Consider the following 139596-nt stretch of genomic DNA (forward strand, 5'->3'; position numbering starts at 1 on the left):
GTAGTACAATGACAGGGCTTTCACTTGGTCCCTAGATGGCTTAAATCCCTTCCCTCCTCTGAATCAGGCTGCTTTTCAATTAGCTGGAAATATACCCATTTTATACTAGCTGTAGAGATGATGGATGCAGTTTCCACAGCAGAGAATTTATGTGAATTTAGTTTCCATCTGAGGGCAACTGGGTCACCGGCATGATGTAGCACAGCAGGCTCACCTCCTTATCAGGCGTTGGCAGTGCCATCAGAGGAGGGCCATGGGGTTACCCCCCAACCCATGAGGTCAGGATGCTCCCATGAGGTCAGGGCTGAAGCACGTCAGACTCTCCTCTCTGCCACGCAGCAAATGGAGACGCTGAGGTTGGTCAAGCTGAAACTTTTCACCGGCCCTGGGTTCTCACAAGCCCTTTCTCTAAGGGAAAGTTAATATCTTGGCTCCTTCCTTTGGGAAGTGTTGTGGGATACCCAGGAAGCAAAGGCATCAAATGAGCAGGACCTTCTGGGATCAGAAGGCATCCTGGAGGCATTAGACATGGATGGTATTCGATACAAGAACTGAGGTTTTTCTGTTTTATTGATTTAACCTATTTGTGGTTGGACACACACAATGGGCTACATTATGAGTGCCATGTGGATCCGTGCTCCTGCCAATAAACCCAGACCCCTCCACCCCGAGTGAGCTGAAGGGCAGATGTTTCCCACCCGAACGCTCATTCCTCTGGGAATGAGAGAGGGAGGGACTGCACCCCAGGACCTCTGCAACAGAAGGCACAGAGGTGCATGTTTCTGCCTATTTGGCCACATTTGGCCCTTTGGTAGCACTCCCTTCCTGTGCACTTTGCTCATGTTCCCAACAGAAATTCTACTTGCAGGGTGAGGGATGTCAGAGGAGAACGGCTGCTCTCAGCTGGGCTGTGGAGTATGGTGAGGAGGGCTGTAGTGTGAATACACCTGCACTTTAGGAGCACTTTTGCAGCATATCATTTTGTAGAATCATGGAATCGTTTTGGCTAGAAAGGACCTTTAAGAGCATCAGGTCCAACCACTAACCCCAATATTGATCGTTTGTGCTTGTATTGATGCATGTTTGACAAAAACAGTTTTGGAGGGGTGGAGATCTTCTGGTTAGTTTATTTAAAAGGGATGTAAAAGGGGTATCCAGAATAGGCACATGCTAAAGGTGTCAGGGAAGACAGCAGGCAGAGGATCTGAAAACAAGCTTTCAGTTTCTCAAGATGAGCCCCTCCAAAGTGAAGCTCAAGGGCCAAGAAATATTGAACTCCAAACCAGCAAGCGTTGCTGCAAATGACTGGGTCATGCGGTTTGTCTTTCCATCTGTAGCTCTTTTCAACACAAATCTCAACTCCTCCAGGCACAGTTAAACTAAAGATGCATTTCAGGAAAATAAGGGAAAAGTAAAATACCCAGTTGCTGCATAGGTTGGTCACTTGCTATATAAATGAGGTGTAACCTGGAGGTGCCAGTGTGTTGATAAGCATAGCAGTGGATAAACTAATAGATATTTCCTTATGTGCTAGAGGGAGACATCTTGGAAAGACAGGTATAGCCTGGTATCTGCTTTGATCAAATGGAGGTTTGTGCTCTGCTCAGACAGTAACATAGGCGTGGGAAACAGGACTGTTTTCTTCTGCAAGATTGCAGCAAAATGTCCTTCACCCTGCGTGGAAGCAGAAAAAAGAATGCTTAGCCTCTGAAATTTCTGTGGTGGGACATTTTTCACTTAAGCTGTTACCTTCCTGAGAAATGTCTTTGTTTTGAAAGAAATAGTTATTTACTCTTTCAAATCAAGACAGAGCATTCCAGTGAAGCTGAGACGTGCTTCCCATCCTCTTCAGAATGAAACGCTTCATTTTTTCCCAATTGGAAGTGACTATTCATTTCCATTTCTGTATAATACAAATGCAAAGTTGACATTGAAATCAAGCATTTTTAGGCTTTATTAAAGTGAAACTATTTAGAGCTGTGGTGGAAATATTTTGTGCTGGGAACAGAGAGGATTTTTAGGGTTTCTGAACATTTAAGTCTATAAAAAACATCGACAAAATGGGGAAAAATCAGAATTACCCACAGCAGAGCTTCCAGGTCAGCACCAGCCCAAAGAAGCAACTCAGTGTAAAGATCAGCTGTGTACACTCTTGCACAGCACGTACCAGCATATTTCACAGTTGGGACAGAAAGTCTGTATTTAAGTAGCAATAATTTACTCAAAGAATTGACGGATTGGAATGCACCTGGTTCCAACTGTTTGTTACTAGTGTCATTCCAAGTTTTCTCTGGTGAAAGCCAACTTAGGAAGCTTTATGGGTACAAGCAGTCATACCTAGGGCTGCTGTGCTGAAATCAGACTTGTGCTGTGGGCTCCCAGGGCTTAAACCTCTGAGGGCCAGCTGAATTTAGGAGGCTCCCGACACGAAAAGAGCTTCACTTCTCCCCTGCACCAAACCGATCCCTTTAAGGAGAAGTGAAGCGGGACCCAGAAAGTCAGAACCACCCCAAATCACTAGTTGCTTTTGAAAATTGAGGCCAAGCTACTTAGCTGCACCGCTGGCAATATTGTTTAAAAACAATGGGGCTCAATTAGATGAGAATTATTTTAACACTTCAGAAGGCTGCCAAGTCATTTCCTTCTCCTTTATTGATTTTTTCCGTTGCCAGTAAATATATATCTGCAGCAGGAGAATGAAAGAAGTAGCTTTAGAGAGGAGGAAAAGTGTTAAAAAGGAGATTGTAAACAGATATGTCCCTCGAACTTCTGTGAGGAAGGACATTTTAAGACAGAAGGAAGAAAAGGCTTCATGTGGGGGTATTTCACAGGGTTAGATGTGGTAGCAGACAGCCCAATATTATTTTCCTTCCAGTCCTTGCCTGATCCTTTACTTAGATTGGCTCCTGTTTCTTCACCTTATTGTGCAGTCCCTGCATGAGCTGGTCTCTATGTAAAGACATTCCACCTACATTCCTTTGCCGATGGGTGAGAGGAGGGGGGAGCATAATTATGTAGGCTAGCAAGACACAAAAGGCTCTGCTCTAGAGCTAAAGATTATAAACTTGAGTTAACTTTTTCCTTCAAAAACTGAAAAAAAACCAAAGGGCAGGGCAAAAAAAATTAGAGAGGAGGCTGCTGACAAGAGTCTGGTTTGTTCCTGTCCTTTCCTACCAGCCTACACATGAAGGCTTTTGAGATGTAGCTATCCCATCTATGAGTCTTTCCTCACCCAGCACTGTGTAGATCACCACAGAACAAGTACTTCTTAATTTTTCTGGCACTATCAGTGTTTCTCTCTGGCTTTTATATGTGTATCTTTACCTACTAATGGGTAAGGTGAGAACAGATCAAAACAGTCCTTGGACAAAAGAGGCCGTAGGCAATTCATTCTGCAGTACTTGTGTCATATGTCTGTTGGGGTATAATGGGGGGCCATTAGAGCATGTGTCCAGCTAGTTTCCAAGCGTCAGGTGTGACCTTGCCTTTCTCCATCTTCACCAGCACCCCTGAGTCGTGCTGTTTAGAAATACTGGGCTTATTCCACTACACATACCACTGTGAGGAAACTGGCTCTAGGAGACGTGGCAGGAGTTGTTTATAAAAGCACTCGGAGACACAAAAAGTCAGAGTCGATCAAATTCTGCAGCCGAGTAAGCTGGAGCATGGAATAAATTGTTTAGAAGTTCACATGAACTGGACCTTTTCCAGGTGAACATCTTCAAGGATGTTATCAGGGCAGGATTTGTTATCCCCGTTATTACACTTCTCAGCAGTGAACTTCATTAGCTATGCTTTTTTTCCATGTGCACTGCTTTCTAAATGTTACTGTCCTGCTTACCATATTGATTTCTGTGCCCCTGCACTCTTTCTTCCCATTTTGTCTAATAAGCAAATTTCATTACCTGACTTCACAATTTTTCCTCTGGGCCATTAGAATTGCTTGACTGTATTCCTGGCAGAGCTCTTAATTAGAGATGGATCAGAACTGATGCCATTAAACTGATCCATTAACCACACTCTTCCTGTGACTCCAAAGGTAGGTGGTTCAGATAAAATGCGACCTGGATCCAAAACACCATTGAAGTCATTGTGCAAAGCTCCAAACCTCCTTAGATTGCCAAAGGTGAAGAATAAATGTTAAATGAAGTCACCCCCTTGGACCTCTTGCAGATTCTGCCTAAGTGGTCCTGTCACGGGAAATATCTCTGGTTTTATTCTGGAGCCAAAGCATTTCATTTCTTCCTATGGCACTTTTTGGGGAGGTTTGCTTTCCTTTATTTCTCTGTGTATTTCATTCAGTTTTCAACCATCTCCATCAGCTAGAGTATGGTGAAGACAGCCAGTGTGTGCTCCTGCTCATAGGAGCCTCTCATACTGCTGGCTTGTGGCATCTTTTTAGAGCTAGATGTAGCCAGAGCCAGACACAGGGGAGCTGAACATGGTGATCTCAAAAGAGATGTGCTGAATTAAGCAGGAGGTTGCTATGCCATGTAACCCCCAGCAAAGGTTACAGCACTGAGTCCTGATACAGAAGGGGTTTTTCCAAGCAAAAGAGTCTACCAAGTCATACCCTTAGCTGGCTATGGTTGTAAAAAACCCTTGGAGTCATCTAGGACTTCATCTCATGCCTCTTGCAGCATTCATATTTGCTTCCTCACAAGCCTCTCTTCACCACACAGCTTCCCTTCCCCAAGATCCGTGAGTGTGCAGAATTGCACTCTGCTTTGTTCTGGTGCTTACATTTATTTACATAGACATTCCAGTAAAAAACAATCCTCCATTCTCCCCTGGAAAAGCTGCCCCAGGGTTCCCCTAAGCATAAGCTCAGTGCATGTCTTACATTATCCATCTCTCTTTAAAGTCATTCTCACTTCTTCTCCAGCCGGAGAGGGTTAACTTGGCCTTTCCCTGGATGTAGCAGGGGCAGCACCTGCTAGCAGGGTGGGGTGTTCCCTCGCACAGCTTGTAAGAGACAGATTATTATTGTTATTATTTTGTAAAATAACACGTTTCTTTGTCTGTGTCCTACCCTGCAACCTTCAATACAGCGTTGCTGCTCTCTCAGCCCTTGCTGCCAATTTCGCCGCTTTCCCTGTTTGCAGAAACCTTAATGCTCTGTTTGAATTGGCCTGCAGGATAACTGTTTGAGAAGGGCGAGAGACTGAACAGAAATGGGAGGCTTCCCCCAGTCCCCCCTCTCATCCCCCAAAAAAGAAGTGTAATTTGCCTTTAAAGGCTCTTAAACAGCAAACACATTCTGTCTGATCCTCCTTAATAAAGTATCCCAGCAGTGCTGCAGTGCCTTATTTGAGGTCTGTGCAGTCTCATTAAATTTGATGTGTCACAGAGGGCTTGGACATGTGAAAAGGGAGGCTTGCAGGAACCAGGATTGAAGTTTGCCAGATTTGCTAAGGAAAAATGATTCATTAGGGCTTTTCAAAATGGACACCCTTCAGGCTTCCCGCTCCATTGATTGTGTGCAGGGTGAGGGAGAGCCGGGCCGGCCACGGGGCCATCGCAGCCTGCAGATTTAACCCTTATTAATAGCTGCCGAAATTAAGCATTCGGTTTGATCTCGTCAGCCGTGTGCTCCTACTTCTGTGCTCTGTCTGAGTAAAGAAAAGAAAGGTTATTAAAGATTTAAGGGCTGGATGTTTCAACCAAAAACTTGGGGATCATGGGGTTTTTTTCCTGCCATAGGGGAGGGAGGAGGACAGAAGCCCAGGGGTTTGCCTCCCCTGGAAGTGCTCAAGGCCAGGCTGGGTAGGACTCTGACCAAACTGGTCTAGTGAAAGATGTCCCTGCCCATAGACTAGATGTCACTGTCTACAACTACCTCGAAAGGACATTGTAGTGAGGTGGGGATCAGTCTCTCCTAACATGTAACGCGTGACAGGACAAGAAGAAACAGCCTCAAGTTGCCCCAGGGGAGGTTTAGATTGGAGCTGAGGAAGAACTTTTTCCCTGAAAGGCTTGTCAGGCTGCCCAGGGAGGTAGGGGAGTCCCCATCCCTGGAGTATTGCAAATCTCTGGCACTGAGGGCCTTGGAGTAGTGGTGGGGTTGGCAGTGTCAAGTTAGTGATTGAACATGATGATCTTAAACATCTTTTCCTATTTTATTACTATGAAGACTGCACGGGGATGTAGTTTCAAGGACTCCTGACTCATTTGGGGGGCAGGTAGCAGGTAATGACGAGTTAGCAGGTAATGACGAGTTAGCAGGTAATGACTGTCACGTGCGCCGCTGACAGAGGCAAAGGCATTATTCAACACGTTGGTTTCTGTGTGTTGGAGCTTGAACCTTGGTCAACTATTGCACCAGTGCAGATGAGCAGGTCTCTTCTGAAAGCCTCCTCTATTATCTGCCGTGTGCATTGCTGGGAGGAGAGTTCGTGTAGCCCTGATGGGTGTCTGGAAGGGGCTTCTCTGCTGCCGTCACTTATGTTGTGCTAGTGGTAGGTGAGGAGGAGAGGACTGGCTTGGAAAGGTGCTTGTAGGTATGATACCAGAGCAGGGTGATGCCCTTTTCCCAGCAGGCTGCAGCTCTTCAGAAAATAAGGCAGAGGCAGCATAATCTGGACACCAAGAAATGACGGTCCTAGAGCTAGACACAGTGTCCTGGGTCAGAGGCTCCAGGCAGGAGTCAGTGAAGTGAGAGACATCTCACAGCATTAGCCCACACTGCATGTGCAATGAGAGCAGTCATGCAGCAAAGTTTATGGGTATGAAAAGGTGTTAATCCCAAGCAAGAGGCTGCAATGGTGAACTGATGAGCAACAGGCTCACACATTACGTTTCCTTCCCCTCCTGTCTCTCTGCCCATGAGCTTACAAAAGTTTACAATACAGCCAAACTTGAATTTGAGACATCAGGGAGGGAAAAAAAATAATCAAGAAAACTGATCTGAGGGATCCATGTCCATTTCTTTGGATAGCTACAAAAAGAGGGGAGAAAACCAGCAAGGGGGATTTCCTGATGCTGCAAAGATTTCTCCTGATTTGTGGCATCTGAGTTAAGGGGCCAGAAAGAGAAACATTTGTGCTTTTAAAAAGGTTGTAAATCACGCTCTGAACGCTCACCATTTACATTTTAAGTGAACTAGGATGTCAAACCATTTTGCTTTATGTTTATTTTCAAATACTGTACGCTTTACTGTCCACTTTCTCTAGTGCATGTGCCATTTAAATCATATTGTATATAGCCAAAGATGCAGGGAATATAAATCTCACATGGTGTATGTATACACCAATTATTCTTGGGAAATGCAGCCTGCCAGCTAGAATTCTCAGTACCTGAGGAACATGCACGCAGTGGGCTATACCATTTCTGCAAAGCTTTGGGCATGATTCTTACCCAGCATAGATTTAAGGGTAAATCCCCAGAGTTGAGTGGTGCGACACAGGTATAAATTGCATGTAAATGAGGTCTTTTAATTTCAGAGAGCAAATTTTAGCTGGGGACGCATACAGATGCTGTGTGATAAATACAGTCTCTCGACTGCAAATTTAAACAAAGCATTAAAGCATTCACACTTCCTGTTGGAGAAGTATTTTATTTCTTTTCCTTTATTTATACAGTGTGGCAGAAAGAGCAGAAATAAATTTCATCAGCTTCTTACTGCCTCATCAGCAGCAGAGACACACAGGAACAAGATGAAACATTATTCAAATAAAATGTAAATTTAACTTGCATGGCTTGTCCAGTAAAACACTGTGAGACTTGGCGAGGAGTAACAGAGTGCAATATGGAGAGCTAGACGGGGCCACAGGAGGGATGGACCTGGTTGTGGTCCAGAACACAGTGAACCGAAGTAGTGGGGATACCGGTATCCAGGCTTTGGGCTCAGCTCCATCGCCAGCGTCCACGCTGGAAGCACGTGGAGCCGTTGCCCGAGTGCTAGCACTAAGGAAGTTTTGTTTCAGCTGGAGTTATGCCTCATTTGGGCTTTGCTCAGTGTTTAAGAAGGTGAGAGTTCCCACTAAGGCTTTTTGCACTGGGAGTGTTATCTGTGCTCTCTGTCCTTTTGTAAGGTGGTGCATCTTCTCAGCTTTCCTACAAACCGTAGGGTTTGTTCCTACTCGGGATGTAATGCCTGTTGAGACAGCTCTGCCTTTGGTGAAGTTAATTGTCTAGCAGGTGATAAAGGAGTTAGGGATGGAGACAGGGTCAGCATGACCTCCTGAGCCTCTGTTCTGCAGGAGCCCATGCCAAGGGCAGCAACACTGATGATGCAGCTGGGGCAGGATCTGTGCCGAGGGAGGAACAGATCTTTCTGGACAGAGGAACTCGGTGTGTTCTTAGGAAAAATATTTCTCTCCCCACAGCGTCATGAGAGTTTTGGATTGCCTTGGCTTGCACTGCTTCCCTCATCTCAGTGAAACCACACAGAGTTACACAGGTACTAAGGAGTGCAGAGCGAGGTGCCTCCATTCCCTGTGCACCCCAAGTGAAAGGTTACAGGCTGAGGGGCAGTGCTCATGCCTGCAAAGCTGCCCCTGCACTGCAGTCACCTCAGCTACTGTATGAGTCCAGTTAAATCCAGGGAGAGAAATCCCAGTCAGTGAAATCTGATTTGTAATTACTGCTCTACCTGAATTTGGATATGCTGTTCTCACAGTGAGGCTGGAAACTCAGCTGAGAGACAGCACTAGATCTTCCCCGAGCCACCCTCCTGGTTAATTAAAAGACATTCTCCCCTATAGCTTCTAGCACAAATCCCATTTACCAGGCTTTCTCATGGGCAAAGAAAGGCTGAAATTCAAGCTATAAGGCTAAATAGATCCACATTGTGCTGTGAAGAAAAAAGAAAAGCCCAACCACATCACAATTCAGTTAGCTGCTTAAAAAGCTGCCTTGGTTATTGCCATTGTTATAAAACCTAATAAATCATGAGATTACTTTCTCAGGGTCCTAGAAGCTGTCCTGTGGGTAGAGAGATTTAGATAGCAGATGAAACTGGGATGTTGGCTCAGCACACCTTCAAATCGATGGGCACAAGTAGACACCCCCCTGAGAGGAGCCCCCCACCCCAAGCCCTGAGCAGTGGGGCTTGCACACGAGGGATTTGCACAGGCTCGGGGGGTTCTGGTGGAAGGAAGGCTTATGAAGCCTCCAAGGCATTTAGGGAGCTTGCAGGGCTCTGCTGCTTTGTCTCACACCACCTGCTGCTGAAGAGGCTTTGCTCACCCAGATTCTGTGGGACCTCTGAACACAGGCACCCCACACAGTGTTCTGCCTTACATTTTGTAGAGGAAATTCCTCAGCTTTTTAGCACTGATTGGTCTGAGAGCCATCAGCATTGAAGCTGGAGTAGAAAAGATTGTTGTTCTCTTTCTGTACTGGATTCGGTGTGTCCCTTGTCCTTCCAAATTCCCTGTGAGTGAGGAGCTAGGACTTAACTGCTCCACAGGGTGCACGTGCCTAAAGAAACTGTGGGTGTAATTGCATCCAAATCTGTGCTTATATTAGAGGTGATGTTTTGATAAACAACTGATGAAATAAAGCTGAGAAGCATGTGTGCACACTAGGGTAGTTTGTGAAGCCCCTATTAGAAAAATCCCATTCTTTCTGACAACTAGTAGTTTTTGTTATAGTATTTATAAGAATCCTGTGGATTAACTGTATTAAGTTACAGCTCAGCCTGCCTTTACCTAGCAGTAAAAGACAGTTGTCAGAGCAGGTTTCCACTGGGGACAGCATGGTGTGGTGGACAGGACACCGGTGTAAGGCTTAGAAAGTGCAGGAGCTCTTCCCAGCTCTGCCGTTGGCCTGTTGGGTAACTCAGGTCAGTCTTTGAATCTGTTTCTCTTTGCTTTCATCTATTTAGATGTCAAAGGCTTTGGGGATGAAACGGGCTGTGTGTGTGTACAGTGCTGAGCACAATAGGGTCCTGCTCCACGCTGGGACCAATGTACTAAGCCCCACTGTCATAGAAATGAACTCAGAATGAATTCATGGAACTCTCTTTCTGTCAGTTGAGCCACACCAGCTGACACCAGCCCAGCACCTGGTCCTAAATTTAGCTTAAGACCTGACACACTCTTCAAGTCAAACTGGGACAATCCTGTTCCTGGGCGAGCAGATAGGAGCAATTCAGAGATAACATATTCCAGGTCTCTCATTACAATTCTCCTCATGCAAGATAATCTTTGATTTTTCCATAGCTCCCTCCACACTGGCAGCCAGAGGCTTTGTTTAAAACACATCCATCATTATCACTGTAATGTATTATTATTATAACTTATTCATTCATATAGCATTTTGCCACAACAACCTAGGAATCAAAATGTTGTACACTTTGCAGTCTGCAAGCAATTTGGTAGAAATCTTGGCATGGGGGGGAAGAGACTTAGCTAAGTAAATCTGTAAAACTGATTGGAGGTTCGCAGTGAAAAGGGCAAGTCTACATAGAAAGCTCAATAATGGTGAGGAGCTGTGGGCAGCTGACAAGGATGTTCTCTACCTTGAAGGATGTTCTCTGGGTAGCTTTGATGATACACAATAGCTCATTTCTAAAACAGGAATCCAGATCTTGCTTCAGCATGTGGACATCTGGGAGCTAAGGTATAGGTTTAGCTAGTCATAATTAAAGAGGATGGAGGCTGGTGCCTTAGCAGAACACCAGTGGCAGTAACACTTGTGTTCTCCAGGTCTGTGCTTTTCTCTGCAGCTATGTAGAAAAAAACAAAACAAAACCAATGCACCACAGCCCTGAAACAGAAACAGAGAGAGAGAAATGAACAAAAAGAAGGGACTCACTGTGTGAGGTCACTGTAAACAGCTGTTAAACGGGAGGTGAAACCCAAATGAAACCCTAATTACACCCCAATCCCTTCCCAAAGAGTAAAACTCTCCCACATCTGCATCACTTCAATGAAAGACAGCAAGACACCCCGAAAGAGACTGTAGTGACATCTTGATTTTAGATCTATCCAGACTAGAGAACCCTGAAGCCTTCAATAATTCATTGTTTTCTCCTCTTAATTCCCTCTCCTGCTACGAACACACTCCGTGCCGTGTATTTCATGCTCAAGGTTTTGCTGAAGGTGATTCTGTTTGTGCAGCTTTCAGATGCAGCCTCTTGCCTTTTTTAATTTTAATGCAGCATTTTGAGGATGTCTCTTGAAAACCTTGATGTCTGCTTTGTGGAGTATCAGGAAGGCATGAAAAGATATGACTAAGGAAGATTATGATATCATTCTGGTTAAGTGCAAGTGCATTTTATCAAATGCTTTGGCATCTTACCAAGAGGAAGTGACAGATCCTCTTTGGCAATTCTATTAATGCATCTTCTCTGTATTGTTCTATATATTCCCATTATTTTCTGGAAAAAAATCTGAATCTTTCCAGTCTTCTCACAAAGAATCTTGTATGGATTTGGAAAACTGTATCCCAGATCCAAATGATCTTTTTCTTTTTCCTATATATCTGAAATCCTTATTTAAATATGTGCCCACTGGTTATTTTATCATTTGCGTAGTTCACCTTCAGCCTGATTCCTTTGTGAGATTAAAGTGTAACAGCCACCCTCTTAGCATGTACTAACAGGACTATTATCTGTCTCAGAGTTCACCTAGCTGTCTTTTGAGAGCTGCCATGTTTGCAACTAGGAAATAAGGAAGGCTGAGAATTTCCTCAGCAGAAAATCAGGGAATCATAGAGTCATTCAGGTTGGAAAAGATCTTTAAGATCATCGAGTCCAAGCACTGCCCTCACACTATCAAGCCCACCACTAACCCATGGTCCTCAGCTACACAGCTTTGCAATATCTCCAGGGATGGAGACTCCACCACCTTCCTGTGCAACTTGTCCCAGTGTTTAACAGCCTTCCTAATCAGCATTCGTGACAAATGAGAACCAGCATCTCTGTCACGACCAGCTCTCTGATGCTCTGCTCTCTCTTAGAGTAACCTCCAAGGTAAAGAGGAATGGCTGGCCCATGAAATCTGTCTCTTTGGATATGTACTCACAGGAGTTTAATTCTTTTCTGCCCCGACTTCCTTCCATCACAAGTTCAGCACCTTTTCTGGTGGGATGGGAGGCAGTTTGTACTACATGATTCTAGTGGGAAAGGTATGTCTATGGAACATGGTTTCCAGCAATGCAGAATGAACCAAGGTGTCCTTATGTTCTGAAGGCCACGTGGTGGTTTTGCCACAGGAGTAGACACAGGGCTAATTGCAGTATCAGGGAAATGCTGAGAGACTAGTCAAATACAAAATAGTCAAATATTCATTTAATATTCCTGATGAATAGGCAAATTACTCTAATCACATTAGTTATTCTATTCATTTATTAGCTAAGAGTGATTAGTAGTGAATAGCTGTAAGAGGATCTTCCAGGTGCAAAAATTAGGCATCTATAGTTTCATGATGTTTATTTTCAGCTGAAGATAATTGTCTCTTTAGTTCATCTCAGACATACATATACACTGACACACACAGATACATTCTCTTTTGTCCAGGCATGGGGGGAAAAAAGGTAAAAGAAAACAGGGCTGGCACACAGGTGTGGCAAGATAAGGACAATTCCCTGCAGAATTTAACAGGATTTATTTAAAAACAGTAAGGAAGAGATTTCTCGAAGATTATGCCAAGTGAATGCAAAGGGATTTGGATCTCTGATTCCCACAGAGCACACTGATAATACCATTTTAAGAGCTGGGCTCTGCTACATTCATGCTTGATTTGATTGTGCTAGCAAGCTGGGGCTTGGCTTTATCTGTAGCACAAATATGACACAGGTCCCTGGCGTGACAGTGGCACTGCCATGCTGCTCTATTTTCACCCATCCTCACTAGTCACCAGATACTCCCTCGGGTTGCTCCTCATGAGCTGTATGCACATGCTGCCTGTGTGCAAAGTTGCAGTGACTAGTTTACTAATAACACACGGGTCTGAACCTTTTCCTTCGTCAGTAGCCACATCAGTGTGCACAGATGACTCCAGTACGTGAGGAAGAGAAACTAAACTCTGGAAGTTGTCCTGAAACAACGTTCATAAGAAAACCCCACCACCACCACACTTGTCCAGTTCAACCTGGGATGGACAGTTAAGCACTAACACACACAGGCAACAGGGGACAGGTCACAGGAGAGCTGAGAGAAGCAGTGGGCTTGGCTGCAGGGAGTATGAGGGACAGGTGAAAGGGAATTTCTGCATGCTTAAACTTTGGCTCTCATATTGGCATCGTTGCCTTGGGACTCATCTTTCAGTTCATACCTCGTGGCTTGATGGATTTCACAAGGGCTCTGCACCAGTTTGTCTCCAGGCATTAAGCTGCAAGATCAGAGTCTGGATTGCAAGCAAGGCATTTCACTTATTTCCCCAAGTAGAAAATCAATGGGCAATAGTATTTGGACAGTAAATTGACAATAGTGTGTAGTTCAGCGCTGCACACGACGTTACCAGGTTGTGTTAATTTGATGTTCTCATGCACTTTCAGGATGTTATGCTAAGCAAAGGCTGAGCTGTCATTACATTTTTATGAAGTCAATGCAGTTTCTAACAGCTTAGAAAGAAGAATTTTAAAAAATTGATCAAATATCTCATTTTTTTCTGAGAGAATCTGTTCCTCTGGATTTCCCTGAGCTGTCAGCTTTCATTGATATGATCTGATTGATGCTGTTTGCCACATTAAGAGATGTTGGAAGCTAATCTGTTTTAATCCCATTCTCTGTTTTTAATATAATACTCTTGAAGGAAAGTGAAGGTTATTACTTATTTTAAATAGCTTAAATATTTGTGTCAAAACATTGTCCTGAAAGGTTCAAATCCAGCCTTTGCCACAAGGCTAGGGGGAAAAAAAAAGGAAGGAAAAAGAAAACCCCTGAACCACCAATGTTGAGACCATTTGGAATGATCTAATCCATGCTTCAAATCCCTTTGTTCTCCTGTTCCCTTGCAGTGTTGGAGAGTTTGAGCTGAATGCTATTTATTAGATTGTTAGAGGGTGTGCTGGCTGCTAAGTCTTGTTTCAAAGATTTCCTTCTGTAGGCTGAGAGGCTGCATCTTTCAAACTCCCAGTTTGGATGAGAGCTGCCATATCACCAGGCGTTTTCTATGGCAAGGACTAAGAATCCATCACCGCGCTGCAGGGAACGCTCCGTTATATTAAACTGGTACCTTTCTTTCTGGGAGAGAAAGCCTTGGTTTTCTGGGGCTTTAAACCACTGTTTGGGGAGACTGGAAAAGAAAGTCCTCAGATAATGAGAGTTGTACATTATCTTAGGGGAATCATTTGTCTCTATGCTGGTTGTTTAGCCAGGTTTGCTGAGCTTGAAAATTTAGATTTATTGGTGCCAGGAATAGGAATGGAAGCTTTTAATGGGCTTGTGCTCTGTGGAAGTGGTGAGGAAAAGCAAAGGAAGGTCTGGACGTGGCTGCAAGGGTGGCTGGAATGATTAATTCTGTTTGCTGAAAGAAAGGATGATTTTTTTAGGAACGTGAAAGATGTGCTATAGGGAAAACTGGTCAGAATTCCAGCATTTCATCAGGGAATTGATGTCATGACTTAAAGTTCCTGACAAAACCTTGCATTTGAACTTTGGAGTCACACCTTTCTCTGTCTGAGCTGTACTATAGCAGTTTGCTGTGGACAGTCAGCCTGAAACGCTGTCTTTTTGTAAAGCACAGCTCTGACTTTTCCCTTAGTCACTGGGCAGCATGTACTGCCTCCATCTTTGCTGCACTACGCCCAGGGAATAACCAGACCTCTTCTTCTGAGGAACCAGCCCTGTGAAGGAGCCAAAAGGCAGCGTACCCTTATTCAGAGAGCAAGAAGGGTAGGGGGGGACACAGGCAATGGCCCTCCTCCCACGCACCAAGGTGGAGATGGGGAGCCAGCTCCTGCAATGGGGAGGCTTTTTTAGCAGATAAGAGACACAGATCCAAGCCACATGTGCGTGAAGGCCATGTGTTGTGTGCAAGCCCGATACCAACAACTGGTGCCTTTGTCAGGGCTCGGTTTGGTTTATCCCCCTCAGTAAACCTCCACCTGCAGAACTGCAGCGCAGCACAGGAGGTGTTTCCTCCTCCCCGGCTTTTGCCAGACAGGGTACCTCTCCATTTCTGAAGTTGCTGGGCTCAAGATGGCCCCCATAGCATATGCACATTTGCTTGTGCTTGTGTTTCACTAGTGATGCTGTTGTTTACACTACATGCTAAAACAGGGCTTGCACTGGCTTCGCAGGAGCAGATGTGAAGCATAATCTTGGACGCTTTCCCAGCCCTCGCTCAGAGCGTCCAAGTGCTCAGTATTTCCTGCACGAAGCAAGTCTAGTCTGACACAATGCCAGCTGCACTAAATGTGCTCTCAGAGTGAATGCTCAGTGTCTGGGTGGCTGATAGCTCTCACACAAAACCAGCGTTTTCAGTCGCTCTCATTTCTAGCTCATCTGCTTCCCGCAGCGGCGCGGTGCTACTTTTGGCCACCTTGGCAAATACGAGTCTTACTCCTGCTTGGGGTATCTCTGGGCAAGGTGCTGATGTAGGAGGCAGTGGTGGTGAAAATGCATCCATTGTGCCCGACGTGTTCCCCACGCACCTGCTGCTGCTGCTGCACGTACCAGAGCAGCTGCCACCGCCTTCCCTGGACCTGCGCTGGTCCAGCACAACCCCTCAAGTGCCATCTGACTGTGGCTTTCTGGGACAAATCTGTCCTCGTGAAGGCACAACCCAGGGTCCAAAGGAGAAGGTTTTTCTCCTGCTCCCGTCACCTGCTTTCGGTTATATCTTCAGATTTAGAGGTAACAAACACACGTGCATTTTGCAGTTTATGTAGATCAAGCAAAGCAGTGAACATTTAGCTCCTTCCTGCCAAGTTTTTCACTTGCTATAGTACATAGTCCACTTAAGAGCTACAATCTGGTTGTTTCATTTGCTATCAAATTCGGTTCCCATTTGTTCCTCCAAGACATTTGGGTAAGTGGCAGCATCTGTCTTATGTTTGTGTTATTCACACTGAATTTCCAAATGGACATTTCAAATGGATGCAAGATGCTTCTCTGGCTTGAAAATCAGACTTCTCCAGGCTGTGCTTGACTTATTAGATGTTAAATAGGCTCGGTTTTGATATGGGGCTAGATAGAAGACCTCCAGAGCAGCACTGGAGCCTCTGGAAGGAGTGCTTCTCCCGCAGAATCTCTGCTGGGGCTGAACGCTGTGCCTTCACGCTCGCCCAAAGGTCACCTGTCTGTCTCTGCACAAATAAATGGTGTTTAACGTTGATGCCTTGGCCAGGCCCCAGGCTCCGGGTGAGCCGCATTCTGCTGGCCCAGGGGCCCTCTAGTGGCTTCCTCACAGGCCCTGGCCCTGCTCGACGCTCAAAGATGAAATACTGTTTCTTTCTGGAAACTATTTCCCTCTCTGTAGCTGATGTAGCTGAATTGCCTATATCCCTGCTTTATGCTTCATTCTGCAACAGCATATCCAATAATAGCGGGGCTTGGAAGGGACTTTCAGAGCACACCCAGCCCAGCACATCCAGCTAAAGATCAGGGGGTACAGGTCACCTCCAGAGGAGCCTCCTCACCCTCCCTGGGCAGCCTATGCCAGGCCTCCCTCACCTCAACACCAAACAAGCTTTTCCTTGTGTTCCAGTGGAGCACTCTGTGTTCCAGCTTGTGCCTTTTACTCTCTGTCCTGTCACCACAGAAAAAAGACTGGTCCTGTCCTCTCGACACCCACCCTTTAGGTATTTATCAGGCTGAAGTTGTTCCCTGATGGTTTTTACTCCATACCCCGTTCATTTCCAGTGTATGTGTCGGGAGAAATACAGGTAACTGCAAACCCTGTACATCTCAAGCTGTTTGTGGTGATAGTTACAGTTATCTAAAATAGTTGGCAGAAAGATGTGTGGATTTAATGTGCTGGGATAAATTAATGCTTCAAACGCTAGCATTTTAACAGCCTGTTTGTGACACTGCCTGTGCTGGATCTTCTAAAATGGGCTAAATTGGCCATGCTGGACTTAAGGAGGCATAAAAAGGTTTCTCATGTCATTTTAGATTGAGGTTCATCTGAAGAGCTATTAGGGAAGACAGGGAGGCGTATCGTTTGCACCCATAGGAATCTACTTTCTCCTCTATGTAGCTGTGCGGCCCTCATCCCTCAAAGACTTCAAAATAGAGACAACATTTTCATCTGTAAAACTACTCAGGGGTTGTCCTGCCTGTGCTGCACAGAAAGTCAATCTTCATCAATGCTTCTCATCCAGCTTTGCAAGTAAAACCTGCTTCTAGGTTCCTCTGTCTCCGTGGGAGGCCGCTGCTTCACAGGAGAAATGGCAGAAGCTAATTTCTGCTAGTTTAAGGGAGAGGAAAACATCTGTAATGACTTGGATGTACATTCCCACTCCCCAAAGGAGCAGAGCTGCCCAAGTGATGGACAGTATCCCTGTCTCCATCAAAAAGCTTTGGCAGATTGGGAGGGGGATTATTAGAGGTACTGAATTTGGGGTTATATTCAGGCAGAGCTAAGTACTTGTGGAAATCTTACGCTTTTCAGGGTGGGCTTGGCCATTCTGTATGGATCCAGTCAAAACCTCTAGGAAAGGGAGATAGGAAAGGGGCTGGGGTGCAGACAGACATGGTGCTTTGTCTACGGCCACGCAGGCAGCTCAGAAAACAGAACCACAACTCTGACTTTTGCCAAGAGACCTTACTCCCCCACCAGCCAGACTGTGGGGAGAAAGACATTGGGAGTGAAGGGCTGACAGAGACTGACAGAAGCTTAGCACCCTGCTGGATCCAGCATTTTGAAATCTGCGATGAAAGATGAAATACTCTGCGCTGCGATGGCAGCAAAGTCCCTGGTGCAACCCTTTGTCTAAAAGATGCCAGCAAAGACGGTGCCAAGGTGCTTTTCCCTGACCATCTGCCTTATGAGCCCACATGCCAGGGTTGATGCAATCCAAAGCCTGATAGCACACAGGCCTGCTGGTTTATGAGAATCCATTTCGCAATTAAAACAAATATTTAGGATTTCTTCTAAATGAAGTGTCCAAGTCCTCGGAAGGAAAGTCTGGCACATCTGAGCAGGATAAAGAGGCTTCCCTTGCTCTCATGACAGATGCAAATAGCACTAAGATTCAAGGAGTGCAGAGGTCATAAACGTCATTAAAGAGGGGGAAAAGAGGCACGCTGGACCTAAAAAGTAAATCAACAAAAGAGACTATAGAAGCTTGAAAAACCCAGAGGGAAGGACTGCTGCCTGAGCTCCTGGGTACAAGGCACATCCTCTCCCTTCTGCCTGGCTTAGTTATCCAGTTACCAGGGCTGCTGACACTGACTTCACGTTTCCTTTCCACAGGGCACCTACTCTGCACCTGGAGAAAAACTCCATCCTGGCTCTGATCAGGTCATTTTCCTACTTGCATCTGAGCTTTTGAGGGTAGTATCTCTTGCAACAAGGCTTGATGTTTCCTGATCTTCCTTCTAGTGCTACCACCATGTTAAACAAATGCATATGCTTCCTGCAGTTTCCTTGGCAGTCCTTGGATTATCTCCTACATGGTAATGATGAGGTCTGGCATGCCACTATGCAATCCAATGGTCTCACACCCCAACAGAGCTCAGCTGCAGGTCATATGTTCCCCTCTGAACCATATTTTCTGATGAAAACCTTTTTGGCTGCAGCTTCATAACCAGCTTGAGTTAAGTCAACAAGACAGAGGAAATGACTTGGCCAAGATGAAATGGCAAGTTGGTAGAGGAGCTGGGCCTGGAACAGAGTGTCTTGACTCAAGAGTGGTTCTTTATAGCTGTGATAAGCACAGTATGAATGCCAACCTGTCCTATTAATGCCATGCATACCTTTATCTGCTCATTTGCTTCTGATGAGCAGAGAAAAGGAAGAAAACTGACTCCCCTGTGTGTATTGCAGTGTTGCACATTGCAGAGATACTCCTTAGGCTTCACTGGGGAAGCACCTCTGGGGTGCTGGACTTTCCCAGCCTTGCAGTCAGGTATCCATCCTGTATCAGAGATGTGTCAGAAGCTGTAAACTCTGTCTTTTGTTTCACCTTGAGCCAGAGAGGGAGGACAGGCTTTAAGTAGTGAATGCTCACGAGACCCCATAACTGACAGTTGCCTGGTGTTACACACTGGTGCTACCTGCTGAATGGGAGACACCTGAATTGCTCTGTCTCCCTGTGCTACTCTCTCCCTTTTAAAACTGTGCTGTCAAAAGGAGTGTGGGACCTCCTTTTTTTTTTCCTGCTGGCAGGGTTCTGGCTATCATTCGCTGTGGATGGTTTCTAGACACACATTCCTTTGTTTAGGAAGACCCTGTATTATGTTGACACAGCAGCATGTGGCACTGCAAAAGGAAATAGAAAAGGCTTTTGAACACAAACTGGACTAGAGTTAGAAAAATGCAGGGGTTTGTGGACAGCCCTGCTCCTTTTCAGGAAGAAAGATGATTAAATATTAGGGAGCAGTTAAGTCAAAACTTTAGATCTGCATCTCTGTTCCCTGAAGAATGTGGGGCACAAAGCTCTGGTCAGTTATTCCATTTACAGGGCAGCTACCAAAGCAGGTTCAACACTCACGCAGTGAGATTCCTCAGGTAGAGTCCAGCAGGGTCCTGGGTGGATATTGTGAGTACCAAGAATAAGGAAATGCTGTGGAAACTCTTTGGGATATTTCCTTATTCTTGCATCGTGTCACTTCATGGTGCAGTAACTCCCTCTCCCTAAGCCTCGGTTTCTCCTCTGGGAATATTAATGCTTATTGGTAAAGTGCTTTCAGGGCTTGTCCATGAATATTTAAAACACAACAGAATTGCCAAAAAAATCTGTGGTTCGGTTCCAAGTCAATAATTTCCCTCTCCCTGAGGACTAAGTCCTCCATCAAAACACATCTGTTGCACTCAACGAGGCTCCATCAGTTTCTAACACCTATGTCAGAAGTTTATCTAAGCTGTTCCACCGCTCTCTGTTCCCCAACTTGTTTCCTAATGGATATTCCATGAAATATGTCACTGGAGTGGCCTGTAGGTTCAGGGCTCTTTCCTGGGATTCTAGAGCATTGGTTTAATTCCTTATCTTGCTGCAATCTGCCCGTAGATCTGTGCACAAACCCAGCTTTTATGCTTTCACTCCAGACTCGTAGGAAATGTTTCCATGTTTAGGACTTAAGTGGGGCTGTGACTCAGCTGAGGCACATGAGATAACCATACCAGGGGCTCAGGCTGGTGTGGCAATAGGGAGATTGCATTGTGTGTCTGAGCCCTCAGTGAAAGCAGCATGAAGGGGACATTTAACACCACCTTACAAGTCCTTTTAGAAGAACATCATAGGTTAAAAGAGCCTTGCAGTGTACAACAACTATGTTTAACCTTTCGGTGCCTCAGCTCTGCGAATGGGGGGAACTGATATTTTTGTGTGTGTGTGTGCCTTTGCTGGTTCAGGTTTTAAGGACTTTGAGGGTGCTGCACCCAGGTGTGATCTCAGTATGGGGAAGGGGTGCAGAACTTGGTCTGTGCTGTGGGCTACCCTGCAGCCCCCAGGTCTCGCTCCCTGTGCTTCGCCTCTCAGTCCTGATTTGTTTATCTCTTGGGGGCCTTTCTGTTTTTAATTCCATTGTTCCTCACCTGGGAATTTTAGGCTATTATTTAATTTCCTTCCAGATCTCAGCCCCTCCCCCTTGCCTCCCAGGTCTCTCTCTCCATCGCCAGCCCCAACCCCTCAGAGAAGGCGTATTACTTTTCTGCCCCTCTGTGCAAGTCAGTTTTCGTTGGCTCTTGCAGCATCTCCTCTTGTCAAGGCATTATCCGGTGGGGAGCCTGATTATTTAGATTCCTTCAGTTTCCCCTTTTAATATATCTCCTCTGTGTCCTGTAGCCTGACCTCTGCCAAAGGACCTGCCACGAGGGTTGTTTCTCGCAATCTGAAGCCCTCCCCCAGCTTCCCTTTCATCTGTGTTTTCTAAGAGGTCTGTGCTTCAGGCAGCAAAGTCAGCGAAGGGTTTGGGGCCTCTGGGTCCACCGCCGGATCCCTCCCCCATCACCTGAGAAAAGGCTAAGGCAAAAACCACTTCCAGGGCCAGTCCTTGGTGGGGGATGGGGAATAGCTGAGCCCTGGCAAGGGAAAGGAAACCATTTAATCCTCTTTTTTGTGACACAGTTCCTACCGCACTGTAGGCACTTAGTGCTTTGGAGAGCTCAGGGAGGCTTCTTTAACAGAGGGTGTGCATCTGGACACCTTTCCTATTTGAGGTGGTACAACCATCATCTCACCAAGCTCATGGCATTGCCCTATGCCTTCACAAGCCACTTGCAGCTCCCACAGGGAGGGCTGACACCAGCTGCGGTTGTCGAGATCCTTGGAGCAAATCCCTCTGTGATCCTTGTTATGGAGAGCATATGCACAGCACAGGATCTGAAGGAAATCACCTCCCATATGAAGAACATAAACATGTTTTCCTAGCTTTCTGCCAGGGTTTTATTTGTAAAATTGCTAGGGAAGGAGGAGACCCTCAGAGGTCTCCAAGCTCTAGACTCAAAATAAATAAAACATTGCTCAGAGGGACTGATAGCAAGATATATCTAGTGGAAGCTATCGAAAGTTTCTATCCAGAGAGCAGAATGTGAATGTTTTGATGGGTAGTTCCCTGTTCATGGCTCAGCCACACATAATCCACTGGTGCTAGTGCCTGTACTGAAACTTGGCCTTGCCAGAGTCCAAGCTGAAAGGCAGATAGAGAGAAAGAGAGTGTTGTCTATGTTGCATTGCTTGTTATTCTTGAGATGGGGACTTATTCTCACATAAGTGTTTTCAAATGTGCCTCCAGACTGGTGCAAAATAGCAGCTAGTGGCATTAGATCCTCTTTACCTCATGCCCCTGGCACCACTCTTTGCTGCGTCATGCAAGAGACGGATGATTTGATCTTAGGAAATAGTCTCGTGGTCAGCCAAGCCATAAGAGCTAGAGCAGATGGGAAGACTTCTCCCTTAATGTCTGGGTAGCAGCCTCTGAAATGGAGCCAGTTGCTGTAATCTTGTGTGGGGACAAAGGTACCGTTCGGTGTGTGTGGCCCAGCAGGACCTGCAGCTTGATGTCGATGCTAAGAGCTGCTGTTAACAACTCTGACTTGGTTTACTTTTTCGTAATCCAGCCATCCAACGACACACAGCAAAACCCTGCTCGTGCAGAGAGCTGTCTCCTTTGGAGTCAGCCAGCACTGAGCTAGTAATTGCCACAACTTGTCATTCCCTGTCCCATCCATCACACACCGCGACGTGACACCTCAGCCAGGGAAATTCAAAAAGAAGCAGTTTTCTGTCGGCTTCAATTTACCAATCAAGAGCCAGAAAGGCTTTGTGAAAAAAGGGCTTTAAATGACTGTGTTCTCTGTGAAAACCTCTGTTTTAAAATGTAACAGGACGTTTCTGCAGGAGAAATGCTGAGCCGAAAACGTAGTGACAAACATTTCCCACTTTTCTCCACCATCATCCACCCTTCCCCTCCCTGGACAATCGTTCCATTAGATTTTGTTCTTCTGAAGGTCAAGGGGAGAGTGTTGAGACATTATCCCTCACCCAGTGACATGACTCAGCATATGAGCAGTCCCCCAACACCCTCTTGTACTTGACGAGATGCAAAGGGAAAGTTGTTAGTATTAAGCAGCAGCTCTTCATTGATATTTTCAAGGGAAGAGGCTAGGAACAGCAAAAGAAAATGTTTAAATGTAGCTAGGACTGTTGTAGCTAAAATCTGATAGATCCTTCCAAGTCCTGCCTGCCCAGGTATTCCTTTGAATTCCTGAAGTTAGTACCACTCAGCCCAAGTGAAGGTTTGGGCTGCTAATGAGCGTGTTGCAGCTGTGTAAGTTCTGTGCCTCTGTTAGAATCCCTCTGTATTACACTGGACATGTATACTTTTTTAAACATTTGGTTCCAGGAGTACAACAGCTCTGTCATATGGTTTCAAGTAAGCTCCATGCTTTTCCAGGGCAAAGACTGCAGGCAACCAATATTACAGGAAGCAGAGATTTGACATCTGGATCAAAACTGCAATGCAGTTAAGTTACCTTCAGGTTTAAAAACTCCCCTAACATTAACCTCACCCTTGACAGTTACCATCTTGCCTCTCTCCTACTTGTCTAGGCAGTGCTGTGAATATAACTTTATGGATTTCCCACACCCCCAATTTATTATAGGGTTTTTTTAACCTCTATAGTGAGCTCAGCCCGGGAAATCCTTGTTACAAGGCACACAGCAGCCCTGGCCCATCTAGCACCTCTCCCTCCCTATTTTGCATGGTGGAATCTGTGGAGCTGTCTGCATCCTTTTTAACCTTCTGTTTATTTGGTGTGTAGTGCAGTGGGGGGGAGCACACGAGCAGGATGATTCAGCAAGGGAAGGGCAGGAGTGAAGGAGGAGACAGTCTGAAGCCTTCACTGATGTAAAAGGAGCAAGGTCTCCCTGGTTTGGAGAGATCTCTGTAGTGTGGAGAATCCAGCCTGGTGAACAGTACAGCAGTGATTATTTTCTGACACACACAGAACACATATTAACTCAGAGTTCAAAATTCTCTATTTTCCTTGGCATAGTGAGAAATGAGCCCTAACATGGCAATCATACATAATACATGACACAAGCCAAACAAAAATGAGATCAAATGCACAGGATACACAGCAGTACAGGGCAACCCACCGCTTGTGTACTGCTGCTAACAGCAATAACAGCAGCTCTCCTTCTGCCCCTTTCAACAAAACTCCATCAGTGAGTCTCCCAACACCCCTTTGAGGAGTGAAACGTGCTCTTTCTTAGCTCATGGTCCATCTCAGGGTTTCAGAGCTGGCCTGCAGACAGTCAGTTCGATGGGGTTTGGATGAGAACATCTTTCTCCTTGTCTCTGTGTTTGGCTCTCTTTTTTGGGGGTCGGTTTACCAAGAAGCAATGAGTGGCAGAGGCTTGGTCTCTGCTTATATGGGCTCTGATAGTCTTCTGAGCATCCCCAGAGAGAAAGATGGCTCTTGCTTTAGCAATCAGGGTACAGAACATGCCAAGCCCACAGGTGGCAAAGTAGAAGTCTGCTGAGTGTTGCAAACTGAGCCCCTAACAAATACTCTTGCCACTCTTGGTTGGTATGTAAGCTGTGAGGGACCTGTGTGCTGGGAAACAAATCTGAGAGGAAATATAATCCAGAAAGGTGTTTAGCAAAATCAGGGAAGTCAAATTATCTCTCGAGCCTTCTTTGTTTAGTCGCTACGTAGATTGTGATGGGGTTTTTTTTCCCCAGCAATGTGTACCACATCCACCATCACACACACACACATACACACACACATACACACACACACACACTGCACCAGGGCAACTGCTCTGGGTTTTATTGGAAAAATATAAAAAGGCTTTGCATTCTTACCTTTATTTCAAGACCTCCTACAAGAAACAGGAAGGGTAAACATGAAAGATCTGTTTCCTTTAAATTGTGAGCGTGGGGGAGTTTTCCTGTAGTGAAAGGACTGTTTTGAAAAGCCCTAAATGCTTTTGAATTGAATACATAGAAGTAATGTACACACGGTTTGAATTTACAGTTCTGGGTCTCCTATCCCCCTCCATATGAATCCTATAAGTCAGACGTGTTGCTACAGTGATTCCCACCGGGAAAGTCTGGACCTAGACTAGGAACAGCTGTAGATCTACAATCCACCAAAGTCGGCTTCTGAAACAGATATGAATTATTGGTTCAGTCAGATAAATATGGCTTTGCCTTTCCCCCACAGGCAACCACATATGGCACTTGGAAAGAATTAAAACCTTTACCCTTGGCCAGGTCTGGTTAAATAATGGCTCTTTCTTATACTTTTCCCCCCTCTCTCCATTTCCTCTCATTCATTCTTCTTTTAATTTTCCTTTCATGATCTTTTTGGCACCAGTATCCGAAATGTCACCTCCTCAAAGTGACCCTGAATTTTACAGTGTCACCTACAGGGCTGCGGGAGTGCAGGCAGGCAGACGGGTGGGGAAAAAATGTAGTTGTTATTCAGCGGGGATGGAGCTCTGAAAGGAGGAACAAAACCACCTTTCTGCCTCTCAGCCTGGCCACACTGAGCCCAGAAAAGCCTCTGAGGCGGCAGCTACGCTATCAGCACAGTGCAGACCTGCCCCAGGGCACGAATTTGCCCACTGTCCCCGAGGTGTATGTACAGGAGGATGCTCTGATGCCCTTCTCGGGAGGCAGAGCTTACGTCTTCTCCTCCACCAGCAGTGCCAGGGTATATATATGAGCTTTTCCATGCCTCTGGGACACTGCTTGTGTTCAGCTGCTCTAACAGTGAGGACCAGCCATCCGAGGCTGAAGTGTCACAGGGATAGGATGCACCTCTTCAAGAGGATTCAACCTCATAGCTAAGAAATGTTCTTTACCTGCATCTCCTGGGGTCTCTGATATCCCTTCCTCTCTCTCTGCTCCTCCCCTCAGTCAGTCATTCAGCCTCCCCAGCTTCATGAGGCTGCCCCCCAGCCAAGCCCTCCACCTAGATTTAACTCAGTTCTCTTCCTAAAGCTACTTGGCGGGCTTTAAAAATCTGGAATTAAGAAACCTGTAACTTGCTGCTTTATCTCATTATCTCCTGTTTTGCATTTTAATGTGCCTGCTCTAAAAAAGACCTCATTGGTATTCTAGTTGGGCATGTGTTTGTTTGTGTCCCTTGGGAAAACTGGCTACAGATATTACTAAGTCAAAAACACACACAGGAGAGTTTGCTGCATATTTTCCTTTCCTTTTCTCCTTCTTTGAAAGATATTATTTTCTTCACTTTCTCGAGCAGCAAGCAAATGGAAATGGCAGGATTTTGAGACAGCTCAGGATGTAGGATATAATCTACTGATCTTGGAGATAGCTGTCTCCAACTCTGTGGCCATAGCTCCTGATTCTTCTTCCTCCTCTGCATAAAGACCCCAGGATCCTGCTCTGCAATGCAAGGCCACTGTGTCTGGCATCCTCCCACGGCTTCCTATTCATGCAGCTCCTCTTCCTGAGGTCCCAAAAGTCACGGTGCAAACAGGGACAATTGAAACAGTCAGAGGCATTCCTTGGGGACCCAAGAACAGTGTTGAACCAAAGATGACCCCAAGGGCTGGTGTTTCTCACCGTGCAGAGGTGGAACTCTTGCCCAGCAGGGTGGAACTGGGCAGGACTGTGGACTCCTAAATATGGAGCATGCACAGCCACCTTGGTGAGGTCGGGTGGCCCATGAAGGGAGGCAAAGGCCTGACTCCACAGCAGCTGCTCAGTGGCTGTGCTGGGCTCAGCACAGTTGCCTTTGGAAAGGTACGGGTGACTTCATGTGGGTGGTTTTCTTTCCACTAGTCACTTCTCCAGCAAGATGTTGCCAGAGCTTTTTTTTTCTTCTCCCTTTTGAGGTGCAAAATTAGCTTTCTGCCCTTATGTAACCGTTAAAGATCCCTCTGGTGCTCTTCTGGAATGGCTGTTTAACTGAAGTGCTCCTGACATGTTTCCACTGCGTAACTGTTTGTTGCTTCCTGTTATAATCCTATGGTTAGGAGGTCTTAAGATGGGAGAAGTAACTCTCTGGAGGTAGCAATGCCTCTCTCACTGACTAGAGAAGGAGTTTAAATAGCTGCTTCAGAGTAGACACTGAGCTTCTTAGGGGAATAAAATTGAGGTGAGGTGAGCCCTAGGCTGGGTGCTTGGGCAATTGACATCAAGAAAATCTGTGTGACCTACTCTAGGTGGTTCTGCTCTGGCAGGGGGTTTGGACTGGATAATCTTTCAAGGTCCCTTCCAGCCCTTGTGATTCTGTGCTGTTTAAAAATGCAACTGTTTTCAACGTGTCCTCAAGGATCATAAACGTTGAAATGACTCCCATCAGCCTGGCACTTGGCATACAAGGTCTTTATGATGGTATCTCCCTGGGTTTTGGCACTGCATTTTCTATAGGTGGCATCTTTGTGGTGGGAGGGGAGGATACGTGTTAATCAAGGAGCAGGCTCTGTGTACGTGGGAATTGGCTCAGCACCTCGACAGCTTTAGGGTTTCCTCTGGACTGAGGGGATGATTTAGCAAACCCTGCCAGCACATAGAGGCCTTAGGCTCCATAACATGGTACAGGCACCTTCCCACCCAAAAGATGTTGTCATCTTTATTTAGTCATCTTCCTGGTGCATTGCACAGCGACGCTCTGGTTGAAGCAGGGGATGCCAGACCCCAGATCCGTCCTGTTGATGGCAGCGAGGCTCTGGGTATCCCTTGCTGCTTCTGCTGCTCTTTTTGCAGCTTTAGGCCCCATCCCTGCCAAGTTCAACAGCAAATAAAGGTATTGCTGAAGAGTTTATCTCTCAGTTTCTAGAGTGCTTTGCCCTGTATGAGCTGGAGCAGCGAGCAGCTCAGTATCGCTAGTGGCAAAGACCGCAGTGAAGCGTTTTTCATCTTCATGACTCTTCAGGAGCTCAACTAGGAGACTAAGCAGGGAGTTTGCATATGGAGTTTGCACTCGTTGTTGGCTCGTGTGTACACACTCCATAGCACAATGTGTTCAGATCCCTGCCTGGCGGATAAAGAGCCTTCACCTGCACTCAAAGGCACCACCCCAGAGCTCTCCTAGGAGATGACAGCATCAAACAGAAGCATGTCCCAGCGGTCAGGGTCTCTGCATGTATCACACATCTCTGTGCCAGCAGGCATCTTCTCTGACTTTCTGCCGTGTTGCTGAAGCCTGAAGGTTTTTTTAAAGATAGATGGTTCATTTTGCTGTCGTGCTTTCTGGCCTCCTAATGCTCAGACACAAACAGGACTCGATTTTAGAAGTATGTTCATCAGTTCCTCAAAATTCACCTCCTTTATGGCGTCTCAGCCAGTGAAACACAAGGCTCCCTCTCCCCTTGGCACTAACGTTCCCTGTATCATCGCCGTGCACTGTGCCAGCATCCCTGCCTGCCTTTCTCCACCTTTGCCCTGCTGACCACCCTGACACAGCAGCCCCTGTCAAAACCGCAGCAAGCAGGAGCAGCTCTCAGGGCACGGCTGAGCCAGGGAACAAATGGCACTGTTGCCAAGATGCTGCAGTGAGCAAACAGTTTGGGAGCCCTGTGATTTTGCCCTGGCTGTGTAGCAGAGGCTGCTCCGACAGCACCGCAGCCATGCACTTAAACTGACTTTAAAAGGGACCGAGGTGAAGTAACCCCTTCTTTCTTTATTTTTTTTAAATACCCTGTGGTGCTGAGCTGAAATTGCAGCCAGCTTTCTGTTTTCAGAGGCCTCGGTAAGAGAATGTTTTTATCTGGAGATACAATGACTGTCGCCCTGTAGCCTGCAGTTCCCATGCTGGTGCTGCCAGGACCCATGAATGCGTGCTTTATGAGCGGCTCTTGCAGGTGTTCGGGGGGCATGTAATCACTAATGAATGCTAGGGAGACATAGAAACTCGAGGCAGGCTCTGGCACAGGGAGCTAGGCCAGGCTTTTTTCATCCTGTGAGAAAAGGGGAAGGAAAAAAAAGTACAGTGCCTTTCCTCTGCTGCCTTTGCATACTTGACTGTGGAGAGCTCTCCCAGCCTCTGCCAGGCTACCTAGCTGCCTGCTCCGTTTGTACCAACACCGATGTAAATTTGGCCGTAGAATTCAATGTGCTTTCTTTTTAACTTAACCTCCCTCAGGGAGCTACTGCCTGTAGGAATGTTGAGCTGCTGGAGCGAGCAGTGCTCCCACCTATGTGGAGTTTGCAGGAGTTGGTCCTTAGGGTTTGGCTTAGATTTTGTGCTTTATGCTCCTTGCACTCGTCATCTCGGCGCTCTTGTGTGAAGTAAGTCAGGAACAGCGGCTGAAGGACAAGTGCAGTCCTCGGTATCATTTGGCATGTGTGTGTTATGGATGGGGCCTATTATGATAATGATGATTAATTTGCCATTAAGCCTGTCTGATTCCTTCTAGTTCTCCTTCTACAATCCTACGGTGACCATAAAATCTCACATGGTAACGCGTGGGCACAAAGGGAGGGGGATTAAGTTGCATGGACAGTTTGAATTTTGGCATGCTGGGCTTTTAAATATTTGATGGGGCAGCCAAATAACGTGCTCTTGTGAAAAAAAACCCTACAACCAGCCCCAAGCAGGGTATATTTTAAAAGGGGAAAATGTCTGTAATTTTCTGAAGCTTCCATTTTTAACTGTTTTAATACAACAGCTCAGCAAACACAGGGGAAGTCAGCCCTGTTTAGTTTTTGGCTCTCAGAGCTTTGGAGTCTTTTGGATTGAGGGATTTAAGCCTTCTTGACCTGTAGAATAGTCCAGAATGATGGACGCCCAGCAGCCACACACCATATTTGCTCAGGGCTTGAGCCCCAAGGGCCGATCTTTTGTGCTGACAATAAGCTGCCTCTCACTTGGGCTTTGGCCTGGGAGGGAATGATGGCTCTCCAAGCCAGGACATGCCAGGCTGTGCTAACACATTTGACTTGGAGTCTCTTGGCTTGTAGAACCTGAGCTCCAACTCAGCTATGGCTACTGCAAGGCAGAGTAGATGTGGCCACTGTCTCCCAGCAGCAGAGACGCTGAGTCTCAGCGTGCCTGTGAAGTTTGGGTGCAGAACCTGAATGTGAAGCCAAATACCTGCCAAAGTGACAGGATTTCCCTCTGGGTAAACTCCCAGTGATTTCTGCTTATTATTATTGTTATTCTTTAAACATTCTCTGGAAGAGAATAGCCCCCAAGTTATGATTACTTTTATCAGTGGGTGTCAGGTTAACAGTTATCTATAAAGCAATATATCCTCAGGCTTGAAAGGAAGATGCTAGTTTGGAAAAAATATTAATATTCAGAGTGTGCAGCCTAAGATGGTGTTTTTGTTTGTGCTCATAGTTTTTCATTGCCTTTCTTTTACACCTCAAGGACACATTTATGATCTCCTTATAGTATTTTCACTTCTGAGGTGATGGTGATGCCTTAAGAAAAAAAACAGATCTCACGTTGGCCCCCAAAGCCTTTAAAGTGCTTGGGGAACAGGGAAATGTGAGTTCAGTTCTTGGATGCTTGGTTGTATTTATGAGGAATTTGCTGCTTAATGCTTTAGATATGTAGTGCCAATATATGCAAAGGCTTAATAGTGGGGTAGCACATGTTTTCCTTAGAAATAAAGGGAGAGTGAGGCATTCCCTACCCTCCCAGAAGTGAAGCATGTGTCCATTGCATTATAATCTGGGATACTGTTTGAACATGCCAGAGAAAATAAGACACTCATCGCTTTGTGTATGTTTGCAAGTTAGGGTTTTACCCTCCAGAGGAGGAAGCAGAAATGCTGAGGTGATCTGCCAGTAAATGAGGATAATTACTGATGAAGAATGATAACACTCTGCACTTGCAGGATGTGTTTCAGGCTAGACTCTTCTAGTCCTGGTCTGGTGGTAGTATGTCTCCTCTGTGGCTGAGGGAAACAGGCAGGGAGGATGCTCAAGCTCATCTTTAGAGCTATTGGCATAGCAGGAAAGAAAACCATCAGCTCCCATGCTGTAACCATCAGGAAACACAGCTTTCTGCTCTGAAGATGGCTTTCTCTGGCTGGTTTTGCCATGCTTTTTGAGTGCTTTATTTAGCAGAGATGCAGGACCTGTAAAATAGGAATTATCCCTGATTTCCAGGAGTGAAAATGAGGAGATCACCACTGGTCTCCAGAAGTCAGGTTTGAGGAAATAGTCTAGGCTCAGGAGCAAGGAGACAAACTCTTTGAAAGGCAAGTTATCCCAGCCAAGATCCCACCGGGTTTCACCAGCTTCCAGAAATTTCCATCTCCACTGAGGACTGTGCTTGGAGGGCAGGTGTGGACAGCAATGGTGGAAGAGGGGGCTGAGGCATCACTCTGGGATGGGCTCCAGTGCTCACACACAAGATGTGCTTATAATAATGAGGGTGGCTTGACCAGGGCCAGACATGGGAACTGGAGACACAGAAGGATCTAAACACAGGGTGCTGAAGTCACAGTGAGGACACAGCTACTAGACTCCTCTGCCTTGACATGTAGGTGGTATTAGTCTGTCACAATCTTGGCTTTTCAGTATCTCATTTCTGAGGGGGGGTGAAAAAAAGCCCGTCAAGTAAAGACAGAGAACTTTTTGTTCAGGGAAGAATGAATTTCCCAACCTGAACAGTGGCACCGGGTCATTGCTAAAATTTGAACCTCTTGCTTTGCGTTTGTTTCTTGGAAACCTCGTGTTTATCTGGAAAAGGTGATTGTACATTCACCCCCACACACCTTTTTACCTTTGACAGGCTGAACAACTCCAGCCACTTGCAGCTTTCCTTTTGTATCATTTCCCCAGATGCGAGCACCCTTTCTGAGCTCCTCTGGAGGGTCTCCACCTTTCTGCAAGGTCAGTGCTTTTAGCTAGATCTAGTGCTGTAGCTGCATCTTCCCCAGTTAGGAGGAGGGCAAAACTATTCCCGTGTATACCTGCAGGCTTTGCCCACCAGACTGCTGTTATTGACACCCCAGCATACTGTTATTGACTCACATTCAGCTGGTTATCCTCTTTGTCTGCTGGGTCCTTTTCTGCAGAGCACCTAAACAGCCTGGGCTTTGGTTGTGGTTTTGAATGTTCCTGCCTATGTCCGATATCTTGTACTTATATCCCTGTTGGATCTCACACAGTTACATCAGATGATTTCTCAGTTTATCCTTATCATTTTGAGGGCTAATTCTGCCCTTAACTTATAGGCAGTCTCTCCCAGCTATGTGCTGTCCACAAATCTAATAAAACATGCTTTCTGTCAAGGTCGTGATGGAAAATGCTGACTAGAAACGGGAGCACAACAGCCGCTTCAGTCTGACACCCACCACGCCAAAAATGTCCCCAAATCACGCCACTTTTAGCATCGGGGCAATGTAACTTCTGCCTAGGGAAATCACAGGCTAGCAGCTCTCCCAAATCCTTCCAGTTCTGCTTTGTTCTCACATGTGTGTTTCACCTTAGACAAAAAAAAAAAAGACCTCCCCCAGATGACTGAAGTATTTTGAGGTCTTTTTAAAATAGCACCTTTCCACTTGGAAGAGATGGGACCTCAGATGTACTTCAGATGACATTCTCATTCATAAAGATTGCAGGATCCACCACAACTCTCTCTCTCATGTTTTACTACCTCCAGAGTGGGGTATGGCAGCCGTTTTAATGATGCCCTTATTTCAATTTGCACATGATTCACTCCAGCCGTGGGTTTATAATTTGTAATTGTGGAGTTACAAAGTTCTTGTTCTGTAATCAGTTGCTTCCTAACTTGAAGGCATCTCAAATGATAAATTGCTTCTCTAACCAATGCAAAATACAGCGGCATAATATCATGATTGATGCTATAGAGAAAACTCTGGTACAGTTTGCACGCCATCAAATATAATCCTGGTGCAGGTGGGTGACTGAAGCATGGGGTAAATGCAGTTGATTAGATATTTTGTCTCATTCAGAATCCCTTTTTCTGCCAGTGCTACATGACTAAATGCATATTGCATGAAGGGCCTGTTCCAAAGGCCATACGAAGGAAGCGAAAGGCTCCCGTTGCCTCCAGCGTGCTGCGGCTCAGGGCAAAGGCACTGTCAGGTGGGCAACAGGGCTGTTGCCTTTCAGCTTGAGGAGGCTGCCTCTCCTAATGACCAACCCAAATGTTCTGCACATGATGTATGGAGCTATTAATGACAGGAATTCCTGCGAGAGCCCCAGGATTGGCAGATATTGGAAATGTATTTCCACTTTTTTAGTGGCGTGGCAGAAATTGCAAGTATGGAAAATTAAATGAGATGGCCAGGTAGAGAAGAGCTAGAGCTTTGACCCCTGCTGTAGCCTAAATATGAAGGAGTACTTATACTGCAGAATATGACTGTGTTCCTTGCTTCTAGCATCATTCCTGCTAGGGAAATGGATGCTCTTTTCTTCTCACACCCAGTGCCTGAATCCAAACAGATTGCTGTAAGTCCAGCAAAGACTGTGGTAGGAGAGAGCAAACTGCAGGGTGCTCCAGGAAAAGAGCAGCAGAAATAGTGTGTTGCCCTTTTCTGTGTCTCTTCAGTAGCTGCTGTCCCATGACTGAGACAGTCCCAGCCCGTGGGTGGCCCCAAGCAGAAATCTCATCCCCTGCTCCTATCTCAGCAGGGCTGCAGCCTTGTCTGGCCCAAGCATGAGGCTGGGACCCAGGAATCCCTCCTGGAGCTCAGGTAGGAGATGTGAGGGGAAGGAATTGCAAAGCTGAGTTTGTTTTCCTCCGTGTTTTCCAACTAGGTCTGAAGGTTTTTCTGTTTTCCTTATAAAAAGGGCTTTACCTCATTTGTAGTTACGTGTTGCCAGTGACAGGGAAAGCGGTGCTGCCTGGACCAGGCTGCGTGCTGCCGCTGCTCTGCAGAGCCTAAACAGAGACAGAAAGCACAGCCAGCCAGGAGGGAAGGGAAATCAGACACGTTTGGTGGGGATCTCATGTCATGGATGGGATAGATGTAGGGGCACGATCGCCAAGATAGGAGGAGCGCCCTTAACCCTCACAGCTACCTCGCTTTGCTGTAGCTCCCCCTGAGTGAGACCAAGGAAGGCAGCTGAACAGGGAAGGGATCTGCTGCTGGGACCCAGGGGCCAGGGAGAGAGCAAAGCACCAGCATCACACAGGAAGCCTGCGAGGGGGCTGCTGGGGCTGGCAGCCAGCCCTGCGACCCCAGCCACGCTGTGACAAACTGGATTTAGACGAGTTCCTGCCTCTGCTCCATTTTCATATTCATATCTGCAACATTTCTCCTTCTCGCGCCCCTTCTTCTTCCTCCTCTCGCCTTATATAGTCATGCAAGGCACGGCTTCAAGGAGCAGGGGCAGCTTGCCAGAGCCTCTGACCTCCCCTGCCAACGCCAATTGCTCTCAAGAGCCGAAAATTTAGTCAGAGCTGTGGCTCTCCTGTAACTGTTTGCTGCATCATGAGCCATAGTTTGTGTAAACACCCAGGGGGAAAGAAAAACCAACCAAACAAATAAAGTGGTGGACACCTAGAGCACAAGGTGAATCTGCAGCTTGGAGGTACGGCCACCCCGTTGCAGCCCTCACTGGTGAGCAACACGTTAAACTTTGTTCCCCACCACCACCTCGAAAGGCATGTGGGGTTTTTTTTCCCCTGTTTGCTGTTGTCTAGCGGTGCTCGAGACCTCCAAGAGGTCTGGGTGCAGATTGCAGTGACTTCCAACCTCAGCTCCGGCTCTTTTGTGCCAGTATGGCATTATCTGCAGCTTTTCTTCCTCTGCTTTCTTTAAAAAGCCACAAACCAGCAAGTACTATTCAGTGATTAAGATGATTTGGGTTCACTTCAGTCCTGGCATGGTGCTAATAGGAAAAAAGAAAAAGAATGTTAGAGGGTTTGTTCTCTCATTTGCAGAAGAACCCGTCTCACGATGGGAAAGAACAATTAACAACATTTAAATGAGCTGACCTTAGTCCTTTTCTTCCATTGTCTTTGTGACTTTTGAATCATCTGGAACTGGATTTTCTCTGCTGTATGTTTTTCTGGTGGGATAAAATGTTTCACAGAGATTGTAAAGCGACCCTGAGGTCTAACCCCTCATCCCCCTGCTCTGCAACGCCTTGAGAAATTAGGAGATGTTGTGGTTCATCACCTGGATCTGCTGTACGATTGCAATCTTTGCTGATCCTGATCTTTTCCCTGCCTTTTTTTGGGGTGGTGGGGTTTTTTTCACCTAAAGGAAATACAGTACAAAGAGAGGGAGGGCGTTCTCTGCCATTCTGTATCTGCAGGCATTTCTGCCTTCATTAATTAGAGATGATGGCAAGGAAGGCAAGCGAAAGGTTTTGATCTTGACATTGGCAAACCAGTGTGCAGCCTCTGCTGAAACCTTTTAGTGACAGATTTCAGCTCTCCCTTCACACGCTGCAACCTCACTGAGCTGTTTGTGCCTTGAAATACCGCCTCCCTTCCCCAGCAGCGCGGTGGGACCCACTGCGTTTGATCAGGCACAGGGGAAACCGAGAGCGAAAACACCTCACGGGAGGGGGTTTGTCTGCCCCAGAGGGGCTGCCACAGGTATTCCCACTGGTTTCTTTTACCTGGAACGCAACGTGAGAAGCGATCCTTTAGTGCTTAAGCAGCCACAGGGGACCGTGAGGGGTGTTTTGGCTGGGGTTTGACACAGCGGGAAAGGCGATTCGGTGGCATCGGCGCTGGGCTGGTGGGAGCACACCAGGGGAAGGAGAGGGGGTGAAAGAGGATTGAGACATATTTCCTGCAAACTATTAACCTACATCTGGGGCTGGGGAAGCGAGGGCAAGGCAAGCTTTTGGCGTGGTGTGGCTTTAAGAATCGAGACTGGAACACCTCAAATGAACTCTGCAGCAGACAGCTGAAAAAAAACCCGCACGGCCTGGCCCCGCTGCCGCCCCGCTCCTTCATGATGTCATTTTTCAGGTGTCAGTTTGCCCCAGCGAGATTGGAACAGGCCTTGTTGCTAGGACATGAATGGAAAACTAGCTGCAGATTGGCTGGCGGGGATTTCCCGGCCCTCCAATGAGGACGGAGCAGTCGGCATAGAAATGAGAAGCAGAGAAGCTGCTGGCTGGGACAATTAATGTGTTTGCAGTGTCAGAGCAAATTGTGGCGCAAAGTACGGCGAGGATACAATTAGACCCAAAATCTTCCCCTGTGTAGGGTGCTGATGCTGCCCTAATGGACCAGCCTTGGGTCTGAGGCAATTAGCAGCCGTTGCTGCCTTCTGTTGGGGTTGGCAGCATGGAGCAGCTAACGCAGGAAGGGGATGTTTCCCCTTTGCACGGTGCAGAAGATTTTATACCCTTTTTATTACCTTTAGCCTGCAGAAATAGAATAGGTAGAATTCATTTCCTCTAATTTTTGTCATTGTTGTCGTTTACATTCATCATGGGAAGAGATGGAAGTGCCAGTGTGCTGCAGCAACTCTGTGCAGGAGGAAGGAGAGAGGGGAAAGCAGCTGGTGGGAAAGGATGGTTTCCTACCCTGTGTATGGTCCTGGAATACACACTGCAGCAGCAGCAATAGAGAAAAAAAAAGCCGTTAGGAACCTGCTCTCTGCAAAGGCCTTGGAGTAGAAAGTATCCCTTTGTGAAGTGTAATTGAGTAGGATTCTGTTATTTCAGACCCTGGCTATAAAAAGCGTTCTTATTTAGGTTGTAAGTAGTGCCTGCCTGAGAGAGGAATCGCCAAGTAAGCAGATTTGCCTGCCTGTCATCCTTAACTGTTTGCTATCATGATGCTGCTGTAGCAGGAGTGGTTTTCTTGCATAACCACCTGACTTTTCCATAGCCATCCCTCATCCCACGGGACCCAGGCACCTCCTGGGCCATCAAATCCAGTCTCTCACTTGCTGGTAGCTGCTGCCCACAGCACATCTCAGAGAGGAGCAGAGCTCCCTCTCCAACCTCCGTGGGGCTGCTGCCTCTTCTTTCCTCCTCTCCCTCCTCATGACTTCTCCTGGAGAGTCATCCCAGCCTCTCCCTTCTGTGTTGCTATTGCCTCCCATGTCTTTGTGGTGGCACACAGTCCTCCTCTGAGATGCCATGTCAGTGGTCCCATGAGTAAAATCAATGTCACATGTGGGGTGAGGGAGCTGCAGTGCTTTCAGGGGTTGAAAGTGAACAGTTGCTTTTGTGAATCACACAGTTGTTTTGCTTGGAAAAGAGCTTTAAGATCATTGAGTCCAAACACTGACCTCACCCTGCCAAGCCCACCCACGGCCCTCAGCTCCATGGCTTTGGGATCCCTCCAGGTATGGGGACTCCCCCACCTCCCTGGGCAGCATCCTCATGGGATGTGGGGTCAGAGAGGTGGCTGCAGGCCCTGCTGGTGCCATGAGGTGGGAGCAGAGCTGCTCAGGCCCTCCATGAAATGGCAGTAGGTGCCATGGTGTCCTGTGCCAGCTAGTGTTATTAACCTCCAGTTGCTGAGAAGGCCTTGGGCTGGAGGATGGAAGAAGTGCCCTTGCTCTGCCCAGACAGGCCATGCCCTGAGCAGAGCCCACAGAACCGTCTGGCTTGAACTTCTCAAGTTCACCACGTTAAAATAAACTCATTTCCACGTAGATACCGAGAGCAGGGAGGGAGAAGAAGGGATGCAGACACACAAGCCAGAGCCCTGCTGCAGAATTAGGGCAAAAGTCTGACCTTGTTTATTCTCATGTAAATCAAGAGTAAACCCGGGCGATTTTGTCATTCTGGGCTCTGACGCATTACTGTAAATCCTACTTTCGTAACTGTCGTTATTTATGAGCATTACCGGGGTGCTGTGTGAGATCAGGGCAGAGCTATGCCTGGTCACGTGTGCGTGTTAAGGGCTACAGCTTGTACGTTTAAGTAGGGGAGACAAAGGCAGTCGATCATCTTTGTTTTACACATAGGGGCGTAGGATTACACGGCGTGCTGGAGGCTGTGCAGGAAGCCGGTGTCTGGACAGGAAATGGTTTTCCTGTCCTGAAAAACTTTTCATAGTAGGGGGGAAAAGAGAAAAAAAAAAAGGAAAGAAAAACCCTGTTTGACATTTGGGTGAAGAGTTTCGAGGGCAGGAAATGGTGGTGACCAGTGATGGTCCCATGCGAGTTCTGGGTTGAAGTCCACGGGGTGCAGCTGAAGGATGTGCCTTTGCAAATCTCTCCTCACTCAACACCTTTTCCCCAGCCGGTGTGGCCCATGGAAGCTCCTGGCTGCTGGTGTGTGCAGGGGGTTTCTGCTAGCCGGGATCAGTGGTGAGCACTGGAGCAGGATCCTCAGTACTCGTGCATTTGGATGTTCAGAGCACAGATTTAATGAACCAAAAAAGCTTAAAATATATATATATAGTAAGCAGATCATCACCTACTAGGACAAAGGCATTTAGAAGGAAAAAAAGCATGTCTGGAGATGAAAGGCTGTATGCCCTGTGTCTCCTGTTTGTAAGCTGTAGTTTACTGCATTACCTGTTTAATCATCTTCTGCACGGGAGGGTGGCTTGGTTGAATGTTCCCACCCTCTGTCCAGGCTCTGGGTGGCATTGCCCTTAGTCTTTGCTCCCAGGGATTGCCCTGATGACCGTACCAGTGTATCCATCTCCAAATCATCTGCTCTGTACTACAGGCTCCTCAAAGACTGGCCCTCTCAGTCAGTTGTTATGTGCTGGGGTATCTGTTGCTGGTGTTCAAGGGCTTCCTCCTGCTTTATTTTGCTATATTATTTTCCTATATTTAACCAGAAGACTTAAATCATAGAGGACAAATGTAAATACCATATAGCAGCCTGCTTTTCACCGGCGAGGTCACGCCTGCAGCGCTCACACAATCTTTGTGTCCCGGTAATCTCATGTTTCTGCATAACTCCACACCCCCCATCTGACTTTTCCATCTCCAGCGACAGTATCTGCTAAAACCAGATCAGGTAAATGTAATGCCAGTATCGACCTAGGAGGAGAAAAACGACTTTCTGATCTGCTGAAGACGGTGTTTTTCTTCTCGAATCAGCCCGTCCCCTCCTCCTACCGTCATGCAGCGCAGTAGCCAAGAAAGATGAGGTCTCAGCCCAGGTATTGCAGTCTTTGTTAGACACAATATGTGGGTACTGCAAAATGCTTGGGAGAGCTGAGCAGGTATCTCTTAAAGGGAAAAAAGCAGAGAGACAATTAATTAGACTAAATAAACAGATATTAGGGTCCAAAATACGCACAGCCCAAGTGAAAGCCACATTCTGGTTCATTAAACCTGAAAATACTGTAATCATATTCACAGATGCAGATCCCCTTCCCAACCTTCCCCCCCTTCCCCAGCAGATTTCACACCTTGGTAATGGCTATTGTGAAAAGGAGCTGTGGGGCTGGGTCAGGAGCAGGTTTGCAGCACAGGCAGTGTGCTGCAGGGGACGAGCTGGCGGGGAGTGGATGCTCATGCGGCAGGAAAATGACAGTTTACTGTGGCAACTGTGTCAGGTCCTCGCCGCAGAGTCTGTCACTAGCAGGGGAGATGCGGGCTGGTGAGGGTCAGGAGAGGGAGGAAGAGGAGGAGGCACGAAACCTTGGCTCATGGACCTTGGCTTTATGACCTGGGGCCGCTTGCTGAACCCCTGCTTCCAGCCCTCCCTCCCTCCCCTGAAGGGTGGGATGTTACCAGGGAGCTGAGCTGAAGAACATATGGAAACGTCATGCGTGTATATATAGAAGAGGAGCGAAAATGGATGCTCTTGGGGACAATAAACATTAGTGTATCTGCAGGGGGGGGGGGGAAGAATCTCAGCTATTTGCACTGCTTTTGTCAGTGGTTTTCCACTTCTGTTTGTAAAAATAAATACATAGATCCGAGCAACATTTGAGTTCAGTCTGCAAGCCCCAGGAGTCGTTCTTTAGGCGGAACCTCTCCTTTTTTCCCCCCCCAAAAAGACGCAGTCAGAAAGAAAGATGTTATGACTGCCTGCCAGCAGATATTTTTAAGGAGACATTTTGAAAATCTGAAGTGATCAGTGTGAACGTTTTCAAGACGTTTAGAGCTTGTTCTGGAATACCTTGGTGATTCAGTGCTTTCTTCTGCTTTTAGAGCCAATGAGACCGATGTGAAAATAGTGTGCAAAAATCTCACGAGGTGCTTTGTTTGATCAGGTCTTTCTTTTGGGCATCTTTTTTTTTTCTTTTAAAGGAAAATACCTAGTGAGGATTTCACTCCACCCCAGTGTGTGTGTGTGTTATTCACCGAGGAGCCAGCTCCTTGGTCTGCATCTCACTGTATTCCTTTCCCCCCCCCACCTAAGAAAGCAATCCTGAGGCATTTGATTGATGCAGTTACTCAGGAAAGTAAGAAAGCTCAGCGTAAGGTGTCTTACACAGAAACCTGGATATCGTGGTTTCTGTGCCTGGATATCTTGATCAGTTTAAGCTGATTAGAAAAGCTTCTCGGTTCATTCTTGGGCAAAGTGGAAAACGATCCCTGCTTTGTATAATGAAGTATGTTATCTATCCTGCCCTATAATAAATCGAGAGTAGGCTTGGAAGGGGGATTGTCATCTGGTCTAAATTAGCATTGCTTCACTGATGTTGATGGGGCCTTGACAGTGCTCACCAGGTGAGGATGTGGCCCGTTTAGGGAGTTCCCATGGGGTTACAAAAGCGGCATTGAGGACCACAATTTCAGAGAAGGAAAGAAGCCAAGAAAGGAGCAGGACAGCTTGCAGGGAATCTTAAATGACATTAATTGAAATCTTATCACTTCCTTCATCTTAAGGTGAACCTGGGGCACAATAAAGAGCAATTATCTGCCATCTTCCTTCTTCTGTCCCGAGTGCAGGGAGGGGAAGAGTATATCCATCACTCTTTCTGCTCTACCTCCTTTTTTCAGTAGACAATATGATATATTTACAGACCTGTCACCCCTTCAAACCCATCCTTTCATGGGAGAGGTGAACAAAAGCAGGTGAAAGCAATGGAACTGGGAAAAGAGAGGGGATCTGGAAACTAGAACCAAGGAAAAATGGGGGCTTCAGCCTTCAGAGAAGCCTTTAAAGGGACTTGAGTTACTACACGTCAGGAGAGATGCTGCGGGAGGTTGAGCTGCAGGCTGGAGAGGCTTATGCTGGCAACTGATGCAGCTAAGCAGAGGAGTGGTACCCTCAAACTTGGGACATCCTTGCTGGAAGCTGAGTGAGGTAGGGATTTGTTAACAGGTGATGGAAATTGCCACAGCATCCAGCACAGGGTCTGCTAGCAAGTTTTTGCCCTCTCTGGGAGTATTGGGAGGTGCCCATGGCACCCTTTAAAGCATTATTAGGCCCTTTCTCTCGAACAGATGCACCAAGGGATCCTATCCTGAGTAGGGAGAGATGTTAAGGAGCCTTGCCTTGTCCTCACATATGTTCTATCCATTCTGTGCATGCACAGAGAACTGTGTGTTCATCCTTCCCTGAGTTAAAATCCCCACAGAAGGTTTCAAAAGCAACAAGGTTGTGCAGTGTCACAGCCTGGATTCCTTTTACCCAGGGGCTGTGTGTCTGAAAGCAACTGCTTGGGTGTCTGAAGGGGTTGTGGACAAATCACTTCATTGTGCAAAACCTGTGCTTTTGGTTAGGCAAGTGAGAATAGGAAAATGTGACTGAAACTTTGTGATCTCTCAGCTAGTGGAAAGAGCAGAAGGATGTGTTGTGATTGTAAGAGTCTAGAGAACCAAATTTCCTTGCTGTTACTCAGTTTCTTGTGGTTCCTTGTGATCTTGGTCAGTTTATTTGATCTCTCTCTGACTCGATTTCTCTGTCAGTGAGCAAACAGAGCCCTCTCAAGTCACCTCAGAAGCACTGGGTGTTGTGAAGGGCTTCACAACAGAAGGTTGCTGTGTGGTTGCATGCAGTTGATGGCTTGGAAAGCTGGGGCTGCACTGGGAAGAGCAGGATTTCCCAGCTCAATTCTGCACTGGAAAATATTTTGGGGTGTCGGAAATGAGCTTGAACTCTGGAGAGAAGGGAGGAGGGGACAAGCTTCCCTGCAAGGTGCATGGCTGCACAAAGTGGTACGGACTGGTCACGAACACATTGGACTCTCCCTCAGCCCCAGAAGAAGGACCAGCATGGCTCAGGGCTGTGGCTCGTACCCCATAGTGCTGAGTGAGTTTGAGGGGAGCTGGAAAGGGCACTGACACCTGAAGCCCTGAGTGCAGCCCATCACAGGGCGTCTGGATGCGAGAGGGGCAGGTTCCAGTCAGCTGGGTTTCAACTATGTGTACAGAAACTCCAAGGCCATGGTTGCTTTCTGACAGCAAATCGATGCTGCTGTAAACACGAGAACAAAGGAGCTCACAGAGGAGAGGGGGAAGGAACCAGGAAAAGGGAGAGATGGAGATCTGCTATGCAGCCAAAGGGAAAAACAATGTTGGGAAAAGCTGAATTACTTTAGCACCTATTCAGAGCCTGACCAAAGCCCATCGCTGCCCATTCCCAAGGCCATGCAGCGGGTTAGACGTGAGGGCAAGCGGCGCGATCACGGGGCAGCTCGACTCCCTCTGTGCTCGGTAGCCCCTCGGTAGCCAGGAGCACAGGTCTCTTCCAAGGTTTAGCAACTGCTCAGTCCCCGAGGCGAGGGGCTGGATGAGGCAGACATGGGACATGTGCAGCTGGTTAGGGCTGAGCATGCCCCTCCCCTGGAGGGAGTTGTGTCTCGTGATGGATCTCCCTGGCAGAGTGAGTTCCCATTCATTTGTCCTGTGGCTTCAGCAGTGCGAGTGGTTTCCATACAGATCCCACAGAATAGAATGCCATGGAAAAATATGGGGCTTTGGGAGCCAAGATGCTGGGACTTTCTTCTTCCAAGCATTTGCAGTAAAAGAGCAGATCTGGGGCCCGAGTTTGGGATGGGGTCTGGCTCCTGGCACAGTGTGGAGGTCAAGTCAATACAGGGCTTTAGGGTTTAACCCATTGCATATAGGCTGGTCAAAGGGTTATTTAAGATAGCTCAGAGCACGGTGCTGATCTGCACGACAGGTTTCCACCAGAGCTGATGGAATGGGAACGTGGTCAGACGCTTTCCAGGTACAACACGCTGCTGGAAGGCTCAGCCTTCGATGAAGGTGGGGTTTTCTTGTTTAGTTGAGGTTTTAAGCTCGTATATTTTTCTGTGTCATTTGAAACACCACATGGAAGAGCTTTAAGGGCCAACCCTGAATGGGGAGAGGCGAGTTTGGAGCACACAGTCCCGAGTCTACCCATCTGTAAAGAATCAGCATAACAACACTTAATGTACTTCCCCAACATGGCAGTTGTGGGGCTTAATTAAACTGTGCAGAGTGCTCAGAGATCCTGAGATTAAAGGCCGTGCGTACAGCGAGTTACAAACGCAAACAACATGAAGTTTTTCCGTGTGTTGTGCTAGAGCTGTCTTCATTTACCAGAGAACAAATCATGTAACGTTCCTCTTCTGTGTAACTTGTTTGTATAGGATGTGCTTATTATTCCAGTGAGAGGGAAATCTGGTAGTTTTGATGATTATTTCTGAATACATAATCCATATAAGGCCTAACATTTGAATCTGGTGGTACAATAGCACTAATAAGGGTGGGTTTTTTTCACTGTATGTGTGTAATTAGCCATGGGAAACGTCATCAGCTTTAATGGGCCTGAAAGATGGCGGGAGGTAAATTTAACATAGTATAAAAAATCAAGGTAATCCCAGCAAAAGAGAAGCGTGGAGCGGCGACTGGAGTCACGGCGGGCAGAGACAGTACATGTTTTGTGCCCAACAATAGCAGCGTACGTGACTTGAAATGCTCTTTCCTTATAAAACAAAATACCCACTGGTTTGGCTTATTAGCACTAATCTTCAAAGGGAGCAGCAGTCCTGAGGTTCCTGGTTCAATTCAGAAGTTCAGCTCCGCTCTGGCAGCGCTCGCTTGACAAAGTGCCATTGTTGCCCACGGCTGGGGCTGTGTGTGTGTGTGTGTGTGTGTGTGAGGTTTAACCTTCTGCATTTCCCTTTTTCTGCTGCACAAGGAATGCCCAAAGCCGTGCAGAAATATGTCTCTGATGTCTAGTTTACATGTGAAAATGCTGCATTTGAACTTGCACTGACTCTGCTCAGAGTGGATCGGGTTAAATGGACTATTACAATGGCAGGAGCTCATCTGGAACTAATAATTTTTGAGGCCACCAAAAGTAAAAAGTGGAAAAAAAAAAAAGGCAGAGGGGGTGGGAGGAATGCTGGTGAGTTTGATGGCCAGTGCCTAAAGCTTCTGCTGCCATCTACTGATGTGCTGCACGTGGGTGGCAGGAGGGCCAGCTGGAGACCGGTGGATTGGGACTGAATCGGCCACCAAGTTCAGAGTCAACCGGTCAGTTCTGGGGATACAACTGGAGCAGGTTCCCAGCTGCACACACCCCCCGGGCCACGGCTCCAGCTGGGGATGCTGCAGAGCATCTGGTGGCTCTGGAAGTGAGAAGGGGAAGGTGATGCTTTCATTGTGGCAGGTTCGCTTGCGCCGGGCTCGTTTGGCTTTGTTGCCGCCCGCTTAGGATTCACCACCACAGAGGAAGGTTTTGGCTCCGGTTTAGGGGGTGTGGGGGTGCGGGCCCTTAACAAAGCCCTTCATCAATCGCATGCGGGCGGCTGCATGGCAAATCAGCCGCCCAGCCCGGCGCTTGGTGACCGACATCTGTTTTGTCTCAGAGCGAGCGATGCCGGTCGGTAGCCCCACCTCCTGGAACTGGCTCAAGCATTACCGTGCTCGCCGGCCTGGCTAGACAATAAAAGGAGTCTATTTATTTATGATGGCTGGACTCTAGCAGGTCATTGGCATGGTCTCCAAGGGCGATGCATTCGAATCCCTTTCTCAATCTTTTTTCTCTCTTCCATCTCTCCGGGCTGCCTTCTATTCTTTGTGCCTATTCTCCCAGGAGAGCTGGTCTTGAAACAAATAGCTCGCCGTCGTCGTGGCTCTTGGTGATGAGGTTAAATAAGTTTAGGAGGAAAAGTACATTTGAAATGGTGTTGAGCCAACCATGCTATTGTCTTTACCAGCTCCAAGTCCGCCATGGAGATTTCCTGGGTACATGGACCTGTTGGCTGTGAGTTGCATATAGCTACTGCGAAGTGGAACTGGATTGGAAATGAGGCTGGTCTTGTGGCTAAACACACAGCTGGGAATTGGCCTCTGGGCTTCTGTTTCTGGCTTTCTCAGTGATCTCAAGAAAGCCACAGTGGGGGAAAGGAAAGCTGTGTAATTTCAGAAAGCCAGCTTTACCCCGGTGCCAGGCCAGCAGCCCTCACAGGGGGAGCACGGCGGGTGTTAGAGGAGGACCTGCTATGCTGCTGCCCACCAGCAGCAGGAGCAGAGCCTCAGGGAGCTGCTCGAGGAAGGGGTGCCAAAAAAAGCTAAAAAGGTTTTTGGTGAGGTCTCATCTCCCACCTGCAGCACAGGATGCACGGCTCTGAAGGCAGGGGATGTGCTTCATGAGCAGAAAGGAACTGGGCAGGGGAATGTTCCTGCCTGAATCGTGGGGTTTGGGATTTGTTTTGTGTTGCCTGCAGCGTGTTACAGTCACAAGCCTCAATGTGAGGTAGTTGTCTTTATAGCAAAGAGTATCTGACCTATTCTAAGACAAGGGGAAGCACTCTCTGAAGTGATGTGCCTCATCCTTGGCTTCAGGAGGGACCTGGAGTGACCCCCTCAGCTTTGGCAGGCTGAGGAGAGGAATGAAAAAGAGTAGAGAAACATTTGAGAGTGGCTCATTCGGGGTTCCTCATTCCTCCTTGGAGGGTGTCTGCTTCTCTCCACTGGCTTCAGAGAGATCCAGGGAAAACCAGCATTCTCATTTGGCCAAGCAACCCTAGAGATTTGAGTCTTGGTGATGCTAATGCAATGTTTTGTCCATCTCTGCCTCAAATGCTCTGTCTCTAAGATACATTCCCCTCCTGTACTGCCAGTGTCAGGTTGTAGTGAGCCTCAAGGTGCTTTTAATTAACTCCTGCTCAGTTCACCCCTGACCCCCATTCACTGTCTTTTTGGCTTGCCTTCCCAAATCAGTGTCTAGTTCCTTTCTCACCACCCTTCCTCATCCCCTAAAGCAGTGGGATTTCTCTCTGGCCCGATCCCACGCAGGTGTTCTTGCCGAGCATGAGCTCAGGGCCGCTCGCTGCGCCGCTCTGCAGGGCCTGGGGAGAGCAGAACTGCTGGGCATCACGTGAGCCCAGTTATGAGAGTTTGGGGAATGTGGGCTTCTGCATGTCTGTAATTTATAGGGAAGAAATAAACCACACATCCTGGAAGAGCCTCTGACTGCCATTTTTCTCGCATCCCACAATTGGCAGGTCGAGAGGCTTGTGGCAGAAGCCAAGATGTTGATGGTTAGCACAAATCTTTCCTTCCCACAGACCCTATCTTCCCTCCTTAAAGCAAGGCTTGGGCTATCTGGGAGCTTTTGGCTCCTCCATCCCAAATTCCAGCTTGAGTTCTGCTGTGAAATATCCTCAGTTATTTCATCTTCCCTGCCGAGAAAGGCTAAACACAACCGTTCAGGAGTCTGGCACAAGAAACTCGGGTTGCTTACTCAAAAGAGGAGCAGCGAGCCAGAACTTCAGCTGCTCTCTCTCAAGATCAGAGTGTGCATCTATTTCGTGAAAGGCTTAACCCATGCTGGGAAGTGCTTTTGCAGTCTTGGCCTAGCTGTATTTCCACCTGGCTCCTGCAGGTAGCTCGCTCAGTCCTAAAGAAGCAGTTGCGGTCCATCTGCTGGAAGCAGCCCTTGATGGTATCTGTAGGGGAGAGAGATGTAGTTTGAGGAACAGCAGAATGAGGGGAGCTTGGATCCAGGCCTCCCAGCTGGGTTGGTGCCATGTGCTCCAATCAAAACTCCTCTGGAGAAGCGGGTTCCTCCTCCTTGATGTGTTTTCCTGTCTCACAGCGGGGAACAATGTCTTGCAGCAGGAACACTCCCTTTTGGATCTTTTACTCTTCAGAGCCTCCTGTTTTCAAGGAATTCATAGAACAGTAACATCTTTTGACACCTTCCCCTCTTTGTCAGTTGTGTTCATTCAGAGGGTTCTATGGGGAAGGACAGACCTCTTAGAGAGCATCTTTCCTATCCATAGAAATCCACAGGTTTCATTGAAGAGGGGTGGCGTGAACGCATCCTATTTTCTGTCAAGCCTTTATTCTGTCAGTATTTTCTCAGTGACACTTAGTGCTGAAGCTTCAGAGTCACATGGACTACTTGAACAGCAAGTAGGTGCATGGGAATGAGGTGTAACTTCTCGTACCTCCTGGAGGGAGCAATCTATTCTAGCAACAATAGGGGAAAATCGGCTTCCTTCATGAAGAAGGGGGCAAGAGTGGAGGAAGGAAGGAATGGGTGTTTGTTAATGTTGCCTTAAGCTAAACATTAATGAAGTGCAACACTTAAGATGCTTGCACACCTCAATTATGTCCACTGAGCTCACATGTCGCCTTTCCAATTATGCAGGCTAAAAAACAAGGTACGTGTGAAGAGGCTGGTGCCTGCTTATTACCTCTCCCTGCAAGCAGCCATTCTGCTTTCCTTCAGCTGCTCGGCTTGTCAGGTGTACATGTGCACAGAGGGTTGCACACAGCAGCAGCCAAGCTGCAGACACAGCACACGGTGCAGGGAAGGGGCTGGTGTGGAAAGATGGATTTTTCTTTTAAGCAGGGAAATCGATGTGTGATGTGAGCGAGGAGTCGGGCTCAGGGCAGGAGATGGAGCTGTGCAAACGTGGAAGGTGGAGCTCAGAAAGGCTGGAAATGTCGTGCGGTTGTCTGAGGGTGTTGCTTACTGACTGGTGCTGACCTTGAAGGAAGGACCCAAGAACCAGACAGATACGTGATTGCACTGTGAATGTTACAGGTGCTTCTCTGGTAAGATTCTGCTGCTCCTTCTGCAGGAAGCTCAGTTGTTGTTCTGATCCTCCTGTTAGGTTACAGAATTCATGTTGTAAAACAAAAACCAAGTGCAGTGCAGGGGGAAAAAGTCTCCTTTTCACACACAGAGGTCAGAGAATAATTTTGGAAGCCAGGAATTGTTTTGTTTACCCAGTCCACTTTTATTATTATCATTAATTGGGGGGGATGGGGGGAAGGGAAGACAAAAACTCCTTCAAAATTGTGCAATAACAGAGCAGAAATCAGTGAATTGAAAAAAAAAACCCAACCCAAAATGCAACAACAACAAAAGACACAGTAGCTATTCAAAATGGCATAGTATTAAACTTCACTTAAGGAACCAGATTAGAAGCTGACACTACCTCTAAAAAAAAAACCACCTCATTAGAGACTGGCTGCTTGTAGGCTGCTGCTCCTTGGGAAGGACCAATTATAAATGTTACAGCTTAGTTCCTGAAGGTGCTCTCTGGGTCCAAGAGTAACTCACTCAATTGCACCATTTCTCTTCTGAAGTCCACTTGAAGGAGATTTGAAAGCTGTTTTGGGAAAAATGTTATTTTCTTCTCTCCCAAACACAATTTTACATTGGTTGAGTTTGTCATTAAATACTTCCCTGTCCCTACAAGGAGATTGCAAGTGTGCAGATCCCAGGACTGAAATCTGCCCTGTGAGGAAAGGGGGAGTTGCTGGCTCAGGTGAGGTGAGTTTGGGGCTGCTTTAGGTGACTTTAGGCACAGGGTTCCTATGAAGTAACCCCAAGTCAGCTCCCAGAAGCTGGGGTAACAATTCATGTCACTTTGCATAAAGCTACTGCAACAAAACCAGAAGGAAACAGGCATCCACGTACCGTATTTACAGCAGAACCCTCCCACCCCCTATACATCTCTGTGAACAAGATTCCATGCTTCAAAAGTTCATAAAAATATACAATATACCCAGAATTGCATCTGTCCTGCTCCCTCCCTGCCTGGAGCTTAGACTTTATCTCTATAGAAAATACACTAGCCCTGTGAAGTTGCTTCGCTGAGAGCACAGTGGTGATTTTTGCAATGAAAGGGAAGTTTGGGAGAGGGTAAGGTGTGTCGGTGCATTACAGTACTGTCCACAGCAGGTGAATTCAGCTTTGCTCAGAGCCTGGCTGCTGCAGTGTCCCCAGACCCCTGTGCAATATGGGGGGACTCTGCAGACTGAGCCCACATTGCACTAGAGAGGCACAGGTAACCAAAAGTGCTGCTTTTGAGTATAGGATTACAACAAAAATGCTTTGCTGGCAACAGACTGAGCTCCATACGAGTGTTACTGAGCCGTGGGTACAAAGGAGCCTTTCAGAGTGGCCAGAAGTGACCTGTCCCCCAGCTGATGCTTGAAGCAGCCAAAGAAGGGATTTCTGCAGAATATAAAGTGGTTACAGGAGGGTCCCCCTTGGCATCTGTCTTCCAGGTAAAGACTAAATTCTCCTCACCTTAACTGGAGCAGGATTTACCCTGGGGGAGTGAAGTAGCAGTATTTAACCAGTATTAACTCTCATCAGAGACACCAGCTTCTGGGATACCATCCTGTAATTTTCAGTTACCTGTGCCTTAAATGTTTGCCTGATAAGGGGTTCAGTACTCTTTCTCTCTGCTTTTAGGCTTTCTTTCCTGTATAAAATCCTTTGATTTATTTCTTTAGAAGAGTTTAGCCTCTGGGTCAGATTCTGGTCTCTCTTATGTAACTGTAATTCCAGGCAAATGGAGCTACACACACTGGGTCGATTTATTCAAAATCATTTACTCCTGAACAGCACCAGACCCACTAATAATGGTACAAATATTGCACCTCTGCAAGCTTGCTGCTACTTATAAAAATCTGAGTACAGTTTGGTCCCAGCTTTGGGGAGGGGGGGAAAAAAAACCTGTCACTGGGAATGGTAAAGACCAGTAATTGAAAATAGAGTTAGTATTTCTCTAGAGTATCAAACCACGCAGAACTTCTGTCCATGTAATGAAAGGCATCAGTCACGTATCAAAACATAGTTGCCCTCTCTTGTTTCATCTCTAGGAAGACTATAATTACAACTTAATTCACACAGCAAAAAACACAAGCAGCTTTTGGTTTCAACAAAGCAAACAGCGTGACGAGACAGCGTCGTGTACTTTCCTGGTGTGAAGGTTTGCATATATAGAGCACGGACCCGTGTGCATCCGCTCGTGTGGTCGCCCCTGGGTTGGCAAGTAGCTGCATTCCTGGTGAGAGTCACATTTTGCTATCACAAGGGGAAAAAAAACCAAACAAGCTCCACAATGGTAACCAGACATTTTTTGGCTCTGTAGCCAGTATGATGTCTACTGGAAACGTGAGATGACTAGCGATGAGGAAACAATTTATGTGTGTGTGTGTGTATATATATATGTTACTTCTAAAGCTTGGAGGTACAACCCCAGGTGCTTTTAGGAAATGGTAATGAAGGAGGATCAAATCCCTGCTGGAAAGCAAATGAATTTAGATGCTTAGTAATTACTGCTGGGTATGAGTGAGGCAAATGTGGATGTGAAGCTGCTCGTTGTTGCACACGGCAGAGGCTCCCTCTTCTGTCGCATCTCAGAGAAGCTCCACAGGAGAGAAAGGGCCCCTGGGAACTGTTTTAAGGTGTGTGCTTGAACTTCAAGCAGTGGCAAATTTTTGCAGGGATGTTAAATGACATAAATTCCAGATGAATGAGGCCACAGGTGATGGGCACGGGCAGCAGGTCGGTTAACCATGGATGCAGAGGGCACCGTGTTTGGTGCTGCTGCAGACTTGAAAGTGAGGGTCAAAACTGAGAAGCCTGGGCCAAAAAAAGCCCCCAAAACCCTCCTGCTCATGGCCTGTGGCAAGGGTTTGCACAACCCTTGGCAGCGTGGCTCAGTAGGGACGGTTTTGGCTTACAGGTACAGCAGCAGCAAGCTAAACTCATCCAGTATGTTGTGCCATACCTTGACTGCTGAAAGAGCAGGTCTTTTAATAAGGAGGGGTGGGAATAATATGTAAAAATAAGGATTCTTATTTTCATGGCAAGAACAATGATGGGGATGCCCAGATACAACTGCCTTGCAAGATAAAGTGGCACATGTTCTACACAACAACGTGTACAATGTCTGACAACGTTGGAAACCTGTTCTCAAGCAGATTTCCCAATAAATTAACACAACAAAAACACTGTCATAGAAAACAAAGTCCAAAGGAATTGTTATTTTTCTTTCATTTTCAAAAGTAAAAGCAAAACCTTCAGGGACTATATTACTTATCTCTCTCTCTCTACATATATAATCTCCTGAATCTGTTTAAATAAAGGTATTCTTGTCTTAGAAAAATAAAAGGAGTAGCCAATTTAGTCAACAGGAGGTTATCTCACAGACTGAAAAGCATGCCCAGCAAGCATAGCCTTGTAAGACTAAATTAATGTTAAATCAAAGCAATTTGTTACTAAACTGACCTAGAGTCTGCAGTTCACAGTTGATTACTACAAAGTGTATCTTAAAATGTTCTTCCTTTTTTTGTTTTTGGCCCATATAAAAATAACATATTGCAACTGAAAGTGCATTTTTAAAATAAACAATCAACTATTTTTTTTTTTATCAAATGAAATATTTACACCATTTGGTTGGGGTTTCTTTTTTACAGTCAGGAACTGGGCTTCAGGCGATGACCATGGGAACGTCATCTGAAAATCCAGTTATCATCGGCGCCTCGTCATCCTCATCTCCTGAAAAACAGACCCACCCTGCTGTTAGGCTGCCCTCAGCATGGCACAGGGAATGACTGAACAGGCTTCAGGGAATGACTGAACAGGCTACCAACAAGCAGGTATGTTCTGGCTTTGCTTGTGCTCTTCTATCTGTTATATTGGGGTTTTCACCAATTGGAATCAGAGGGAGTGGTTTCAGTGAAGTTGCTTAGAATGTTTGTACTGGGACAGCTTTGTACTCTTAGGGCAAGATCAAATCCATAGAGGTTTTTATGGCCCTTCAAAGCATGCTAGAGAAGTTTGGTCTTGCCCAGGCTTCACACCCTTAAGCTGTCCATGCATGAAAGCAGGGCATACGTACCTAAATCATCTCCTGAGGAGAATATGGCCGAGCCCAGGCGAGAGCTGTAGTGGCTGTTGGCAAAGGCAGTGAAGCTGTTCTGCAGCCGTCTGTGCCTCATGTACAACACCACAAAGCCAATCCCCAGGGTCACCAGCAGCAGGAACAGCACTGGGACCACGATGGCAGCAACATCAGTAGATCTACCAGATTTTGATGCAGAAGAGTCTTCACCTAAGATGAGGGAAGAAAGGTGGCATCAGAGACCCACAGCAGCTTGTGCCTGTTGCCCCTTGTCCTTGTCACTGGGCACTGTAGTAAAAAGTCTGTCCCAGCAGTCTTTTAGGTATTTAGTAGCATTTTCTTCTCTAGACTGAACAGCCCCAGCTCTTGCAGCCTTTCCTCATTAAAGAAGTGCTTCAGTCCCATCAGCATCGCTGTAGCCTTGTGCTGGCCTCCCTCCAGAAGTTCTCTGTTGCTTTTGAAACGAGGAGCCCAGAACTAGACACTGTACTCCAGTTGAGGCCTCACCAGGGAAGAGCAGAGGGGGAGCAGAACTCCCTTGACAAGTCCACTCTCTTCTTCATGCTCCCCAGGATGCCATTGGCCTCCTTGCCCATGAGGGCACACTGCTGCTCATGTTTATTTGCTGCCCATCAGCTCTCCTAGGTCCCTTTCTCCCTGTACCAGGGCATGGGGCTGTCCCTCCCTAGGTGCAATTTGCCCTTGTTAAATCTCATGAGGTTCCTGTGCCTACCAAGTCTTTGTTAGGTGGATGGTGACAGCAGGGACTTACCAGTTCCTAGCTCATCATAGAGAAGCGTGGCAGGCTCGCCACACATCTGCCCACCATACAGGCACCTGGCCTGGACACTGAACGAGTAGTTGTGACCTATCTTCAGGTTGGAGACTTTGAAGAAGTTCTCAGTGGTGTTGCCGAGATAAACCGTGATGTTCATCAGGCTGTCGAACATGTGAACCTCGTAGCCCTGAGAGTTGGGAAAACACAGACACAGGCTTGGCTGCAGAGATCAGGTTTGCTCTTTCCAACGAGGCTTTGGGGGGGTTCTTTGGTTACTTGTTCCCCAGTCCTTCCACATGCAACAGCTGACCCTTCCCAAGAGGGTAATCATCTTCCTAAAAGGTGACTGATTGGATCTATCAGCATTAGTGCCTTAGTCACGATACAGACTGAAGTGAGCTCTATGTAGAGGGCTCACCATGGACCCTTTGAGGAGCAGAGTGCAATGGTGACTGTAAAGTCTGTGCTAGCAGCCTTGCAGTGGCTCTGCTCTTCTGAGACCCTGCCTGGAGCACAGGAGACAGCACAACTTACCCGGCTTTCATTGAAATTGCTTTCCTTTAATGCCAAACTCTTCCAGAAAAGCAGCACATGGTCGTTCTCTGTGATGATTTTCAAGGCATCTGGTGCAGAGAGGGGAACTGCAAAGGAGCAAAACACAGCAGCAGGCAGGTCAGCTTCTGGCTGATGAACAGCAGCGAGGGCACTTGTGAAACTCAGTTGTTTTTAGAGATCAGCACAGCACTTGGCTTAGGAAAGGGCTGTACCTGAGGAGGATACTGTGGCACGTAACCTCCCAGGAGGTTTTCAGGGTTATTTTGCAAGGGCTCTTTCCTTACCTGTGTTGATCTTCATGCTGGATTCTTTGCTCATATTTCCCAGTTGGACAATGACGTGGTATTTGCCTCCCGGTTCGAGTTTCTTAATGGTGTACTCCACCGTGCTGTTCTGGGTTTTCACTTTGTAGATTTTATCTGTTTTTCTCACTAAATCTTTAACAGCCACAGCATATAACTGGAGGGGGGAGGAAAGGCACACACAGTGAAGGATCTGACTTCTCTGCACACTCATACAACGGAGCCATCTCATACAACGGTGGGGCAACCATTGTGGATTAAGCCATAAGTAAGTAGAAGTAAGATTCCAAGCCTTGTGCTGCACCTGCTGAATCCCTGAGGTCAGTTCTTACAGACACTGAGAAGTGTAGCTACTGGAACTAGAGTTCTGCAGAGTGCTACAGAACCAGAGGGCAGGAGGAAAACCTCAGGTTGCCTTTCTTCACGCAGCGCGAGGATGCGACTCAAACTCCCATCCCAGTTCCCAGTTGTGACAGGGAGATTTATACCTTCCAACCTCTGCTCTTACAGCCTCTGGGCCAGGAGTGGAAAGCTTGCTGAGGGAACAACTCCCCTTCAGCAGAGCGAGACCTGCCTGAATGCTGGCTGCCAGAAAACAGACCCAGCCTTTGTGGGAGCCGCACAGGGGAGGGGTCTGCTGGCCAGCCCGGACTCCAGGGCAGAGCTGAAGCCCAAGAAAGTGTTTCAGCACATGCCAAAGTTAATTTGCAGCAAACAGAGATCCCAGACCTGACTCTTTTTAAACGTTCTAGGCCTGAGCTCATGTGAGGAGAGGAAATGCGGGTCGTGGAGGCATCAGCGACTTGACCAGGGTGAGGCAGACCCCATCTCAGGGCAGGGATGTGTCTCAGAGGCAGTGCTCTGTGTGCAAAGGGGCAGGAGAAGGCGCTGGGAGATATTACCATGTCCTGGTCGGGCGAATCGTAGGGCGATTCCCACTTGACGACGGCGAAGGTCTTGCCGGTGCGCACGGAGTGGAGGTGGCGCGGGGGAAGGCGGTTGTCCGGGATCATCTTCACCACCACGGAGTCGGACGGTGGCCCCCGGTAAGGAGCCATCACACGGACCTCGAGGGGAGGACACGGCGCCTAACGCTGCGGCCTTGGGCAGCGAGGCAGGGAGGAAGGGGAAGCGGAGGAGGAGCTCACCAGAAAGAGGTACTGCTCGTCCCGCTGCACCAGCACCGTGATGTTGTGGGAGGTCGTGGTGGTGTTGTGAGGGCTCCTGTACAGCTCCAGGAAGGATGTAGCATAAAAGACACCATAGACCTGGGGAGGAAGAGCAGGGCAGGGATGGTACAGGAGGTGTCAAGGGCCCCGAGCTCCCACCCAAACTTTCACCAGATGCTTTTTTAGGGACATGACAGAAAGGCCCCTTTTCCTCTGGGCACTGTCTCCTGCCCAAATTCATGTTCTGCCCACTTTCTCCCCACCCCAAACTCCTGGGCTCAGTGCACTCAAGCAAAAGGCCACTAGAGCATCTTTATAGCAGCCACTTCTGCACCAGCAGCTGAACACACGATGAGGTGGCTTCCCTTGCTTCTGTTGAAGGGGCAGCAGATGCTTTCCCTTGTTTTTTGAGCATAACATTTTCAGGGCCTTGCATTCAATCCCTGCAAGTCTGAAAACGGTTTAAAATTGTTGCTTTTGTTTTTGAGGCTGTGGGCTGGACCCCATCCTGGCCAGGGAGGAAAGAGAGTCGGTGCCTTACGACATTCCTGGGCCCGGTCCAGCTGCACTCCACCGCCGTCTGGTTGATGGCCTTGGCTTTGAGACTTGGCGATGCAGGTCTTGTCCCACTGGTCACCACATGTACAAAAGACAGAGGGCTGTCACCCAGCTCCGTCTTAGCCCAAGCAGAAATTTCATAGGGGGTGTGTGCTGTCAAATTTGCCACTGAGCAAGAAGAGAAACGGGCGCTATTAGGTGAGGCAAAGGACTGCGATGGCGGGGGGAGAGCACTAGGAAACAGCAGCAGCAGCCTTAGACTTGAGGCTGCCTCTCTCCATTCCTGTTTTGATTCATTTGGGGTTTGTTTTCTTTATACAGAAGCAGCTGAGACTCTGGAATCTAACCTAGCCTGTGCTCTCCTGCATTGGGACACTCATTGTATCTGTTCTCTACGTGCCAGTGACTTCTCCAGACCAGAAGGTAATTAACAGAGATACGAACTGTCTTTACATACAAGCCCAAGAAACTGTTGACCTTTTGCAGAGTAGATAAGGGGCCACAAGCAGAATGTGATAAGGCTAGTGCAGCTCTGGGGGAGGAATCCCAAATCTGCTTGAAATCTCTCAGCCTTAGGAAGAGAGGCCAAGCATTTGCTGGCTTGTCCTCTCCGGGCTTCTTCTTCCCTAAACAGAAACTACTCAGTAGAAGGGGAAAGAAAAGAGATCCCCCAGCTTTCCAGAAAGCCTTCCATGTGGTGTTGACTAAAGCAGAATGTGACAGTTTACAGAGAATTTACCTTTTTGGATGGACTTTTCTCCTTCTATGACCAGAGTCCTTTTTTCCTGCCTGTGCGTATCAAACGTCCAGTAGATGTTGACGACGTAGCCGCTGACCTGCAGAGCACAGAGGGCACATGGCATGGAGCCATCAGCTCAGCTGGCTGGGTGTGCAGGGAGAGAGTCACCACTGAAAGGCTTTGCATTGCAATTTTCCATCCTACTTCAGAGAGCTTTGGGGTTGAAACAGTTGATGAGGAGGGAAGGAATGATGTGGCATGAAATAACTGGTTTCCAAAAACAAGTGCAGTACTTCAACAGCTTATTCAGTATTCACTGCTCGGCCCATGCAGCCCTTTGCTGTGGTCACTTTAGTGTCAGGGGTAAAGGTTAAAACCCTACCTTGATGTTAGCAGTCATCCTTAGGCTGAAAGTGATGGAGTCCTCACCGTAGCTCTCTATGTGTATGACGGGTGGAGGAATGACTGGAAGCAAAGAGAGAAACAGCTATTACAGTAGCATAAAGAAATACCCATTCTTCTTTACAGCTCAAATCCAGGCTTTGGTTGTGCCAACCAGCTCTCACAGCAGGAAGCCCCCCATCTTTCCAGCCCCAGCCTTGCCTGTCTCTAAGACATGCATCTCTCACAGAGGACACTGACTTACATCCCGCCTTGTTGTTACTTTGTTGACTGAAACAGGAGCATTTACCTTTGCCTTTGATGGTGGTTATGGATTTGGAATCACTCCAGTTCCCCACTCCTCGACTAGTTACTGCAGCCACCTTTTCAGAGAGGAGAGGAGGTTAACATGAACCAACATTGTACAGTGCACACAGAGAGAGGGAGGTTAGAGCGAGGTTATGGACTGGGCAGAGCTTAGGAGAAAGGACTCAGAGGCAAACAATAGCTTAATTACTTGGCAATAAAATGCTTATTACAGAGATAAAGCAGGCTACTTTAAGTCAATTAAAGGAATCTAAGAGAAGGGAGGTGCATCCTCTTGGCAGAGAGCTGCTCTCTTACAAGATCTTTATGAGAGGAGCACATCAAGATAAGGAGCTCTGGACTGTCGGCAGGAGTGTGGGTAAGAACCACCCTGGCAAAGTCCACACAACAGCTGAGTCTAGTCCCAAGGATTTCTTTGGGCACAGATTATACAGACTATATATATTCTATATATAGAAGGAATACCACAGCAGGAAAGGGAGCATTTATCCCAGCTCCCAGTGAACTCCCCAGGAAGCCCCAGGGAGGATGGACAATGGCAACAGACATTTCCTAGGGCTTGCTGTGCAGACTTTCATTCCCTATTTTTATTCCCTCTGTACAATCAGCCAGCTTCTCCCACATGCATGCATTCCCCATGGGCAGGTCTGTTTCTTCTCCCAGTGACACAGGAAGGGCCAAATGTGGAGCAGCTTAGGTGCAATTGCAGTGCCATTGGAGTGGGCAATGAGTACTGCAGGTTGCAGAACACAGGAGAAGGAGCAGACCCAAGGGCCTTAATATACAATGTGCAACACAGAAGAGACAATGTACATTAGCAGTGCATATGGCAAGACCTGGTTGTGGGCTGACATGAAGGGGCAGGAGTATAAGTAGCACTGGAATGTGCAGGACTTGGTCTATTTATTGAGAGGAGGCACAGGCAGAGCTCTGAGAACACTCACCCTGACCGTGTATAAGGTGTTAACCTCTAAGTTCTTGATTTCAGTGTAGTTGCTGGTGGTTCTAAGGGATGACCACTCCTTGGATCCACTCCTGCTGTATTCCACCTAGGAGCACCAGAAGGAGGAAGGGGTGAAGGTTGTGAGCCCCAGCAGCCTCCCCCATCGCCCAGCCCATCGGCACTCACGATGAACTCCCGGATGAGGCCGTGGGCGTTCACGGGGGGACTCCAGCAGCCCATCACCACACCCTCAGCTTCTTTTTTCAGGGAGAGCTGAAGGTTAAAGGGAGCATCTGGTACTAGGGAAGAGAAGCAGAGGTGTCAGTGACAGTTGTGGCCGTGTGGCCAGACCACACGAGGAAAAGCAGGGACCCAACGGGGATGGCCAAGCAGTCCTGGCTTGCCTTTTCCATAACTGGTGAGGACAGGACTTGACTAAGCTCTTAGCTTTATTTTGCCTCCCTTCCCTCACCCCTGACCTCTACTTAGCAGCTAGGAATATCCTTGTAGCTTGCTGAAGGGTCTCAAAGGCTCAGCCCAGCACTGAGATGAACTTCCCAGCAATACTAAACCACTGAATAGTGGGGAAGAAAGAGGGGCAGGTGGGTGACTCAGCAGCCAAGGAATCCACAGCTTCTTCCCAGTTCAGCACAGTTCCCAGGCCTGTGGGACAACTCCTTTTTGTTTCTAACAGGGAATAACTCCACAGTATCTACTTTGTCAGTGTGCAGCAGGTCAGGGACCAGCCCATACAGGTCTACTTACGTCCTTCGGGTGCCCGGAGAGTGATGAAGTCATTGGTGTTGTAGACACGGCTGAGACACTGCACTTGGACCTTCACCTGATAGGTACAGTCAGGCTTCAGCACTCTCAGGACGCTGTTGGTTTTGTTGCTGTGGGTTTCCAAAATCTTCCAAACGCTTTCCCCAACCGTCCTGCACGGCAGAGTCACAACAGAGTCACCACCCTTCCCCTCAGCATGGTGTTTTAGTGACACAGGGGGCACAGCTTGTCCCAAAGGCTGCAACCATCTCTCTGAATGTTAAGAGCTTGCTCTTTGATTTTCTTTTTCTCAGGAAAGCCACATCAGCAGCTGGAGATGACGCCTGAAAGCCTGAACTACGTGTCTTAGTGACTTATGAACACCATCCTCCGAGGTCTCCTGTAACCTCTGTGCTAACCTCCTGACTTCATCCTCATCAGCAGTTATAATAAACAATAATAATCATTATTTAATACACTTAATCAGTGTTATGATGCAATAAACTTATAATGAAGTGCTGGTGGTGGTGGTATTACTGTGGAATAAACAATCTAGGAGGAAATGGATACAGCTTTGCACAACTGTGTCCGAGTTCTGGCTGATTTGCCAGACTTTGCTCATACTTCTCTTCAAGTGGCCATGACCCAAAGGGCCAAGTGTGGGGCACTGTACCTGTAGTAGATGTTGTAGACACAGGAGGAGGAGGAAGAGGACATCTTCTTGGGCCGTGTCCACGTCAGGGTAACAGCACCAGAGAAATCAGCCGTCCACTGGAGGTTCTGCACTTTGTACACGACTGTGTCATCTAAACAGAGAGGGAGGAAAGTGAGGCCAGGGCAGGGAAAGATGTCCTTTGCCCAGGAGAGAAATGGGAGTGATGTGGACAGCACACAGAACATGTGGAGGTAGAAAGAGGAGGATGTGCAGAGGAATATGTGTACAGTGTGGCCCAGCCCAGGGGGCTGCTGGGCTTTGTTCCCAGTGCTGCATAGAAACCAAACTGCACCGAGGCAAAGTCCTGGCCCTGTGTCTCTCAGGCTCCTGCTGATGAAGAGCAGTGGGTGGGCAGGGCTGGGGACACTCACAGGAGGGGACATAGACAGTAAGCACTCAGTATAACAGTTGACTTCAATCTCCAATGCTGGTTCCCCTCACCAGCCAATCCCAATCACTCAGTAATAAACAAAATGAAACCCACACCATAACCAAAGCCCCAAACAGAAATCTGTCAAGAGTGATTGGCCAGCAGTGTGTGGCCAGGCACCCCCACTGATGCTGGGGCACCATGGCTCTGTGCCATCACACACTCCTTGTTTCACTAGTGGGAGCTCTGGGGCTGGCCAGAGCCCATATGATACACCCAGTGAAGTTAACACCAAGCCTACACCTACACTGTGCAGCACTTAGTGTGTGCCATTGACAATGAGCACCCTCACTAGCAGGAACTCAGCATCCCCAAGCCACTCCCTCATTAGCAGTAATGCAGCACAGACCCTCACTAGCAGCACACCTGAGGCACAGAATGTGCACAAAACAGCCACTAACAGACATGAAACATCATCTCCATTGTCATCCCCACACTCCAATCACCACACCTCAGGAGCCTTCACCTCCTCATTCACAGGCCCTGTTCTGCCACTTGTGACATATGGCCAGCTTCCTTCCTTCACAACACACCCTGTCCAGACCTGCACCCTCTCCTGTACAGCCACACACATCACTGTTATTCCTTTCCTTGATTACACTTCTCAGTCACTGCTTTCTGCCACCTTACAGCAAGAATCACTACACCATCCTTCTCTACATTGCCACTCCTCTCATTACTCCTATCCAACATCATTATTCCTGTCCAGAGGTGCCCTGGACAGCACCTGTTGAGAATAAAAGATCACACATCCAAACCAGCATCCCTGTATGTGTTCCCAGAACCAGCCAAGGAGGATGGTGTGCCACTCACCAGTGCAGTTCCTCTCATCACTGCTGTCTGCACAGTCCAGGTACCCATCGCACCGCTCTGCTGCCATGATGCAGCTCTCCCCATCCTCACACCTGTACCCATTGGGGCACTCCAGGCTGCTGTGAGTAGCTGCAAGACAAACAACAGTTTTACAATCAAGACAGTACATTTCCATCAGCAGCACTGGCCTGCTTGCAAAGCCAGTGCTGCCCTGGCTAGAAATGGCACCACTGTCCAGCTGTCTCATTTTGGCTCTGTCTCCTGCCACAGGTGCCAATACCTGTTAGGACTTTATATTCCTGTCCAATTGTCATGTTTCATTGACTATAAAGCATTTCACCTGCACTGTGGCTCCCCCCACCCACCCCACGAGCCCCCCACACTCACGGCAGCCCCTCTCATCCGTGCCATCCTGGCAGTCCCTCTGCCCATCGCAGTGTTTCCAGTTGGGGATGCACTTGTGCAGCTGCTCACACTCAAACTCTGACTTGCTGCAGCGTCCTGGGAGCACGGAGGAGGTGGCTGTGGCATTGGGTCCTGCACACAAGGCAAGCAGCCAGTTAGCAAAACAAATACAGAATCCAAAGTCCAAAACCTGTCCCCAGGTCCTGGCACCACTAGATGGCAATCGCTTCCCATCTAGCAGGTACATGAGCATAAGCCATCTTCTCTCTGGACTGCACAGGGCTGGAGGAGCAACTGGTTTGCAGGGCTTATCCAGCACTGCAGGAAGATTCAATCTTCTTTTATCTTCAGCATATGCACGTTGAAAAACAATGCTGCTGCCGCTGCCCTGCTGTCACCTTGCCAGAGGAACCCCTTCCCAAGAACCCCCCTCCACCAACAGAGGAGAGGAGCTCTAAAAGCACAGAAAGGAAAGTAAGGTGCAGAAGGAAGGGGGTGCAAAGGAAAGGGGTGCAAAGGAAAGGGGTGCAAAGGAAAGGGGTGCAAAGGAAAGGGGTGCAGAAGGGAGGGGCTCACCTTTAGTCGGGCAGGCCTCCTCATCAGAGCCATCAGCACAGTCCCTGTAGCCGTCACACACCCAGCTGTTGGTGACACAGGCTCCGCTGTTGCAGCGAAAGTGGTTGGCAGCACACGGTGCCGGAGCCGACGGCGTCACAGCCTGGACACGAGACCCTGCAAACACAGGCTCCTCAGAGCTGGGCTGAGGGAACCTGCTCCTGCCCCAGCTGCCTCAAAGCCACCTGCTGCAGAGGCACAGGGCAAATGGCAAGACCTTATAAGCCCAAGGTCACTATTACAAGCCAAATGTTTCCAGCTGCAGGCAAGAATCTGTATCTGCTGTGATGGAAGGCAGCTGATGGTAGTCCCTCAGCATGCCCCAGCCCAGGCAGGGCTCCAGAGTGGAGCACCACGTGCCCTTACCCTCACAGTCCTTCTCATCCGACCAGTCCCCGCAGTCGTTCTCCTCGTCGCACTTCCAGCGGTTGGGGATGCAGTGCCCATTCCCACACTGGAACTGGTAGAACCGGGAGCAGTCCGGGGGCTCTGTTGGGTTTTCTGACAACAAGAGGAGAGTCCCAGCTTTATCTCACCAGCAGCAGCACAGCTGAGGTGTGTGAGTGCTACAGAATGAGCTGCAGCTAGCCCAGACACCATCACCCTGTTTGCCTAAGACGGGCAGGGTCCCTTTGCTTCATCTCCAGCATCCTTATTCCTCATGGCCCTGTTACCACCACTATGATGTCTGTGCTGGTGACTTCGTGGCCACACATTACCTTACACTCTCAGCAGCAGAGCTGACAGCACAATTCAAACAGGGCAGGGCAGAGATGTGGAAGCAAACCCTACAACTCTGAAACAAAGACACGAGTGCCTCATCTGGCTGGGTACAGCTCCTGCAGCTGCCCAGGGAATGCTGGTAAATATTGAGTTTGGCTCAGAACTGCCTGTCTGCCTTGGGCTGGGAATCTGTGCAGGAAATATGGTCACACAGGGCTTAGGCAATTGCAAGATGAGCCTGCAATATGAGGAAACTGATCCTGGTCTTGTAAGACACTCTGTCATGCGCACATGGAACGCTACACATAAAGCTGCACACATACAAATGCCTACATAAAACAACAAGCAGCCAGCACTCTGTGCTCCTGACATTCAAAGGTGGCTGGAGGTCAGGTGATAGGGGACCCTGAGGCATTGCTCACCACAGTTTGCCTCGTCAGAGTAATCGCCGCAGTCGTCCATGCCGTCGCACTTCCACACCAGGCTGATGCACACGCCGTTCTGGCACTGGAAGCTGAACTGGTCACAGGTCCGGTGGAACTCGGGGTCCTGGGCTGCAAAGCGGCACAGAAAAACATCAGAGGCTTGGTATAAGACCAACGGCTTGAGGGAAGCTCGAAGGAAGGAGCACAGAGAGGCAATCATGGATTTCTAAGCAGAGCATTACAGGCCAGGGGCAGAGCAGCTTTCTGGTGCCCTGGGGAAGGCTCTCTCCTCTCCATGTCCCTTCCCTCATTCTCCATCCAGCCCTCCCTTTGCAGAGGTGCACAGTATCACACTTACAGCAGCCAGCATAGTTGGCATCTTCATCTGACCCATCTCGACACTGGATGATGCCGTCACACACCATGGAGTGGAACAGGCACTGCTGCCGGTTCTTGCACACAAAGTCCATGTAACGGGTGCACAAGGGTTCTGGGGAAACAGGGGGTTGGGAGGAGCGGGGATGGCATCCCCACGGTCCTTGGCAGCAGGAATGCCACCCGCTGCCATCTGCACACACCCAAGAAAGCTTCGGAGACGGAGGGCTCACACTCCATCCCTGCAGAGACCATCCATGCCTCCTAACACAGCAGGGTGCAGGCAGCATGGCACAGACCTCGGGGAGGGTTTGGTCACCTCCCCTCCCACACACAGCTCCTGACACGGTATCCCACTCCCCACAGCCCCAGTGCTCACCACAGTGCTGCTCGTCCGAGGCGTCGGGGCAGTCGGTGATGCCGTCGCAGTGTTTGCTGGTTGGGATGCAGGTGCCATTTGGGCACTGGAAGCCATTGCACTTCTTCTCTGCAATTCACAATTAGAGGGATGTCACGTGGGGTTTTATTAAACCCCCCTTTAGTCAGCCACAAAACGCCACGGAACAGACTCAGCTGCTCGAGCCCTCTGTCTGGCTGCTTGTGAGGGGATGGGAATTCCCAAATCTGTGTTCAGAGCTGGGCCCCTCATTACAGTGAAGACACTGAGGGGCTGGAGCGTGGCCAGAGCTGGGCTCTGGAGCTGGGGAAGGGGCTGGAGCACAGGGGTGATGTGCCTTACCGCAGCTGCTGGGGTCCTCGTCGGAGCCGTCCTGGCAGTCGGCGTCGCCGTCGCAGGCCCAGCGCTGCGGGATGCAGTGGCCGTTCTGACACTGGAAGCTGGAGGCCTCACACGTGTGATATACTGCTGAAAACACAGCCAAGGGAGAGGGGGAACACTGCCTGAGTTGCAGTTCCCTGCTGAGCCACGGTACACGTTGAGTCACGCCACGCAGCCCTGCTCTGGGCATGTCCCAGCACCAGCAACCACCCCTGGGCTGCAAGCAAAACGGTGCCAGGAGCCCAGGTTCTCCCTGGGTCATGCCCTGGTCTTCTCTTCTCCATGCCCTGCTTCTCACATGCCTGCTGTGCCTCAGGCATGGCTTTCAGAGGCAAGCTCTCCCCAAGCCAGAAGCCTCTTTGCCTTTGATTTTGGTCTTTGTGTGAGCAAAGGTGACAGTGGTGGCCTCTTGCCAGGGATGGTAAGAAACATCACAGTGAGCAAACAAGCCTTGGCAGAGGAGCAAGGTCCTCTGTGCAGGGCAGGACTGACTCAGCCTTTAAATAAGGCAGGAAAAGCTTTTCCATGTTGCCAAAGCAAATTAGAAACACAGTTCTCCTCAGAGTTTCCACGGGAGCAGAGCCTTGGCTTTCCTTAAGCTCCTGTCATGAAAATATCAGCCTGTGGGGTGTGTTGGTCGAAGCCAAGTCTATGTTGTCACTTTGGAGAGAAATATCACTCTTCAACCAGGAGAGCACTCGTCATTATTGAGAAGAAAAGCAATGGCAACTTAATTGAATCACACGCTCCTGCATTTGGGGTTGGCGAGTGACACGCTCTCGCAGATCTTCCAGCCTACCACTATCTTGTGGCAGTCATATTCTATTAGGTATTCAGCATGAAATGTAATTATTTCAGATAAGAGCAGTAATTGCAGGCAGTGAAGTCAGATGAAATGTCTCTCAAACCACTGTGATCCTCTTAGATAATTTCAACTTCAGGCTTTACAAACCCGACATGCCTCTTTCAAGCAGGTTCCTCTCCTCTAGTAATTCTCCCTGGAAAATCTCATATGGGAGATAAATGACACCAATATAAATGAAACCTTTTCATATGGCCACACACTTGGAATGCTAATGACCAGGATCCCCAGCACCACACTATAAACCCCACAAGGGGTGAGCACATGGGAGCTCAAGGGCCTGAAAGCCACCTCCTAGATCCTTGTGCCAAAGCTCCACAACAGCCTGTCCCAAGGGAACCCCCTTTTTGTGCAGGAGCATCCTTTGGCTGCCTGACCAAGCTGGATCACTGTGCCAGGACTGCAAAGCTGCCAGTCAACTCACAGCAAGTCCAAGCTCAAAGGCACTGGAGGAAAAAAACCCTTTGGTTTTGGAGAGCTATGTCACCCCGAGCTGAGCTGTAGGATGTCTGGATGGCTTAGTTAACAGGCAGAGAAAGTGAAGCACAAGACATTGTCTAAGCACCTCAGGCTGTCATGAGCCTGTGAGATAGAGGGTTGTTGCTTGCATCCAAGTGCTTACCAGTGCAGTTGGCTTCATCAGACCAGTCTCTGCAGTCGTTGTCACCATCACACATCCAGGAGAGACGAATGCACATCCCCGAGCTGCAGCTGAACTCATCATTTCTACACTGGTGAGCCTCTGCAAGCAAGCACACGCAGCTCAGACGCTGTCAAGGCCAGGGCAGAGGAGGAGGAAAGCTTCATGTGGGCTATAGAGTGATGGGAGGAGGTGACAGACCAGAAGCCCTGCAAAGCAGACTTGTCCAAAAGCACGTTTTCCTGCCTCATCCCTGCCTGAACAACCACGAGCTGCGGCCTTGCTATTTACCAGCCTCTTCCCTCTTTCAGCTCAGCACTCTGCCCCTCTGAAGGGCTAAGCTGGAGGTGGATGACCACAAACAAGGCATTGCTGAGCAACCCAATCCTCCCATAAGCTTCCTTGTAAGGTCAGCTTGTCATCTCTATGAAATACTTGGCTTTGGGTCACAGGAGTACCCAAGGAGCAGAGAGGGAGAGATAGATGATAACAGCACAGTAGCCAGGACATGGTGGAGGAGGTGGCTGTTACCTGGATAACAGGGATCTGACAAAACCCCACCTTGCCCTACAGCATCTTTGCAGAGAGAGGGGCAGGGAAGGCGGGTCTGAGCGAGAGAGGGTACTCACCACAGTGACTCTCATCACTGTTATCCCCACAGTCATCCTCCAGGTCACATTTGTAGGACAGAGGGATGCAGGTCCCCGAGCCCTGGCAGCGGAACTGCGTCTCCATGTCACACACAGTGGTGGCTAAAGCAGTGAGGAGGCAGAGGAGGAGGAAGAGGTTAAGGTGGTGGGTAGGAAAAAAAAGGGCCTCTCCTGAAACAGCTTGTCCTCCAGCAATTCCTAACTTTAAACCCAGCCCCTTTTCCACAGTGCACTTATCCAAACCCTTCAGGCTCTGCAGAGCTGTGGGACACCTGCCCCTGCTGCACACACTGGCAGTCCCTTGCTTTTGCTTGGGAAGGTGACCTCCCTCTTCAACGTGTGAGCTGGATGTGTCAGCTCAACAACAGGCACGTGTCTGCACAATGCAGACAGAAAGTCACTTTCCATCTGCAGTCTCTTCCTCAGCATTGGCTGTGCCCTCAATTAGCCTCAGAAGACAATTACTGCAGGAGACAAACGCACACCCTCGCAGGGGAGCTGCCATCAGTCCCACCCACTTTGAGATGTTTACACCAGAGCTGGTCAGGGGGGAAATATTGGCCCTTGCAGGACACAACTCATCCATCCAGCTTCAGGTGTCTACCAAGGAGGTGAGCTGCACTCCCAGAGCACCTCTTGCTCTCTGTGACGGGGAAGGACAGAGCAGACCTCTCAATTTGGACAGGCAAAAGCCAGGGCTGCACACTTACGGCAGTTCTTCTCATCGCTCATGTCCCCGCAGTCGTTGTCGTTGTCACACTGCCAGATACTGTTGATGCAGTTCCCGTTGAAGCATCTGTACTGGTTTGGCAGACACGTGTTTTCTGGTGCAGAAGGGAAAGCAGCAACGAGCTGGCGTGAGGCCGCCCTTGCAGCACACAGGCTCCGCTCCCCCCGCAAAGGGCAGCACAAGGGTCGTGCTGCAAGGGCAGGAGCTGCCTCCCCATATAAACCAACAACCAGACACAAGGATGGCTTTACCTTCCTTTATGCAAGTGTTGTTCTTCATGATGTAGCCGTGAGGACAGTCACACCTGACCTCCCCCGTGGGCAGCACGCTGCTGGATACCCCCTCGGGGCACTTGCAGCTCCTGCCGTTGTTGGACTTGGGCAGGCAGAGCAGGCTGCAGGGCTTGGCAATGCAGGCGTTCTCCCCTGAGGTGAGGGCAGGGAGGAAGAGGATACCATCAGGACAGAGGGTTGGAGATGCCATGAGAAGCCCAATTTCACCTGCCATTCCAGGCTTTGGGTTGAGAACTATCATTCGAGGCCACACCTCAAATGCTGCGCTCAGTGTTGGGCCCCTCAGTACAACAGGGACACTGAGGGGCTGGAGCGTCTCCAGAGCTGGGGAAGGGGCTGCAGCACAAGTCTCATAAAGGGCAGCTGAGAGAATAGAGGTGTTCAGCCTGCAGAAGGCTGAGGGGACAAATGAGCACTCTGCAACTCACCTGCAGGCTCAGAGGACAACGTCATTACCTGTTGTCTTTCCTCTGTAGAAGATTTTCATGTCCATGATCCCGTTTAAGCGGCCAACTAAGATCTCCATTCTGGAGCCACTGGTTTTGGATGCTCTGAAAATACTCAGCTGTGACCAGTCATTCCAGTAGATTTCGTTCTGAAACACAAGGTCTGGCTTTCAGTGCGAGGAGCTCTCCCTCTGCCCATCCCATATGCACAACCACCTCCCAAGGGCAGGCTACGGGCACATTAGAAACGAGCTGCCACACACCCACCTTAAACACAGCGATGGCATAGGGGTGAGGGAGGCTGTCCAGGATCACAGACCTCTGCAGCCCGTTGAAATCCACCCTCTCAATCCTGTCCATGTAGGCTTCAGTCCAGTAGATCCAGTGGTCATCCACAGAGATGCCGTTGGGCCAGCGCACGCCCTCCGAAACGATGCGCCCGGCCGACGAGCCATCCATGTCGCTTCTGTAAATGCCAGCTCTGGAGTCTCCCCAGTCCGTCCAGAACATCAACCTAACAACCAGCAGAGAGCTTACTGGGAACCTGAATGAAACAGCTTCATCAAAAGGACATGGGTCATGAAGCAGAGGTCTGAATGCTTTCCATTCCACGGCCCTTGCAAGCCATGCCTTTGGAAAGGGGGGTCTTTGCCCTTCTAATCACCACCAGCAGCAGATGCAAAAGCAGCAGACAGGCTGATGTAGCTGCAGGTTCTGTGGTGAGAGTGCAGCTGGAGGCTCCCTTGCACTGAATTGCTTTGTTCTAGTGCACACAGCTAAAGGCAGCTCGGGTCTGTCAGCGCTGCATTCGCAGCACAGCGGCTGCAGCAAAGCCGTGCTCAGAAACAGGTCACTTGAGTTTGGCTCTTGAGTTTGAGCATGGCTGGGTTTCTCATGCATCACTGCAGCTCTCCCCACTGACCAGACCAGTCCTGCTGGCAGAAGTTGTTTACTAGGAGGTATGTGCAGGTAGGAAAGCAGCAGTTGAACTGGAATTAAAGAGCAGTTTGTGATCTCTGCTCCGAGGCGGCTGGTGCCTGAGTTGGGCACACGATGGCAACAGTGGGCTACTCCCATCCCCCCACAACAGCCTTTGGGGGCAAGATGTCCATGCAGCATTCTCTCTTAGCAGTTCTGCACCAGTGCAGTGCCCCTGAGGAACACAACAAGGCAGCCAGGGACTGACTTTCTTACCCATCACGAGGGAGCAGAGCCAGGGCTCGGGGTCGCTCAAGGATGGAGGAATTGAGCACGGTAAGGCGCAGGTCTCCGTCTGGATTGGCAACCTAGATCCAGAACCAACACCATGAGTCTGTGGGGAGTGTTTGCTGTGGGCAACTGCACTGGTGCAAGTCACATGAAATCTGTGGCAGGCAGTTCCTGCTCCCTGCAGGGCACGGGGAGCAGTTCCTGTGAGCCAGTGTTTTACTGACATGGCTGTGTCACTGAGCTGTGCCCTGTGTACTGCACAAGGATGCTGCTTCCCTCTCCCCCACTTCTGCTGCTTTACAAGCTGATCCTGGTTTAAGTACACAGGGCTGAATGTTATCAAACCCTGTTTGCACTGAGCATGTGGGGCGAGGGTCAGTGCTCAGCCATGCCCCACCAGCAATGAGACTGCAGGGCAACAGCCAGCTTAGGGCCCAGCCACCTCTGAGATGCACTGACACAATCACCTCCTTGCAGCAGGGGAGTCAGAGCTGTACCTCAATTTTGGGAATCCCAGCATTGACCCAGTAGAGCAACCGACTGAGAGGTTCAAAGGCCAAAGCTTCCACTGTTTCCAGTCCAGTGCTTATGATGATTTCCTGCCCTGAGCTGCCGTTGAGACAAAGACGCTGAAACAAACCAACCAAACAACAGAATGAGGGATGAGGAACTTGTGCAGCCTGGAGGTGAGAGCAGTCAGATGTGTGAGGAACCCAGACAGCTCGGGGCTGGGGTGCACCCAAAGCAAACATTTGCACTTCAGGGTGTGTGTGCAACACCTGCCTCGGTGCAAGGAGGGAGACTGTCCAGAGACAGGCAGCAGGGCTGGGGAAGGGGCTGGAGCACAATGATGGGGGGCAGCTGAGGGAATGGGGGTGTTCAGTCTGGAGAAGAGGAGGCTGAGGGGAGACAGGAGCACTCTGCAGCTCCCTGACAGGAGGCTGCAGTGAGCTGGGGGCCAGTCTCCTGAGTAACAAGTGACAAGACAAGAGGAAACGGCCCAGGGGAGGTTTAGATTGGAGCTAAGAACGGTTTCCCTGAGAGGGGTGTCAGCCCCTGTGCCAGGCTGCCCAGGGAGCTGGGGGAGTGTCCAGCCCTGGAGGGATCCCAAAGCCCTGGGGCTGAGGTGCTGAGGCCATGGGGTAGTGCTGGGTTTGGCAGGGTGAGGGCAGGGCTGGGACTGCAGCAGCTTCAGAGGCTTTTCCACTCACACCAGTTCTATGATTCCATGACACAGGCAGCCTCCCCACTCCCCAGCTCACCTGTATAATGTCAAGAGTGACATCAGCCCAGTACAAGCAGTTGTGGTCGTAGTCGAAGTCCAGCGCCACGGCCCCGCGCAGCCCGGCCAGGGGCAGCTCCTGGCTGAGGCCAGAGGACAGGTCGTAGCGGTGGATGGAGTAGCGGGTGGCATACAGAATGAACTCATTCTCCTCTGCAACAACAGGCAGGGCCTTGTTTAGGCCACTCAGAGGGGCAAAAAGAAAACACCAGGTGGATTCTTTTTCCTTACCCGTGACTGCTCGTTTTAGCACCTCAGCCTAAGGAGGCAAAGGCTCTTTGTGTCCGTGGGATTAGGTTAAGAGAATGCTTTAATAGCCTTATGAGGGTGTGCTGGGAACACACTGCAGCCCTTGTTCATTCCAGGGGCTGAGGGAGGAGGGTGGGGATGGCCAAAATCAGTCCTGACCCCTTCCTTCCCACGCTGCTGTGTCACCAAGGAGAAACAAAATACTGACCTCCTGGCCCTCAAACATCTCACAACAAATGCAAGGTGGGAGTGATGTAAGTGGGAGTCCCTGGGGACACGGGCAGCACAGCAAACATCCCAGAGCAGGGTCTGGCTGCAAACTGCACTGAATCCAGCGTAACGGGATCCCAGGCCGGGGCAAAGTCTCTCGGGCATTAGCACACTGCTGCTCAAGTCCAATAATGCTATTAATGAGTAAAACTAATGTCAGTAAGTAACTCTGGCTGTGCATCCCTAATGAGATCATCTGGAGATAGGAACAGACACCCTCCATGGAAGTGTTACCATGGTGCGAGCCAGCGCCTATCTAAAGGCCATCAGCAAATACTCTGGGAACACGGCACTTCAAAGCTCAGCCCGTGGGGACTGGCTGCAGGTTTACTTTTCAGTCAGCAGAGCCCTTCTCAGCATGACTAACACAGCTCTCCAGAAGAGCTCAAGAGGGCTCAGAGGGCTGAGTAACATGTCAGGCTCTGAACGAGGAGAAAAACTAAGCACAGCGTTGGCATGAATGTCAACGGAGGGAACGCTTCCCCAGGCACCTGCTGGGCAATTTGCACCCTGAAAAATCTTAGGACAGTGCAAGGGAATCCTCATGGAGGGTCTGACTCCACTCAGCCACAGCCCAGAGCTCACCCTGCCTGCAGAGCTGGCTCAGCCGTCCCATCCTTTACACAAGCCCCTTCCCTGTCTCCAGCTCGCTCTGGAGCTGCTGTGCAGCAGCATGCTAATCACACAGCTCGTGATGGCAGATTAAATTAAGGCTGTTAATGAGCAGAATGCAAATTACTTTGGCAGCAAAGGAGCATGAGACTGTTCCAGTGCCTCGGATGTTTGAGAGGAGAAAATAAGGATGCAGCAAAGTCTGGCGGGCAAGGGCGTGAGGACTGAAGGTCTGGTCTGGCCCCAGAGAGACATCATTCAGCTGTGTATGGTGGCCTGTCTCAGGGTGGTGTCTTCTCAAGGGTTTCTCCTGTCTCAGGGTGGTGGCCTCTCAAGGGTTTCTCCTGTCTCAGCGTGGTGGCCTCTCAAGGGTTTCTCCTGTCTCAGGGTGGTGGCTTCCCAAAGGTTTCTCCTGTCTCAGGGTGGTGGCTTCCCAAAGGTTTCTCCAGGGTGAAGGTGTCTTTGATCTAACTCCTGTCCTTTTGGTCAGGTTCAAGCCTGCTACAGCAGGTGTGCAATGGGGGTAAGTGGATTCCTGCTTGCAGCCTGCTTCAGCCTCCTGTGACTCCAGGAGCAGAGAGGTCTCTGCACTGCTGGCTGAAGCTGCCCCTGAGCAGGTCCCTCAGAAGCTTGGACAAGACAGGAGACAACAGATTTGTAACCAACTGAGGCATTTCAGCTCCTGTGTCAAAGGTTATGTCTGAGAGCCCTCTGGGAACTTGTGTGTGCTCCCTCAGGCACTAGCTAAACGTTCTGCAGCTGAAGCACTCGTGCCCAAAGCAATCCTGTGTGTACTCACCAGCCAGAGGGCAGGGCACCAGCTCCCCTTCCAGCCGTGCCTCGACGTCTCCACCTGTACAAGTGTCCCCAGAGATCTTCCTATAGCTGCAACATGCACAGACAGGCAGTTGATCTCATGGAAACTGTTAACACACCACCATGTGCAGCCAGAATCGAGTTACAAATTACATGTTACGACGTATGTCCAAACATGTAATTCGTTTACTGCCACTCATGGGGTGTTTGTGTGTGGGTTTGTGGTTGCTGGGTTTCCTTTCATCACCAACAGCACAAATCCCAACGTCTGGAGGATCAGGTTCCCCCTCCCAACTACAACACATACCCTCGAGTCTTCTTGTAAGTTGAGCCAACAGGACAAGGGACTGGTGGCTCATAAGGCTTCCCAGCAAACTCAGGGTCAGGGACACAAACTTCCAATGACAAGTCATCACTCAGCTTAAAGCCAAAATCACTGCAAGGAGAAAGATGCAAGGGAGGGTGGGGGAGGAGGAGAAACAGCCACATTATACTATTACTCTGCTCTGGCTTTGCATAAAAGCTGTGAGCTCCACTGAAAGTCCAGCCCCCGAAAAGCTGCTCACCACAAACCTCTGCATCAGAGAACCAGAGCTTGTTTCCTAATCCTGAGAGCTGTGCAGCATCAGTAATGTGCAAGTTTCAGACAAAATGATGCAGCAAGGCCAGCTCATCCCTGTGGCTACAGGGTCACTCTATAGGCAATGGGAACTCTTCTGCCATCATTTGGAAGAAGGTGATGGATTAACAATGCTTTCCTCTCCTATGGAACCTTCCAAAGGCTCTAAAGACATTAAGTCTCATTCCCCATTATGAATGAAAGGACTTTTTCAGCCTATTGAGCCTCCTCTTTGCTACAACCTCAAGCAGCGATGCACAGAGCCGAGTAAATCGGGTGTTTGTTCACTGGGAGCGATGGGCCACAGGTGTTTATCTCACAACCCCCACCAAGAGAAATGAATTGGTCTTCACCATTCAAAGTCTTCCCTCGTGCAAGAGCAGTTAGAGACCATGACAGGCCTGTCAAAATCTTCCCCGTTGAAGCAGGTGGCGTGAGGAGTCCTCCTTTTGAACACGGTTTTATGCCCCAGTAAGCACTCATTGCCCCGCTCGTCCGACGGGGACCACAGCTTGTAGTCGTTCTCTGTGCAGGGGACCCCTAAGAGAACCAACAAGGTTGGGGTAAAGAAGGGTGCAGTCCTTGTGCCATGTCAGACCGAGCTAGGCCACATCAACCTCAGCTGGGATGCTTAGTATGAGATGCACAACAATGCCCCCAATGCCCCCTTCCCCCTCACCACCCTCCTCTGGACACAAAACAAGTCGTTTCCCCCCACCCTTGACTGCAAGGCTGTATGCCTGGCCTGCAAGGAAAGGCAAAGCAAGTGTTTCAGCTCAGGGTGTGCAGCAGCAGCGTGTGACAGGAGGCAGCAGCCAGCTCTGTCGCTGTGACAGCACGTTTGTGATGCCTCATTTAAATGAAGTCGTTCTAGTTCCCCAACAGATCCGCTCCTAACAAAACGTCAGGGGAATCACTTATCAGCTTTAGTCAAGCAAATTCCTCTGCTGGGTTTAACTGCTCTTTGATTAAAATGCTGCCTTGCAATCAAAGCTGAAATGGGTTATAAAACATTCATAGGCACAAGCCTTCTGAAGGAGTCTTCTCTTTTTTTTTTCCCCTCTCTTTCCTTTTCAGACTCCTCAGGGAGGAGGGAGGGGACACAAGGAGAGAGCAGGGAACACGAGTGCCTGTCCTGGCAGGAGGTGCCCTGTCTCCCCCTGCAACCACAGGATGGCTGGGGCAACAGGGTCAGTCTGTGCTTGTCAGTGGGGACCTAAAAGCCTGAGATGACTAAATAGTTTGGTTCATAGCCTGAGGTCTCTAGGCTGCTTTTGGGCTTCCAAAAACCTTTCCTGAATCCACTCCTCACTCTCAGTCCCCTGGAGAGGGTACATCAAAACCTCACTTGCACCCACGGGGTCATCTGGGCAGGCTGGGTTCAGGTGAGGGCTTGGGAGTGTGTGGAACCTGCAAAGCCTGGGGTGGCCAGGACAGCTCTCCCAGTGGCACAGCTCCGTGCCCTTACCCAGCACGTCCGTGGTGTTGATCTGCAGTATGAGCCAGCTGTGGCCATTCTCCTTGTAGGAGCCAAAGATGGTGAAGATGGTGCTTTTCTCCCCGGGCTCGGTGAGCAGCCCGTACACAAACACCGGCTTCTCCGAGAAAGTGAATGTCTTCCAGGTTTCCCCTTCATTTGTGCTGTACCTGGAGAAAGCAGGTTAGGAGAGCTCCCAGGGACACTCACCCCAGCCCCAGCCCCCATCCAACAGGCAATCCCCCTACCCTGCCACTTACTTGAGCTGGTCAGTCTCAGTGCCTTGTGCAATGGCCACAAGAATGCCACCGTGGTCACCCCACGTGTAATAGTGCGGTCCAGACAGGGCCTGGAAGAGAAACAGTGCTGAGGGGTGCATCACAACCATGCTGAATGAAGGGCCAAGCCTGGCTAGGGCAGACCTTGGCAGAAACACTGCCTGCCCCAAGCCAACGTGTTAAGTCACCTGGGCTGAGCCAAGTATCTGGAAGCACCAGAGATTCGAGTGTTTATGGGCCAGCATCTGGAGGGAAGAGCAGCCAGCCTAATTTCCCTAAATGCAGAGCTGTGTTTGTAACTGTTTATGTTGCTGCTCAGGCTGTAGGGGTTGTTTTGAATGCTTAAAGAGAAGTGTGGTCACAGTGTGCAGAAACAAGCCCCAGGGGCAGTTCGTACTGAAAGCAACTTGTATTTCACACTTACCTCCAGCTCCTTTTAGTGACCACCAACACAAAATCACGCCTGCTTTCCTACCTGGGGAGCCCTGTGCAGCTTGGGATGAAAACAGCAAGCATGTACATGCCTGACTCTGCTCACAGGATGCACTAACTGACTCAGAGACGTTCTTACTCAGGGCCCTAAAGCTATTGTTTCTTTGCTATGCTGTGAGATCACACCAGTGGATCTGGAGAGCAACGAGCCTTCCAGCACGCTGCTTGCCAAAGCTGAGAGGAAGGAGTTGTGTTACTGCTTCTCAGCTGAGGAACGACACTGCTGGGTCATTCTGTACCTCCACTCATTCTCAGTGCTGTTAACCACAGGTCAGTGATTGCTGGGCATGTTTGAATGGCACTGAGAGGCAAACCTGCCTGGGAGCCAGCGAGGCTGGCACCCGAAAGTCTGCGCTTTCAGGTACCTTTCTCCACCCATGGATGCTCCTGTCTGGCTGCTCCCATAGGGACAAACAGCAGGTCCCACGGTGCTCCCCAGCTGAATTCTGGAGGTGCTGTGTCCAGCCCCTGAGCCACGAGTGGTTTGGGCAGCAGCCAGACCTGTGGCACGGCCCCAGCGCGTACGGGAGGCAAAGGAGGCCGTTTTGTTCTCGGGATTAAATCGCTTGCAGATGTTGCAACACCATATGACACCCGCAGCAGAATGCACAGGCAGACCACAAACAGTGCCACAGACCAGAACACTCACTCAGTGAACTGCAGAAACTCAGGGCAACAGCCTGTTTTCCTGAAAGGTGCCTGAGCCTCTCCAGACGCTCTCACACACAAAGTCCTGGCTGTCAGTCCTGTCTAAAAGGGGACACACGCCCCTTACCAGGGGCAAGTCCTGCCAAATGATGAGAAGAAATAGAGGAGGGAGCTCTCTTGCCTTTGAACTCATCTCCTGAACCACGAGGCTTATCCCTGTGCAACCCACATCTGGCCCTTCATCTAAAGAGCTCCCTGCCTTGGACTCAAGGGACATTCAGCACCTTCCAGGTGGTGATACACAAATCATATGTGGTCACGTTTAGTGCCCAAAGGCTGCATATGTTGGCAACACTCTACCTGCTGCACCACCACCTTGGCTGAGATGGCAAGCAGAAGAGTGGCCTTACCTCTCTCCACCTCGCTCCAGCGCTGCTCGAGACATAGACATTGGTTTTCCTTGCCATGTTCTTGCCGACGGAGCCTAGGAGAAGAAGGGAAACCATTCGCTAGGAATGCCAAGGGACTGCTTAAACTTAAGCCAGACACCTCTGAACTACTTCCACTGTGTCATCCACTGAGTCTGTTTCACAAAGGAGACATTGCTGAGCATTTCACGCCCTGACAACGAGGTGCCCCCAGCCCCTGCGTGCCACGAGGACACGGTACCGGTGGCGATGATCAGTCCCGGCGCAGACTCCTTGGACAGAACGGGCATCCTGCGCAGCTGGAAGTTGAGCAGCTGGCTCAGGCGCTGGGCCAGGTGGAGGGAGCAGCCCTGAGAGAACTGCAAAAGCACAACACAGTGCCATTAAGCCTTCATCCCACCCCGGGTAGCCCTCTGCGGTGGGGAAGGCGAGGAGAGGCTCCCCCACGGCAGTTCCCCTCCCCTGGGTACCTCGCAGTCCGCGTGCTGGCCGTAGCGCGCCTGGGCCGGGGGCTGCAGCGGCTCCCAGGTGCCGCCCTTGTCGAAGGTGATGAGGGAGCGCATGTTGTCCTCGCTGAAGGAGCCGTTGAGCTGCGTGGCGATGTACACGCCCCGCACGCCTTCCACGCGGTGCAGGTCTGCAAAGGGCTCGTTGGCAAAGTACCTGAGAGGAGATGCAGAGCTGGCATGGGGGGATGGCGGCCTCCCTGCCTCTGGGGAGTGCTGGGCTGCCATGCCCGGGGCTCAGGGCAACGCTTCGATCAAGCACAGACACAAGCTACAAAGGCTTCGGCCAGTGTGCTCCTTCGCAGCCAGTTCAGCATGTCCCACGTTACCTGACCAAGGTGTCGCTTCCAGCCCCTCCTGGGCTGTAGTAGAGCACGTTTTCTAAAGACAGGGAGAACTTCAGGCCTTCTGCCTCCGAGATGTAGAGGTTGGTACGGTTGTCATCGTGGCTGACGCACACAAACACCTGGTCCTCCGAGGCATCAGCGACGTAGTATTCCTTTGGGATGGAAAGGACAGGCAAGCAAGGTTTACATACAGGCTGGGTCAGCATTTGCTCTTTGCTAGGCTCAAAGTCATTCTTCCCACCACCCGTTTGTGGTTTTCCTCATTGGCAAGTACCTTCCCTTTGCTTTCTCTTCTGTGTTTCTCCTCCAGCCACTACTAACCTGTCCCTTCTCATAAGCCTACTTCTCATGCTCTCCTTCATCCCTGCCAGCCTGTGGGCTTGGCAGTGTGAGGTGAGGGGTTGGACTCGATCTTAAATGTCTTTTCCAACCAAAACAGTTCTATGACTCTATGGATCTCAGACTCTTTACAAACCCTGGCTGCCCCTCTGCCTGCAGAGAGGACAGATGCTCTGGGTCACACCAGCAGAGTCAGTGCAACCCAGCACCCAACACCATGGGAAGAGGTGAGGTCCCCAAGAGCAGAACCAAAGCACTAAGATCAGCCCCTCTCTGGGTATCTGGGCTTTGCTGCCACACTCCATCACCAGTGCCAGAAGAAGGTGGTTGTCTCTTTCCAAACAGCCCTGCAGCCAGGACAGTACCGGCCCTGCACAGTGCTCTGTGTCCTCCAGGATTTCTCAGAGGTATGAACTGATAGAACAAAGCAGCATCGTGGTGCAAACCACAACATCAACCTAACACCATCTTTTCCTCAGCCCAACCCTCCCAAGCAGGGTCACACCAGGTGCCTTCCCAGCTCCAACTCCCACAGGAGCCGGTGCAACGCAGAGAACTGCTGGCAACTGAGGGTGCCCCGGGCAGAGGGAGGCAGGAGGTTGAGGGGCTCCTCTGGGACAGCATCACTTACCTTAATGGGGTGCTTGGTGACGAACTGCGCCACGCGCATCGGCCGGCGGTTGAAGGAGACCCAGAGCTGGACAGAAGGCGGCTGGGAGCTGCCTGACAAACGCTGCAGCAGAGCAGAGACACGTCAGGAGCTCTCACCTCCCTCCAATCACCCTCATCTCCAGCCCAAAGGCAGGCTGGGGCTGACCCATAACCCGTGTGCTTGGCACTTGAACTGCCCCTGCAGCTGCCTGGGGCTGACACTGGGCTCCTGGCTGACGTGGCCACAGCCTGTGCTCAGGCAGGGGGGAAAGTGCCCTTTTGGGATGGTCAGGTGGAGGTGAGGAGGCTGTTTTGAACCCCTCCTCCTCCAGTCCAGCCGCCTGGCCTTCGCTCCCTATGTTTAACCGTTTGCACAAAATGAAAGGCATCATCCTGAAGCCAAAACAAGCCAAAAGCTGAGGACAACCTATTTCATACAGGATGCCAACGGGAAGAACCTAAACCCACATTTAGGCTCCAAAAATAAGCGGCCTGATTTCGCCAGGCTCCGTTATTGCTAAGCAACCATGCCTCCCACGGAAAGGAGAAGTCAGAGTCCTGGGTGCCTCTGCCACTTGGCCTGTCCTCTCCTCACTGCCACTCCTGCTAGGGCTGAGGTTTCATGCAAGTGCTCCATTCCAGACCTGGGGATATCATTTCCAAGTCAGGGGTTTGCAGCCCCTTCCTCCCTCCCAGTCTCTGTTTTTCCACCCATCTTTGCCTCAGCATGGAACACAGGCAATGTTCATGTTGTTCAGTCTAACACCAGCCATGGGAGCTGCAGTAGGAAGCAAAGCAGCAGCCCCTGTGACCCTTGAGCCCTCCAGAAGCAGAAACAACTATGAAGAATCACCTGATCGAGTTTGTGCTTGGTAAGATCCTGGCTCAAACCTGCCTCATGCTTTCAGGACACTGTCCCTTGTGCCTGATGGCTTCTCCACAGAGACACAGACCACTCCTTGCATTTCACCCGAGATAAAATCTTCTGCAAGCCACAGCAGCTTTCAGACCAGGCATAGTGCCATGGGGATGGGCCCAGGAGACTACCTACAAGGTCACCACCACCGCTGCAGTGACAGCACAGAGGTGACACACTGGCCAGTTACTACCTAGGAAACCCTACATGGTTTTACATGGAGCCACCCCTAAATGGCAAGGGTTACTCATTAAAATAGACTCAGTGGAGCAGCAGAAGAGGAAAGCAATGCTAACAACTCCTAAAAAGAACACTGCTCCTTGGATTCGAGAAGGAACAAGCCTCTGTCCCTCTGGTGTTGTGTCTCGGGTCGTCCAGAAAGGACTTGCCCTCAGAGAGAGCACAGATGCTTTGCAGCTTTCCTTCAGCTTTGTGTGAAACTGGCCAACAGCTACCAAATGCAGAGAGGGGCCCTGTCTGCAAGGGAAAGACCATTTTCACTGAGGCACCATCCTCTTTTCTCAGGAAAGCAAAGTGATCACCCAGCTGCCTCTCCAGGCTGGAGCACGTTGGGCTACTTGGACCTAGTCCACGTTTGATGATAACTCTCTCTGACAAGCAGTGTCCTAACCACGAGGCTGCTGAGCCACATCTCCCTTTCCCCTGCCATCCCCCACCTCACTGGTTTTCCCAAGCATCCCGTGGTTCTTCCTGGGTCCCAGCACTTCACAGCCTGACCTACTTCTGCCCAGCAAACACTCCGGCCATGGCAGTTCTGCACCACAGCATCCACCGTCACCCTGGGCAGCAAGCTGCTCGCCTGACACTTACCACAGACTTGGTGGCAAACATGTACTTGTCCCTGAGCTGGAAATCCTCAACATCTTCCAGGATTATCTCTTTATTCTCTCGGCTTTGAAAGAAGTCAGTGCTGCGAATGACAGTGGAAGCCCCAGAAGGCTCGTGCCGCTCCACGTACACGGTATTGGGCTTGTCATAGGGCTCAACCCCCCTGCAAAGAACAGAAGAGGTGGTGGTGGTGGTACCTCTGCACTCACAGAGCAACACAGAGGGCAGCAGGTACCCAAGTCCAGGGTAGCAACTGAGGCAGGAGAAGACAGGAGCTGGGTCTAACCCACTGGTGTGATACATACCAAGAAAAAGACTTCACATGCTCCTGAATCAATATCCAGGTCTGGCCAAAATCATCTGATTTCCAGAGCTGCAACGACAATGGTGAGAGATGCCAGTGGGACTGGGCAATCAAACCAACCCAGTCTTTTAAGAGACCCAAAGCTCAGGCAGCAAAGGCAGGATGGACACGTGTCTGAGACAAAATCCTGAACTACTTGGGTGGTTTCTCTTCATGTGGCAGCTGCCTGCAGCAACAGCAAACGGAAATCAACCCAAAACTGCCCTACAGTTTCCTACCAGAAGGATTTCCCACTGTCTGTTGATCCACCTCGTTTTACACTAGCTCAGAAATGGAAGTAACTTGGCTACAATATACACGTGCAATGGGACAACAAGGTTAGGTATCTGGCCAGAGCCACCTCCCCCCTCAGAGGCACTCACAACCCCCAGCACAGCAACATGCTGGTGCTGCAGATCTGCAGGCACAAGCCTGGCAAAAGTCAAGAGGGGAGAGAGCATCTCTGCTCTCCTGGCAGCGAGAAATACATCAGCCCCTCTGCAGATCCCCTCGAAGGGCCCATGGCCCTGGAACCTGCTGTAATTATTTACAGTCTCTGCCCAGAAGCAACAGGGGAAAAAAAAGAAGGAAGGAAAAAAAAACCCCACAGTGTTTGTTTCAAGAAGCAATTTGTTATGCAAGACCCAAAGCCAAACCACATGCCCCTGTGAAATACTGCAGAGGTCAGTTCTGCCTCAGCTGCCAGCGCTCGGCAGCGAGCTGCGACCGCAACAGCCAGAGATCGATAGAGAATCCAGGATGGTGGGGGCTGGAAGGGACCTCCAGAGCTCACCCAGCCCAAACCCCTGCCAAAGCAGCTTCCTCTCGGTCAGGGGGCACAGGAACAGAGGATGCAGTCAGGAAAGGTATGGATGAAGCACCAGGGTAAGTGCAAAGGGAGAGGAAATATTTGAGGCAGCCACCCTGTGGGTACCACATCTTCATTGGCCTGCAGGGATGGGGTGTCCCAGCCAAACTGGGACAGCTCTGCATGCAGCAATCCCACATCAAGTACTCTGGATGGTGTTTGGAGCCACGTGGTGCTTGCACAAGGCTCTCAGCACAGCCTAAGGGCTGCGGGGCATGAATGCCACAGCAGGACATGGGCCCTCCCATGCACAAGTGCTCACCTGCTTTTTAGGATGAGCCCTGTCGAAGCCCAAGAGGAGGTTGGGGTTCCTGCTGTGCAGCAGGAGGTCTGCTGCTCTGAAGGGGATGGAGAAGCCTTGGATATTGTTGCAGAAGTCAGTGGTGATCCAGAGGTACGGGGCAAAGGCATCCACGAAGATATACTGGGGAGAGAGAGACCAAGGAGGAAGAAGGAGAGCAGGAGGTCAGCCTCCAGGATGCCAGAGCAGAGCTCAGGCTAGCAGCAACAAAGCCCTCAGGGAGCCCGTGGGAGGGGCAGGCTCTGGAGGAGAGGAATCTGAAGCACCTCTGTTACACCTCTGAGCGTGGGTCAGCGTGACCCCCAGATGTGGGTTGGGTGACCACACACCCAGTTCCCACGGCTTGGCTTTGGAGAGGAGAATACCTACAGGGATGGCAGCTGCTGCAGGGCAAGGACATGTCCCCTCACCCTAGGGGAAGGCTTCACCCAGGAGAAAGGTGACCTTGGTGTAGATAAAGCCTAAACAAACATCTGCAGCTCTGTGAGGACGGCAGTGACAGGCACACAGCTCTGTGAGGACGAGCCGCTGAGGATGCAGCTGCTCTCCCGCTCCACAGCTCCTCCTCTGACACCAAGGAGGTAGCACCAAGCCATGGGCACTGGCTGCCCCACAGAGGAGCCTCGCTGGGGCTGGCAGCCAGGTTCTGCTCACCCTCTTGTTGTCGGCTGGGCTGTGGTAGAACTGGGCGATGGCTGCCTCGCTGCTGTTCCCCCCGACCAAGCTGAATCTCTCTGAAATCTTCTTAAAACTCTTCCCATAATCATAAGACACGTAAACCTGCAAAGGAGAAGCCCAGCAGTGAGCAGTGCAAAGCTCCCCTCTGACAGATTGACTAACACTACAAGAGAGGAAGCCTTAGGGAGCGCTCGAGCCAGTCTCAGGGCTCAAACCCACAGAGGATATCGCACATTTCACCAGGTTGCCCTTTACTCACGTCGCTGTTTTTGGGACCCAGCAAAGACAGGCTGTCTCTGGCCAAGGCCACGATCACGTTGCTCTTCTCTCCTGCCCAGTGAACAACCATCTGATTGTGGGAATCGTTGAGGCTGACCTGCAGTGCAGAGGAAAAGAGATCCCTGAGGCATGGCCTCACCCACAGCAGAGAGCAAACACACACACACTGCCTCTCCTTGGGAAATACACCGCCTTGGCTGAACTCATTCAAACCAGAGGCACAGCTTGAACAGGCCAGAAGGCAAGAAAGCAGAGCAACACTGTGTTTGTGGCTCTGAAGGGGCTGGGGACAGCGCTCGTTGGCACCCTTGGGGTGAGGATCAGCTCCAGCTGCGAGTGCTCAGATGCAGTGGGATGCTCCACAGCTGGAAGGTGCGTGCTCAGGGCTTCATGCTTTTTCTTGTGCCTAAAAGGGTTATTTTCCCCTTTATTCTTCCTAAGAAAATTAGGATTTGGGGGGTGACACGAATGAAAACTAAACCCAAAGACCGAGAACTGATTTCAAATCCAGGTTGAGGGTCCAGAGGGAAACAGTCACCTTCCTACAAGCCTTCTGTACGAAAAGACTGCGCTGGTTCTCAGCTCAAACACAGCTGCACGTGACCCCTTTACTCAAAGCCTGCTGAGGTGGCCTGACAGCAGCCACAGCTCGGCCACAGACGAGTGCCTGATGGCTGCAGCAGCACACACACGTGCCCCAGACCCTGCACACCCCTGTGCCTATGGCTCAGCTGACAAATGAAACCCCCTAAGCTCATGGTCTTGGGAAGCTGTAAAATTAAAGGGTTAAGCTCTTCTTAGGTGTGATACCCTGAGGCTCCTGCTGACCCTGGGATGGGGGTAAGGGGCCGTTTAACCTCCACTGGCTGGTAAAACACTTGGAAAAACAAGGTCTTTATTCTGGAAGAGGGGGGGTGAGTGAAGCAGAAGCCCTCAAATCCCTCTTACACAACAAGCACACACAAGAGAGGGGAGGGAAAACCCTGACAGGGAGGCCAACAAGTAGCCCCCCAGGGCCAATGCCCCCGTCTGCACCCATCCTGCCCAGCCAGGGACCACCAGCAAACGTGGCAGAGATTGAGGTCAGGCAGCAGCATCCAAACAGCAGCAGCTACAAAGCCAAGCAGCAGCAGCCCTGCACACCCGCCGGGGGAAAACAGCAGCCAGGCTGTTTGAGGATGCAGAGAAACAGGGCAGAGAAGGAGGAACTGCTGATGCCCACTGAGACAGCAACACACAGCCTCGGGGCTGAAATCCAGAGGGGCTCTGTGCTCCCCAGCCCCAGGCCCCCTCCCCTCCTTTAAAAGCAGAACAGCCTCATTTAAATCTCCTGCGTCTATCTTGGTTGTTTTGGGTGCAGCTTTGTTGGGTTCCCAGCTGTGCCTGGGCTGAGCTGGCTGGCTCTAAAGGGACAGGTTTTTCAGCCTGTCTAGGATTCTGCTGCTATTTGGAAGAGGAAAGGGACAGTGAGGGGGAACCCAACACTGAGCATTCAAGCCCCTCGAGGGGGAGGTCTGGTTGCTCCCCACAAGGAAAGCCAAAGTTTAGATGTGCCAGCCCTGTCCCACCTGCCCCTTCCCCAGCTCCCCCAGCCCAAGAGGGATTCTCTCTATGGTGATTTCAGGCACACTTGGTATCTTTTTTTCTGCAGGAAATAGACACCAGGTCAGTTTCAAAACCAGAGGACAAGGAGGCTGCTACCTGCACCTTCCTTTAACCTCAACAACAAACCAAAGCTTTCTTCTCCTCATGAGCTAAAAGCAAGGGAGAGACCTTGTCAGAACAGGGAGGGACTGGGAACTGTAGTGAAACCCAAAAGCGAAGGGCAATGTGTTTAGGCTCAGAGGAGTCAACGGAGCCTCCTGACTCGTTAGGAGCTGTGTGACCTCAGGCAGCATAATTAAACACCAAAGTGGCTCAGGAGAGCAACAAACAGGCCCCTGAGTCTTTGCTGTCCAGGCAGCATCGCTGCATTGTGCCCCAGCTGAAAAAAGCACCTGATGTCACACTGACCCAGGCAGTTTGATTGGAGTAACCTTGTCTTGCTTACTGTGATGGGGCTCACCTGACAGCAAGCCCACTGTCACTGACTCCCCTGCCTCCCCTAACCCTGGAAGCCTTCCTCGGGAACTGGTTTAACCTGTGAACAGGCAATGGCTGCTGCCTAATGGCAACAGCATTTAGCATTAATCCCACTTAATGGGGACGTGTTTTGCTCTTTGCCAAGTGATTAAGTGTATATGAAATATGCATGAAATCCTAATTTGTCCTCCTAATATGTAAGATGCCAAATGAACTCCAGGAGGAGAGAGCTGCAGCCAGGACATAGCAGACACTGCTTGTAGCTCTAGTTCACATAGTTGAGGCTTCTAGCTTTGCTCACACTACTTAGGGTTTTTACTTAGGGGATGCTCTTGGTGCTGAGTGGGCTTGGGAGCTGCCTGCCTGCATCCACGGGCTTGCTCTGGGGAGAATTCGTTCAGGGCTGGGACTGCAGCTCAGCCCAGGGGCTTCTTGCTCATCAGGGGGTGAAGCGATGCGACTGCCCAGGGGCTGAGGCTCAATGCTGAAAAGCTGAGGTGTGCAGAATAAAAAGGCTCCAATGTATGTTTTCCTGCCCTGGTTATGTAACTGAAAACGGGATGCCTACAAAATGCAGTGAGAGAGTTAATAGGTTCTTACTATGGCTCGGGAAGTGAGGGTATCAGAGAGCAACCTGCTGAAACCGTCCAAGTTTTGGCAGCAGCTCGGATCTCAGCTTCAGGGCCATCAGGAGATGCTTGCAAAAGAGGAACTGGATGAACCTTTTGTAGCTGAGGGAATGAAGATGGGGCTAAAGGAAGCTCTGCTTGAAAGGGGTCAGAAGCAAAGCCACAGCTTGGCAATTCAGCACAGACCTTCAAGAGAAAAGTGCTCTCACCAGGCTCCCCATCGTTCCAGCTCGCTGGCAGCCACAGAGGACAAGCACCAGGCATTTGTGTCCCTGTTTCCAGGCAGGGCTTACGCAATAGCCCTGACATCAGGGATGAGGCAAGTGCCCTGGGTGGCTCCCACGTTCCCCGCTGAAGCTTCATCACTGCACCTTCTGCTCTGCTGCCGAGCATCTGCCGCCAGCCCTGCCGTGAAGGCTTCAAACACAGCCTGTGCCTGTGGCGTGGGGCTGGGAAATGCCAGGCTCTGGAATCACTGATACGAAACACGGGTGACTCACTCCAGAGAGCGCCAGGCCCGTGTTAATTTTGTTAACACTGAAATCATCTGCTCCCAGGGCTGCTTTCTCTCTGCTACAACAGAGCTCTCTGCTAGCTGTTGTTTCTAGGAGAAAAGGGGAAGATGTTTACCCAGGGAAAGAGCTGCTCCCTCAGCAAGATGGACCTGAAGATAAGTTCTCTCTCTAAGCTGATAGGGAGGGGAGGACTGTGATGGTTAGAGGCTGTCCCAGCAAATTTAGCTAAGTGCTGACAAAAGCCACTCCTCCTAGCCAAGGATACGGGAAAGATCTGAGAATACCACAAGCCAGTCATCACAGCTCCAGAGAGCTGAAGAAATGGCCCTGAGACACCACAAGGCTTGCTCAGCCCAACAGCAGGACCTGGGAGGAACCTGCCAAAAGGGAAACAATGAATAGAACCACAAATACCACCCCTGGCCACTCCAGTGCCAGGGAAAGGAGTTGTGTGGCTTCCAGGGATCCGTCTCTCCTTGGCAAGCTCAGGCACAAAAGCAAGTACTAGGAGCAGGGAACATTCCAGAGGTGTCTGGGAAAGGGGGCTGGGTAGATGAGGAGGGGTATCTCCCAACATGAGGCAGGAAGAAAAGGATGAGGAGCCCAGGAGCCAGCAGCCAGGGCTTTGCTGGGATGAGCCATCACCATCCAGGGCACCTCCAGAAGGTTACAGTCTAATCTGGGGTGGTCTCTGCCAGGCTGGCAAACTAGGTCAAAATTAAGCACGGTTCAGCTGCGATGCAGCGTGATTGATGTCTCTGTTCACAGGGCTGGATGGCATCTACCCTGCAAAGCACTTCTGCCTTCCCTGAAGGAAAAAGGCTGTTTGCCAGTTTGCAGGTTGCAAGGGAAGTTGAGCTCTCTGCCCAGGGATGTGCTAATGGCCTCAAAAGAACAGCAGCTTCAGCTCTCCCTGCTCAGGCACTATTTTGACCCTGTACTAACAGAAAAGCCAGGAGAAAGCCACAAAGGCACAGGGTCCTGCTCTTCACTGAGGCTGCCAAAAAGTATTACTGTGGCTACACACACAGGCTGCACAGCGAGGATCAGGACAAGCAATCCAGGTGATGTGTGGTGCTCATGTCTTTGGTGTCTAGGGCAAGGGGGCTCTGAGGCTGTGGCTGACGAGTAAGCTGTGTTCAGCTCCCGAGGAGACACAAAGAGTCTGGCCTTTCTTCTTCTGCCATGGGTCCCTCCCTCTTGTCCCATGGTGAGGTGGCCCATGGTGGTGACAGGCAGCAACAACCTCCCACACCACACTTTCCTTCACTTCTGAGCTGAGCCTGGGCTCTCAACTGCTCCACCGAGACCGTGCAGGACCACAGTGGGGAGCTGGGGGAGGGCAGGGAGCTCCAGGCACAAGCCAGAGCGTGGCATATGGGCGAGAGATCTGCCAAAGGCCCGGGAGAAGGACGTGTCCCACATAAGGGACTGCAGGGACACGGACTGCAATGCTCACTCCAAGCACTGCCCTTTAGGATGATGTCCCTGAGAGAGGACTGTGTGATTTTTATGCTGGTATTAGAGGGACAGAGAGGTGAGGGAAGGGGAGCAAGGGATCATTACGTGCTTGTGACAAGGCATGAGACCCCTGAAGCACTGTTTTGCACGGCTCTCTGACATCCCAGGCCTTCTGTGCAGTCAGGTCTGTAACAGAGGGTAGGACACACAGGCTCCCTCCTGTCCTTTTTATTAAAGCAGGCCCTGATTTAAGGAACTGTAGCTCAGGAGAGCTCCCAACTGCTGTTCAGCGTCAACAAACTCCTCCTGACATGCAGTACCTGGCCTTCCCACCTCGGGTTTTGTGTGCTAACCTGACACCATACACCACTCCTTCCCCAGGCAATTCCCCTCTGAAAGCTTAAGGCAATGAGGAAACAACCAAACAAACAGTGGCAAACTGTTGAACTCTCGCTGCTTCCTATTAGTTCTGTTCCAGAAAGCACCAGGGTTACTGCACCCTCTTATAGTTGTAGCTACATGTCCAAGCGATAAGAGGCTCCTCCTGTCACAGCAGCTCTCTACCTGCTCCGGGCAGGGGGTTAGAGGAAAACCACAGGGAGAGGGAAGGGAAAGTGCTACAAAAGTCTTTCTGTAGATGTGAGCCAAGTGTTGTGGTTTTTTCCTAAAATGAGGTAGCTGTTATGCTAAAAACAGTCAAACACTGAGGAGGCAGAGGGGGCGAAGCAGATTTTCAAGGGGAGTGGGAACAGCTTTTCCTGTCCTTAAAGTGAACAGGAGCAGGGCTTCAGGAGCAGCACCAGCCTCATGCATGCTCTAAAGCCAGTCCTGCCTCGTGACCAGCTCTTTCTGATCCCACAAGTAGCAAAAAGGGGCAACTGCAGGGCACTCCGAAGGAAAGTGTTAGCTGAGGATGCTGCTGAAGGCTTGAAGCCTCTCCTCGAGCATGTCTTGCCCCTCTGTGGGCTGGTCCCTCCTTGCCAGCAGCCACTTGGGACACTGCACTCAGCACTGAGAGGCAAGTGGGGCAACTTAGAATAGCCCAGCGTATGGGTAATTGAAAAATACAGCAGGCTGAAGCTTTCCATTGCAGGCACCCGGGTAGCCCGAGAGCAACCCTCATCACCCCTAGAGCCGTGGCTGTCTGCAAAAGGGGATGAGGGGAAGCCTTTGCGGTCCCCGTAGTAAAACTTGCCAGTGAATCAAGCCCAAGCAGCAATCAATACCTTCAGAAACAGCGTTTTCTATGTCTCCCTGCAATAAACAGCTCCTACCCTCGCTCATTTCCAAGATGCCAGCGAGAACTGACGAGAAACACGGGGAATCCTTCTTAGGGAGAAGGGCACAACGCACACCAGCAGCCATGTCCCCTGCCCCCGAGTCACCCCGCTCTGGCCTCGGGGCGCAGAAGCGCTCAGCGCGCTCATCTCCGGCCCAAGAGCTGCAGCCCAGCTCCAGCGCGGACCCGCGCGGCTTCGGAACGCAACCCGCAACCGCAACCCGCAACGCTGACAGCGCCGTTAGTTTGGAGCTGGCTCTGGCAGAATCGTGCAGGGAAGCGGGCGTAGCTGTCAGCAGCGATCCCAGCGCCTGCCGCTCGCACCGGGGCGAGCTGCGGGCCGCTCCCCGCACCAAGGCTGCTCCGGCCGCACCGCCCGCTCCCCGCACCAAGGCTGCTCCGGCCGCACCGCGCGCTCCCCGCACCAAGGCTGCTCCGGCCGCACCGCCCGCTCCCCGCACCAAGGCTGCTCCGGCCGCACCGCCCGCTCCCCGCACCAAGGCTGCTCCGGCCGCACCGCCCGCTCCCCGCACCAAGGCTGCTCCGGCCGCTCCCCGCCACCCGCTCCGGCAGCCGCAGCCGCGCAAGTTATCCTCCGAGCGGCAAGTGCGCGCACACACGCACCCCCCCCGCAGCAGCCCCCCGGGGCCGGTCACCGCCAGCCCAACCCGTGGCTCCAGGGACGTGCCGGCGGCCGCGCTGCCGCCCTCCCCGACCCGTTTCCCGCCGCAAGCTCCCGCGGGGGGGATGGGGGTGATGTAAGGCGGTATTTCGGGGTGCGGGGGGCTCCCCTTGTCCCGGCCCGGCTCACCTGTCCGTACACCTGGATGGGCTCCGCGGCGGCGCGGCGGCTCGCTGGGGGCTCGCCGGGCAGCGGGGAACGGCCGGCGGCCGCGGGCAGCAGCAGCAGCAGGAGCGCCGGGAGGCGGCGGGGGAGCGGGCCGGCCCGGCCGCCCCCTGCGCTGCTCCGCGTCGCCATGTTCGTGGCGCCGGGGCCGGGCCCAGCCGAGCCGAGCCGAGCCGAGCCGCAGCAGCGGAGCGAAGCGTCGCGCCGCCGCCCGGACAGAATGTGCAACGGGCAGCGGCGGCTCCGCGGCGCCCCCCCCCCCCGCTCCGCGCCCGCCCGCCCCGTGCCCGCCCCGCGCCCCGCTCCGCACCTTCGGGGGGGACGCTCGGGGCGCCCTGCCCCGACACCGAGCTGCGCTGCACCGTGCTCTCTCCTCTGCGGAGGGTGCTCGTGACCCTGCGTGAAATGCAAGGGAAGGGGAAAGTTAATTGAAGTGAAACGAAATGGCGAGAGATAAAAGCAAACGGGATGAAATACAGCAAAGAAAAGCGTGGCGGCTTCTCTGCGGTGGGGGTGCACCAGGCTTTCCCCTCTCCAGCAGAAAGCCTAAGTGCACTTTCCCTCCTGGGCTGTGGGAACCCCCCGGACTGAAGCCCGTGCGGGTGTCCAGGCTGAGGTCGCAGAGTGGCCACCGAACACAGCTGCAGCCCCTCAGGGGCGATCCACGGGGGGATGCGGCGAGCGGGGCCATGCGGGGCGAGGGCAGCGGGCTGCAGGGTGGTGTGGGGCAGGGAGGATGGCACTGGCAAGTGCCAGCTGCTGAACAAAGCCCAGCTCCCCTCCACTGCCGCGGGTAGCAATGCACAGGGTGTGCCAGCTCTCGTCTGATCTGCCGTTTCCCTGCCGGTTTGGGGATGTTTGGAAAGCGGGTGACCACCCTGCACACGCAGTTGCCCACGTCGCAAGGCAGAGGCTACTGCATGTATGTGCATGGGGGACCCTGTCAGGGCAGAGATGCCCCAAACCCACCTCAGTGCCGGCAAGCTTGAGGCCTTTTCACATCAGGTCCTGCAGGGTCTGCTGAGGGCAAAAAAGGACAGGCACTGTACCAAACAAACAACAGAATTGGCTGGGTTAGGAAAAACCTTTAAGGCTGTCGGGTCTTGCACCAGCTTATCAGGGATGGACAGCAGAGGTTGTTATCTTGGCACCAACCATTGACCACGAAGAAAGGTGGGCCACAGCACAGGGTCTGCTTGTGCTTTCAGTCCTGTCCAGCCTCGTGGAAGCTCTCTGTGGAAAGGTGAAGGTGACCATGGGAGACAACAGGAGAGTTGAGCTGTGCCTGTTTTTCTGCCCCAGTGAGCCAAAGGTGTGTTTCTGGGGATAGCCTTGCTGCTAAGGGAAGGCCTTACCTGCTTTCTAGGTTGTTGTGTCCAAGGAACTGAGAGCAGAGTCGTGGGTTACATCTCCTCTGCCATGTGCACTGTGTGTTGTTCTGGGGAAACCTTCAGAGAAAACAGATATGACCCAGCAGTGAAGGAACTGGAGGCTATAAATCCCACAGACAGCCCCAAGGTACTCTCATTCCCCCTTATTTCACTGCCTTTAACAGCACAAATGTTGTCCAGAGCTTTCCCCAAGGTGCTTTCACCTAGAAACCTAGTTAGTGTATTTCAATTATCAAGTCAATACAATTAGAAGCCCTCCTAAAAAAGCTTTTAGTGGTCTTGACTCAATGTAATGTCCCTCCAGAGGACCGAAGGTCACGGTGGGTAAGGGCAGAGTCAATGAGGGAGTTTCATTGCTCGAGAATCCCTACAGCTGGTTGCTCTCAGGGACCCAAAAAGGCTGCAGTGGCATTTCCTGAAGGCACTGCCACATCTGAAAGTCCATCTTGTTGCCCATCAAATGATCTGCTCTGCCCTGCCAAATCCTCCCAGAAATAAGGAAAGGAAGGAGAACAGACTAAAAGCCAGTTGTAAAGTAGGAGCTGGTTTTGTGGCACTTTCTAAACTGAGGAAATCAATGCACGGGGTGTTCACCAGCCTGCCCCCAGCTTCCATTTCACAGCCCTTACAGGGTGCTCAGAGATGCTACAAGTCCACTCACACACCCGCCATGGGACTCCCTCCCTGCAGGTTGCTGCGGTGGGTGTGAGGCAGAGAGCAGTAGCGAGGACCCCTCGGGCACCCCCAGCGCTGGTAACTGCTAACAGATGAATGGCTCTTTCTTTAGGGAGGGAAATACACGTTTCCTTTGCCAAGGTATTTTTTTTGTTCATTTCTCGACAAAAAAAAGGGCCCCTCTCCTGCTGTAAAGGGGAGGGGGAACTCAGCAGAGTTGATTTTAAGGTCCATCTGGATTTCATCAGCAGCACAAGGCTGTGAACTCTGAGAGTGAGGCACGGAGCCCCCAAGCCCCCTTGGTTTTCCTTCCTCACCTTCCCCCAGCACAGCTCTGGAGCTCCTGGAGGGTTTAGGGGACTGAGAGGTCAGAACAACCCATCCCCTGCAGAGCCTCACTGTTGAAAGGATACATTGCATGTTGCTGGAGTCAAGTCAAGGAGTAAAATAGCTCACCCTGCCATCAGAGTCTGGCCTCTGCATATGCAGTGTGCACAGGGTGTGTGTGCTCAGGGATGAACGTTTCTGGGCCTGTGGTTGCCCACCAAGGAGAGCTGGGCCTTTCTACCACCTCAGGATGGGCTCTTGGGCAGGCACATCATTTTTAGGGGTTAGGAGAGGGATGAAGAGTAAGGATGTGAGGCTGACCATGGAATCATAGAATTGTTTGCTTGGAAAAGACCTTTAAGATCATCGAGTCCAACCACTAACCTGCCATTGCCAAGTCCAGGGCTGCTGCTGAACCTGGGAAGACAAGAGCTGCAGCAGGGTGGCCCCGTCAGGCTCCACAGCTTGTTGTGCATCTCCTCCTTCCCGGCGTGCTGCCGTCCCTCACGCACGCTCCAATGGCTCCAGACCACCCTGCGTGTGTCCTCCAGCAGGGCTGGCACACCACAGCCTCTCCTGCTTCTGGGCCCCACGCTTCTGGGGTCACTAGGAGGAGGAAGAGGAGGAGGAAGGCTGCCCATGCAGGTGCAGCTCCTGTGCTGGAGTGCTGTGAGCAACATCTCCATCTTGTGGTAACAGCAGCATTGAATCATACAACTGCTTTGGTTGAAAAATACCTTTAAGATCATCAGGTCCAACCACTGACCTCACCCTGCCCAGCCCAGCACTACCCCATGACCCTCAGCACCTCAGCTTTGGGATCCCTCCAGGGCTGGGCACTCCCCCAGCTCCCTGGGCAGCCTGGCACAGGGGCTGACACCCCTCTCAGGGAAACAGTTCTGCCTCACCTCAAGTCTAAACCTCCCCTAGGGCAACTTGAGGCTGTTTCCTTGTGTCCTGTCACTTGTTACTTGGGAGCAAAGACTGACCCCCGAGCTTTTCCCAAGGGTCTCCCATGGTTAGGGAATCAGCCCCCAGGTTAGCATGCTGGTTCACGAAGGTCAGTGATGTTGTCACTGTTTGATCTGGGTCTTGCTTTGAGCCTTGGCAGTTCTCCGAGTTCCAAGTTAATCAGCAAACAGAAGTCAGGGCAAGTGGCAGAGAAGGAATGATCCTGAGGACCATGAGAACCATACCTGCAAAACGGGAGCCCCGAGGTGGTCGGCATGGGGGTCCCACTGGTGTGTGCTCGTGGGCTGGGCATCCCTGGCCCTGATCAGCTGCTGTGCAGCACAGTGCTGCAGTCTCGAACCATACCTTGCCTGGGGAGGGCTGGGATGGGCAGGGAGCAGAAGGGAACAGCAAAGGGATGGTGACAACATATGTCTGAGCATTGATTTGGGGGAAGGTGCAGATCCACACGCTGCAGCGAGCAGAGGATGGGAGCCACACAGCACAGGCACTGCCCTGATGGCCAGCTCTGTTGCTGTCCTGAGAGGCAAAATCCTGCTCTCTAATGGGTTCTGTGCCACTATAAACCCAGAGAGGGCTCAGCTCCTGTACCTGGGAAACACATCCGTCCGACGTTATCCGCGTGAGGTGCATGAACAACCCCTGGTGAGCTCCAGCCCCCACAGGTTTGTGTGGGTGGGGGTATATTTGCAATGGACAAGGACAGAAGATGGGCAAAGGCCAAGGCTACCACCCTGGATGAATAGGAATGGCATGGTGAGTCTCTGGGGCCATGCCCTCAAGAGCAGGACCACAGTGAGGACCACAGTGTCGTCAGGTACTCAGGTCAGAAGCCCGCCTGTGTCCCTTAGAGAGGGTGGGCAGCAGCAAGGGCCAGGTTTGCCAGGAAGGGTATCGCTGTTGGCATCCTGCCTCGGGCTGGGAAGCTGAGAGTTGGGCACTGCTGCTGTGCAGGGAGAGGAGGGAGCGATGAGTCTATTTGCTGCTGGAGCTGCGTGGGGTGAGCCTGACGTGTTGCTGCCAGCGAGCTTCGCATGGGCATCAGGAGAGAAGGTGAAGGGACCAAATGGCAGCCAAGTTGGCAACTGAGATTTATTGAACACGGGGTGGACCCAAAGGCAGGGCCAAGAGGGTTTCAGTGGAAATCATTCTGGGTGTTAAGGGGGAAAGGCAGCCACAAACCCATGAGAGAGGAGAAGCCCCTACCCCTCGCCTCTGGGCGTCTCTTCCTCCTCTTCCCACCCACAATGTTCTCAGGGATCTCGAGTGACCCGTGGGACTCAAAGCACATCTGTCCTACAGGCATGACATTTCTGAGCCCCATCAGATGCTCCTGGGTGAGAGGAAGCGGGAGAGCACGTCGAGTGCCAAGGAGTCCTGCTGGGTCCCAAGGCTGAGCCCTGGCTGAGCCTGGACCTGCGCTGCCTCCACAAGACAAGCATTTGTATGAAACACAGCTCAGACAAACCCCTGCAGCATCGTCAGCCTCGACTCGCCTCATCCCGACGGACTCCACGGCAACAGCAAACCGGCGACGGAGGACAGATGGAGACCCTGCCACGAGCCACATCACTGTTCTATTTGTGCCACCTTATTGTTCTTTTTGTACAGCAGCAGCACAGTAGTAAAGTAGCACAGGGAGCGCAGCAGGGACCCCAAGGCAGTGGGGAGAGGAAGCGACAGGGAGAAGAGAGCAGGATTGCGCTGTGGGGCCAGGCTGGACACCGCCGTCTCAGGAGCGCTCGCTGAGGACCGGCCCGTCCCAGTCCTGCTCTCAGGGCACGGGGGCTCGTTGTCTGTGGGACAGTAGTCATGAGAGGCCAGGAGGAGCGGGACGAGACTTGGCCAGGGAGTCTTGTCCCGGAGAGGGGCCAAGCCAAGAGGCACCTACTCTGCCTTGGTGGCCAGGGTTCCATTGGGCGCCCCTGGGCCTTTCTCTCGGAGCTTGCGCAGGTAGTCATGGGGGCCTTTGCCCTCGAAGGCCGTGGGGCTCTTGTAGGAGCCGCCGATCTTGTCCCAGAGGGTGAAATACTGCCCGTAGTTGTAGTCAAAGTACAAGTGGTGGTCGGTGTGGTGGGCCGAGCCGTTGATGACGTGCCGCAGGAGGCGCGGGACGCGGTAGTCGCCGTCGTGAATGGAGATGGTCCAGACGTTGACGAAGATGTAGAGGCCCAAGTAGGTGACTTTGTGCAGGGGAAAGAGGAAGGGGTAGATATGGTAGGGCAGGCTCTGCATGAAGCCATCGACGGGGTGGAAGGCGTGGCTGGCAAAGGGCGTCGCAATCTTCCAGAGGTGGTGGGGTTTGTGGAAGCGCTGCGGGGAGAGGGTGACGTCAGTCCCCGAGGCCAGGGTGGGACGGCCCCTTTTAGGGGTTCACTGCCTGGGAGCCAAGGGGGCTGGGGACCATGACTGCCCAGAGCAGGGCAGAGGGATGGGTCTGCTCCCGTCACATGCCAGAGCCCGGAGCCTGTCATCCCATCTCCTACCTTATAGAACAGTTTGTGGTGGAGACCGCGGTGGATCCAGTAGATGCCCATGTCGGTGAAGAAGAGGAAAGACAGCATGCTGAGGAAGACACCTGCCCAGCCTGGGGAAAAGGGGCATTGGGGGTGGTGACTGAGGGTGCTGGGAGGTGGCAAGCAGCCGCCAAGGAGCTGGGGGCCGGGGAGGCACGACAACCCTTGCGGGGCATTTTCTTGAGACACATCATCACTGGGGGAAATGGGGACACATCTCCCACCCTGAGGGGGCTGAGGGAGGCCAGCTGGGCACGGGGGAACAGCTCACCATACGGGGAGTCCTCGATGTTGTCGTAGAGCTTGCTGTAGCCCCGCACCTCGGCAAAGAAGAGGGCGACGGTGGGCACGCTGATCCAGGGCAGCGAGCGCAGTGCGTAGGTGATCTCCCGCTGCACCTGGTTCTGCGGGGGGAGCAGCAGAGGACAGAGCTCAGGGGGAGAAACCCAAAAGCCCCGATGTCCTGGCCTCTCATGAGGGGTGGGGATGCCGAGTGCCTGAGCTGCCAGTCAGCCCTCAGCGCAGGCGCTCTGCTGTGACGCCCGCAGCGTGGCACGATGCGTTTGGGGTTGGCACAGGGTACACTCACCTCTAGGAACTGAGGATGCTTCTTGAGTTCGTGGTCAAAGATGAAGTAGTAGCTGAGGGTGCCGAAGAACAGGTAGAGGGCGAGTGCGCCCAGGTTGGTGATGACAAAGAGGCTGAGGAGCTGGCGGAAGGGCTCGGCCTCGGGCCAGCCGGAGGGGTACACGTAGGGCGTGAGGAGGTTCCGGTCAGCAACATCCAGGACCAGATCCATGGCGGCTCCTGCAAGAAAGAGAGAGGGTCAGCACGACTGGTTGTGGAAGGGATGTAGAAGGCATCCCTCGTCCCTCTCCAGCCTCTGTCTCCCAGGCAACAAGGGCCTGGTCCAAGCAGGCACTAGCAGCAGGGTGACACCTGTGAGGTGTCTCTGGGAGATGTCAGGTGTGGGGTATAAAACACAGACTGTGGAAGATACAGAAGCCAGGGGCAGGAGGGAGGAAGAGCAGTGGGGGGGCTGCCTTGTCCTCTCGCAGTGCAGAGGGCAGGCACGGGAGACTCCCATGACGGGGAAAGGGGGACAGCATTCTGGGCAGCAAGAATGCCTTCCCGGGAGGCCCAAGGAGCATGACAGCACCCGTCTCGGAGGTGCGGGACAGCCGACTCGGTTTCGGATCCCGTGGCGCGATTCCGGTAGCGACAGGGCCTTACACGGGCAGGGACGGCAGAGGCGCGGCGGGGACCCGGCGTCGTTTTGGAGGCGCCGGCGAGACGGCGAGTCCTCAGCGAGCCGCCGCGGCGGGGTAGGAGAGGAGAGGGGAAGGGGTGGCGGTGCACGTCCCCGCGTCCCTCCCCGGCAGCCCGTTCGGTACCTGCGTGCGGGTCCCGGCGCGGCGGCGGCTGGGCGGGCGGGGGCGGGAACGCGCGCGGTAGCGCCACGCGACGTCACGGCCGCCACCGCTCGCGCCACCGCGGGCGGGGCCGAGGGGCGGGGCCTCGGCGGAGGGGGCGTGGCCTCGAGGGGCGGGAACCGCGGGAAGGGCGGGACCGCGGTGTGCCGGGCACCGACGGCGGGGGGGAGGCTTGGGGTGCCCCTCTCGCCTTTAGGGAATGGAACCCTGGTCGGTGGGCAGATGCAGCCCCGCATGCTCAGCCCCGTGGCCCGGCTCGGCGGCTGGTGCTGCAGGGCGGTGTGAGGGAGGGTGGCAAAAGCCACAGCGCCATGCAGAGAAACTCCAGCCTCTGCCTTCCCTTGCTCCGCTAGGCGACTGTAACGTTGAAGGACATCCAGTGAGTTAAGAAGGACCTTGCCCCTGTGAGCCCATGCTGACTGCATTACTCTAAGTGCCTTTCATTAGCACCCACTATCATCTCCGTATTTCTCTGGGTTAAAGGGTTTGTAGTTCACTGGGTGTTCCCTCACGCTCTAACATTAACTAGCTACAGTCGGCAGGGACCTCCCCTGCAGTGGTGATACTCCCCAAGAAGTATCCGCAAGCCAGCCAGGCGAGCAGACCATCACCCACCCAGCTCACAGGTCTCCCTGGCACCCCAGCAGAGAACTCAGAGGGCCCCCTTCCCTCCTCACAAAATCTTACTACTCCCCCCTCCCCAATCCCAGCTCATCTGTCTGGCACCCTCTCCACTCCTGAGGACCCCCTTTGCCCAGCTGCCTCTCCTCATCCTCACTGCCACCACACCAGGACCACGCCGCTTACGAAGGATTACAACACTTTTATTCCCACGCAGCCATTTCACAGAGTACAAAAACAAGACAAGACACCAACATAGACAGCCCCCACACACACCCACTGGCACCCTGAGGTCGCTCTCAACTCTCCCAACAGACACTCTGACACTGCCTGGCACCTGCCAGACCCCAACCCTGCTCACTCCTTCAAAACAACCTCCGTCAAGGCACACCACGTGAACACAGGAGGGATTCTCATCCCTCATTTCTCTGCCTCTTGCTCCTGCCTGACAGGAAGCACTTCTTTCCAAACACTGAGACCAGTTTGTCACCACTGCAGCCCAGAGACCCTGGGGATGACCACATGCCTCGATGACACACAGAGCAAGAGGCCAACACCCTCCTGAGGTATTGCGACGTATGACGACGCATTGGTCCGTCCCACGACCCATCCCCTGACACCTACCTCTGAGTCTGTGCGCTTGTGAGACACCAATGGCAGCTCCTGAGGGCTGTGGAGATCATCCCATGCTGCCAACAGGGCTGCAGGACACCTATGGTGTACACTACATGGAAAACCCTGGGGAAAAACTGATTCCTCCCCCCCCCTCCCTTGAGTCCCACATCAATGATGGAAAGCTGCAAAAAGAAAACCAATCCAAAGTCCCACATCGATGCCAGAAACCTGCAAAAAATGCTAAACCCAAGTCCCTGCCTCCATGCAGGCAAATATCCAGCTCTGCCTTGCTGTGCCACCTTCACGTCTGGGTCTGCCATCTCTCTCTCTCCAGGTCAAGCCCCTCTCTTGGCTCCAGCAGGACGGGTTGGTGGCAGGTTGGGCACGTGTGGAGGGTGCTGTCTCCTACCCTACAAAGACTCAGGCTGACGTGAGAACAGTCCTTGGCTGGGTGGCATCACCGCGCCTACGAGGTCGGGTCCCGCAGCGCTGCACGCAGCCACAGCCACAGCTGAGCCAACACCAGAAGGGTCGCTGTGGCACGGGGCTCCTCAGAAGAGCTGGAGGCTGCCAACACAACAACAAGCCTCGTGTGAGCTGAGGCCTCTGCTCAAGTGCAATGGGTTCCTCCCTCCCTGCCCCAACAGCCCAGGTGCCCCACAAACTGTGCTGGTCTTGGGCCCTGCACCGCCAGGCACCTCTGTCCCCTGGGAACGGCACACATCTGGCTCCGGGCCCTCTGCCTCCCTCCACACATTCCAGCCACCTTCTCCACACCACGTGGTTTGGGCACAGAAGCCCCCTCCACTACACTTTGCCTCAATTCTGCCCCTGGTACTTGCCCCTGCAGCTCTTGCCATCCCCTTGCAGCGTTCCCGTCACACAGCTGCACAGGGGTCCGTCCGCCTGGCTCGTGCAGATCTGCTCACAGCCCCCGTTGTCCTCACACCAGTCTGATCCTGGGTACAAAGAGCAAAGAAAGGCCCCTGAACAATGCTCTCAGACCCCAAGCCCAAGATCCTTGGCTGCCACCCCAGGTTCCTGCCACCTGCCCTGCTGTCACCCCATCTCCTGCCCAACACTTAGGAACGTACATTCCCAAGCAAGGTGGATCCCCATCATCCACACACCCTCCACACTCACCTCCCATCAGCAAAAACCCGAGCAGTCTGCTCAAAGGAGCAGTCTGTCCACACAGGGCACAGGCACACACGCTCCCTCACCCCAGAGCCCAGGATCCTGACTGCCCCGTGGCATGCCACAAACACCCTTCCTTGGGGTCATACACACACACTTACGCTTCCTCCTGATGGGCCCCACCGAGAGGATCTGCTCCTTGGGCTCCTGGGCGAAGGCACTGGCCATCCTCGTGTGCTGAGGGCAGTTCTACATGGGGATAAACGCCACCTCCATCACTCTTGCCCCTTCCCAGGCTGGCCCAACTCCCCAGAGGGCCCAAAGGCTCCAAGAGCAAGGGTCCAAGGGCAACCTGCCTACAGCGGGGTTCTCCAGTGCCCAGCTGACACGAGACCCTCCTAGGCCTCACCTCCAATGACTACATGTGCCCCTCTGACACAAGGTCAGCCAGGCTCACTGTGCTCTGATAGAGTCTTGCAAAGCAAGAGGCTGGTCCCTCAGTACTTGCCCCACTTACTATTTTGCAGGAGTATTTCTCCGAGTCGCAGAGCGAGACGGCGCAGTGGAGGTGAACTTCATCGTAATCCCCGATGAACTTGAAGACGGTGACATGGAAGCGACAGGTCAACGACACCCCATTCTCCTCTATGCCAATGGTGTTGTCCTTCATGTTTTGGCACCTGTACAAAGCACTGATGCTTGCCCCTGTCTCAGCAAGGCTCCTTGCCCCAGGTCCCACTGTGCCTGTCTCCTCTGGATGAGGGCATTGCACTCTGGCACTTCCAACTTCATTGTAGTCACACTTCCCAAGATGCCTCCACCACAATTCACATCGTTCCTCTCTGCTCTGGACACCCTGACGCCTGCCAAACTTTCAACATGAGGAAATTTGCTTCTCTCCATGGACAGAACCTTGTTGCATGCAAGGCCTCAACTACCTCCACACTAAGCAAACTCCTGTGCTAACTATCCAAGCTGCCTATTCCACACCCCTTCGAACAGGTCACCACCTCTTGGTCAGCCACCTCACTGCCCGAAAGGCCCTCGGCTCCAACTGACAATGACACCCCTTTGAGCACCCTCCCCTACAGATAGAATACCACCAGGGCATGCCTGGTCTGCAGTCACTCACCCTCCCTCGATGATGAAGTAGCGCAGCTTGTCGTTGCTGTCCCGCGAGGGGGTCGCGTAGCACTTGTTCAGCATCAGGATCAAGTGGTTGGAATCGGCCCCGACAACAAAGACCCCCACATAGAGCACGTCCCGGGTGGTGAGCACCACCTCGCCCTGCCGGTAAGGGTGCTTGTAGGATGAGTTCTTGTACAGGGCCATCTTGGTCGTGAAGCTCCCTTCCTGCGTTGGCACTGTCAGGTTTATCACACTAGCAATGACAAAGAAAACCCACCAGTTGGACAGAGGAAAAGCTACAAACCCTCACAGCTCGTCATCAAGCTTTGGACCCTCACCTTCTGCCTGCTTGCCCCTATGCCTGTGCAATGGCAGAGGATCCACACCTCATCCCAGCACCTACCTGAGCATCGGCCGCACAACAGAGTCCAGGGAGATCTTGATGTCCAGCTCGTAGGCACAGGAGAACTCCACGTTGATGGTCCGGTCCCGGGTGATGATGTTGCCCGTGTTGTTGGCGCTCTCGATCCACACCGTGTTCTTGTACACGATGTGTGTGCTGTTCGACTGCAGAAGGCAGGCAGAGCATCGCCCAAGATGGGTCAACTCCCACTGCTCCCCTGCTCCCAACAAACAAAGCCACACAACACCCAGGGTGCTGCTGCCCCCCTACTGCCTCTGGCCAGAAAGGGCTAGAAACTGCTGAGCAGCATCCTTACTCTACCAAGACCTGCCTCTGTTTTCCCTCCCCGCAGGAAAGCATCTCCTCAAGCCAACATGCACCCTCATCCTGACCCCAGCAGAGAACTGCCCAGCTGGCATGAAGCCACGCTGCCTCAATGCCCTGTGCCCTGACTCACCTGCACCAGGTTGCCACAGTTGCCTTTGGTGTTGTTGATCTGGAAGGAGATGAAGTCCTCCCCTTCAATACCAGGGCAGTGGCGATCGTTGACCCGCACCCCCTCACGCTCAAAGCCCAGCTGGAACAGCTTGCACTTGGAGATGGACACTTCCATTTGGGCAGCTTTGCAGGTCACTTCCGCATCAATGATGTCATGGGTGGCTAAAGGAGAAGACGACACAGCTTTGATCATCCCAAATGGTCCTGCAGGCCCAGCCTTCCTCCCCACGCCGGGCTGGGTTCCTGCAGCATGCCCTTCCCATCCAACAGCCCCATGCTGTCAAGCACTCCAGAGCCAGAGGTGCCCAGAACGTGTGCTCCAGAAAACCTGCTCCCACCCTGAACCGTGCACGGCCATGAGCCCACCTCCCAGAGCCCCGGCGGCACTGGCCTCGCAGCCAGGGCTGCAGTACTCACTGTTGCCGTAGGGCGGGGGCTCGATGCAGCCACACAGCTCCCCGCCGTTGTCCAGCTCGCAGCTGCGGTTGGGGCAGTCGGCGCCCACGCAGGGATCTTCCACCACTCCTGCTAAACAGCACAAGGCAGAGCACAAACACCATCTTTAGCCTCGGACCGTCACGGGCCGCCCTGGCCCCAGCGGGCCCCCCTCTCCCCCTGGCTCCCCTCGACCCAGACGCCTCCCTCCCAGCTCTCTTACAGCAATTCTCCTTCTCGATCCACTCGGTGCCCAGGATGCCGAAGGTGCGGCAGGCCTCGCCGTAGGCGGCCAACGAGCCACACAGCTGCACCTTCTTGTGGTTGTAGCAGCCGTCCAGAAAGCAAGACTCATAAAAGGGCAGAGGGTCTAGGAGGCCGTAGCAGGGCTGGAAGAAGCCTTTCATGTCCGTCAGCTTCAGGCAGTAGCTGTCGCTCTGCAGGTCCTGGATCTGGACGTTGTCGCAGGATGCGGCGTACTGCGAGTACTGCAGCTCGTTGCAGCTGTGGGCAGCGGACATGTGGCGGGGGGCTCCCGTCGCGGCCGACCCCGCTCCCGCCCCGCAGGGAAGGGAAGGAAGGGCCGTCCCACCGCTCACCTCTTCTGCATGCCGTTGGTCTTCCAGCTCTGCGCCAGCACCACGCTGCTGACCGCCGGCTTGCCCCGCAGCGTCGCGTAGTCGTCCGTCGGGTCGCCGTTGAAGTTGCCGCAGAGGCCGCACACTTTGTTCTGCAGCCGCTCCCCGATGGTGATTTTGATGACGTTGAAGCCATTGTAGCGGATCTGGATGTCGGGGCTGGAGTCGATGACCAGGAAACCCTCCTGGCTGAAGATCTTCGTGGAAAGGCCCGTGACGAAAGGGATGCTCACGTGGCTGCCGTTTACCTGGTCGTGGAATCACAGGATGGTGGGTGTTGGAAGGGTCGTGGTGTGGCTGTTGTCCTCCTCTCACGAGCTGGTGCCCTGCTGTCCAGCCCATGGTCCCCCTCTAGAAGGGCTGGATGCCTCTAACAAGACCTTACCTTGACAGTGTTCCTGTCGCTGATGAGGATCTGCTCCTCGTTGATGTAGAAGTACACGGGGGAGATGACGGTGAGGTTGGGCGAGGACCACTTGTCGAAGTTGATGATGAGCTGGAAGGAGAAGTCTGGCAGCTTCTGGCAGATAGTGGAGAGGACAAAGGCGCAGTTGGCGGGGAAGCGGAGGAAGGCCCCGTCGAAGGTGCGGAAGACGCCGCCGCCCGCGGCCATGCAGAAGGAGCTCCTGGTGCTGAAGCAGCCGCGGACGCCGTTGCGCAGGGCACACTCCTCGTCAGACTTGCAGTGCCGCGGGTCGCACTGGATGAGGTTGCGTCGGAAGCAGCGGCACCGGCGGGTGCAGTCCCCATTCCAGAAGAGCTGCTTGGGCTGAAAAAGGGCCACATCACCGGCTGGCGGGGCCAGGGATCCCTGCCCTACCCCAAGCAGCGAGCAAGAGAGGGCGATGAGGACAGCAGGAAAGGCCCAGAGAACCAAAGCCTGCACCCACTTTGCAACATCTCCGCTCCCCACAGGTACGAGGCAACCACATGTTTTTGCTGCCACCACAATCTCCCTTGCCTCTTGCACTTGAACCACAGCACACAAAATACCTCCTTGACCTCTTGCACCACCAGCCCCTCTGCTAGAGTCCTCACGTGACAGTATCCCAATACTGGCTTCCTTATGGGGCTTGGCAAACACTCCTTACACAGAGCAGTTTCACCAGCACAAAATACAACGCCCTGTAACATGAGCAACGCCACCAGCACAGCACTCTGCTGAGTCAGAGCCCTGAGTAACATCCAAACAAGTAAATTTCACCTCTAACAGCAAACACAGCTTGTATGGAATACATCTAGAACAATGTGGTTTCACAGTACTGCACTTGGGCACTCAAAGCCAGTCTTCTCAGGCACCACTCTTTCTTTCTCCACTCTGCTAGTCCCCTCCCCTGACACCCAAGCCACCCAACAGCCATGTGACAGTTTTGCCAGACAGACTTGCTATGTAGCATACCATGGGGGAACATCCCTCCCTCTCCTCTCTGCCCCCAGCACCCCCTAAAGTGTGAGAGCCCCATGCTGCTGCTGCTGCACCATCCCTGCCCTCACTGACAACCACAGTTTCCATCACCAGCGTGATACCAGGCTCTTGCCTTGTGGAGTCTTACTGACTCCACTTCTCCTCTCCTCTAGGAGATACAATCCCCAAGGGCCCCCAGCAAGATGGAGCCTGCTCTGCTCTACACCAGCCTTCCTCACACTGGAGCTCTGAAAGAGCGGCTGTGCCAAGCCTCTCGGGCTGGAAGTGAGACCGGCATGGGAGAAGCACCCAAACCCCAGGAAGGGAAAGCACTGAGAGAAGGGCACGAGCGGCGTACCTCGTAGTACTTGCCATCGGAGTAGCAGCCGCAGTTGTGGGGCAGGATGCAGCTCTTGCCGTTGAGGACGTAGCCGGGGTCGCACTGGCAGCCCTCCACGCAGTAGTGGCTGCAGTCGCTCTTCAGGCGGATGGCAGCGCAGCGGGGCTGGCACAGGGACACGCAGCTCTCGTAGTGGCTGTTGGGCGGGCAGCTGACGGCTGCCACGTTGACAGAGGACAGATCAGGATTACAGACAAATCCAGCCTGGTAGCCAGCCTCATGTGGGGCTGGAATCCCTGCTGTTGGTGCCCCTGGGCAGCTCATTCCCCTGCCAACATGGCAAACACAGGTCACATTGCCCAGAGAGGGATCTGGAGCTCCCAGGCACACAAGTGAAGGGGGAAAGGCAGCCTACATCCTTCCATCCTGCTCTGCTTGCCAGCTGCCTAGTCCAGCCCAAGCAACGTTTCCCCATTCTTCACCTGTCTCTGAGCTCCTGCATGACAGTTTCCCAAGAGCCCTGTCCTGGTGCCCCTGCTGCCCACAAACAAGCCTGCTCACTGACACCAGATCACCAGCTCCCTGCAGGGATGCTGCTCATCATGAGCAGGCCGCTTTCCCCTGTGCCTGATGGGGACTGATTCAGACCTGGCAGGTGGGATGCCCATTGGCAGCAGGTAGGATGCTCGCTGCCCCTGCCCTGGGCCTTCTCAGCCATGAGTTCACTCATTAGAAGGAAGAACAACATACATTTAATTTTCAGTCTTGTTAGACAAGACAATTACTCCTCATCTGATTTGCCAGATAGATTGGCTGCCAGAGAGACTTGTGGCCCCCATCCTCGGGAGCCTAATTGAGCATTGCATCGAGATCTTATTGACAAGAGCATACGGCTTCATCAGAGCAAACACGTACTCCTGGCTTCAAAGCCAGCCAATGTAATTCCTGTCTAACAGCAGAGGGATGGCTGATACCTCCTCAACTCGAGGCTTCCCCCTTCCATCCCTGTTGCTGCTATACTGCACAGAGTTCATAAGCACTCCAGGAGAATACAGCACCCCAGACCTCATTCCACACCTCTGCCTCACCCAGCAAGCCAGGAGGGACTGGCTGCTGGGTCATCGGCCTCCTCCTCCCTGGGCTGCAGACAGGTCTGGCAGGCTTGGCAGTGACTATGACTGTACTGCTTTAGCTCCCCACTTCACTGACTGCCTCCTTATCCATCAGGAAAGGAGGGGATCCCCAGAGCCATCCCCAGCTGCTGACTGTGGGGACCCGGCACATGTCCAGGTTGATGGTCCAGAGGTAACGGACACCACATGAAGCTCTGCCACCTCTCTACAGGGTGAGCTCCAGCAAGAGCTATGGCTGTGGTGGACAATCCCAGGAAGCACCTCTAGAGAGGAAGGAGCCAGAGGCAGGGTGGCACTTACAGCAGGAGGTGAAGTTCCTCCAGCCGGTAATGGCGATGCCCTGCGTTTGGCACGTGCTGGCGTAGTTCTGCAGCCAGCTGCAGGCCGTCTGCATGGCCCCCCCGTCCACGCAGGTGTCGAACAGGCAGTTCTTGTAGAAGAAGCTGGGGTTGATCTTGCTGTGGCACTTGGCGAAGACGCCGCTTTGGCTCGGGATGAGGCTGCAGAGCTGCTGGGGCTTCCAGAAGCCCTCCACCTTCCCGCAGGCGGGGCAGCGGTCGCCGCAGCCCACGCGGCAGAAGGCGTCTCGCTTGGCCCAGCTCTGCACGAAGTCGGCGACGCCGGCGGCCGGCACACCGCCCGATGTCACCAGGTCGTCCTCGGGGTTGCCGTTGTAGCGGCCGCAGAGCCCGTAGGTCAGGTTCTGGAAGCCGCGGGGGACGGTGACGGACAGGAAGGTCTTCCAGTCGTACACCACCTTCAGCCCAAAGTCTGTCTCGACCACGATGTGAAAGCCAAAGGCAAAGATGTTCACTTTGCCCTGGCCCAGCTTCAGGGGCAGGTAGAGACGCTCATCGTTGATCTGTGGGGAAGGAAACGAGACACACCGTGAGTGAGAATGAACCATCAGAGCTGCCGTGGGAGGACACAAATGAGGGCAGCTCAGTGCTCCTGGGGCTCAATCCCTGCTGGCCTCAACTCCACATCCAAACCGAGGCAGCCTAAAGGGAAACCCCCCCCCAGAAGCTATGCCTGGCAGCACCCTAAGGACAAGCCCAAGCATACAAACTTGGGCTTCCCAACCACTTCCCAACCCCTGGACCAACACGCAAGCCGTAAGGCCTCGTTGTCTAGGCAATCGCTCTGCGGTGTGGGAGCCACAGAAGGGAGACACAACCACGGCCTTCGTGGCCCTGCACGAACCATCACGGTGTATTTGTAGGCACGGTGGATGACGATGTTGTAATTGAAGACCTCCACTTCCACCTGTTTCACCCAGAGGGCCAGGGACGTGTCCCGATCCTCGTTCTTGGCGGTGACAGTGAACGCCGGGAAGGTGTCCGAGCGCTCTGCCCGCGGCCGGGTTATGGTGGTGCACAGGACCAAGGGGCAGCTGCTCTGGTAGTCGAAAGAGTAGCCATCAAAAGTCAGGAAGTGCCCGTAGCCCGAGATGATGCAGGAGGCGTCGGTGCGGACGTGGCAGTAGTAGAGGCCGTTCTCCTCCAGGCAGTACTCGTCGTCCTTGCAGGAGACGTTCTCGCAGTACACGCTGTTGTCGGAGCCGTTGCAGTAGCAGAGGAAGTGGCAGGAGATGTCCATCCAAAAGGTCTGGTTGGTGGCCAACTGGCGCCCCTCGAAATTGCAGCCGCACTCGCCGCGGGGAACGCAGCGGGTGCCGCGGAGGGCGAAGCCTTCATCGCACTGGCAGCCCTCCGTGCAGGTGTCAGTGCAGACGGGGCCTGTGGCCAGGCTCTCGCAGGTCTCCACGCAGCTCATGCACTCCTCAAAGTGGCTGTTCTCCGGGCAGGCGAGAGCTGCAGGGCCCACAGATGTGGAATGTGAGTTCTCGTGGGTGGCCCCGGGGCAGCAGGGGGTGGGTGAACAGGCAAAAAGGTGGGAATGGGGTGAGCAGCAATTCAGGGGGAGGGAAAAGGGTGAGAGGGGAAAAAAGTCCCAACCCCCTCCCAGCCACTGGCTCTTCCCATCCCATTTGCAACCCCTTCTCCTCCTCACATCACAGCCTTGTCCTGCCATGTGCCCAGTGACACTTGTGCCTGCTATTTCAGAGGCTCTAAGTCCAGGTTACACCATGGCAGAGACAGGGGTTGCCTCCCTGCTACGTGCTTCCACACTGGGGCTTTTTCACGTTCGTTTCTGAATGATGAATGTTTCCCCATCAACGGCAAGTTTATAGCGACAGCTAAAAACAAGTGTTATTCAAATTATCCTCTGGTGGTGGCACACAGCACTGTCACATACCATCTGCAGCTCTGGAATGCTCCTACATCGCATCATAAAACTCCTGATACCTCTTTCAAGTGCCACCCTAAAAACACTTCACTGGGAAATCTGTCACTGGCGGCACGAGCGCCGATTAGGAACTACCATCGGTACACAGGGCGATGCTGCCTCACCTTCAGGCTGTGAGACACTGCATTCCTACTGCATTTCCCCTTTCCTTTCCATATCCTGCACCTTCCTCCCAAACAGTCCTTCTGCCACTGAGTATCTCCCAGCTTGGCCACAGAGAAGCACCCTGAGGGCAAGGGCGAGATGAGAGAGGAGGCGTGGGTAAAGAGTCCCTACCTTTTGGCCTCTCTAAGAAAAGCTGATCTGCCTCTGTACACTTGCAAGCTCCCAGCAAAAAGACTACCCGTGGTCAGGGTGGAGTCTACGCTCCCTTCTGCCTACCCTGGAGGGAAAAAAAGCCTTGTTGGACTCACGGCAGAAACTGTGGCTCCTCCACTGTCCCACATCCACGTCGGCGTTCTTGCAGGCGCTGGCGTAGCGCGCCACCGAGTCGCACAGCTCGGACACGTTGCCCCCGCTCTGGCACAGCCGGAAGAGGCACGTCCTGTAGTAGGCTGAGACGTTGACCACGCTGTGGCACTCGAGGAAAGAGCTGTTGGTGGGGTCGTTGATGATGCCGCAGTTGGAGCGGCTCCTGTAGGACTTGAGCAGCTCCGAGTCGTTGTTGCAAGCCTTGAGGAGGTCCCCGCACTCCCCGTTGCAGATCTCGTCGAACGTGGTCCAGCTCTCCAGGAAGAGCTCCAGGTTGTCTGTGCACTTGCCCTTGGGCAGGCAGAACTCGTCGCTGGCGTTGCCGTTGAAGAAGCCGCACAGGCCGCCGGTGCAGTTGAAGTAGGTGGTGGAGAGGCGGATCTCCAGGAGCCCCGAGTCGTGGTACCCGACGGCCAGGAGCCCCTGCGACTCCACCACGGTACCGTTGTCACTGCGGTAGATTTCCAGGCGGCCCGAAGGGTGGAAATAGGGCAGCTCCACGTCGTAACCGTTCACCTGCAAGTAACAGGCAGATCGAGAGGCTTCAGAGAGGCTGTTCCCATCTGCTGGCTGCACCACACTGGGCAACTAAATGCTTCCTGACATGGACCCACCCTCCAAGGCCTGGAGCTTCCTTTCAGGGAGGGCATACAGCTGTTTCCTTCCCTTCCAACCCAATCATAGGATCGCTTTGGTTGCAAAGACATTTAAAACCATCAAGTCCAACCGCTGACGCTGAGGAGACAAACTCAATGCCAACAGAGTCTCCAGAGCTGACTCAGCAAACAAACAGGAGTAACAGCACCATGCCAACAACTTTGCAGGCTCCTAAGGGACATCCACACAGTGATGGCCCAAGCAGCACTCCTCCAAGTGCCACTGTGGTGCCTGAGGCCCCATCCTGCGGGAACGGTGCAGGGCCACAGACCCATGAACTTTTCTCCAAAGAGTAACTGGATCACAGCATGAGCTACCACCTCCCTCCCTGCAGTGGGTTGCCCCGACAGCAGCACCTTTACCTTGATCTCTGACAAGCTGGCACCTCCGATCTTCACCTCCTGGCCGGCCGCCTGGATCCGCACGCCACGCGGCCCGTCGGGAGCGGAGCCGGGCTTCTTCTGGCTGATGTCCACCTCGATGAAGTCTGGTCTCTCCGGGCAGGTTTTCAGCAAGGTGTAGGAGTGCTCCAGCGGATAGGGGAAGGTAATGCCATCAAACGTCTGCAGCACCTGGTTCTGCCCCACCAAACACAGGCTCTCCCGCTTGGGGTAGCAGCCCCGGTAGCCGTCCTCGATGGCGCAGACCTCTCCTTCGGGACAAGTGTTGTTGAAGCACCGGGCCTCGCCGCCATCCTCGCACTGGCACTCCACCGTGCAGTCCGCTGCTGCCCAGAAAGACTCTCCGACGGCGTAGTACCGGCCGTCCACGTCGCAGCCGCACTTGTGGAGTGGGACGCAGCGGTCGATGCTGAGCACGTGGCCCTCGTCGCACTCGCAGCCCTCGGCGCAGGGGGAGGTGCAGCCCAGCGGGGCCGTCAGGTCTGAGCACGTGGCAGGGCAGCTGCTGGCACACACCGAGTAGTGGCTGAGCTCCGGGCACTGAACGGCTGCTGCTGTGGGTGCAGAGGGGAGGCAAACAACAGGAAGACCCTGTTACAGCATGGTTCAGGATCAGTTGCTTCTTTCCTGCTGACCCCCAGCTGAGACAACCCAGTAGAACTGGCCCCTCCACTTTTGTCCCCAGGCATTTCACTCATGTTTCTCCATAACAGACCCAGGACCTCTGCCCACAGCTATATAATACCACCAGCAAGGAGGATGGTTGCCACCAGCCAGGCCCTGTTTTGCCCCAGCCTCCATCTCTCCTCACAGCAGCAACGTGAAACTCCCATCTCGTGCCTGACACACACCAAGAGTCTGATGCTGTGGTGCAGAGGGATTGATCATCTCTCAGGCAAACCCCTCCCCTGGATGTCTCCCTCCTCGTCTCACACACTACCAGGTACCAGGCAGACCCCTGAATTCACTCCCCTCATCCATCACACGAGCACGCCGACACTCACCGCATCCCGCCTGGGCACGCCACTCTCCCACCGAGATGCCCAGGGCCTGGCACACCGCGGCGTAGGCCTGGATGGCTTGGCACAGGCTGGTGCCGTTCTCCTGCTTGCTGCAGAGGTCATAGACGCAGCTGTGGACGAAGGCGGTGGGGTCCACGACGGTGCCGCACTCCCACAGCGGCCCCCCGCTCTTGTTGATGAAGCCGCAGTACTCGGAGGTGAAATAAAGGGCCTCGGTGGCGGCGTCGCAGAGGCTGCAGTTGTCGGAGCAGCCGGACCAGCACTGCCGCTCGGCGTGCGGCACTCGCCAGCTCTCGCCCAGCTCCAGCGCCGACGCGGCCGCCCTCCCGTCCGAGCGCAGGCTGTCGTCCTCGGGGTCTTTGTTGTAGTTCCCGCACAGGCCGCACGTGGCGTTGATGTACGTGCCCGGGACCGAGACAGAGGCGTAGTGTTGCCCGTCATAGGTCACCAGAAGGCCGAAATCAGTCTCCAGGGCCGTGGATAAACCGCTTTGGTAGACTTTTATTGCGCCCAGTTCCAGAGAGATGGGTAAGGACACCACCAAGTCATCCACCTGCGGGAACAACACCAGACGACTGAGACGGCGCGTGAAATAGCAGAGCCCTCAAACTGGGACACTGACAGGAGCCACACAGCCCTGTCACGGGCTGTCTTAGGGCTAGGGATGTGCTCAGAAGGACAGTCATGCCTGCCGCCCGTGCCCGCTCCCACAGGGGCCCAGAAGTGCCGTCCCACGCTCTCTGGGCTGCCATCGCAGTCTCGCTGCCACCTTGGAGGACCCAACCTGGCAAGTTCTCCCCTTTCAGCGGGGCTCTTACCTTTGCTTTCCCAAAGCTGCCCTTGGGGAGGACGATCTTGTGCGAGTAGACCTCCACAAAAATATCCCTCAGCCAGGAGACGGAGGAGCCGCCTCGGTTCTCGTTCTTGGCCTCCACGTTGAAGTAGGGCAGCTGGGAGCCTGGCCAGCACTGCCTGGCGAGGAGGTAGGAGCAGGAACCCTGGAAGTGAAAGAGGAAGCCGTCGAAGGTGTGGTAATGTGGATCTCCAAACACCACGCAGGTGCTGCTCTCCACCGGCACGCACTGAAAGAACTTGGTCTTCGGCTCGCACACTTCAAAGGGGCCGCAAGCCATCTCCTGGCAGAAGATCTCGTTGTTGAAGTCCAGGCAGCGGCACTTGGTGGTGCAGTTGGTATTGTCCCAGAAGATCTCCCCTTGACGGAGAAACTGTCCTAGAAAAACAGAAGGGGGGGAAAAAAAACCATACTACATCACTGCTCTCAACACAGGGACAGGTTCTAACCACATCGTGTGGGTCCTTGAAGGGGTCTGCCAGCCCCACAAACAAGATCGTTGCCAAAGCATCCCGCTGCTGGCCTTCTTGGCTGCTTTCTTTGCTTGGCTTGGCTTTCTCCTGGCAAGAGCTGCTCAGCAAAGCGCTGTCATCACGAGCTCCGTTTGCAATGCACAGTGTGTCCCCTTCAAGCCCTGCCCGCACTGCATATCCACGGGATGGTGTGAGCGCTCAGAAATCCAGAGTTGGCACCACACTGTGCTGGCTGGATTACTGGAAGGCTATTCTTTCCATTTTGGACACCCACCACCCTTGTTCTGCTTCAGTATCATGGAATACAAGAGCCATTTGTGCTATGTTCTCAAAGGGAAAGTCCACTGGTAAAGCTTGTGCCTCTCAGAAGCCATTTCCAGCCCTACTGCGCCATCCTTCAGCTTTGCTGACATCTCCAGAATTCTTCTATCCACATAAATGTGCCAGTCCAGCAGCCACTCTGCCATCAGTGTCCCAGAAGCAGTTCAGTCCCATTCAGAAAGCACTCATAGTAGTTACGAAACCAAAGAGCAGTTGATTAGTAACTTCCACACCACACGGCAGTGACGAGGGGAAACGACGAGCGATCGCACAGCAACAGCCTCGTTACACGGTGGCACTATAAAGGGAGGCAGGTTTGTCTGGCGAGAGACGTGAGAGGCAGCAAGAAGGCAGGAAAACAAGGGTGGCAAACACCAGTGAGATTCTCCCTCTCCTCCATATGGCCATCTTTCACACTTCTCAGGCGCGTGGCTTCCACCACACACTGCCTGAATTCACCTCTCCTAAACTTTGTGTCATCTTCCCTGCCTCCTACCAAAATAAAAGCTATTTTCCACTTTCCTGCAGCACACAGTGTCTCTTAGGAAGACCCACTTGCAAGGGGCTCCCAGTATGGTGGATTTGAGTGAATGAGAGTCATTAGGAGTGGCTGGTCCCCTTGCCTTCGATGCCTTGCACTGCATTTTGCTCTCATGGAGGGCTGCTGGCTGTCCACTGTGAAAGGCAAATCAGTGATGGGATCTATCCACCCTGCCCTTGTCACCTGCAAAGCTAAGACTGCCTTCCAGCCCCTTTGCAAAGTCCAGCCTTTCCTCCTGGGGTGAGCAGCTGGTTGGACTCGAATCATCCGCTGGGTCTGCAAGGGCCTTGGAGTCTCGTGGGCCTTCTTCAGCCCAGCCCTAAACCAGGACATAAAGAAGCTGCATGGCTCAGAGTTGTTGCATCATACAACATACAACAACTGGAAAAGCTCCTGGAGCATAGTGGATGCTCCTGCCAGCTTTATTTGTCAAACAGTAATGCAATAATCTCTCTGCAGCAGAGTATTTGTGCAGTCACTATCTGCATCTATTCATCCCTTTGTATCCCCACGCTGTTGGTGACACAAGCATAGATGTTGTTGCTGCTGCAGGGACAAGGCACTTGTCCTGCCTAGAAACCTGCTATTCCTCTTGCAGAAACAAGGGAAATGAGACCAGATCATCAGCTTTCCTACTTTGGGAGCAAGAGGAAAGAGCTGTCCCCAGGTCTTCGCCATCGCCACCACCAGCATTACAGAAAAGAATCGAGGCAACAGCTTAGTGCTGTTCTATCCTATTAGATCTAGGTGGATCTGCTTGAGCAGAGGGGTTGGACTAGAAGATCTTTAGAGGTCACTTTCAATCCCTACCACTTTGTGACTTTGTGCAATTCTATTCCTGCAACACACTCAAGGCTCCATCCACCCTTGACTTCAGGTTAGGTTTCTACTTCTGGGCCTCAGAAACAGAGGCTCACAGCAACACCACGCTACTAAAAGCCCAAGAAGGAAGGAAACCTACCACCGATGACAGTTCTCTTTGCTGGCGGTTGAAAGCAACACCAGGAGCAGAGGAGAACATGAAATCGTGCAGCAGCCCAGAGCAGTGAGGCACCTCTCCACCAGCATCCCTACAGCAGTACCTTTTGCTACACTGTGCCCCAAAATTTGTGGGGAAGAAAAGCAGTGCAGTTTCCTCCCTTACCTCTCAGGCTGCAGCCGTTGGCTGGATCTATTTCTCTGCCATCTATTTTGAAAGCCCAGCGCCCGGGGACGTTCACGTTGGTCGTTTCTTCGATATTGACTATGTCTGGGGTTCTAGAGCCTGGGAGGCTGAAGAAGTTGGTGATATTTCCACCATTGAAGCCAGCCTAAAACAGAGAGGGACCAAATTTCATCACAGCCCTTTGCTATGGGAAAGCAACGCTGCATTTCTGCACTTCTCTGCCCCCTGCAATACCTCCCAAGTGTATTTTCTTTAGCTTTAAAGTCTCTTTTCAGGGATTTCAGTTTGTAGGTAGTTTGGATGTGGATGAAAAGCTCAACAGGTACCACAAGCACTATGGATGCATGTTTACACATGAATGTACAAATAGATCTGTGTGTGTATATTGTGTGGCAAGACAAAACAAAGAAGAGACAGAGGGAGGTTGCCCTTATGCCAGGAATCTCATTCCCCTCAAGCAGATGGACTGGCTGTGGCATCACTGCTAACATTGCTGCACTCAAGCCACTGTACCAGGCAATGGGCTTGCAAGGCCGGGACACTAAGGGACTCAGTGAGCAGAGAAACAATGGGAAAGCTACAGGCAGCCATCTGAGAGCAGGACAGAGGTGGGGATATGTGAACAAGAGCCTCACCTGGGCCATCACTCCACCGAGACCAGTCAGGGGATCCCCTCCACTGGCTGTCCCCGTGGTCCAGCTGATTTCATGGTAGTTAAATATGGCAAAAGATGACACTCCATCTGTGATCAGGACTGCTTGGAAAGTGTTTACCTGTTGGAAATCATAAGCACATTGGTGAGCTGGTGCTGCTTTTCTCACACTGCTTGCCTGTCCTTCTGCCACGCTCACCTCTGGCCCGGGAGAAGCACGGGACCCTCACAGTGAGGGGCAGCAGAAGCCAAATGAGGTCTGAAATACCCTTGTCCTTGCTGCTGTGACTCTGCCAGCTCCCATCCTGCCTCTGCCTCCACCTGGGAGGAGGACAAGGCTGTCTCCATGAGATTTAATGCCAATAGGTGGCAGCAGGAGAATAAGCTCGCAGGGGGAAAAGGGATCAGCAGCATTTGGGTTGTTCTGACCTGTTATCTTCCATTACCCTGTCTCAGCTTTATTCCTCACTGTGTTATCTTACCTGGCTCTCTTCTGCATTCATACCCTACCATGCTGTTAACAGTGGATTACATCCAAGCCTGCCATGTATATTATGTGCTCTGCTTGACTGCCAAATCCCCTTGCTACCTGCTAAATCCCTGGCTCGCCTTCCTCCTCTCACTTGAAATGACTCTGCATTTCCAGCCCCCCAAACTCCAGGTACACTCACACAACTGTCAGCACAGCCCCAGGCAGGAAGGGCAGCACAGCCCTGAGCTCTTCCCTTTTATAGTTGCACATAAGACAGAAGAGGCCTCTCCTATGAGATACTCCATCTATCCACGCAGATTTGTCAGCAGAGGTCATCAATGGGAACAGATAGTTAATCACTCCTCTCAGCTTTCCATGTTTTCCTGCCCTTCCCATCCCTGCCTGCCCCAGATTGCTCTGCACTGATACTGTGCCACAGTAAACTGCTCCTCCTGCCTCTGTGTCAGCAGGATTTTACCAGGGGACAAAACACAGGCTGCCCCTTCCTGAGGTGAGCACAGGCACCTGAAAGATTGCAGAGGGGACCCCAGGGCTGCACTCTACTGCATGCCACAGGGATCTCAATTCCAAGGTGTATTAGGCTCCTGCCAAGAGAAATCTTGAAAAGAGAAGCAAAGCAGCCAGCACAAGCTGTCAGGTGGAGTGAGAGGTGTAGGTAGAGCTGCCTCACAGCAGCTGCAAATGGCACAGTTCACACTGGGGCAAGCAGGAGAGCATGCTAACGAGAACTACCATTTCCCCTCCTGCATCCTCTCCCTGGGATTCTGTCTCCTGCATCTCATCTCCTCTTCATCATCTCAGCACATTTGTTCACCTTTTCCCAACCTTGTGAGGTCAGAAGGCACAAAGACATAAAGGCAATTGTCACTTTGATAGTGTAACAACAGCTCTTCGATGGAGCAACAAACCTCACTCTGGTCAGGTGTCTCTTGGAGGCTGTTGGGAGCTGACCTGATACCAGGAGGTTTGATGGCTGTCACTCAGGAGCACTTACACAAACCACAATCATCCCCTGCTTGGTGCTCAGGACCAATCCTGCCTCCAGCACCCCAGCCACTTATCAAGGCTCTCAGAAACCGAACCCATCTGCTCGGGCGTCATCGAGAGACAGCAGCTGCAGCTTCCCCGAGGCCACAGTCACAAAACCATTTCCTGCAGCTTTTCTGCATTGCCATCAATTTCTTGCTTAAGTTGCACCGTGCTGTTCCACGTGCCAACCCAGAGCCCTGGCCACTGCTCAACAGCCAGGCTGCTCTCTAACAAAACGAATTGCATTGTATTGCAAATGTAATTCTTCAGGCAATACATGCACTTGCTGTCTGCAAATATATATGTGTGTTGGGCTTTTTTTCTGCGAGCACTGCCAGGACTGGCAAAAAAAATATGCATTAAATCTCCAGTCTCTTTAACAAATGGAAAAGAGCTGAACTGTTTATCGGAGCCAACTGCTCAAGACAGAAGCAGCCAGCTTTTGGCTCTTAGGCTAACCTGTGGTGGTCCTCTGCCCAAAAGGGAGCGCAGAAGCGGCAACACAACACGACTCACTTTACACACAAAGGTCAGGACTGTTGTATAAATAAAGGCAGATCCTCAGCCATCAAACACCACCCGTCAAGCAGCACGGCCGACGGCTCTTACCGGAGTCGTGCTGCTTCCTCCGTAGAACGTGACTTCCTCCCAGGTGACGATGAAGAGCCAGGAGGCGGAGAAGGAGGACATGTCTTTGAAGTGCTTGCGGATGTCTCGGGAGGCTCTCCGGAGCAGCTCGGGCGCGGTGCTCTCCCGGTAGTAGATCTCCCCGCGGATGCCGTTGTGCACGTCGGCCCAGAAGGGCGCGAGGAAGGCGCGGCCGTCCGTCAGCGGGAAGGCCTCGGGCGTGAACTGGCTCACCAGCGCGTTGAAGGAGATCACGCCGTTGTTGTTCACCTGCACACAGACAGCCCTGTTGGCCCAGCCAGCACTCGTGTGGAGCACAACACTGCTGCTTCATCAGAAAACATGGGCTGAGAGACTTTGGGCAGAAGAGGGTTTATGTACTGATAGTGAGACAACCTGACCGCCTAGGCAGAGATTCAACTTCATCCTAGCACTGGTGGCCACAGTCACCACAAAACCATACCATCATTTCAGTTGGGAATGCCCTTGAAGCTGCTGGAGTCTCAGCCTCACCCTGCCCAGCCCAGCACCACCCCACAGTCCTCAGCACCTCAGCTCCACGGCTGTGGGATCCCTCCAGGGCTGGGGACTCCCCCAGCTCCCTGGGCAGCCTGGCACAGGGGCTGACACCCCTCACAGGGAAAAAGTCCTTCCTCAGCTCCAATCTCAACCTCCCCTGGTGCAACCTGAGGCCATTTCCTCTTGTCCTGTCATTCACTACTTGGGAGAAGAGGATGACCCCTACCTTGCTACTGCTGTGTACAAAAACAAGCTGGTCAGAGGCAGGGGAAGGAATGAGTCTCCACCTTTCCCCTGAGCCCAGGGGCTGGTGGATGTGTAACCCACTTTGGAATAGGCATACCCACAGAGACCAGTGCACCACAAAGCATGGATGTGCTCAGCATCGAGCACACAACCACACTGACTTAGGCCCCTGGCACAGGCACCTTTTCGATGTGCCCTGGCAGACCCTCTCAGCCCACCCCTAGGAGCCTGTGCCCCCTTTGCCAGGCTTTTACTGTGCCATCCTCTGAGCCCTGAGCAGCCTGCTCTTGTTTTGGGCACCTACATATGGGTCCAAACCATCGCCTGCATTTTGCCCCTGTGGGTCTCTGCATGTTCTCGTTTCTTGTCATGTAACAGGAATAATGTTCCCTGTGTCAAGGCCTTCGCTTTGCAGCACTATTTAATCACCCACAAAGAAAATTTATTGCCTTTTATATCCCTTCCCCATGAACATTAGCCCATTAAATACACCTTTGACTTTCTTAATCATAAAACCTATCAGTTCATGAAATCTAAGAACTTGTCAGGTAGGTGCTAATAAATCTTGCAGTTCCTGACGATGGGGAGAGAGCGTTTAAAATGCAGCCTCTAATAGCAAGGAAAAGAAGAAAGGGAAGGTCTGCTTCTCCACTTACATAAATGCTTCTGTATGGGGCTCCAAAAAAGATGAATGGGATAGAAATCTTGATCTCAGGAGAGCTTCCATCATCAACTTTGGGCGTTTTTGTGTCGTTCTGCCAGAACGGATACAGACTCGTCATAGCACGAGCTGGAAGGAGAGGGAGAAGAGAGTGCTTATGGCAACTTCAGGAGTGGTTCTGACTTCAGAGAGGCCACGGCAGGGGCCCATCAGCCCCCAGAGCCACGCTCCTGGCCAAGAACACCTTCCTCCTGCCTGCACGGCAGAGCCCTCCCGGCTGCCATGGACAGTCCTCTCTGACAGACCCCCAGGTCCTGGCACCACCAGGTTCCCTGCTAAAAGGCACTATCAGTGAACATACTTGTCTCTCCTAAAGATATTTCATAAGATAGTTTTGCCATGTTTCAATGCATGCCTGGTGGGTTTTCCTCCCCCTCTCCTCCTCTCTTTGATGTAGAAAAGCAGTGCCCTGTCCTCGCGACATCCAATCTTGGCTGACATGAGCCACCGGGCTCTGAACAATCCTGGCTCTGTTCACCTGGATTCAGGATGCACTTTTATTTCCCAGGCCTTGCCCTGCTCTGCTCAGGGGCCACCAGCTGAGGACAGCTTGCCCTGTCCCCTGCCATTATGGATGCAGGAGGTCCCTGGCTACTGGCTGGCCTCACCCGCTGCTCAAAGTGGGGCTGAGTAGGTCACTCAGGGCCTCATCCAGCCCAGATGTGAACAAAACAAAATGTACCATGGGAAATGGGGTGTGAGCAACAGGAGAGGCTTCCTGCTACAGGCCTGAGACCCCACCAGAGGCACCCCCACATCTGCTCTGGAAAGTCCTCCAAGAACAGGGGAACCTTCTCTACTAGATACAGGCTGGGCAGCCTCTCAGCAGTCCTAACACCAGACGTATTCCAAACTCCTCTTTCATAGTGACTGGCCAGACCATCACAAGCTCTGGAATGCCCCCCATGCACATACACAGCCATACACAAGATATATGCACACATACATAAACCACTCATCCAGCTCAACAGCTCCTCTGGCCTGTATATCCTGCCGGCTTTGCCAGTCTCATACAGCGTGCCAGCTCCTCATTTGATGTCAACTACTGTCTCTACAGGTTGCTGATGCATCTACCACAATGTGTAGTTGAAACTGGCACCTGGGCTTCCCCACAAAGGTGCACCAATCTCCTTCAAACCAGCCCTCCCGCCCCAAGGGGAACACTAAGTTCTTGGTTTTGCTCCAGCCAAGGGGATAGGTGTGTTTTCCAAGTCCTCCAGACTTCTGGACTCTCTGGGCAGAGCACTGCTCTGCAGTGACTGTTTTGATGATGAGCATTGGCCTTGGAGTGTCTAAGGGGGAGATACTCACCAGGCTGCCAGGCAGTTAGCACCAAAAGGGCCACCCAGGCTCCCAGAAACGATCGCTTGTTCATCCTAGGGGAAGGAAAGAAACCCTGCCATGGATCACGTCGGTAGGGAAGCACAGCCTCGGGCAAACCCCAGGCTGAGGCTGAGTGCATCACTTCCTGCAGCCCCCCAGCTGCTGCAGATGGCTCAGAGGTGGACGGGCCCTCCTCTGCCAGGCACAGCTCAAATGCCTGCTCTGGTTTGTGCTGCAATGAGTCTCCCCCAGTGCTCACAGCAAACCTCCCTGCAGGCGGTGTCCAAGTGAGCCCACAACCCTACGGAGGAGCTGCTGCTCATTTCACGCAGATTTGGAAGCTGCCAATAGCCCCAGCTCTCTCTGGGCTGTTTATACTCCTGGTAGTTCAAAAGCAATTCCTCCCTGACCTCCTTAGGGCAAGGATGGATGCTTCTGCCTGGCTTCAAGGGGAACAGCTTCTCACTGCCTGAAAGGTGAGGCTGCCGCAGAGCTGAGGCACGCTCTCACAGTGAAGGGGTTCAGACACCTCTTGGACTAATCCTTTGCTCTGGCTGCTAGCACAACCAGCCCTTATCATTTTGGATGAGCAGGGAAGAAGCTCAAACATTTACACAGCTGGGCAACAACTCGCTGGGGAGGAAGCAATGATAGAGAGAGAAGCAGATACAGGGCTGGGAAGACATCAGTGAAATTCTGTGCCAGCTTTAATTCCTTCTGTGCCTAATGCAATTTGTTACTCACATTAATCCAACAGAAATCATCGCTACAACACCTGCTTTCATTTCTTCACCCATCACTTCTGCTCATCACACACAGGAGAGCTCACCCAGAGCTCCCAGGAAGGTGTCCCGTGCTCCCAATGTACACCATCAGCTTCGGACACAAACTGTATCTGCTGCAACCTCAGTTCCTCCGGCAGCCTCTCCACTTTCTCAGCTTTAAACATCCCTTTTGTGGATGCACTGGCTACAAACCCCACAATCTCTTGTAAGTCCTCCCTAGAGATCTGTTTCAACAGTGTGTGGGGATGAACAAATCCAATTCCTGAGTGTACCCATAAACACACAAAACACAGCACGGAACGTGCCATCAGCCGTCCCACATCTCTTCCACTTGACTTCTGTTACTGGGAAGCATGAAATGGGGTGGAAGGAAAGTTCCTCCCTGCTTCCCTGCTCCTCTTTGTGCCACTCACATCTGACTCTGCTTTGACAAAAATCCATATCCCACCAGAGGAAGGTTTTACCACACTCCCTATCTTGGAAAGCTTAAGAAGAAACGGACAACAGAATTTCACCTCGATCATAAATCTGAGCCACTGCAGAGTCACCAGCAGAGACTGGGCAGAAACTGGTGAGAAGAGACTGTGGCAGCCCAAGAACAAGAGCAGCACTGCTTGGGGAAACATGACAGACAATGAAGAGCACGTTACTGAACGCCTCACTCACAACCCACCATTTTTTAGGTATGGAAAAAACATATTACCAACCTGTTTCGTTGACTAGAGGAGCAATCAGGTCTGAAATTTTAGCCTGATCTTGGTAGAGCAGAGAGAAATGCTATGTCAGTGCAGAATGCATGTCGGTGCTCCTTTGCCAAGCATTGCTGGTGACTGAAACGCTGCCTCAGTCCCCGCGCTCTCCCAGTTGAAAAGCCCCTTTGCTTCAATGCTGTTCCAAGGGCTGGAGGAGTGTTGAGTTGCAATCGCCAACTGTTGCTTCTATTGATAACCAGCAAGCTAATCTGGAGATCAGATTCTGGCCTGGAGAGGGAGAGAAGCCTCTTTCTTCCCCAAAAGCTGACCCCCTTCAGGTGGATTCAGATGGAAATGTCAGCGAGCCGCAGCTGAGCTCACGGCCCTGCTGCCCAGCATTGCCTTTTGCTGAGGGAGAAAAAAACCACAACCAACCCACTCAGAAGAACTGAGCCCCTTCCTCCTTTGTGTAAGGGAAAGGAGAAAAAAAAAAGGCCCATGTATATAATGTTACCAGATTAGCATTAAACAGTGCTAGACTCCGAGCACCATTCAAAGGCAGGGCCCAAAGCTTCAATGGAGTTACTTTTCCATCCAAGTCTTGCTTTACTTTCTGTAACTTCTGCTTTCACGGATGGGAAGGAAAAAACACAGTGCAGCACACTCCCTCCACATCAGCCAGAGAGGGTTTCAGTGCTGTTCTCGTCTGCACCCTCTCTGGGAGGACTGTCTGGTGTTTTCACTCAGGCCAGTGCGGAGCTTCACCAGGGGACTGCTCTAAGCTGTGTTCCTGTTCTCACCCCTACAACCTGTGGTCTGTACAGGGCTTTCCCTGCCTCTGGTGCCCAGGCTGTTTGCTGCTGAACTCCTCTCTCAGCACCATCCTCCTTCTCTTATGGGTACCCACAGCCCAGTCTCTTCTCAACTCCACCTCCCCTGCCCTCCACCTCTTAACAGCAGCATGTCCCTGCAAGGCCAGGGGTTTTGATTGATACACAACTGCCCCGAGGGCCCAAACCACGTGAGTGTAGCTGAGGTGTGATGTGCACAAGTGTTCAATGATATATCCTTCTGAGATGGGGACAAAGCTCTTCATCCCAGCCCCATCTGTAGCCTAAGAGGCCTCTGCTTTAATTTCATTCACATCAATGAGACATGTGCTCCTAAAAGCATGTTTAGTAAGCTCATCCCCCAACGTGCCACGTCTTACCTCAGCATTTGCTTTCAGTGCATCAGGGCAGCGGGCAATACACCACCTCCACAGCAAATCCCATCCTTTGCTTCCTCTTTTCCTTGCTAGCAGGAAGATGCCTTTGCTTTTTCTATTGTTTTTTTCCTAACCCAATAACTCCTTTACAAAGCACTGACTGATGTTCCAGGAGCAGATCCCTTCCAGCCTGCCCCTCCATGCACCCTGGCTCTCCCACACAAATTTTAACTGTGGGAAAAAAATCAATTGACTCTTCTCAACCTGTTCAGTAAAACTGGTGAAAAACAGGTTTCCTTCTATTCCCTTCTCAGTTTAACATTCTGGTCCTGTTCATCCTGGGCGAGTCTACACTGATGGAGTTTGATTAGGTCTCACTCTCTCTTCAGGAGGACTTTGTCTTCTCGGCTATTTTCTTTTGGCAGTGGATGCTCCCATCATGCAGTGCTGAGCACATCAGAGCTCAACAAACAACCACCACTTCTTTTTTTTTTCCTCCTTCTAGCAGAAAACTCCCTTTCCATGATCAACCTGAAGAAAAACCAAGCATTAAAGATGAGGCAAGAGGGGTGCTTGACCTCAGCAGAGCAATCCCATTCCAAGGGATCCCTCCCAGCCCCAGGAAGATGCCCTGGTGCTGCAGCCCACCTGGAGGGGCAACTCCCTCCTGGTCCTCGCCAGGATCCCTCCTAAGCAAATAGCTCATCACTACTGCTGAAGTGAGCCATGCTGCCCTCCCCACCAGCAACTACAGGCCTTTCCTCGAGGGTAAAACTGTTTTTGATCCCAAGGCCAGTCCCACAGAGGACACAGAGCAATGAACAGAGAGCGAGCTTGAGCCTTGTCCTCACCTGGAAGAGATGTTGAGTCACTGCCACAGAGAAATGCAGTCCAGCAGAGGACTAGGCCTTCCAGCACTTCTCCTTTTGACCAGTGAGGTGGCTGTGCCTGAGCCCATCAAGCAGACAGAGAGCAAAAGCAGCCCAGCAGCCTGTGTTAAGCACGTGGGTGAGATGGGGGGAAACGTTTTGCTTCAGGGAACACACAAGTGCAAGAGTCTGGACACCTTTTTTTTTTTTTTCTCTTTTGTAAAAACTTACATAAGTTTATTGACCCAATCCAAACCAATTACCTATTTGGCCTGAATTCCAACTGCTAAGCCTGCGAGCAAACCGAAGGCAAACCGTGGGAGCGGGAAGTACATTTCCCGTGAGAGAAATCAGAATACAAAACGAGATAAGACTTAACAATCCTTCCTTCTTCTTTAAAAATGACATATGGATGCATCATTAATAGGGAGCAAGAACAGATCTTCGCTTTTGAATTATATCTGAAGCTTCCAGTAACTGCAGAGAAGCAATCAGAGAGGCAAAGGCCCGAGATGGCTGAAGCCCCTCTAACGTCGCTCTGGGGAAGGCGTCTCTCTGCCGCCTACACAAGTGCCACATTCAAATGAGGGAAGCACAGCTGCCAGGAATATATATTTTAGCCCCTTGGCTGCTTTCAGCACCTCATTTGCATTCTCAGATCTGCACACGAAGGGAATCTACAGAATCTCATTTCCCAGCCAAAAGGAGGCAGAGTCGCCGCGTTGCCGCCTTTGGGTTACAGAGCAGGTGAGGGCAAACCCAGAGCCTCCCCCTGGGAACAACCAGCACAGCACTGTCACCTGCCTCCAGGGCTCTGGGTAGCTCCCAATAACTTGGAATCCCAAAGAGTTTCCAAATCCTACCCGGGGAGCAGAGGACAGTTGCCACGCCATGCATATTCATCCCATGGCCAGTCAGGCAACCAGCCTGAAAGACCTGGGCAAGCCATAGATATTTGAGAGGGAAGTATCCAAAAACACAAGGGCACGGCACCTCAGCCCGACACAGGGAGCCGTGTGACACTTTGGTATATAGCTGTCACCTAATTCCTTCCGAACCAGGTGCTTTTCCCACTGCGCAGACTGCCCACGGCAGACTGTTATGCATGAACTATCACGAACAACAAAACGGTTCTTGACAAAAAAGTAGCCCTCAGATAGAAGGACACAAAAGCTAGAGGAGCTTGCAAGTCTATTTTGTTTTCTCAAAGGACCGTTGACAGAAGCAGAGACCCTTTTGCTCAAGCAGGTACACGCTGACAACGCTGGGACACGGCTCCTCGTGCCACCACGGCCATTTAAATCAAACCGCCTGCCCTGAGGGACTCTCCCCCATTCTCAGCACCCACCATCAGCCCCAAACCCCCTCTCTCAGAGCCACCCTCTCTCCCCAGGACACGCTTCCCTGTGAAGTGGTAACAAGAACACGTTCAAGACTCTTCCAGAAGGTATTCCAAAAGGAAAGCAAGTCAACATGGGACATTTGCCACATCAGTTGTGCAGCATTTGGCTCTACCTTTCAATCATCTGGATGTATAAACCATCCCTGGGGTTTCATTGTGACTCCTTCTCTTTGGGAACGCCAAAGACATTTGGTTTCGGCCCCACAAGTGCTCCACCAGCTGTGCAGAAGGTGAATGGCTTGAGAACATTTTCCAGAGTCCAGAAACAACCTTCCCCCGAGCAGCTGGCACGAGGTTTGCTGACCCCAAGAGAGAGATTTGGGTGTTAGCCCCAAGACAGCTCCACGGTGCCTGCTGACCTCGTACGCCAGCAGATGTGTTTCATGCATCTCCCAGTTCCCACCAGGTCCATCAAAGCATGGGTTACAGACAGTTCTGAGCCGCCATGGCGACAGCCCCACTCCCTTTGTGCACAGGCTAACTTTATGTGGGCTAACAGACTTAAAAGCACATACTTGGGCCTTCGTTAACATCCCCTTCAATTCTTTAATGGTCATTGTTTATTTCCTCCTCTGAAAGCGAGTCACTTAAGTGTGCTGAGGGAGTCGGTCAGTAATGACAGCATCTCATTAATACCAGAGTACAATGCCATAAATACACCCACGTAGGCAATTACTGCGCTATGGAATTAGGTCAGGGATACTTTTGCATCCCCGTCACTCGCTACCTCTGACGCTGCAGCGACTGAGGGATAACCTACTTAATCTGGAGGTCAAGGGGAGAAATAGGCTTCTAATATTAAACAACCATATCTTCATAAAACTTTGCTTTATAACAAAATATCTTATTAAACACAACTTTCCCTATGAGTATGTATCTATATATCATACAGAAGTGTTGGCTTAAAGAGTTCTGCTGTAAGGCAGCAAATGCCTTTCGCTGCCCAAATGGAAAATACATCTTCAGTAAAGCTCTAGCTTATAAAAGCATCATCTTATGTTACACTGCTGTCATCCCTCCACTCATTTGTTTTGTGGGTACCACGGCCCCTCTGCTGCCTACAGCCAGGCTTGCTCCATTTCCTATTGCTCATCCCAACGGGGCCAAGGGATTGATACCTTCAGCAGGCAGATGAGGCACAAATTATTAACTTGTCTGAACATTTCTAATCGTTACTCTAGTGCCAAACTACTCCCCTCCAAATGGCACCCACATCCTGAACCTGAATCACAGAATCATTTGGGCTGGAAAAGACCTGTAAGAACATCGAGTCCAACCATTGCTCCAGCACCGCCGTGGCCACCACTAAACCATGTCCCTCAGCCCCACAGCTACATGGCTTTGGCATCCCTCCAGGGCTGAGGACTCCACCACAGCCCTGGGCAGTCTGTACCAGGGCTTGACAACACTTTTGAGGAAGACATTGCTCCTAATCTCCATCTAAACCTCCTCTGGTGGAACTTCAGGCTGTTTCTTCCTCTGTTGCTTTTGGGAGACTGACTGTCACCTCACTCCAGCCTCCTGTCAGGGAGCTGCAGAGAGTGATCATGTCTCCCCTCAGCCTCCTCCAGACTAAATATCCCCATTCCTTCAGGTGCCCCTCATCAGATTTGTGCTCTAGCCCCTTCCCCAGCTCCGCTGCCTGGCTTCGGCCATGCTCCCATCCTTCAGTGTCCTTCTTGTTGTGACAGGCCAAAACTGAACACAGGATTCAAGGTGCAGCCTCACCAGTGCCAGAAGAGTATGAGATAACACTTTGTCCCCTCCCCATCCTACCCCACCTCACCATATAGGTAAAATATGAAGAAAAATACACAAGTCCAAGAATATAAAAGGAGCTTGGTGATGTGGACAAAAGCACCATGGGAAAGAAAGTGCACACGGGGATAAGAGAGCATTTCAAAATTAAGGTCAGAAGTTCAGGTGTAACTGGAGCCCTCACTGCACAGCTTCACAAACTTTTATGCAGCTGCTTATAACTAGGTAATTTGAAAAGTCTTCAACTTGTCAGTGGGACAGAGGAACAAGGGAGGATACAGGAAAGCGAAACAAGATATAAAGGAAGGAGGATTTCATTCCATGAGGAAGGGAAGCTGCTCTGCAGTAGAAAATGGGCTAACTGAAGCAGCACAACGTGATGCCTACGAGGTGCATGTGGGGGCAAGCCAATAAAGATTCAAAAAACCTGCTCTACATAAATGGGAGTCCAGTTGCTTTGTTACTCATCTAGAAACTGATCCGAGCCAACAGCTAGTTTGGACCCTAAGCAGGGACCCCCCTAGCCAGGGTCCCAAGGGGAAAGTGCTAGGTTTCATTTCTGGTGCAACAGGAACAAACACAAACTTCAACTTTACTCTTTGCTCTCTCCCAGGAGAGCGATTTGTAGCTGTTCCACTTTCAGTGCAAACTGGCAGAAGGTCAAGTGCATACTGGAGGATCTCTCCAGCACGGTGGGGATGAATCACGGCCAATGAGGGAATGTGCTCTGCAACCCCTTTTTAACCAACACAATGCCCATCCACCCCCTTCCAGAAGTCCCTTTGCAACGGGCACAGCCAGGGTCCCTGCGCCTCCAGACTGCCAGTGCTATGGGTGGCAGACACTGGGAGACACGGGTACAGGGATCCAAACTTGGTGTTCCCCCCAGTCACACAAACAGAGCAAGTGTGGATACAGAGTGTGTGTTTTGAAAAGAAATTGCTTCTTTCTCATAAGGTCCCTTTCCTTCCCCCATTTTGTGCACTCCTACAAACCAAACCAGTGGAGTTAAGTGGATGCACTAAGTACCTGAGCTCTGAATCAAGCGGGATACTGCTTTAGATCTTTTCAGTGACCTCGAGTGCAATAAAAGGTTGAGACAGCACCCAGCTGCAAAGAAAACCCACTTCAGCAAGCTCGAGCCACAGTCGGATAGCTAGGCCAAAGGGTGCTCTGAGGGAGCTGAAATCCCCATGATATTGGAAAAGAAAAAAGCAGGTTGAATTCTGCACCGAGCTGTCCTCTCCCTCACAGACCCTGTCGTTCCTTAGCTTGAACAACTGACCATTCGTGCCGAATCACGAGTATACCGGAGCGTCCACGAAAACATCAAGGTATTGCACACACTGAAACACAGGCACTGAAGTCAGCTGTCACCTCAAGGTCAGCTGCAGTGGGTGGCAGCCGTGCTTCTCGCCTCGGGGCACTTCCTCCGTTGGGCTCAGGAATTACCTGCTACAGAAACTCAACCCAACCTCATACCCACTGACCAAATGAAAAAACCCTTCAAAAAACTCCTTAATGCGTGTGTGGGGGTGTGGGGTGTGGGGGTGCACGGCTGTGCACTCACAAGGTCAAGAGAGGCTATTTCATTCGGGGCTCCACGTAAATTTTATCTCCATCCCGAATGCCGTAGGAATGCAGCGCCCGTGAGCTGTATTTCATCTCCTCAGGACCAAAAGGAGCTTCCTGGTCCAAGTAGAAGAGCAGCATGTTGCTTGTTGACAACTGCACGACAGTTTTCAAGTGTTTCTTCAACTCTGCCACAGTCTGATCGAGGCGGATGGACATCTCTTCCACCTTATCCTGGAAGTGAACCTCCACCTTGGCGCTGCTCTGTGGCCGCAGATCCACGACTGCCAAGGGCTCCAGCTTCCCGTACTTTGTGACCAGCTCGTGATACCTGAAAAATCAGAGGCCAGAGTTACAGCACAGCTGCTCATATGGCCAACACGTCTCCCAAGTCAGCTCCTGTTTCACATTATGATACTGCCCCGCTTCAGCCTTGGATACAACCCAAGGACACCATGAGGTTGCAAAATACAAACAAACATCTGCAGGGAGAGCACAGTGGCCAAACAACAAAGAGGTATGAGCAGGTTCCAAGGCACAACTCATCTAAAGTCCAGAACTCTTTGATGTGAGCTAAAACCACAAACCCAGAGAGCTATGAGCTGTCCTTTATCCTTCACATCAGCGACGAGATGGCATAGGGCTCTTCTCAAGTGTAGAACCATAGAATGGTGGGGGTCGGAAGGGCCCTGCAGAGCTCCTCCAGCCCAAGCCCCTGCTAAAGCAGGTTTCCCTCGATCAGGGGGCACAGGAATGCGTCCAGGTGGGTTTGGAAACCTCCTGAGAAGGAGCCTCCACACTCTCCCTGGGCAGTCTGTCCCACACAGATCACCACATCAAGGTGAGGTGCTGCATGGTTCGGAAGCTGACAACAAACAGGGAGCTTCCTGCCAACTCTTTTATACCTACTCTGAAACAACACTGGAATTTTACCAGCAGAGCCACACACTCCACTGTCCGTTTTTCCTTGGAGCCAAGGCCTCTGCCCGGCCTTCAGGAAGTCCATCCCAGGGAGTCATCTCCTGCAACAAGAAGCCCATCTCACCCTCCTTCAGCAGAGATTGTTCTGATGGGGCAAAGGCTGCATCTCCCCTGCCTGGCTGGGAAAGAGGTGAAACAGCAGCACAAAACACAATGTGCCTGAAATGACAAAGGCTGAGAGCTGCTGAGAAGAGGTAACATTTCAGAGGCCCTCCACTGTGCATGGACAGAAAGCGCTTTTTGTTCCCATTCTGAGCCCAAGCTGAATGTGATCGGTGCTGTGTCACGGCCCCTGTCGAGTGATGATGGGACCTGGCAGGCTGGGTGACCCCAGGGAGTCCTGCTGAAGGCAGGAATGTTTCTGGAGAACAGCAGATCCTCTGTCTGCTGGGAAATGAGGTAAGGGCCACAACGCACTAGGATTTCCCCAGTCTCACGGACAAAATGAGCCTTCAGCGGGGCAGAGTGTCCAAAGGCAGGCTGGTGCCCTGCTCTCACAGTCACTTGGGTGATAGGATCAGGCCTGTTTATTTGAAAAAGCCATTAGTGCTGAGAGGAGACAACAGACTCCCCATATTTTACCCACTGGGCCACTGTCTGCATTAAGAACGAGCGGCAGCCAACGTGTCGCGGATGGGGAGGATTTCTTTGTGGCACAGTTTCTGCAGCAGACCAGCAATAATTTGTCTTGTGCTGACCAGAGGTAGTGCCACAACTCATGCTCTAAGGGATACTGCAGTGAACAAGGCTGATGGTGGGAAGAGTATAAAGAGGGGGACAAATTTCGAGCAATTTGAGAGAGAGAAGTACCATGACTGGACTAAGACGATGCAAATCCGTGCTGTAAACATGCAGAGGGTCAGGCAACGTTGTCTTAAATGTTCTTATATTGAAGAAAGGTAGACCAAGTTTCACAGCCTGCTCCTTGCAAAGCTAGCTGCAGCCTGCAAAGTCAGTCAGGAGTCTGAACGACTGGCTTCCCTCAAATCAATAAGGATGAAGGCACGCTGCTCAGATGGTTCTTTTTGTACCCTGATAATAGGCACCCTGGAGACCTTTATAAACACCCCTTGCAGCCTGGAAGATGCTGTCTGCCAGAGCAGAGGATGCTGATGAACTGAGCCTGGCTAGATAGATAAACAGCAGACCAGACAAGTAGAGAGCTCATTAAAAGCCCACAGCCACGAAGACGTCACTCCAGAAGACAGTCGATACTGGATGGCACGCTCGGTGCTTTCTGACCCACAACATCCACAGGCACAAATTATTCTTTCCACTTCCCTCCCTTTTGGATCCCTTGGAGCTGCAGGCTGTGAAGACAGGCAATGTGAGCAGGGGTCTTTGCTGTGAGGGGGCGTGCTGCAGGCTACACCTCAGCAGTCTCGAGGGGGGCTGCTTACACTCCTGTAAGTTTTCTGTGCCCGAGTTTGTCTTCTGTCTCTGCTTGAGGCAGCACTGCAATGCAGATGCTGTCCCCCCAGTCACAACGTGCCTGTGTCCTGATTAGATTCCAGTTACAAACCACCTTTGGAGACCGTGCCAGATTTGGGAGCAAAGAAGAGGCAGCTTTAGCAACACACACACACACAAAATCCCTCTGCAAACAGTGCTGGGTTTCCCTTCCTGCAAAGGGCTCTGCGGACAGGTCCAGGGACTGAAATCCATCCTCAGCACTGGGAACACACTCAGTCATCTGCAGCCGTGTTAGAAAATAGTCTGTACTGGCACACATCTCCTCCAGAACAGAATAACCCTCTTCAGCAGCTGCACAAGTGGCTTGGAAACGCTGCACAGATGAAGGGTCCCAGACAAAGTGTCCATTGACCACGACAAGGGCAGTAACGGCGTTTAAAGGTTATGAAATCAGAGTGGGAGGTAATTCTCCTGGATCTTACCAAAATAGCATGAAGCCAGCACATTGGTCAAGATCAGCCCAGCTTTTTTTTGGATGGGTGAGATATGAGTAATTTCTTACATGAGCCCCCACCTGGAAACCAACCCCAGTTGTGAGTGGTGCTGTGTAACTACGTGGGTGCACACAGCCTGTTCCTAACATCCACATCCTAACAGTAGCATCATGTGTGTCCAAAGCTATACCCAACTCTGTCCTCAACAACATCCTGTCTCTCTCCCCTCATTCTCCACCTCTGCTGCTATTCCTTCCAATATTTCATTCATGGTTTTTAATGCTTCCAGGGCTTACAAGCCAGGACTTGTCCTCAGAACGTGGCACAAGAGGGATCACCAGCTGTTTTGTCTCCCTTTGTCTTCAAACTGATCCTGTTATGCCTTTAACACATACTTTAATTGCTGGACCTGTTAGCAGTTATACAGAACACCATGGCCTCAGTCCTCAGTCCAGCCTTCCCATGCCCTTACTGAATTGGCAGGTCACACACACTGTACTTCTAAAAACCAAGAGAATTAAGCTGGGGGAAACATCGGCCAGATTCCATTCACACCTTTGTCACTCGTACCTGGCCACATCTTTGACCTTCTGTGCCTTAGTTTGTGCCCTACTTCTGCCTGTCCTCCTGGTCACACACATGCTCTTGTCTAATCCTCTTTCTGTGAAGAAAGGGGATACTGAAGCTTTGTTGTCGGAAAAGTGTGGGAGGGTTCTAGGGCAAAAGACACATAAGTGCAGTGTTCTGATGCTCCATGATCCTTGCTCAGCCCATTAAGAAGCAGTGAGTAGATGCTGGCACAGAGAAGATATCGACTGAACAGCATCTGTCAAAGTTCATTAGCTTACCAAGATTAACAGATCATTGAGCATATTTTTTTGGCAAAGAAAAGCCATCAGACGTACGATTTGCAGGCCTGAAAGTGAGGGGACAGTTTCCCATCACCAGTCACATTCCACACACCAGATGGTCAAGAGAATTAGATGTCCCAGTCTGGCACCAGAGAGCATGATCTGTACTGGCTTTTGGGGACTCCCAAACACAGGTGGACTATGAAGCCAGCCACTGGGGAGGCCAGGAAGCAATGAACATCATGCACTGAACAGTCACGTTGTGTTTAACGGCACTTGACACAGACACTTTAAGACCCAATCTGACTGAGAAGTGCTTCTACATGCCATCAGACATCACTGAGACACAACGACATGAACTAAAACAGATGGAGGCAGGCGAGACAGGAGGAGGGCAGGAGATGTTTCTTTCATGGCCCAGCTAGCCTGGATTTCCCAAGTGACATCATCTGGCCAGTCTCCTTCCCTTTTGCCTCGCTGCCTTTCAGCCCCTGCTCTCCATTCCCTGACAAAGAGCTCAGACCTGAAGGGAACTTCCTCCTCCGGGAACTCCATGTAATATCGGATGAAGAACCGCTCCGAGTCCTCTCGCTCTCCATCGGCCACGATGCTTCCGTTGAGCTTGATGATGGATGGCAACCTTCAGGCAGACCCCAGGAAATGCAGTCAGCAAGGAGAGAAACCAAGGCAGGGTGAGCAATGAGACAGTCACCATCAAAAGCTACAGCTCACAACATTAACACCAGCAGAATCCTGCCAGGCAGCTTATGCCTCAGTCCCCTCCAGAGACAGCAAGTTCCACGCAGCTTCTCTGAGCATGCTCAGAACTAAGCACAGACACGTACAAGACCCAAAAAAACTGAAGCAAAGAAGACTTAACATTTCCATTTTCCTACACCACAAAAAGAAGGTGAAATCTGAGTGGTGAATTCCTACAAAATCCCATCTCCTAACAGCCTCTTCCTCCATTTACCCCTTCCCAGCCTTTCAGTGCCATGTAATGCTTTTGCTGGGCAGAAGAGAGAAGCAACACACCTGGCTATTAGCAGCTTCCTGCGTTCCTCAGTGGTGTAGGACTGCAGCAAAGGGATTCCAAGCAATTTCACTTCCTCAAGCTTGGGAAAAGAATTCAACTTGTCGATGTCTTCCCAGCAATGCAGACCTGCTCGGAGGAAAAGACTTGCTTAAAGAAACACATCACGTATCCAAGATAATCAGAGCCAAAGAACGTACATGGCAGGCCAGTGTCAGCTGCTGGCTCTTTGAGAAGTTGGCTTTTTGCTCACAATGTGCTGCAAAACATCTCCTTCATTTTGCTTACAATGCAGAGTACTTTAAATTCCCTCTTGCTGTTTTTCAAGTCTAGAAGGATGATCTCCACAGCTGATTAGGGAGCTTAGTTTTCTTATGGAGCATTCAGTCCGTGGCCTCACTGCTGAAGGCTGCCTAGCATCATTTATCATGGCTGCATCTATAAAGCAATGCAGCCTTAAGTAGCATTAAAGCAATCAGGACTTTTATCATTTGAGGCATCACTAAAGAGACATCAAACAGCTTCAACTCACACATATGACCACCTTGGATTGCATTTCTGCTCATGGCCCAACAGCAGAGCAACCCCAGAAGCCATCCAGCTTCATTCAGTGAAAAAGGCCTTGAACACAATCTCAGCCCTGCCAAGACCTGACATGTGGGATAACAGGGCAAGCAGAGGGTAAAACAAAAACACCGAAGGTGGAGCAACAGTACAGCCCTGATGATGTGGTGAGACCAACATCATATGGTGAGAAGAGCACTGCTCTTCTTTTCCCTCCCCTGCAGAAACGTTTACTGCAATGCTTTTGTGATGACTGTTCCAGAAGCTTACACACTGGCAACATGAGTTAGAACAGTGGCTTCTCCGAACAACAGTCAACAGCTTCACCCACACAGTACAGATAATGTGAAAAACCAGAAAAATTACCAGTTCAAACAAAAATCTGGGGTCTCATTTGAGCTAAGCCTGTCAGGAACTGCCAAGTTCACAACCACAACTCAGAGGAAGAGGCTGTTAGCAGAACAGAAACAAAACTCCTGTAAGGATATGACTGTGGTATGGTGTGCAGGGTGGGCAGAGAGTTTCCCTTCTCCATAGCACTTGAAACACCTCTGCCAAGATCATCTACACCTTATGTCATCTTCCAGGCATCAGTATCAGCCACAAATTGAGTCAAGTTTGTGACAGGAGAACTGTTCCATTTGACCTCTGGGGTGCAATGTCACTGGTACCTCCTTGAATCGTGCTGCTCTGAAAGGGCCAAAAGCTCTTGTAGCTGGGAGAAAGCTCTGAGGGAGCTAAACCACCTCTGAGGGAGAAACTGCTGTCAGCCATGACATCTGTCTCAGCAGGAGAGTCTGCTCATCCCCTCAGGACCCTGGTGCACTATGACTTCACTAAAAAACATTATCTTCAGCTGGTCCCTTATCTCCAACTAAGCTAAAAGTCTGTAAGAAGAGGCACCAGTTTGGAGTCTTCACGTGACAAAACTTTGGACTGCAGCAGTTTTTCCTTATGGAAAAAAAAAAGCAAAAGCTTAACATGCTCCTTGAGATTTCTGTTTGACTTTCAGCTCCCAGAACATCAAATGCAATATAGAATCCAGAGTTCTTAATACCTGGCATCAAAACTGCAGAACTGCTTACCACAGGAGCACTTGTTCCTCAGTGAGACAGTGCTTTCAAATCCAGCTTAACTGGCTTTTCTTCCTCTAGTTAGCTTTAAGCTTTTATTATAGGGATTCCTTGACACTTACATTGCATGTTAATAAAGTACCTTCTACCTTGGCTAACACTTAACTATCACTTGCACAGCATATCAAGCTGTAAAGAACAATAGATCATGATGCATTAGGAATTCCTGCAGAAGAACTTCTGGCATATGTATCACCTCACCAACACATCACAGCTCTCATGAGCTGCCCTGCAGCTTCCTCTCTCCAAGTGCAGGGTGCACTTCCCAACATGCCAAATACTTCTTTTCTTTCTGGAGCCTTGGCAGAAAATTCTCTGGGGCTGAAGTGTCAAAGATGCCTCGAGCAAAACTCATGGTGAGCTTCTATTGACTGAGTAGAGCTGACAGACAGCTTTTGCTGGTGAATGCTCAGCTCTTACACGCCACATACCCACACATACACACGTTCATTTTACCCAAGATAAAACAGCAAATGAAAAGCAAATGGGAGTCTTTCAGCCCCTCCACTGACAGACAATTATTTATCATCCTTCTCCAGCCAGAAGCACCAGAGGCAGGGACAGGAAACAGAGGGAAACTACTCATGTAAAAAAACCTTTGCCAGCTCATTTTGAACAAGTACCAGCCCACAGTACTCAGACTCAGATAAGGACTAAGTACCAAACGCAGCACGTAAAGCCCACTGAGTTGGGTAAGGTGATTTCTCGCCTGTTTGCCTCCTCTAGCACTACATTCCTCAGGTCAGTGCACTTCAGTACATCTGCCTGCATGGCCCTGCATTAGCACCATTAGGAAACTGGACTTCAATATGATAGGTCTGTTGGGACTCCATTTATCATCAGCATTTCGATTCTGCTGAGAAGCCAGGACAGACTGGGACAAAGGTCACTGGGCATTTTCATCTCTGCTACAGTAACAGCACTATCCTAAAGGTTTAGACTCTTGCTCAGCACTTCTGCCTTCACCTGCCTCCTCCCCAGCTTTGCAGGAAGCAATGCTAACTGCAGGCTACTTACTGCTAACACAGGCCTGAGAAGCAACCACCCCAAGGCCAAAGTTTCAAAGAGCACAAAGCAAGTGTGTTTTTCACCTCCTCAAGAAGAGAGGCTCTGCTCAACCGCTGTCACTTATGCTGAGAACAAAGCTGCTTCCAGGCTCTCACCTGACTTGTGCAAATTGATGGACCGCAGGTTGGGGAAGAGCCTCGCGAGGGAATCTTCCGACTCTTCAATGGTCGTGAGGTTGTTGTTAGCCAGAATAAGTGTGTCCAGTGATGGAAACATAATCCCCAACTTTCGAATTTCAGTCCAGTCTTGAAGATTATTGTCAGTTATGTGAAGTAATTTGAGAGACTGACAGCAAACTGGAGAACAAGACACTGTTTCATAGTCATTAAGGCACAGGAAGAGCTCCTCCAAGCTGCACAAGGAAGAAAGATCATATCATCATCTCAACATATCTGGAGAAATGGCTCCCTTCTCGGGTCAAGGACATGCATGTGTGATTTTAACATGACTTTGTGTAATGGCTCTTGTGTGATTTGAAATCTTAGTGCTCAGAAGACCTTTCAGCACTCCAAATGGAGTGTTTTGACTATGTCTCTGATCCCATCTGTAAACTTCCACCACAGTCGAAAAACACCTCTAAGTGTTCCCCTTGCCTCCCAGTACTGTTTAACAGATTGCTCAGGGTGGTGTTCCACGTTCATGCCCAACAAGCCACCAACCCAGCTCCAATGGTGATTGGTACCTGCTCTGAATGCTCACCACTTAATTTCAAGAGGTGCTTTCATACAACGCAGATGACACTTTTTTCCTCCCACATCATTGGTTCTGCCAAAGATTCCCACTAAGAAAGAATAGGTCCCACTAAGTTTTCAGACAACTAAAGCAGCTTTCCTAATGCAAAGGAAGTGTACTTTGGCCATGGGGAATATGCTTCTGTCATCACCTCCACTTACAAAGCTGCATGAAGAGGAATTTGTTAACAAAACAAAGCCACCAAGGACAGTGGTGGAAGCAGAATGCTGTTGCCAAGGTGGACTGTGGCCAAGCCACAGAAATCAACACTTTTGCACAGAAAAGCATGATGAAATATTACTTGACAAGTGGCCAGGCCCTCAGACTTACATCCCATTCAAAAGCTATTAGTACAGGTATGCTGTGCACCATTCATTCTGCAGTGACTCAGAGGAATGCATGTCACCTACTCCATCGTTGGGGTGATTATCCATCTCTGGTATTTAGATTTGTATGAGAAGCTTTGCAGCACTGCATGAGTTCAGCTTTTGAGATAATGTAAAGCATCCACCTGGCCAGCTCCCAAAGAAAACAAAAAATCCCTTTTTCTCTACTGATTGTGGTTCCAAGCTCACGTCCCTCTCCTCCCTCACCATGTGATTTGATAAGGCAGCCTTGCCCTGCGTGCAGTGAGCACCCCTTTCTGTGCCCAGCAACCCATGCTTACTCTGGTAACTCCTGCAGGATTGTGTGGACTGTTTCCCAGGAAGCTTTGCTGTTGTTGAGCACAAGTTTGCGAACACCAGCGAAAGAGCCAGCACACCTTCTCTCTAAAACGGACAGACTGAGAGGGTTGGAACTCAAGTTTAGAAACTCCAAGTGGGGAACGTTGGACACAATTTTACTGACCTAAGTGGGGAGGGAAAAAAACAAGAGAGAAAGAAAGAAATGTGCATCAGGAAGCAGTCGGACCTCAGGCAATTCTATCCTGTCTGCTGAAAGGGTGCCCTTTGGAATCACCAAAGAAATGATATGGGGCACAAAAATCAGGCTTCTGGATAACTACCTGTAATTCATATGCCAGCTACTCACTGATCACTTAATTGCTCATTCACCTGAACAGTTCACTTAATTACACTCTCCAAGGAGTCTGATAAGAGAAAGCCAGTCTCTTGAGAGAGGTCATAAAATGCACCTCAACACCAAGCTCAAGCAGCAGCACGTGACAGCAGCCAGCATGCCCTACCCTTCCTCTGGCAGGGAGCTGATGGGCACGTCCCCTGAGCTCACAGTCAACACTGATCACTTCTCAGCTTTCCACTGCCCCCCAGTCACCACAGACCTCACCCTTTTGCCCAGTGTATCAGACAGAAGCCCGATGAGCACACATAATGAGTTTCTTATTTGATTCCATTACTCTGAAAACATCATCTTTCTTACAATCAATGCAAATGTTCAGGTGAATGTGCCTGGGGCTACTTTCTGTGCATACAGATGTGCACCTGAGGGCAAAGCAGCAGAGAGGTAAGGAGGAAAGGTTAAGAAAGAGAAAGAATAGCCAGAGATGATGTCTGCACAGAGTGTAGGACACATAAGGGATTGTGTGATGGGGTAGGTGCTGACTTAGATACTGCCATCACAGGAAGATACAGGAACAGGTTATTTAGATGGACAGTCTTTAGTCATCTAATAATGATCAAACGAGCAGAAGAGCCAGGCAGCATCAGCTCCTGAAGAACACATCACTTCACTGTGATTTTCCTCTTTCACTGGGTAAGTGATTCAGTGGGAAGTGTGACAGCTTCTGGAGTACACACCTCGAGGGACCCTTCTAGCATAATACTACTGGTTACATTTTCAGTGATCAGATAAATGAACACTCTGCATTTTCTCAACTTGCAGGTGATACTAAGGTGGGAAAGGCTGCCATCACACTGTGGTACAAGACTAGAGGCCAAAGCAAAGTTGTCTGAAACCCATAAGACAGAGGTTCAGTTCAAGGAAAAAAGACATTCATGCAGAAAATAACAGCAAGCTGCAGAACACTGCTCCATAAAGCAAAAGGGATGGGAGATGGGGCACACCATGACATACACAGGTCAGCAGCAAGGCTCAGTTGCTAGCAAAGGGTAATTGTCTCCCCTGGAGGCTGAATTCAAGTGATGCTGGAGGTAATTAGTCTGCCTCACTTCACACCTCATATTAGGTGATGTCATGTTTTGGGAATAATGCCTTAGGAATGAAGTAAATAAAATGGAATGACATCAGAGCAATAAAAAACACTGGACTGAGAAAAAAACAGTCTACAACAAATGAATGGAAGGACTGGATTTTTTTCCAGTACTATACTAAAATAGGAAAAGGAAACATAAAGCTCTTCTTGGTGGGTGTAAAAGGCTGTTGCATAAGGAACAACAACGAATGCTTCTCCAGGCCTGCTGAGAGCAGGGCAGGGAGCAAAAGGCTTAAATTGCAGCATGGGAGACTTAAGTTACATAATTCAGACTTTGAGATTATTAGCTAAGCACAAGAACAAGCCACCTAGAGATCTGGAATCCCCATCCCTGGCAGCTTCTAAACGTTGGGTAGATATTTATCTGTTGTGGATGGGCTATGAAAACTTAATCCCATCTCAGAGAAAGGGGCCAAAGCACAATGTACTCATGCAAAAACCAGCAAACTGTGCTGTCCAGGGTATCTTAAACAGACTGATCAAATAGCAGGGTGTGAGGCATGCAGCTTATGAGAGAGAAGTGTATGTGCAGCCCTCCCGGCTGCTTACCACACATGAGGTCAGCCCTACTGAGAGTAAGGAGCAGAACAGGGAGCGGAGAGGTCGCTCAAGGCCAGAATAAAACAAGTCAGGAAGCACCATCCCAGTTTTTAGCAGACATGCCCTCAGTACATAAACTCCTTCCATGGCCCTAATCTCAACAAACAAGCTTCAGATCTCTCTCCCACCCGCTGAGCTAATATCTTGTAGGCTAACAAGGAAATAATGGCAACAGGGAAACCTACTCCACTTCTGGCTTTGTGACCCCTGTGCCAGCACTGGGACGCTTCTGCAAACACTGCACTCTCCACCTGTTTGAAGACACGAGGGTTTGATGCAGCAGAAACGTGGCAATTTTTATCTTGCACATCCTGTTCTTTTCTGCATATTTCCAACAATAAACACTAACATAAAAGCAGAGCAGGAGCCAGCAAGGAACCCTTAATGGCACTTGAACAGATTGTGATTGTTTTACTGGTCCTACATTGCATTTATGTAGTATATTTCATCCAAGCACTTCAGAGGATTTTACTATAGCATTGAGCATTACTATTGAGGCCTCAGAAATATCCTTTGAGGTAAAGGTTATTAGTCCTGCTTTGCAGAAGGAAACAAAAGTGGAGAGACAATAAATAGCTTGCCCAGTATCACAGAATTGGTGGTAAAGTTGGGAATCAACTGCCACTATTCAGACCTCCTCAGTTCTTACTGTTTAAAACTGCACTGCTCATTACCCTCTTGACATTAGACATGCTAGTTCTGGTGCTTTGCACAATAAAAGTAACTAAATAAATACATTTGTCACCTACAAGCCAAGATGATAAGTCACAAGGTAAATGGAGTGGTGCTCAAATGGATTAAATTCATCATGTTTATCACTCAGTAGTTGTTCAAGTAAAGAAGCATCAGCCTCAAAGATGAGAAAGCAGTGACAAAAAAATGGAAATCTCTCTCTCATTTAAAGGAACTGAGTACTCTTATAACCTGCAATGCATTTGCAGTCATGGTAATAGCCGTGTAAGTTCTTCAGAAAGAGGCAAACATAACCATTTTACCTCATGCCAGTCTTCCAGTTTATTGTCAGAAAGATCTAGCTCAGACACATGAGCACAGAAGGCAGCAATTTCATTCTCATCCCCTGCACAGGTTATGCCACAGCTGTTCAGTACCAGAACGCTCGGAAGGTTGAGACGATCTGAAATGGGGAAGAAGAAAAGTTGCCCTCTGGTCAGCATTGCATTGCTTACAGAAGGTAACAACAAGCAGAAGTAAACCTGACATTCAGTAAAAGAAAAGATCTATGAGCAATTTCACCAGTTACACTTTTAAGGATCTCAGGACAATCATGGATGTTATGACAAGTGACTGACATCAATCAAGAAGCCTTCTCGTATCCAAACATGAAGTGCCACTCAGTAGCAGTGCTCTTCAGTTACTACATGCACTTCACATCACAGAGAGTCCTTTGCAGTTGAGTTTGCTGGCTCACTGGCATTTGGCTTCTTCAAGGCCAGTGTTGTACCATGGGAATTAGTACCCATGTGCTTGGAAGGCACATGTTAAGCCTCAGAAATGTGCCCTCTTTTCAGCACCCACACAGGAGAGGACATGGACTGAATATCCCATCAGGCCCATTTTCTCTGACAAGTGGTACATTTTATCCTCAAATGAACTTAGACCCTTTATTCTCCTCTGTCAAGCTCAGTTAGTGTAACCTTCATCCAGCTGACTTCCATGGCTATTTTCCCCTTGGGGGCTGGTTATTGTACAAACTGACCTGACAGAAACTTAAACTACCCTTACAGATCAAGATGGACAAGAGGTTACACAAAGAAGGGGAAGGTCAGGTGGCATAAATGTGAGTCTCAAACTCTTATCTATACGAACCAAGAACCAAATGCTAACATCAGACAATGAGGGAAGACTAAAGGGTATCAAACAGATCCAGTTCAACGAGCAGGAAATAGCAACACGGATGCTGCAGTCCAGGAGGCTCAAGGACATACACAAGCAGCACAGTGCTTCTGTTACTCTGTAAGGAAATTTCCTCCTTTTTTACAGCAGTCAGTTCAGTCACTAAATCAACTTTCTGTCTTACATTCCAGTCCCTCAGCTCTTCAGTAAGAAACACATTATCGTACATCGCGATGCTTCTTCTTCTGGTTAATTCAGGCCAAATCTCTTCCAACATGTGCAAAACCAACCAGAACCTGGTCCCAGCCAGAACCCCCCAGATGCTCAGAAGCCTACCTTTCATAGGTGAGCCCTGTGGAGTTGCTGGGACATGCACTCCCATGCCAGGTCCACGGCGATATGGGAAGTTCTCAGGGCTGTATTTCTCACAAAGAACTTGCATGAAACTCCTTCCACTGGGTTGGTCCATGATCCCTTCTTAGACTTCTAGTTAATGGAGAAAAAAACAAGAGCATATAAACAGTCACCAACTAATCTCCTCCAGTAGTGTTCCTTGGGAACACAGGACAGAAGGTAACCAGAAGGGTCATGGATTTTACTTCATATATCAAGAAAAATGATTTACACCTCTCTCTTATAAAGAAAAGCTATGTAAAGCAGTTCATGGTTTGTTTTTGTCATCTCAGGCCAATGCTGTGAACAGCTTAGAGTTCAACAGCCTCTGCTAGCAAGACTTGCACCCACTGGGTGCCATGGAAATACTTGAGTAAGCTCACTCGGGTTATATCAGAGCTCTCAGCTTCACTGACAGCAGTGGCTCATTCAAAGCA

The 139596-nt window shown here is 51.0% G+C and overlaps 4 protein-coding genes across 11 annotated transcripts in view; all 4 read right to left on the reverse strand.

Moving 5' to 3' along the window:
* Positions 1 to 47494: 47494 nt before the first annotated feature.
* On the reverse strand, positions 47495 to 88125 carry SORL1 (sortilin related receptor 1). Of its 2 annotated transcripts, none has more exons than XM_062014044.1 (48): positions 88059 to 88125; positions 81262 to 81378; positions 80979 to 81104; positions 80286 to 80447; positions 79118 to 79185; positions 78795 to 78975; positions 77028 to 77129; positions 76040 to 76209; positions 75675 to 75867; positions 75446 to 75563; positions 75187 to 75260; positions 73619 to 73707; positions 73350 to 73528; positions 72235 to 72421; positions 71570 to 71698; positions 71246 to 71331; positions 69296 to 69468; positions 68531 to 68662; positions 68019 to 68110; positions 67092 to 67338; positions 66835 to 66973; positions 66337 to 66510; positions 66066 to 66179; positions 65335 to 65457; positions 64688 to 64807; positions 63165 to 63287; positions 62805 to 62912; positions 62409 to 62540; positions 62048 to 62179; positions 61269 to 61403; positions 60864 to 61019; positions 60270 to 60419; positions 59883 to 60011; positions 58598 to 58730; positions 57928 to 58097; positions 57349 to 57461; positions 57164 to 57268; positions 56203 to 56275; positions 55894 to 55976; positions 55512 to 55608; positions 54756 to 54940; positions 54194 to 54313; positions 53948 to 54112; positions 53028 to 53202; positions 52723 to 52829; positions 52183 to 52375; positions 51408 to 51620; positions 47495 to 51064 (listed from the first exon to the last, which is right to left on the reverse strand). In XM_062014044.1, the coding sequence occupies exons 2-48, from the start codon at positions 81349 to 81351 to the stop codon at positions 50997 to 50999; spliced, it is 6333 nt and encodes a 2110-aa protein (XP_061870028.1). In that variant the 5' UTR covers positions 81352 to 81378; positions 88059 to 88125; the 3' UTR covers positions 47495 to 50996. The 2 variants fall into 2 exon arrangements, with proteins under 2 accessions (XP_061870028.1, XP_061870027.1); XM_062014043.1 differs by having other exon boundaries at positions 63165 to 63290.
* Positions 88126 to 92537: 4412 nt separating this feature from the next.
* Positions 92538 to 95439, reverse strand: SC5D (sterol-C5-desaturase). 2 transcript variants are annotated; one of them, XM_062014104.1, is made up of 5 exons: positions 95370 to 95439; positions 94565 to 94782; positions 94247 to 94379; positions 93946 to 94046; positions 92538 to 93772 (listed from the first exon to the last, which is right to left on the reverse strand). In XM_062014104.1, the coding sequence occupies exons 2-5, from the start codon at positions 94772 to 94774 to the stop codon at positions 93347 to 93349; spliced, it is 870 nt and encodes a 289-aa protein (XP_061870088.1). In that variant the 5' UTR covers positions 94775 to 94782; positions 95370 to 95439; the 3' UTR covers positions 92538 to 93346. The 2 variants fall into 2 exon arrangements, with proteins under 2 accessions (XP_061870088.1, XP_061870087.1); XM_062014103.1 differs by having other exon boundaries at positions 95209 to 95407.
* A 791-nt stretch (positions 95440 to 96230) lies between these two features.
* On the reverse strand, positions 96231 to 119168 carry TECTA (tectorin alpha). 3 transcript variants are annotated; one of them, XM_062014040.1, is made up of 24 exons: positions 119078 to 119150; positions 117574 to 117638; positions 116198 to 116331; positions 114759 to 115046; positions 112611 to 112748; positions 111955 to 112120; positions 109441 to 109853; positions 108605 to 109175; positions 107562 to 108154; positions 106485 to 107058; positions 104965 to 105575; positions 104062 to 104623; positions 102647 to 102846; positions 101269 to 101652; positions 100845 to 101131; positions 100469 to 100749; positions 100228 to 100338; positions 99770 to 99972; positions 99313 to 99476; positions 98914 to 99162; positions 98299 to 98461; positions 97943 to 98030; positions 97487 to 97603; positions 96231 to 97211 (listed from the first exon to the last, which is right to left on the reverse strand). In XM_062014040.1, the coding sequence occupies exons 2-24, from the start codon at positions 117635 to 117637 to the stop codon at positions 97111 to 97113; spliced, it is 6462 nt and encodes a 2153-aa protein (XP_061870024.1). In that variant the 5' UTR covers position 117638; positions 119078 to 119150; the 3' UTR covers positions 96231 to 97110. The 3 variants fall into 3 exon arrangements, with proteins under 3 accessions (XP_061870024.1, XP_061870025.1, XP_061870026.1); XM_062014041.1 differs by lacking the exon at positions 119078 to 119150 and adding an exon at positions 118886 to 118940; XM_062014042.1 differs by lacking the exon at positions 117574 to 117638 and having other exon boundaries at positions 119078 to 119168.
* Positions 119169 to 125877: 6709 nt separating this feature from the next.
* Positions 125878 to 139596, reverse strand: part of TBCEL (tubulin folding cofactor E like) — a 16718-nt gene continuing 2999 nt past the window's right edge. For 3 of the 4 annotated variants that reach the window (XM_062014046.1, XM_062014045.1, XM_062014048.1), the window contains exons 2-8: positions 139103 to 139252; positions 137908 to 138047; positions 134807 to 134988; positions 133503 to 133759; positions 130645 to 130771; positions 130133 to 130249; positions 125878 to 126201 (exon numbers count right to left, since the gene is read on the reverse strand). In XM_062014046.1, the coding sequence (XP_061870030.1) occupies positions 125883 to 126201; positions 130133 to 130249; positions 130645 to 130771; positions 133503 to 133759; positions 134807 to 134988; positions 137908 to 138047; positions 139103 to 139235 (1275 nt within the window). In that variant the 5' untranslated portion in view covers positions 139236 to 139252 and the 3' untranslated portion in view covers positions 125878 to 125882. Of the gene's footprint in view, positions 126202 to 130132; positions 130250 to 130644; positions 130772 to 133502; positions 133760 to 134806; positions 134989 to 137907; positions 138048 to 139102; positions 139253 to 139542 lie in introns of all 4 variants that reach the window. The other variant, XM_062014047.1, reaches the window with a different exon arrangement.

This window comes from Colius striatus, chromosome 23 (assembly GCF_028858725.1).
Source record: "Colius striatus isolate bColStr4 chromosome 23, bColStr4.1.hap1, whole genome shotgun sequence".
NCBI classification, from domain to species: domain Eukaryota; kingdom Metazoa; phylum Chordata; class Aves; order Coliiformes; family Coliidae; genus Colius; species Colius striatus.

Excerpts from the sequence above, each read along its gene's own strand:
- SORL1 (XM_062014043.1), bottom strand. The coding sequence starts at position 81,351 with ATGGTTGTTCACTGGGCAGGAGAGAAGAGCAACGTGATCGTGGCCTTG. Across the intron at positions 52,376-52,722 it reads GCAATTTCAATGAAAGCCGG|GGCTACGAGGTTCACATGTT; the intron begins GTAAGTTGTGCT and ends CCCAACTCTCAG. Across the intron at positions 51,065-51,407 it reads CTCCTCAGGAGATGATTTAG|GAGATGAGGATGACGAGGCG; the intron begins GTACGTATGCCC and ends TCTGTTTTTCAG.
- SC5D (XM_062014104.1), bottom strand. The coding sequence starts at position 94,774 with ATGGATCTGGTCCTGGATGTTGCTGACCGGAACCTCCTCACGCCCTAC. Across the intron at positions 94,380-94,564 it reads AGCATCCTCAGTTCCTAGAG|AACCAGGTGCAGCGGGAGAT; the intron begins GTGAGTGTACCC and ends CTCCCCCCGCAG. Across the intron at positions 93,773-93,945 it reads ACCACAAACTGTTCTATAAG|CGCTTCCACAAACCCCACCA; the intron begins GTAGGAGATGGG and ends CTCTCCCCGCAG.
- TECTA (XM_062014040.1), bottom strand. The coding sequence starts at position 117,637 with ATGAACAAGCGATCGTTTCTGGGAGCCTGGGTGGCCCTTTTGGTGCTA. Across the intron at positions 116,332-117,573 it reads GCTAACTGCCTGGCAGCCTG|CTCGTGCTATGACGAGTCTG; the intron begins GTGAGTATCTCC and ends CTCTCCTTCCAG. Across the intron at positions 112,749-114,758 it reads GAGGAAGCAGCACGACTCCG|GTAAACACTTTCCAAGCAGT; the intron begins GTAAGAGCCGTC and ends GATTTCCAACAG.